A 121896-nucleotide genomic window follows, 5' to 3' on the forward strand; every position below is an offset into this window, starting at 1 on the left:
GCTGGTCTTATGGAGTGGCTTGAAAAGTGTTCTGTCTTTATTTTCTGGAAGAGTCAGCGTAGGATTGGCTTTAGTTTTTTCATAATTGTTTGGTAAAATTCACAGGTCTGGAGTTTTCTTTATGGGATTCATTTTTTTTAAATTGTTATGGAGCTATACATATTTTTCTATTTCTTCTGATATAAATTTTGGTGAGTTGTATTTTTCTAGGAATTTTTGCATTTCATCTAAATTGTTCATTTCATTGGCACAACATCACTTATAACATACTTCTATTATCTTTTTATTATCTGCAGGATAAATAGAGATCCTTCTTTAATTCCTCGTGTTGGTTATTTGCATCCTCTCCCTACTGGCAATTAGGTGTCAGTCTTATTAACTTTTTCAGAAGACTGAATTTTGGAGTTTTTGTTCCTCATTATGCTTGTTTCTTACTTTCCTAATCCCTTTGATTTATTCTTTCCTTTCATCTGCTTTCTTTGAGTTTATTTTGCTATTCTTTTTCTAATTTCTTAAAATGGATGCTTCATTCACTGATTTTTCAGCTGTTCTTTGTGAATAATGCATTCAAGACTAATTTCCGTTTAAGAAACTTCATTACACAGGTTTTGATATGAACTATTTTATTATTCAATTCCAAATATTTTTATTTTTTAATTATTTTTAAATTCTTTTTTTAAAATTCTTTTGAGGGGAGGTAATTAAGTTTATTTATGTGTGTATGGAGAGGTAATCAGGTTTATGTATGTATGTATGTATTTAATGGAGGTACTGGGGATTGAACACAGGACCTCATGCATTCTAAGCATGTACTCTACCACTGAGCTATACCCTCCCATCAAATATTTCTAAATGTCCATTATGATTTGTTCTTTGACACGAGTTATGTAGAAGTGTATGTCTTAATTCCAAACATGTAGATTTTCTAGCTTTGGTTGTTGTGGTTGTTAGTTGAAGTCTAGCACAACTGAACTGAGGACCGAAATCATGGTCTGTATGATTTCAGTCTCTTTGAGACTTGTTTTATGGGTCTTCATTCCTGCCGTGTAAGTTTGCTAGGTTGGTAGTTATTTTCTTTTGGCTCTTTGAAGGTATCTGTTCATCTGGCTTCTGTTGTTTCTGTTGAGAAGATCAACCAGTCATTTGGCTGGTTCGCAAACTGATTATATTGGACCACTTCATTCAGAAATTCATCCTGATGGTGACTGACGTGTGTTCTGGGTAAGATGTTTGCCTTTTCCACTCACATTTCCAACACCATTAATCAAGGACTCACAGACTGTCTAGTTTACCAGTAGGGGATTCCACATAATATTACCCCAGGTCAAAAAACCCACTCTATGTGAAAAAAAAAAGTGTGACAATGGGCACGTGACCAGAGGATCTACTGGTTCCACCACGTGCTACGTCACCCAGAAGCTGTTCATCTGAAAAAGCATTGAAAGTGTTTTTTGAAGGCATGCTAAGGCACCAGTGTGGAGATAATATGCCATCTTTCAGGATGCAGTGGACATCTTAAACCAATGGTCATTAAACCAATGATGCTGTGTCCCCATAGATAAAACACATGCATCCAGACACAAAGTAAGAATAGTCCATTTTATTGCCATTTCCAGCAACTCACTTGTGTAATTTTTGCTTCTTATGCCCCTGACTTTAATTTCTGCAAATGTAGAGGTCCTGAAGCCAGCAAAAACTGAAACTGGTTGCTCCCTAGTCATTGTGTTCTCCTCATGTACACAGGCCAGCAGGCAAAGAAAGGAGTTAAGACACTCGCAGGGACAACTGGTCTTGATCATCTTGAGGATATAGGTTGCTGCTACATTTTAGGGACAAGAAGAAACACGTCTGGAACTGAGGGAACCACTGAGGCATCTCCTGGTGCTCCCATGCCCAGACTTAACTGTGAATGGGCAATTGTTACCAACCATACCTGACAAAGGCATGCCAAGCCACCTAGGCACGCAGAAATGCTAGAATGTGTTGTAGATGAATGTCAGCTATAACATCAGGACCAACTGCAGTTGTGGGTACATAGATTGCCCAACTAAGTCTCCTCTTTCAAATTTTCGACACGAATGGTGGCTAACCACCATCTTGAATTACCACTGCTAGGATAGAGCGAACATAATGAGAAGCTTGAGTGGATATGAGTGACACAAAGGGTGGACTATAAAGGACAATACTGTGCTTTGCTTAACAAAACATCTTTCCCCTTGGCTTTCTGTTGTATGCTTTCTGTGAGTGCCCTGGGGCTAAGTGTGCTTTCATTTCCAGGAGTCAGCACCTATGACCTTCTTTTAAGGACTGCCCTCCAACCTCATTGAGAGCCAGAGGATCTAACTTTATGTCCTGCCTTATTCCCCTCCCAATATCACTAATTATCAGAGAAATGAAAATTAAAACTACAATGAGGTATTACCTCACACCAGTCAGAATGGCCATCATTAAAAAGTCCACAAACGATAAATGCTGGAGAGAGTGTGGAGAAAAGGGAACCATCCTACACTCTTGGTGTGAATGTAATTTGGTGCAGCCACTATAGAAAACAGTATGGAGATTCCTTAAAAAACTAAAAATAGACTTACCATATGATCCAGCAATCCCACTCCTGGCATATATCCGAAAGGAACTCTAATTTGAAAAGGTACATGAACTCCAATGTTCATAGAAGCACTGTTTACAATAGCCAAGACACAGAAGCAACCTAAATGTCCATCAACAGATGACTGGATAAAAAAGATATGGTGTATATATACAATGGAATACATTCCATACAAAAGAATGAAGTAATGCCATTTTCAGCAAAGTGAATGGACTTAGAGATTGTCATACTATGTGAAGTAAGCCAGAAAGAGGATAGAAAAATACCATATGATATCACTTATATGTGGAATCTAAAACAAAAATACCGCAAATGAACTTATTTACAAAATAGAAACAGACTCACAGACATTGAAAACAAATGTATGGTTACCAGGGGGATGGAGGGTTGGAAGGGATAAATTAGGAGTTTGGGATTAGCAGATACAAACTACTGTATATAAAATAGATAAACAACAAGGTCCTACTGTATAGCACAGGGGACTATATTCAATACCTTGTAATAACCTATAAAAATATGGAAAAGAATATGTATATATATGTATAACTGAATCACTTTGCTGTACACCGGAAACACACCATCCTAAATCAACTATATTTCAATTAAAAAGCCCATCTAGGTATGACTCCTATACATAATTTATAGAATTTCTACCATCATCTTCAGTTCTTATGTTAGTTTTCCTTTTAATCTGTGTATTTCTCTCTTTCTTTGGAATTATTAGTGCTTGCCAACACCTCTCACTACTTTTTTTCTCCCCTTCATCTCTGTAGTCCAACAATTTGCAGTGAGTGTTTCTGAATGTACTTCTCTCAGTCCCTGAATCAGATGTCTCTTCTGTGCGAATATAACCTGCCTCTAGTGGGGATTGTGTCGTCAAGAAATAGGGTGTGGCTGTGATTCCGGAAGTCTAAGGAGGGGCCTGAGCATGTTCACCTTCATAAAGCTCCACCAGCAATCCTGACATGTTCCTCCAGTTGAGAACCTGCCTGAGAGAACTCTGTATCTTCTGTTTCTCTGCATCTCTGCCTCCACCTCTCTCTTGCTTCCAAATGGACATTCTCTGCCATGAGAGTGGGTAAAGGACTCACCATCCCTGAGAACTGCCTTTGTTCTGGGGTGAGTTCCAGTTTGGGTGAGGGTGTCCTTTGCAATCAAAAGAGCTTAAATAACACAAACTAGTTATTGATTTTTTGTGTCAACTTGGTTGGGCCACAGTACCCAGATAGCTGGTCAAACACGAATTTGGATGTTGCTGGGAAGGTATTTTTTAACCTGAGATTGACATTTAAATCAGTAGACTTTTAGTCACACAGATTATCCTTCACAATGTGGATGGGTCTCATCCATCAATTGAGGCTCTAAGAGAAAATAGACTGAGGGACCCCAAAGAAGGGGGAATTCTACCTACAGATTGTCTTTGAACTTGAGCTGCAACATCAGTTCTTCCCTGGATGTCCAGCACAGCAGATTTTAGATTTACCAGACTCCACAGCTCCACAATCACTTGAGCCAGTCCCTTGAAATCTCTCTCCCTCTCCCAATAGACAGATAGATAGATAGGGATAGAGACAGAGGTTCTATTTCTTCAGAAAATGTTAACACACGCATTTCTTGGTCTCTCACCCCTTGTTCTTAGCTCCCTGAGTGAACCTGACCTCTGGATGTACAGAATCCTGCCTTGAAAGAGGCTGCAGATCCTGGATGATTGGAGACAGACTCACTGGAATGAGACCCAGAGGCTGGACTCAGCATTGGTGTGAACACTCTCATAACTGTTAAGGGACAGGTTTAACTGCAGCCTGCAATGAATAACTTGGAAGACTTGTGCATACATTTTTAAAAGGTCCTTTATCAGTAAGCAAATATCCTGGTTTTGTTTTCCTTTTTCTGTTTCTCTTGTCCCTGGGGACCCGAAGGAGCAAAGACCCCTTGACAGTTCAGTTTCATGACTCTCAATGATAAATTTCTGATAAAATTAGCTTCTTTCTAACCAGCTTCCTTCATAGTTCATGTGAGCAAAAATTCTCCTCTCATTCCAGCAAAACCGTAGTACTGAAACGAGAAAGACTCCTTTTCTTGTTTTTTTTCTTAAGCTTCCATGAATCTTTTTGTTAGTTACGTGACACAAAATGTTTCTGAAAATGTGGCAACCTATGAATCAAAGTGAGAAACTACTCACTTTCAAGCCACATATTGATCCTGAGTGCTTTTCTAAATGTATGCGTCACTTCTGGGAGTTTGTGCTTTCTCTCATTCTTTCTACGCCTCTTCCCACCCAGTGGTGCCTCAGTTTCCCTAGCCGGTCTGCACTCAACAAAGCACAAGGGAATATGGACCAATCTGATCATTTCTAATGGATTCTTGGATGAGTCATCATTTTCTAACAAGTAAACAAGAGTCGAATGACTTCATTTTAACTGAGAGGTAAAATGTTATGCAGGAATCTGTTGATTCATTAGCAGCTTGTCTGTTTTCTTTCTCCTTTTTCTTTTCTGCATCTTCATCCAGAACCTTGGTGAAAGCAGGAATCATTCCATGAGCTCTGATTCTTTGACTACCAACTCTAATGCCTTCCCAGAATAGATATGTGGGGACTTCCTGCCTCCAGCACTCAGAAACCTGTCCCAGGCCTCTCAGCCTGATGGGGGCCCCTGGGGAAAGGCTGTTTCAGGGAAAGAAGGAACGCAGGCTCTCCGTAGTCTCCTGTTTCTCACAGACCTCCCTAGAGCTCTCCTTGCAGCAATAGCCCTTCTCCCCTCCCCCAGGGATTAAGTCATCATGCATTCAAAATCTAACTGCAGGAGAGGCCTTGTTTGTCAAAGGTTCAAGAAAGACCAACACTCTACATTTTTTATTTCTGTCTGAACAGGATCATAAATATTCTAACTTCTAGCCTTCCTGGTTGGGTACAGTGAGTTAGAGTTCTGATGATCTGAGCAGAAGCCCATTTTGACCTAAATCAAGTCAGTGACACACTTTCCAGCATCTTGGCCATCACAATTTTACACAAAGAACCTGACGTTCTATGCACGCAACTATTTTTTTTTTTCACTTTTATTTTTTGGGGGAGGGAGGCAATTAGGTTTATTTTTATTTATTTATCACTCAACTATTTTGATGCAGTAGTGAGGAAAAGTGTGACTCAGACTAAAAAGGACTGTCACGTAATCAGAATGCTTGCCTTCGCCCCATTTCTGATCCCACATGAGGCTCTGGGAGCTGAGCTGTGGTCCTGTGATGTCTACTGCACACATTACATGCAAATTTAAAACAAAGCCCCTTGAGGAGGGGATTGGGTGGGAGGTTTGGAAATCTAGGGTTTTAGGGAAAAGTAGATTGTTTAAATTAAAGAAAACGGAGACAAAGCTCTTTTGGACTGGATGGAGGAGGTATGGTGCAGCTGTCCAAGCTTGCTACCCACCTGCTGACTGAGAAGCCACGCCAGCTGCAGCCCTCATGTGCTGGCAGATACCCTCCACGCAGCTGACAGGTATCCACCCATCCTGGTGTGGGATGAGGGGAGGAGAAGGGTTCCTCATGAGCCAAGGTCTGCACCTGGAGACAGCCGGACTGAATGAGTCCAGGAAGGCAGTGCATAACCGGATGTAGAGTGCACGGAGCTCCTTTATATTTCTTCTTGTCCCACAACATCGCAGCAAGAGACAGAAGTGAAACAGAGGGAACAAGCAAAATCAAATTTATAAAATGGTATACCCAAACCAAACATGCCAATAATTACATTTAAAAAAATGAGATCTATCTCCATGCACTAACATGGAAAAGTCTCCACACATATTGTTACCTAAAAAACAAGTTACAGAACAAAGCACTCATTGTAATCCAGCGAAGTTCTTAATATATTCCTATATGTCCATGTATATTTTCCTTTCCAGCCCGACACAAAGGCATTAGAAAGATCTGAAAGTATATTCAAATTGAAAATAGTTCTTGAAAAGTCGCTAGGATAGGAGAGGAGAAAACAGTGTCGAGAGGAAATTTTTTTCTGTATAATTCTAATTTTTATGACAAGGAAGTGTTTATGTATTATTTTGTCATTAAAAATCAATGAAATGGAATTAATTTCAAAAGAACATATTGTTTCACAGTGTGCTGGTTATACCATCTGGGAATTAGACATTTTTAGGTTCCCTAACTCAGGAGTATACTCAACTGTTTTCAGCAGAATTTGTCAGATGAAGTTATCAGAATTTCAGTCTATTTCCTATCTGTGCCATGTATCTTCTACTCCCTTTTTTCTTCCCCTTCCCAAATTTAAGCCCTCAGGTCTGGAACCCTGTGACCCCAAGGGTCATGGATGTGATCTCCCTTTTCTTCACCCATTCCAACATCATACTACTTTTCTAGAATTTAATATTTTCCAAATTTTAAATAGTCCCAGGAATGGCTTTTCTATTAAATATCTTAAGCAGTTTTTCCACTATTATTTTTAAAATAGCTTTAAGAGCAATGTTTTTTAAATTGTAGATCTCAATTAGTAATAGGTCATAAAACTTATAGAGTAGGTCTCAGTTTATATTTATTTTTAAAGAAATGAAATAGAATAGAAAATATCAGAGTACATTGAAACTGTAGCATGGGTGAGAATTGTTTCGTGAAATTTTTGTTTTGTTCACACATGTGTGTGTGTAGTGGGTTATAATAGAAAATGTACTGTGGGTTGAGGTAAAGGGAGGAGTAGGAAGAGAAGAAAGTTTTAAAACACTGTTGTAGTGAAAACATTTAAAAGAAATGATGCAGACATGGAAACAACCCAAATGTCCATCAACAGATGATTGGATAAAGAAGATGTGGTATATATTCAATGGAATATTACCAGCCATAAAAAAGAATGAAATAATGCCAATTGCATTAACATGGATGGACCTAGAATTTATCATATTAATCAGACAGAGAAAGACAAATATCATATGATGTCACTTATATGTGGAATCTAAAACTTGATGATGAAATTATTTATGAAAGAGAAACAGACTCACAGACATAGAAAACAAACTTAGGTGAACCAAAGGGGAAGAGGGGGAAGGATAAATTAAGAGTTTGGGATTAGCAGATATAAACTACTACAAATAAAACAGATAAACAACAAAGTCCTACTGTATAGCACAGGGAGCTATATTCAATAACTTGTAATAACCTATTATAATAAAGAATATTATATATGTATAACTGAATCACCTTGCTGTACAGTAGAAACTAACAAGATTGTAAATCAACTATACTTCAATTATATAAATTAACTAATTAAATAAAATAAATGATGTAATATGCCTTCTTTCCTTCTCATACTTACACATGTAATTAATGCATAAGTACTCACACATTAAACAAATGTTTGTTTAATGACTGACCAACATACTCTTAGCTGTGTAGGCCTAGGAGTGTTAAGTAATTGGAATTTTTACAAATAATGCCATTCAGCCATTCATCCAATCAGTATTTATTTAGCATCTATTATGTGCTAGGTCTCAGTGAAAAGAATCTTTGGAAATGTCAGGGGGGAAAATAACTAATCTCTTGGATGGAATAATGAACAAAAATAAATAAGACATTTGCACAGGGATTTAAGCTGGTTTTGTAATACAAATGTAATATCATGCATAGATATCCCCGAGAGGAGAAGGGACAATCAAGCATGCGCACCAAGATTCACCGTCTCTGGTGGGGCTGGGAAGGACTTCCAGAGCAGAACAGGCCACAAGGCTGGCACCGCAGTTCCACCTCAGCATAGGATCCCTTGGGTGGAGATGCCAACCTTCTGGGGCCAAAAAAAAAAAATACTCTCCTCACCAGGAAAGGCTTGGCTCTCACTTACACATGACTCAAAGGACATTAATTAAGGGATGGGAAACAGTGATGGTTTTGACTGTCATTTAGAGAGTTGATTATTAAAAAGGAAGGAAGGGTGATTTCCATTTCCTGAAAGTCAGAGTTGGCTTGTGAAAGGCTGTTAAACAACATGCTAAATATGAAAGGTCAACCCTCACTCTAAACTCCGTGTTCAGAGCATCACATGAAGACTTCATGGGGTTTTATAGTGGTTTTCTGATTTTGGTAGTCCATTGAAAAAGAGAGTCTGAAATGTGTTGTATACTGTTAGCGATTGTCTGCCCACGTCCTGCCTGGAATACCATGACTGTTTATGAAAAGCATCTTTAATAAAGCTGGACACAGTTTGGTTTGGAAAAAGAGAAGGAAAGGTGAAGGAAATGAGGTGGGGAGGGAAAGGGGGAGGGAAAGCCACATGAGAGGTGACGTTGGTAGTGATGTGGACAGTCTGCGCCATGCCACTGTTGTTCTTCCATGGTGGCCCAGGACGAGCCATTGGGAAATTGGCAAAATATGCCAGTTTATAGCTGAGTTGAAAGGCATAGAAAAGAGACAGCCTTGGAGTGGGTGTAAGGTAGATACTGTGATGTCTGACCAAGAGAGTCTTAAATGTCCTCTCGGCTTGACTAGACTTTAGGCAGGCTTCTTCCTGACTCCAGTCCCTCACTTTCCTTTCCTTAGAGTGCTTACTTTTCAAAACCTATAATTATAAATTCTTTCTCTGCCCCTTTGATATGTAAATCTTTTGAAAAGCATCTTGCCAGTTTTACAACCCAGGAATGTCTTTTTCAAGGACCAGGGAGCCATCCTTTTGAAATATACACATCAAGGGAGACAGCACCCCTATCTCTCAGGTTCCCTGGGAGCACAGGAGCTTAATTTTGGTAGGCGCCTCACTCCAAGCTGTAAAACTACCTCCTGTCATGTCATGAAGATACAATAAAGTTTATTTTTCCTTTGGGTAAGACCAATTAACAAACGCCAATGGCCTATAGCACCCCCATCCCAGCTCCTAAAACTTCCTGCCCTTTGCACAGAGTAGGGCTCAAACCGAGCTCTGGACTCCAGACCTTGTTGCAATAGCCTTGAAGAAAAGGCTTCTTTGCCTGTTTATCTTTGTCCAGGGAGATTTTTCCTTTGAGATAGCCAAGGGTTAGCCTGGAAAAAAAAAATACCTGGACTGAGGGTCAGGAAGCTGGATCAAGGTACCCTCTCTGCTCCTAGATTAGAGGACCAGTGGGCAAAGCAGTTCACCCCACTGAGCTCAGGATCTTCAAAATTTAGAGGTTAGAAAGATGGTCTCCAAGATTTCTTCCAGCATCAAGGTTTTTCGATGACAGATGTGCTTGATTGACACTGTAGAAAAATATACTTATAAAGAAACACAGCAATTTAAATCCAACTGGGCTGTCATGTCATATTGAAAAAAAAAATGAAGGACCAACAGGACCATACACTGTTGCATTGCTCTTGCCTGGTCCTTAGAAGACAAAGGGGCTCTTGGGGAAGCATGGATGTGACTCCCAGGTGGAAAACTCTTGTGCCCTGGGGAATGATGGATGCCCAAGATTCCCACCTTGACTCCCCAGAGACACTTATTTCCAGGTGGGTATATCTTTGAGGTCACTTTTAAATAAATATTCTTTCTCTACAGATTCTTTTTACTTGTTATAAACACTGCTCTGCCCTGTCATAGGTCAGAAACCAAGACGACTGGTGGGGATTTGGAACAAGAAGGGTCAGAGTGGGGATAGGAACCCAGATAACCAGTTAAGGGGTTGTGATGATTACTCCATACTATTTAACTCACTATGCACTTCTAGTGTATAAATCTATCACCTTCCACTCATTCTCCTCAAATAAAAATCTCATTCATTTATTTATCCAGAAGGAACATTGAGAACCTATGGTGTGCCAGGCACTGAGCTGGTTACTGGGGAAAACCTACTATAATCAAAGCACCATGGTCCCTGACCACATAGCTCTTGCTGTTCAGCAGGGAGCCATACATTAAACAAATATTTACACAAATAAATATTTAAATTTTAAGTATGATAAGTTCAGTGAAGACGTTTGAGGGAGGGTTTGGCTAACTTAATCAAAGGGGGTCAGAGGAAGCTTTTGTAAGGAAATTAAAAATAAGCTGAGGTGGTAAGGATATGGAGAAGTTGGAACCACTGTGCATTGCTAATTAGAATAAAAAATAGTGCAGCAGCTATGAAAAAAATATGGTGGTTCCTCAAAAATTAAACAAGAGATTTACTGTATGATCCAGCAATTCCACCTCTGGGTGTACACTAGAAAAAAATTAAAAGCAATGTCTCAAAGAGCTATTTATACACTCATGGTTACAGCAGGATTGTTCACGATAGCCAAAGGGTAAAAGCAACCCAAGCGTGCACAGAAGGATGAATGGGTAAATAAAATGTGGCATATACATACAATGGAATAAAGGAAGGGAATTCTGACACACGCTACAACGTGCATGAACTTTAAAGACTTTATGCCAAGTGAATTTATGCCGATCAAAAAAGGACAAATTCATAGAGACAGAAAATAGAGTGATGGCTGCCAGAAACTGGGAAGAAGGAAGAATGAGTTATTTTTTAATGAGTACAAAATTTCGGTTAAAGAAGATGAAAAAATTCTGGAGATGGATGGTGATGACAATGGAACAACAATGTGAATGTATTTAATGCCGCTGAACTTTAAGAATGGTTACAATGGTGAATTTTAGGTTATATGTATCTTGCTACAATAAAAAAATAATAAGTTGAAAGATGAGTCTTGAAAAACGTGTGAGACAGGCAAGGAAGAGGAACACGAAAAGGCTTCTAGGCAGGGGAACAGAATACACAGTCTTGGGTGTAGAGGCATTTTGATTATGAGCATTAAGGCCAGTGCTGCTGGAGGGTAGGGTGTCGGCAGAAGGCAGGGGATGTGGGGAGAGATGGGGCTGAGCAGGCGGTTACTCTCACAACCAGTCAGTCACCAAACCCCACAGCCCCACCCTGAGAAACCCCTGGAGCCCTGCTGCCCCACTTATTGGAGACCCTAAACATCTTTCAGTAGTAGAACTAAAATTCTCTCTCCCTCTCTCTCTTTTTTTAATTGGAGTATAGTTGATTTACCATAATATACAATTTAGTTTCAGGTATACAGTGAAGTTATTCAGATAAATTTTTTTTCAATTCTTTTCAATTATAGGTTATTATAAGATATTGAATATAGTTCCCTGTGCTATACAGTAAATCCTTGTTGTTTATCTACTTTATATATGGTAGTGTGTATCTGTTAATCCCATACACCTAATTTATCCCTAACCCCCATCCCCTTTGGTAAACATAAGTTTGTTTTCTATGTCTGTGAGTCTGTTTCTGTTTTATAAATCAGTTCATTTGTACTAGTTTTTAGGTTCCACATGTAAGTGATATCATATGATATTTGTCTTTCTCTTTCCAGCCCACTTTTCTTAAAATGACTACTTCCAGGTCCATCCATGTTGCTGTAAATGGCATTATTTTATTCTTTTTTATGGCTGAGTAGTATTCCATTGTGTATATTTATACTGCATCTTCTTTATCCAACATTTAGGTTGCTTCCATGTCTTGGTTTTCGTAAACAGTGCTGCTATGAATGTTGAGGTGCATGTGTCTTTTCAAATTATATTTTTCTCTGGATATGTGCCCAGAAGTGGGATTGCTGGATCATATGGTAAGTCTATTTTTAGCTTTTTACAGAATCTCCATACTGTTCTCCGTAGTGGCTGCACCAATTTACATTCCCACCAAGAGAGTAGGAGGGTTCTCTTTTCTCCACATCTTCTTCAGCATTTATTATTTGTAGACTTGGGGTTTTTTGTTTGTTTGTTTGTTTTGTTTTGTTTGGGCAGGGGGAGGTAATTAGATTTATTTATTTATTTTAATGATGTGCTGGGGATTGAACCCAGGACCTTGTGCATGCTAAGCACGTGCTCCACCACTGAGCCATACCCTCTCCCCCTGTAGACTTGTTGATGCTAAACCTGTCTCTTAACCTGGCTTCTCCTACCATTGAGTCTTTTCTCATTTGACTGTCAATGGCATGGATGAGATCACAGGTTCTAGGGGCAGATGGCTTAGGTTTGAATTCTGCTTTGCAACTTGCTAACTATGACCTTCGGCAAATCACTTGGTATCCTTAAATGCCCATGGCTAAATGTGGCAAATAACATTTCCTGCTCCACAGGGTTTTTATGATGATTCAAAGATCCAACACATAGGCAGCGTATATGAAGCTCAGGCAACAAACACAGGTCTACAAGAAACATAACTTTATTCTATAATCAGACTTTTAAAAATTTAAGCCACCATTCTAATAGCTGCCAGAAAGTTGATCTCCAGCAATACAAGGCATCCCCAAAGCTTTCCTTTCAGAGACTTTCCAGAGCCACAGCGTTGGTCAGGGAGGAGCCATCTGATCAGACTCTTAAGGGTAGGATTGAAGGCAATCAGTTCATGTCAGAGGTGATCCCGGGAAGCACCAGCAAGTGAAGGTGATGTGAGTGACAGAAGGAAGCCAAGACTCATGCCTTGAGGAGGAAGTAATTGCTCTAGACTACTGTTACTTCTGCCAGATAAAAAACAGGACTCCTGGTTAAATTTGAATTTCAGATAAAGAACAAGGAGTTTTTTATATGTCCCAAATTATTGTAAGGAACATAATTTTACCCCCAAAACATTCATTATTTATCTGAAATTAAATTTAAGTGAGTGTCCTGTGGTTTTGCTTGCTAAAGCTGACAACCCTGGCTACTGGGGCCCAGCTCCCTCTGAAAACCTCTCACAGAATATGCCTCAGAGCTGTCCCCAAGGGCGGGTGAAGAAGATGGGGGTATTTATCTACCTGCGCCCAGTCATCATTGGTTGAGGACTCCCCTGGCATTTCTGCCCCCCTCCCTACTCACAAGCTGAATGTCCCCTGGCCAGCAAAGCCAGGTCATAGTCATAGGTGCTTGCCTTAGGCTGCTGTCTGCGGGAACGGTGGGTGCTGAGGGGAAATGGGAGGGACGCTGGCAGTGTCTGCTACAAGGGTCCTCACCACAGAACGAGGCGGGCATGCACTGAGACCTTGCACCCCCAAGTTGTCCTTCATTTCCTTTGGCCCCAACGGCCAACTTACCCAAGGACTTACTAGCTCAGATGTGCTTTAAAAAAAAGGGAAAGGAAATGTGAGTCCATGATAATGGATAAGAGTTCCTCCATGACATATACACTCACATCTCTTTTCTTGAAAAAACAGTCCTCAGATGGCCCAGAGGTGAGGAGTGGACATCCGTCCCTTTCATTCAGTGTCATTCACTGCCATAATCTTAGACTACAGCCAGAACGTGCATTAGCCAACCAGCCCACCTTAAAGGCAGTGGCTCAGTCTCACTGAACTCCAATAAAGAAAGGTCACAAGAGAAGAGGGAATAAAAACTGACCGTGTTTGTCCTGCTCCATCAGCAGCGATTGTGGTATACATACAGCAAGGACCTCTGGCCACAGGGCTAAAGGAATTATTCAGGAGCTGCCTGGTCTATCATGCTAATAAATCTAATACTAATATACTGATACACTAATAACTCATAGGAGTGAGCACTGCCCCCAGCCACCACTGTGACCACCAGCAGGAGGCGGGGAGGTGCTGCGGGGATGTGCTAGCAGGCAGAGCGCTCTTGGTAAAGGGGAAGCACTTCTGTGTTCCAAGGAGAAAGGAATTAGAAGCTTATACCATGATTTGAAGGGCCGGGGAAATGGAATGGAAACTGCTGCTGGTTCATGAAATCAGGACAGGGTTGATCCTAGGAAAACCGCTGACAATAATCCCAGCTGTCTGCAACACCAAAGCAGGTGGTTCTCAGGAGGGGGCCGGTAGTTGCAGCAAATCATATGTCTATCATATGTCCAAGCACCTGTTCGCAGCCACCAATGGAGACACTGACTCCTCTTCTGCCTTCCAAATGTCCCGTGAGTACCGTTCATTGGAAGACTCTAACCCAATACAGGAAGGAGATCCTAGGAAATGGAGCTGTGATGCAGGGAATGGAGAAAGGGGTGTGGATGATGTCGACTTGACAGTCTGGTATGAGCAAATTAAGCCAAACACCCCTATCAAGGGCAGAAGGCACACAGGATGCCATCAAAGCCCATTCAAAGCCCATCCCCGTGGATTAGTACAGAACCTCATGGACCCTATGGGCAGAATCCTTAGGGCAAATTAAGCTGGGCAGGTGTGGAGGCTTGATAATTCAGCCAGCTTCTCTTTCCTTCTCAGATGTTAAACTGCCTGGAAGTCTCAGATATGGCTCTGACACACACACTCAACTCCCACTCAACACAGGCTAACTTTTCCTCAGCCTGGCAGTACTCTCGAGCATAACTAGACTCTTCAAAGCTCAGGCCCAAAAGATCAAGGTCTGGAAAGAGAAAGGAGTTCCCTCCTCCCCTGCCTAGGTCCTCCCTGGGGCATCGCTTTGTAGGGCCCAGAGCATGCCTGATGGTTGACATAATACCCAAGACCTTGTGTTTTCAGTGACACCAGAAAGATATGGCCTGAACCTATGACCCCACAGGACAGCCACATCATTATACAAAAAGTTCACCATTCACCATATAAGATATAAGCATCCACAGTAGCAGGGGGGTTATTCTGCTGCATGCTCAGATGTCTAAAGGCAGAGATGGTGGTATTATGAGCACAGGAGAGAAAGGAGATTTAAAGGAGGGAGGTGAATGCAGCTGGACACTCTGAGTTTAAGCTGTCTGCAGGAGAGCGGGGTAGGCAGCCAAGAAGGCCCCGGAGCCAGGATTCTGTGTATTCCTCCTGTTGAAAACACATGACAAAATCACCACGCCGCAAACCCCCCAGCTCTTCCAGATTCACTGTTGTTCCTCCAGGCCTTTCACCCTCTAAGGGAACCCTGCAGATGTCTCCTCTCCGCCACACTCTTCCCTCATTTCTTCTGCCACATCAACCGTTTACAAACGCACTGTGCGTGATCTAAGCCTAGGGTGCTGAGTGTGACTGGGTCATCAAAGAGTAGTCATCTTGGGATTAACATATATAAAATAGATAACCAACAAGGGCTTCCTGTATAGCCCGGGGAACCACATTCAGTATCTTGTAATAACCTATAATGGAAAAGAATCTGAAAAAGAACAGATTTATATATATATACATAACTGAATCACTTTGCTGTATACCTGAAACACTGTAAATCAGTATTACTTCAATATGAAAGATGAAATAAAAAAATAAAAAAGAGACGTCGCATAATAAATATTTGTTGAATTGAACTGATGGGAAAGGCTAAAGTTGTTTAAGTTATTACACCTTAAGCTGTTTCCAAATCAGATTTGAGGAGGAGCCAGTTAAGGACAGATGGAGCCAAAAACAAGAAGAGATCATGGATGCCTGGGGTCCTGGCCCCGCACCGACAAAGTTCTCTTTTGTACTGCCCCATGCAAATCCATCAGCGAGCAAATGCTAATCCACCTGCTACCTACTGTGATTCAGAGAGAAAAATCCTGGTGACACAAGGATGCTGTGATCAACTCTAGAGGCAGGGAGCTCTGGCTTAGAAGAAGCAACTCATTCCTTCCCCTCCCCTGCCTCACATACAAGCCTGGCTGTGCTTTTCCTGTGTCAGAAACAAAACATGATTAGTTATCTCATTCCCTGCTAAGTTTGGTTAGAAGGCTATACCTGTGGGGCTGGCCCGGAATAGAACCAAGACAGAAGGAGACCCCTGCTGGCCCTGTCTCCACTGAAGGAAGGCAGACCCCTGCGACCTGAGCTATACTGAGCCTGTCTGGGCTGAGCTCCCACTGCCGGCCCCGCCTTTTGGGGTGCAGAAGCACAGACCATCTGGTACCTGCCTCTTCTGGCGATCTGAGACTCATAGACCAGAGCTGAGCAGGACAGAACTTGAAGGCTGTGACTGTATTTTGTCCTTATGTTAAGGGTCCAACCCTAATCCAACACCAGTTAGAGTGCCATGTTTGGTGGGTTCCTCAGAAATCAGAACTCAAAGCAAAGCTGACACGGTAACACCTTATTAAGGGTCAAGGCTGAAAAGTGAAGGACACAGGGCAGTGAGTGGGGGATGGAGGGCAAGAGAATTCAAAGGGGCATGTTCCAGAGCTGTCCGCAGCCTCCTAAGAAAGATTCTTGATGCTCAGTCATGCCTGATGTCTGGGAGAGGCTGAGGAGAATCCCAGTGCCTCACAACAGTCTGGCTGAGACAGAAAGGACAAGAACTGTATCTGTCAGCTCTTTCCCATCTCCTGTCACTCACACCCACGGGGTGTGAACTCTCCTATGCTCCCTGGTTTGTGATCAGCTGCCGGGGAAGCCAGAGCCTCCCCACGTCTCATAGAGTCAGGCAGCTTTTCTAGAATCCTGGTGGTCGTGTAACATGGGAGAAAGACCCATGGGGAGTCTTCCTTTTCAACTCACCATATATTTTTTTTAACTGAGCACCATCCAAAGGAGGTACCTAGTGCAGTTTTGGGGTTTAGTCATGATGACATAAGAGTCTTGGCCAATGGCCACTGTGTCTAAAATCTCTGGGGTATTTCTCAATACTTGAAACCAATTTTAAGAAATGGGAGAAAAATATTAAAGAATCTATTACTTTTTAATACAGTTAGATATTTCAAAATAATGTGAATTCAATTTTTTTAATGGAAAAAAGAAGTATAAAGAAGATAACTACCAAGGCCAGTGAACTGGACACGTTCTCTTGGCTCCCCTTTCCCCCTTTCCATTGCTGCTGTAATAAGCTTCATGCAGGTGTAAACTGACACCACCTTCCTCAGCGCACCCTGCATCTCTTGCTCTCTTCCCAGCATATCGCTAATGCGAGGGACAAGACTTCCTTAGGAAACCCTTAACCAATGGGAGAGGGAGCTGGTTGGACAACTGATTCCCCTCTCCCAACCTTTGAGTGGAGAATCCAAGGTGCATTCTATCCGGCTTCTCGGAGGATCCCAGTGGCTCAAACCCCAGCCTCCCACAGTGGTGACTGACTGGAGATCACACCTTCGCGTTGGCTTTCCCTTCCTCTCTGTTTCACTTTCCTCGCTTCCTCTCTCCTTCTCCTGAGAGTATTCCCCCAAAATTGCCTGTATGCAAGTCCTGTGTTGAGCTCTGCTTTCACTTTTTTTTTTTTTTGAAGCAGGGGTTGGGGTGTGAGCAAATAATAAGGTTAAATACGGTGAAAGACCATGTTTAAGAAAATGAAGGGGTATCGCTTGAGATTGAAAAGAAAGAGACCCACACAGGGAAAAACAGACCCCCAAATTTTAAAGCTCATCAAACATTTCGTCCCACTCTTTACTTAATAATTTAGGGAACTACAGCCCTGAGAAGTAGGTGATTAAGCCAAAAGGAGACATCTAATTAGTGGTGGGGACAAGTGAATAAATCAGACCTCTTGACTCACTATCCATTATTCTTTCCACCACACCAGGCTGCCCTCAGCAGATGACAGGTAGGCAAGGCAGTAACAGATTCCCCTTAAACAGAGATTTCAACTGCCACCCTAGAAAGATGGAAAAGTGGAATCAGCCTCACCTTTTAACTGTGAGCCCTCTGCAGGGAGCACCTTAGAGGGTGCTAATGAGCAGCAGAGGGAAGGATGGAGCTGGGTGACAGGACACCTGGCATTTCTGCAAGTTGACTGAATGCCAGCAAAGTTGTTGCCCATCAATTCCGTAATGGGAAATCACGTCTATTTAACTTCTGGCAAACGTTTCATCACAGGACAAGATTCTGACACTTTACAAAATGCTTTTTTAAGAGCAATAAGATGCAGAGGGAAGAGAGGAGAGGAGGGAGTTGCTACTTAATGGGCACAGAGTTTCAGTTCAGGAAGACTAAAAACTTTTGAAGATGGATGGTGGTGATGGTTACACAACAATGTGAATGTACTTAATGTCAAAGAACTGTACACTTAAAAATGGTTACAGTGGTCCTTTTGCTCATTATGCCTTCTTTAAGATAAAATTAGCCTTGCAGGTAAGAAGTACCCATCTTGCACTGACAACATGACACATCTGATCAAGGCTAAATAAGGACAAAAATCCCTCCTCCTTTTAGGATGGTGCAAAAACTGGGATGAAAATCAGGAAATACTACTCAAACCCCTCCCCCCTCATTGAATATTCCACCCATTCATTTTTTACACCCTGTGTAACCAGCCTGCCAAAGAAGCTCAGCACAGCTACTCACCTGAGTCTGCCCAGTCTCCCCTTGAGAGCACTGCACTATCACTTAAAAAATCCTCACTTTTGCTTTCTCAAAAAAAAAAAGTTTACTGTGGTAAATTTTATATTACATATATTTTACCACACACACACACACGCACACACACACAAAGATGCCAGCATTGGGAAGGGTTGGGCAGAAGTGACTTGCCAAGGGAGTTACTACTTGGGCCACATATCATATTGCTAAGGTATTTAGGTCCCATTGGATATGTTTAAGAGAGTTATATAACAGTTTTATTTCAAAATATGAATATTTCAAATATGCCAGAAATTACTTCCTTAACAGTGATTTAAATGTAGGTATTAACTCAAGAATCTGTCAGGGTGGGGAGGGAGGTCGCTCAGAGGTAGAGTGCATGCTTAGCATGCACGAAGTCCTGGGTTCAATCCCTAGTACCTTCACTTTAAAAAGACGAAGTAAAAAAGTTAAGTCAATGTGATTTTTTTTGAAAAACAATGTATAAGGGCTGAACTAGTTTTTCAGAATCCTTCCAAAGGTTCATAGACAAGAGAGTGGGGACCACTACTTGCTCTGGCACTGTGATTACCTTTGCATGTGTGACAGTGACAGAGACAAGAGAACACTAGTCGTCACATCAACCAGGTTCAGGTCCCAGCGCTCACAAGGCTTACTCTCCCATCCACATCAGACTCCACTGACTCCACTCAGAAGTCACCTCCTCAAAAGTCTTCTCTGCGCCCTTGAAAAGCTGCATGCCAGTGCCTTCTGCACCAGACCTGCTGACTTTACTTCCCAGCACTTCTCTGTCTGCAGCAGGATGTGTAGTTCTTTGTTCATCTCCCCTCTTGAGGGTGCCCTCCTTGAGGGCAGGGCCTGGGGCTCTCTTGTTCTCTGTGGCATCTCCTGAGCTTAGAACCGTGCCTGTCAGGGTGAGGTAGACTGGTTCACGCAACGTTCCAGCCTCTGGACTTGCCTGACGCTTATAGACCCTTACAGGTTTTATGGGGGATGGCGCTATAGCCAAGCAGGCTCCCAGGCAAGACATGGTGGACGGAAGCCAGGAGAAGTCACTACCGCAAATAACAAGCAGCCCCACGGCCCTGCTTAATTAAGCGCAGGAACAGAAGCAATGCAGCTGCAGCCCCACCTCACTTCGGCTTTCCTAGCTCTTAAAAAGTCTTTATAGACCAAACACAGTTTGGAAACTATGACATAGGGAATGTTTTAAGAACATTTTTTAAAGCACAAGCAATATGAATAAGCAATTAAAGAAAGCAAACCATTTTCGGTTACTCAGAAAACACAGATGCGTGCCATTTGTGTTCCAGTCTCAGAGCCAGGGGATGAGGGTCGGGGCGGAGTCTTGAAGAACAGGGTAGCGTGTTCTGGCAGAGGCTGGATGTGAGGATAATGAGCAGGTGCAGAAAGAGGTAGCTGAACTCAGCTGGCAAAGAGGGCTCTTTGCAGGGGAAAGTGGGAAGCTACTTATTGGATCTGTCATGACCGCCATCAGAGACCACTGCAGGCCAAGTTCATCAAGAAGGTGACCCAGACAGAGGCCAGCATGTTGAAGATGGTGGCCTAGGCCTCCTACCTCTGTAGTCTCATTCTCCTGGGGGAGCACCAGCAGCAGAGTCAACAGCAGGAGGACATCAGTCAGTCAGATCACAGGGTCCACAGTGGGTGAGTGCCCCTCATTGGGGGTCCATGGAGTGACAAGTGACCTTGGGCTGTCTGCCTCATGCCCTAACTCATTCCATCACTCCTAGTCCTCTGATCATCCCATAAGTAGAGAGAAAGCTTATCAGCTCTGGGCTGTGGAGAGAATCCAGATGGTGGGGGAAGGGGCTAAGGTCTCAGAAAAAGAAAGCCCAGCCTGGAGAGAGGGGTTCAGCCCAAAACTGAATTGTCACATCCTCTCCATTTCTGCTCCCAGGATCGGCTTTGCCATCAGCCAGCATCTGGCCCAGGATGGGGCCCATGTGGTGGTCAGCAGCTGGAAGCAGCAGAACGCGGACTGGGCTGTGGCATCCCTATGGGGGAGGGGCAGAGAGTGATGGGAACTGTCTGCCACATGGGGAAAGCAGAGGGCCAGGAGTGGCTGCTGTCCATAATGAGTGGTTATTTTAAAACCATAACTGCGGAAAAATCTGGGTTTGAGTGTCCAAAGGATCCACTGGGAAGTGCTTTTAATATTATTCCTACGCATGCCTGGTATAGAACACCCTCAAGCCAGAAAGAGATCAGTAGTCTAGAATAAAGGCAAATTTTGGCCTTATCTCATAAAAGCGCTCATACTAGTACTCCTTAGTGGCTACTGAGCATTCAAGTGTGGCATGAAAATGAAGAGTTGGGTTTGGCCCTCTGGATGCTCTTAGACAGAGGAGACAGACTGAAGGAAGGCAGGAGAGGGCTCTGATCCTGACCTAAACTCCCCTTGTGCACCTTCATGGTCCTCAGTTTCCACTTCTGTTCATGTCCCAGCTGTATTTGCCCCATTCATATGTGGATCCATCTGGATTTACCAGTTTTTCCTTCCCAGAGGAAATTCTGTGGTTCTGTCATTCTGGTCTCCTCTGTTGGAATGTACGCCTGGAAGCTGTAAATATGAACTTCTATGGTTCTAGATTCAGAGAAAGGACACAGACCCATTTGCCAGGAAAATGGAGAGGTCCAGGGAGACCCCAGGGCAGGCTATTGCTAGGTGAGGCACACTTACATAAAATTTGATCAGTGAGTGTCTCAGATCTTCCTTCTCCAGAAAGAACACAAATGAATGCCTTTTACCCTGTTTTAATGACATTATCAAGTGATCTCTGCAATTCTAGGCACAGGCCTAGAAATCCAATTAAAACTCTCCTCCACAGTTACCATATATGCCATCTACTTCCTTTTCTGTTCACAGAAACTAAGGGCCTGTAACATCAGTAAAGCAACCATGCTGGAACTAAACATGAGCTGGCACCAAACATCTAGTGAACTGCCTGGTGCCGGGAGTCACTGATGCACACTTCAGCCAAGTGGTGAGGACCAAGGACAGCTCCTGCTCCTGCCCCACTGAGCACCAGGGTGCCTTCTCCTGCCAGCTCATGCCCTATGGGAACCTGGACTCTCAGACCTGGACCTGTGGACTCCCATTTTTTTTCCCACAAATAAAATCTTTTACTTGTTACTATTAAAATTCTGAATTTTAAACAGATTCTTGGACTGGTGGCTCATATTCATCAGCTTGTCTGTGGACTCATTTTGATGCTCTGATCCACAGCCTTTGAGATCAGCAGCAGAATTACAACTTCAGTCCTCTGTGAGGGACCAGCCCAAAGTGTCCCCTAGCAACCCTTCCACAAAGACATAGGGCTGCATAATGTGAAGCCCATGTGACTTCATCTGTAAGAGCAGTACTAACCTTTTGACTTTTCCTTTAGCTATTTGAGGACTTAGTCTTTTGGGACCATACGAAGGGACTCCATGAAATACAGAGGCAGGTTATGAGTGAGGCAGAGTCCTTTGTAGATCTGGATTAATGTGACCCCAGAACCTTCATGATGGATAAAAGATCAAAAGCATCGCTCTGCAGGCTGTTACCCATTCCTTTCTCTGAGATCTGATGACCCACCTAGCCCTAGGATGAGTAAAAGTCCCTGCAGAGCCCACATACCACCACTTGTAGCCCTTCGCTCATCCCCATGGGAGTCTCGACTTCGCAGCATCCCACAGGAGCCCAGGGTTCATGGAGAGGCAGCATCACTCTCAGCCCCACCTCCTCTTTCCAAGCAGAGTGAAGCGGTCTGAGGACTGTGTGGGACTGTTGTCCTTCCTGTGCTCTTCCTGATGCCAGCTACATCACTGGCAAAAATATCATGGTGACTGGCTACCCACTCACCACCTCTGAGGGGCATGAGCTCAGAGCGCAGGCTTGCCTCTGGATGTGGAGGCCCATGTGGCTCCAAGGCCACTGTGTTGCAACACTTCTATTAATGATGAGCCTGTGCTCCAAATACACACTCTAGTTCAAAACCTTCACTGCCAGAAATAATAAAGGACATCAGAAAAGAGGGCTTGTGGTATGAAACTGTCATTAAACCAGCTAAAATAATGTCAGCTTTGCCAGAAAATAAATATGTGCTTGAGAGTCTTGGGAAAAAGGAAGGAGCTAAAGATAGGAAAGGAAAAAATGCATTTTGAGCACACTAGTAAATGCTTTCACACAGATTATCTCCAAAACACCTCTGTGAGCCTGATGTTTATGTCTCTAGTTAATTCTATGGTTGAGGAAGCCAAGACTCAGAGAGACTTAAGGAAAATGCTCTGATAACACAGCTACTCCATGAGCAGGAACTGAACCCCAGGCTTTGGCACAACAGAAAAGGACCACAATGGAGCTGGAGGTGTCTGAAGGGAAATACCAGCTCTTAGGGTTCTCATTCTTCCTCAGATCCCCATCCTAAGAGACTAGATTTAGTCTACCTGCATTCATACAACTCAGCATTCTACAGATATATGCCAGGGCAGTAACTTTTATCTCCCATGCAATGAATTTAGACCCTTGGTGCCTGAAAGTCAGGGACAGTAGCAGACCCTATGGTTATATCCTGTCCATATCCCCTTGGCCCACACTGAAGTCACAAGCATCTTAGTGGACAATTCCCATACACACTGAATGCTTCAAGCTCCAGCACCCACGTCTGCCTCCCTAAGGGCTTTCTCTGGTCCCAATAGTGTGCTCTGCATATGGGAGCAGTTAGTGCCTGCAGAGCAGCCCACCAATAAGGGATGGTAGTTGGGGGATCAGTACCCCCGCCCCCGCTGTTTGCCACTTGGTGGGACAATGCTGGAGTGTGTTCTACACAGTGTCTCAGAGAATGCCCAGCAGTGGGCACTAGCCCACAGTGATAACTTACTCTTAAACGCGCACCTTATTGCCTCTTCTCCCTTCCCTCTCTCATTTCCCACTCCCTCACTATTCTCCCCTGGTTGATCTCCCAAGGAAACTACTTACACCCAAATTTTGGCCTTAAGGCCTGCTTTGGGTGCAATCCAAACTAAGTTGGGGACAAAACCTTTCATCTCACATTTATAAATAAAAGGCTAAAAATGCAAAAGTCTCATTGAAGCAACACCGTGACTGAAAATCATTCACCCTAAAGAATAATAAGCCAATTATTATCTACAAAAAGCACATATATTTGGAATCAGATTTCTCTCTCTTAGATAGTCACAAAGAGTTAGAAATCAGAATAGTTGTTGCTTAAAGTTAAGGAAAATGATTGTCAAATTTTGAAAGAAGTGAAGGAAAACAAGAATTTATGTAAATTACTAACATCAGACCCTTACTAAGGTTATTGGGGAAGGGGATAGTAAGCAAGATGGCACTGAGTACTTAAAAGCTAAGGAGGAGGTAACCCTAGAAAGGTGATACAGAGCAGGGACAGAGACTGGGATGCCAGAAACCCTGAAGTTCGACAATGCTGTCTTCATATCTTTCCTGAATCTCTATTTCTTCATTTGTTCTTGAATTCACAGAAGATTTCTGGAGGTATCTGCAGCCTATAAAAACTGTATACACATAGAGGAATCTTGGAAGATGGAAGAATAGGAAGCACCAGGATTCTGTCTCTCTTCCTAGACAATTGTATCCTCAGAATCTGTCTGATCTAACTATTTTGGAACTCTGAAGTCTGTTGAAGATTTGCAACTTGCAGGGGAAAACTTGGATAGTAAATTACAGTTAATTTCAGTCAATTTCAGTTCTTAGCATAGTAGCAATTACCCATCCCCCACCCTTAACCACCCGGTAGGTAGGCAGCTGTGCATGTGTTCCTGGAGGAGCTTGCACACAGCTTCCAGGAGCCAGTGTGAGCAAAAAGGACCTTATTCTCCAAATATCATGGATCTGTGCTCTGACTGCTGATTGCTGCTTCTGATCACAGAAGTGCAGACAAAGAGGCAGGCAGTCATTGTTATAGCACCTCCCCCCCCCCACTACTGAAAGCCCCTCCCCCTCTGGCTGAAGGTGACTTTAGGGGGATTTAAAAGGCTGGCACCCTTCCCCTATAGTTCATTTTTTACTTTTTTCCCCTTTTGGAACCCAAATATTAAAGACTGGGACATCCAAAAACAACTGTAAATACAGGGGAAATTAGAAAGTGACTGTGCAAGCCCAAGGCTCAGAAAAGATTCGAATGGACCTTAAGTTTACACCTCAGGCTGATCCCCAGCACAAAGACAGCACAGAGACAACAACAAAACAAAAATCAGCAAATCCTGGGAAAGGGGAGAATCTGATTTCCAGAGTTACCACATTATTACATTCAAATGTCCAGAGTTGAACTAAAAACAAAACAAAACAAGACAAAAAAAAAAAAAAAAAAAAAAAACCACACTAGAGATACAAAGAAACAGCAAAGTATGGCCCATTCAAAGGGGAAAAAATCAACAGAAACTGTTTTTGAAAAAAACAGATGGCAGATCTACAAGACAAAGACCTTAAAATAACTATCTTAAAGATGTTCAAATAACTAAGGGAAGATATGGACAAAGTCAAGAAAACTACTGGTGAATGAAATGAAAATATTGATAAAGAGACAGAAAACCTAAAAAGAAACCAGAAGGAAATCTTGCAGCTGAAAATTACAATAATTGAAATGAAAACTTCACTAGAAGGATTCAAAGACAGATTTGAGTAGGCAGAAGAAAAATCAATGAACTTGAAGATAAGACAATGGAAGAGTCTGAAGAACAGAAAGAAAAAAGATTGAAGAAAAGTGAACAAAACTAGTGGGACATTACAAGTGGACTAACCTACGGATCATGGGAGTCCCAGAAGGAGAAGAGAGAGAAAGGGATTGAGAGAGTATTTGAAGAAATAATGGTTTAAAACTTTCTTAATTTAATTAAATATACAAGTATAAACATCCAAGAAGCTCAGTGAACTCTGAGTTAGATGAACTCAAAGACACATTAAGACACATTAAATGGCCCATACATATGTCTAAGTCACAATACCACAGATCTGCACACAGTGTTCTTTACGCCTTCTCTCTACCCCAAGCAACCTCACTTCCAATTTGACTCCACCCTCCTCCCACCATTTTCTTCACTTCTTTATCTTAGCCTAAAGATAAAGCTAGAGCAATGCACTCAATTCAGGAAAGTGTCACTTGGGTGGTTGAAGTTGACATGAATTACCAGAGATGGAATTAGCTCTCCAGAGGAATGCTTCTTAGGGCTACTCATGCCTGCAGTCTGACGTAAAGATTCCTCACTGGAGAGTTACAGGGGAGGCACTCTCTCTATCATCAAGAAATGGACAAATTAAGGGTAATCCATAAAATTCATCCACAAATTTGAGAAACTTTAATGTACAAGGAAGTTCTTTTGACATGGGCATGGTTGATGTTGCAGTAAACAATGAAAACAGGAGTGCATCCTATGAAGTCTAGAAATAGGAATGTTAAAGCAAAAAGATATGTCACTTTCTTTTAAGCAATCTACAGGAGGAAAGACAACAGGAAAACTTGATCCACATTAAATATTCCTTAGGTGAGCTGGGTGAAAAGTTGTCTATGAATTTGAAGAAAATGTTAACATCTACCCAATATTATTGTGAATCCACAGTTCATATTCAAATTGCATTTGAATATTTGAAATATTCATTTCAAAGTTATTATATCTATAGTCCAAATTCAAAGGTAAGTGGTCTAAACATTCCAATTAATAGTTGAAAACCATTAGATTGGATTTTTTTTTAAAAAGCAATATCCAGCTATGTGGTGCCTACAGGAAATGCATTTTAAATATAAAAACACAAATATGTTAAAAGAAAAAAATGGAAAGATATACCATGTTATTAATCAGAAGAAAGAGCTATATTAATAGCAAACAAAGTAGATATCAAAGTAAAGGATTTTACCAGGAATAAAGAAAGTCATTTAACGATGATAAAGCTCATAACAATCTTAAATGTTTATGCACCTAATAATACTGCTTCCAAATACATTAAGCAAAAAGTGATAAAACTGCAAGAAGTAGACAAACCCACAATTATAGTCAGCAGTTTAATCAGTTTAATACCCCCACAGAAGATGTAAAAGATGTGCCCATTGAGAATTACAAAACTTTGTTGAAGGAAATTTTTAAAGACCTAAATAAACAGAGAGATATACCTTGTTCATGGATTGGAAGGCTTAATATTGTTAGGATGTCAATTCTCTCCAAATTAATTTATAAATTCAGTGCAATCCCCCCAAAAAATCCCAGCTGACCTTTTTTCTGGGGATTTTCTGGGAAAAACTGATTGTAAAATTCATATGGAGATGCAAATGACTGAGAATTGCCAAAACAATTTTGAAAAAGAACAAAGTTGGAGAGCAAATGCTACCAGATTTCAAGACTTACTTTAAAACTACAATAATCAAGAGTGTAATATTGTTCCCCAATCTTAGAAAGTTAAATATACACCTACCTTATAATCCAGCCATTTCTCCTGTAGATATTTATCCAAGAGATTCTTGAGGACACTTGTGTGGAGTGAGCTTAGAGCTAGGGCTTAACTCTCTAAATAGGTACCACATGTGGCCCTGTAGACTACAGTAGTATATCTTTTTCTGACTTATCAAATTTTTTAAATCTCTGTTTATCTTTACTTGTACTCAGAGACATGGCAAATACCTGGAGATATCTCTGACCTACACAACTGCACATAGATGTTAGGGTTTTGGTATACTATATTGTCTCCTGTTAAGCTTTAAAGGGAACATCTCAGTACTGTAAATAATTTCCCTTCTACTTTGGCCAATTTGATTCTAAGAACAATTTGTTCCCAGAAGACTCATTAAGTAAATTGTCACTGCACTTAAACGCAACTGAAGCACAAACTGTTGGATTTCAGCAAAACAGTTTATTATAAATAAGGCTTGTTACAAGTGTAGAAGCTCATTTTCTTCTAATATGACTTGGTTACAAGCGGTGACTAGACTCATCCCATCACTAAGCATTTAATCATCTGGCTTTTGCTCTTACCTTGGCAGTTGACAGTCCTCTTGGCTTTCCTGCAAGTTCACCTTTATTTTTATCAAGGACAAGAATTCTCATATTTCAGGTTTGGGAATATCATCGAACTTTAATCTCTGTTTGATGTTTGAATTCCCTCCACAATAGCTTGCAAAATGATCTTTCATCCTCTATCTCAAAAACTTAGTGTTAGGGAATTCACTATTTCTTATGGCAGTATATTTTATCTATGGATAGTTCTGGGTGTTTGAAAATACCTTCTTAAATTGAGCTGAAAAATATCTCCCCATAGCTCTTCCCCATTGGTTTTATAGCTATCCAAGGAGTACCATTGATCAAGTCAATGCTCTCTTCCTCATGACAGCTCTTCAAATGATAACACAGTTCTGTCATCCCCACACATCCTACTTTGGTCTGTTCTACATCCCCATTTCCTTCTTTAAGAGCCTTTGATCATCAGATAAATAACATTTACTAACATCACTCTTCCCACCAGGAAGATATTGATCCTACTATAACTAGAAACACATGAGCAATATCAAAAATCTTAATTCAGTCCACACAATTTTTTTTTCTGAACTCCTAGTTCACACTTTATTTGTAGGATAAAACTGTTCTTGAAACTACCTAAATTTCCAAGTGTTCTGAAAAACACTTAAGCATCACCAGTAAACATCACTTAATTCAGGCTGGAAATCACAGGTAGAAGAGTCAGAAGATTTTGAGAAGGATCTCAAAGTCTCTTGGCATCCTGCAAAGAGGCATCCTTAGACCCAGTTGCAGCTGGATGTACAATGGGGCTGTGTTCCATGAAAGGGACCCTTTGAGTCCTTCAGAGAAGGAAAGAGGAGTGTCTTGGTTTCTATTTCACCTAGTGTTTTTTTAATGGAAGCACTTTTTACATAAATTCTCACCTCAAGGTCAACTTTGGGAATCCACCTCACTATCTCACTTACTGCCATCAAGGGGGTCCTGGATATCAGTGAGTATTCTAGAATCCCATCCTGAAGGTCTACTTGCTAGGGCCACTCCTGGTACCAGTTATCTTAGTTTGGGTCCCTTGAAAGCAGACTCTTTAGGCTTTGGTACAAACAGTGTATTTGATACATCATCCTAGGAAGCAGGAGTAAAGGAGTGGGAAATGTGACATAGGTTTAGTGGAATCATTTCAGTGTCCTTGGTAGACGCACCCAACTGTCACTAACATGTTCCTCACTGCATTTGTATAACAAGTGTCTTCTAGGTTCTCCAGGGGACCATAATCAGTCAATAGGTTCTCAATCTTATGTAATAAGTCCATTGTAAAATACCCATTTCTCCAACGCTTTTGACCACTTCTTCAATACTCTAAGGCAGTTCCAGCTTCTCCACTCTCTTTATTGTCATTGTTTTCAAGCCTCAAGGAGCCATCTACACAACACACTAGGACCAGCTCCAGGTGTCCATGCCTAGATGTTAATCCTTGGTCACCATATCAGTAAACTCTATCTTATTTAGCCTTATAATCCAACCTGTCTCCAGTTCGCACCCTCAATATCCACTACAGACATGTTTTCTCAGTTCCTACCAGTATTATTTATTATTATCCCAGTACTGCAACTTTTTTGGTGAATAATGCTACTCTTGAAGCATCGCCTGTATTTCCTCCACTGGACCATGTTGAGATCTGACCCTAACTAAAGGCCTAGAAGTCATGGGAGAGGTTCAGATAAACTTTGAAGAAGGTAAGTATCATCTTTCAAGGCATACACCTTGTGAGTCCTCTGCATGATCTCCAGCTAAAAAAAACTGCTATTCTTGAGCAAAGAAGGAGGGGATAGAAGATGAGGGCCTCCTCCTCAGGCCCAGAGAGTTTAGAGAGACCTTTAGAGGATTCAAGTTTCTCAAGCACATCCACCCAGATGTCCTTATCCCAGAGCTCAGGGTCAGACTCTTTTACTGTCAGACCACGATTGTGATGTGAGAGATTTGCTGAGACAACCAATTCATCCTTCTCATAAGGCCCACTACTTTTGCAGTTAGTTCCCACCTCTGGTCTTCACCATGATCTGCCCTCCAACTACAGGAGTTAGAGTTCTCTTTAAACATTGCCAAAGAGGCTGTCTGATTTCCTTATGCCCTAAATTGGTAGTTGTCTCACATGAGCCTCATTTTCTCTCTTCAATACATTAGTGGCAAACAGTGACAGTCAACTAACTCCATGTCATTATAATTGATACTTCCCCCACAATTCTCAAATACTAAAAATGTCTTTCTTTCTTCCTTTCTTTTGATCTTTCAATGTTTCATCAACTCTTTATGTTGATGCAGAATGTGAAGCAATGGGAACTCTCATATGCTGATGATGTGAATTCATACAACTGTTTTGAAAACAGCTAACCATTAGCTATTAAAGCTAAAGACACACACTCTATGAACTAAAAATTCTAATTCCAGACATACACACAACACAACTGCATGCCCATATGCACTAGGATGTAAGATGAGAATGTTTTCTAGCAACACAATTCATAAAAACAAAAAATTGGAAACAACCCAAATTTCTATCAATGGTAGAATGGATAAATTGTGGTACAGATATACAGTAAAATGGGTGTTGGCTATCTATTGTATGTAACAAACCACCTCTGAAACTTAGTGACTTAAAACAACCTTTTATTTAGCTCACAGTTCCGTGGGTCAGCAATTTAGGCCAAGCTGAGCTGGAAAGTTCTTCTGGTCTCAGCTGAGCTCCCTCACATATCTGTGATCAGCTGTGGGTCAGTTTTGCTGATCTTGGCTAGACTCTTTCCCACTTCGAAGGCCTCAGTTCAGACAACAAAACTAACTCAGTTATGGTCCCCGTTTATTATGCTCCAGCTGGCTAGGCTGAGCTTATTCAAATGAAAGAGGCAGAGGTCCCAATACATAGATCAGAAGCACACAAGGGCTCTGGAGGCCGGGACTCATCACTGGCACATGGTCACTTTGACCTCATTCCATTGGCCAAAAGCAAGTCACGATGCCAGACCAGATTCAAGGGAAGAGAAAATAGACTACCTCTGTCCACAAAAGGAGTTTTCAAGTCACGTTGCAAAAGATGTGGGTACAGAGAGGAGTGAAAAATTATGGGCATTTCTTTCATCTGCCACAGAAACTTAACTATATAGAAACTAAAAGCAATTAGCTACTGCTATACACAACACAGATGAACCTCACAAATGTTGAGTGAAATAAGCCAGACAAAGACGAATGCATACTATACTATCCTATTAATATAAAGTTCAGAAACAGGCAAAATTTAAGTGTAGTGTTATAGATACATGCTGAATTAAGCATTTTTTTAAGCAGTGAATTAATTATCATAAATATCAGAATGGTAGTCACTTTGGGATTGGTAGCTACTTTTAAGAAGAGTGGAAAGGCATTGCAATTAATACACAACACACCCGGGCTTCTGGGTTGTTGGCAGTGGTCCTTTTCCTAACCTGAGTGGTAATTACCCGGGTGATCATTTTAAATCAGTAAGTGGTAGATTTATGTTTTATTTTCCCTTGTGTTACATTTTATGATAAAAACTTAAATACTGTATGATATTGGCATAAGAACAAAAAGATGGACAATGGAACAAAGAACTGAGAAATAATTGATACCCACAGATGAGAATTTGATATACAGTAAATATTGCATCACAATTTAAAGACAACACACTGTTTAAAAGAGGGTGCTGAAAAAACTGGCTCACTAGACGGAGAGAAATAAAACTGAATCCCTACTCTCTAGAGGACACAAAGAGAGCTCCAGGGAGATCAAAGACCTCTAGGCAAAAGATTGTAAGTTAATGGTAAATATTGTGGATTAATATCTTCCTGATACACAAGGCAAGGAAGTACTTCTGACGAACAGCAAAAGAAGAAATTATAGCATCAAAGCTGATTAAGTAAATTGCATCAAATTAAGAAAATGTGTTCAATGAAGAACATCATGATCAAAGTTAACAAATGGATGACAAATTGAGTGTTAGTTGTTATACTTAAAACTAATTTTTTTAAACTGATATCTATCATGTACAAATGTTGCCTGAAAATAGGTTCTTGTCTTGAGCAGGAATGAATTCAAGAGTAAAGTGAAAGTTTTTCAGGGAGATACACACTCCATAGACAGAGTGCGGCCTCTCAGAAGGCAAGAGAGAGCGTGACCACAGAATACAGAGTTGTTAGTTTTTATGCGCTCGGTAATTTCATATGCTAATGAATAGAAGGATTATTCCAACTATTTGGGGGAAGAGGTGAGGATTTCCAGGAATTGGGCCCAGTCCACTTTTTGACCTTTTAAGGTCAAAAGCCCAGAAACTGTCAGTGCCTGTGGGTGTGCCAGTGAGGCTCAAGGTCTATTTGAAGTTGAGACTTTCACCATCTAGGTTGATTACAAGTTTGTCCTGTCCTCAAATGCTTTGTCACTCCTTCAGTGGATGTGCCCTGCCCTCTTCCCTCCTATCTCACAAGGAACTCTTAAGAGATTAAAAATCAGGAACCCCAGAAGAAAAATGGACAAAAAAAATGAAAAGACAATTTGCAGAAGGAGAAATCAAAAGGCCTGGCAAGCATATGAAGAGACGCCCAAACTCCTTAGCTATCAGAGTAAAGCAAATTTTAAAAATAATATTATTTTATTCAGCTGGCAAAAATTATAAAGCTGAGTAATACCAAGTGTTGGCAGGGACTTCAGGAAGAGAGAGACCTCTTATGCTGTTGGTGGGAGCGCAGTCTGGAGAGTAATCGGGCAGTTCTTGGTTGTAGACCATTGTATTTCATGACCGGCAAGCCTCACTTCTGTATATATTTCTCAAAAAAAAATTCCCTCTCAAATTCAGATGAAGACATCTATAAAGATGTTCATTCCACTGTTTGTGGTGGTGAGGAGCTGGAGGTGACCCTGATGTCTATCCAAGAAGTAGACTGGAAGATGAGGAGTACCGTGCAGCAGTCAGAAGCAACAATTACACGTACCAGAGCGACAGGCATCATGCCGAGGGAAAGCAGGAAGAAAAGAATGAGATCTCTAGCATACACCACTTACATAAATTAATACATCACACCCAACAGACAATACACACCTTACAAGAACACATACAACTCAAAACACATTCACTGAACAGGATGGTTATCTATAAGGTGGAAAGAGGCAAATGAAAGTGGAGAATGGGTCCTACCCAAACCTATGAGTGCCATGAACCAAAGACTATAATGAACGCAATCCTCTATGTCCAGAATTCCCTCAAAAAAAAAAAAGAAAGAAAACCTCAAAAAAAAAAAAAAAAAAGGAAAAGAATAGGAAGGTTTGAAAGGAAAAATATAATCTTTCTTCCTCCATGGCTTTTCTCTCCACACATCTGCTTTTAATCTGTGTGTCTGTGTGTCTGTGTGTCTGTGTGTGTAGCACATTTTCTAGGAAAATGCTGAATGCATTTACTAACATACGTTCGTAGGGACATGTAATTTTATTTATATCACATTGTTCTCTATTTTGTTCTCTTTGCTTCAGAATATACTTTGGACACCTTTCCCTTTGAGCACTTACAAATGGATCTCCTTTATGAACAGCTGTATTACGTTGATATACTCCAATTTAATTTTCCTACAAATAGATATTTAAGATTACTTTTTAAGTTGTTCACTATTAAACAAGTTAGCTTTTCAAATTGTTATTAAACAATGTCTTGCAAACATTCTTGCACATAGATTTATGGGAAATTTTAGCAAGCATATTCACAGTGTAAACCCCTAGTGGTGACTTCTCAATCGAAGCAGTCAAAATATACGTACACTTAAATGTTTGATAGATGTTGTCAAATTGCTTTCCCAAAGGTTGCAACAAAATAAAATCCCATCAAAAATATCTAAAAGTACCTATTTCCGCAGACTTTTGCCAGCTCTGCATATTATGAAGCTTTTTATTTTTTACCGATCTAAAATTTGAAAGATTGTATCTTGTTGATGTTCTGATCTTCGTGTTTTTAAACATAAGTGAGATGAGTATGTATCCATAATTTTATAGACCATTTATATTTTTCCTGTGAACTGTCTGTTCTCACAACTTGCCTATTTTCTTTTGAGTTGTTTTACTTTCTTTCATTCATTTGCATGAGGGTTATTTTGCAAATTACGGCAATTAGCCATTTTATCATATGCTCTGCAACTACATTTTCACAGTCTGTCTTGTCTTTTGCCAAACAGAAGTTTTAAATTTTTTACACAAATTTATCAATCTGTTCCTTTATGGCTTCTGGGGAACAGATATTTTAAATTGTATTTTGTCACTTGGAAGTTTAAGTGCTTTTCTGAGAGGATTGATTAAAGTGTCTGAGGTGAAGAGGGAGGAGGGGAGTAGTTGAGACAGTCACAACTTATAGGCAGAACAAAGAATTTAAACCAAGAGGCAAGGGGGCGCTGGTGTCAGCAGGAATCGCAGCCCCACTGGGGCCAGTTCCCGACAGCAGCATCCCAGCAGAGCCTGCTAGGTCCAGTCACTTAACGGGAACTCTTAGCTCCCCCGGTGAGCAGCCCAAGCTGGTCCTGAGACTTGAGAAAACACACCTCGTGCTTCCTGGACACATCAGGGAAGGGACCTTCCCAAGTAACTGAGACATTTCAAAATAGGGTGTCATTAATTTCTCCAAAGAAGACATCCCGATGGCCAACGAGCATATGAAAAGATGCTCAATATCACTAATTATTAGAGATATGCAAATCAAAACTACAGTGAGGTATCACCTCACAGCAGTCAGAATAGCCATCATTAAAAAGTCTACAAATACTCAATGCTGGAGAGGATGTGGAGAAAAAGGAACCTTCCTACACTGTTGGTGGGAATGTAAATTGGTGCAGCCGCTATGGAGGACAGTATAGAGGTTCCTTAAAAAACTAAAAATACAGTGCATGATTGGCATACAAGAGGTCCTGAGTTCAATCCCCCAGTACCTCCATTTAAAAATAAATATATTATTATTTTTTAAAAAACCTAATTACTTCTCCCTAAAAAACAACAAAACCAAAAGAACCATGGAAAAGAAAGCAATTATAAGAAAAATTTTAAAAAATATATATATACATGTATATACAATTTTATATGACATTCTTAGGAGTCCTCTGCCTGAAGATGGGACAAACTGTTTTTTTCCTGGGACGGGAACACTGAGTTATACCTACATGATCTAAGTCATGTTACGATTTGTTCTGAATAAAATAACCAAAAAGATGAACAAGTTCTTGCAAGACCAGGTTCTAATGCCAGTTAACCTGTCAAGGATGCGAATCACTGTTCCTCTCAAAAGCATGTGTGGACTCACAGCCAGGAAAGCCAAATTACACTAGGCATACTTTGGTAAGAAACTACCTGGTAAAGAAGAATTGGTTTTGTTTTTTTAAGACTGACTCCAAAACTGGCTATGGAAGCCTGTATCTTGCTAATAAGACTTAGACATACAATATTTGAAAAAGAACAGGTATATCCTATTCCAAGGAATTAGGAACAGACACAAGGGAGAAGGGTAGGCGAGCAAGCCTTTAGGCAGCAGCCCAGGCTGAGCTTTGAGAGGCCCACCTGAAGGCAGGAGGGGGAAGGAGGCCCCATAGTTACCCTGGTTTTCACCTTCAGCCCACATTTATACACCCTCCTATGTTGTAGATGTGTTGGGTCAGGATGCAAAATTATTTGAGTTTAAATTCACAATGTTTAATCATCACTGAATCCATAAAACATGTCCATATATAAGATATGCATCTAAGATATATATATATAGATAGATATTAAGAGCCGGGGACTTGGAGACAGACCCCAGTGCTGATGAACAGTGATTATCTGTGGCTTGGACAGGTTATTTAACTACTCTATGACCTGGTTTCCTTCTGTGTAAATGAGGACAGAATCACTTACTTCAATGGGTTTTTATAAAGATGAAAACACCTAATGAATCTGAGTTTGATACACAGCAAACACTCATAAAAAAAAAAAAAAAAGGAAAGAAAGAAAGAAAGTCTGTTGGACACCCCTCCACACACACACCGCCTTAGGAAGAAAGAGGCTGATGTAACAGAGAGCATCAGCTAGACCACACACCCAGTTTCTCCAGCCAAATCTCAGGCTCTGACTCTTCGGGTCGCGACATGCATCCTCACAGTGCCGTAAGAAGCTGGAGGCATCTGCAGAGAAGAGACATGTAATTTTTTTAAAGAAAATTCTGAACAATAAATGCAAATCTAACTCTGGAGAAGTATAAAATATCAATTCTGACCTTAAGGTACTATCAGCCTGATTGGGTGTGGGAGGAGGCATAGGGCTAAAACATAGAGTTTGGTTGGAAAGACCAAATAGGTGAATCAAATAAGGCTTCCCTGCAGACATGATTATCTCCAGAGGAGATGATGCCTGTGCTGAGTCCTGAGGAAAAGTAGGAACAATCCAGAAAATGAGGAGATACAAGCATAGAAATACAAGAAAGTTGTTATGTTTCTAGTAAAAGGAGCGTGTGAAGGCTAAGGGAAATGAAGCTAGGGAGATAGGTCAGGGACAAATCAACAAAATCCCAGTACGAGAAGCCAAGAATTTAAACTTTATCATAAAAGTCAATGGAGAGCTGTTGAATTTTAGCAATGAGATGGACTTGATCAGATCTTCACCTTGGAAAGATCACTCCAGCCTGGGGCTGGGGGTAAGAGTAGGGATTAACTGTGAAGGACATGAGGGATCTTACTGGAGAGATTAAAATGTTCTAAGACTGTCTCAGTGAGATTGTTTCACTCCTGGGCAACGTTACCGGAGATCATTCAATTGTATACTTAATTTTTACATGTAAGATATACTTCAATAAATTTTTTTTTGAAAAGAAATCAAGATCTTTCCAGATCTTCAACTTCCATATATGGTCTTTTCTAAAAAAATTATTTGCCTGAGAAAGTACTTGTGTTCAAGGTTATGTAAAATCGCCTTTCCTATCTCCCCTTACCAAGCTCAAAAAAGGGGAGAAAGTCATATTATTCCACTATGGTGTATTGGCGCAGAGTGAGAATACCTCCCAGTTGTCAACAAAGACTATTCTAGACATTGGTTTCTGGGATGCCCCATTTAATATTTAAATACCTTAGGGCTTCTAATCTTTCTCTAGCTTATTCTTCATTTTGTGAAGAATGTAGCCTGGTATTCAAAATTAAGTGTTTCAGCCTGTGTTGTGTTGTTCTGAATTCAGATATATTGTGGAATGAGGCAGTGGATGTGTGAACAATTTTTATTTAAGGACCTCGCCTTTGCACACACCTCAAGTCTCATCAAGGAACACATATGGGGAAGAGTTCTACAGGGGCAAAGCGAAGATAGCGTTGATACAAAACAGTCAATGCTGAAACTGGCATTTCCAAATATTTAAACATAAGCATTCTTTTCAGCTCTTCTCAACTCTCAATCCATAGGTTGTGCCATTAGCTAGGAAAAAACATTACCTTTGAACAGACGAAGCTGAACTGTTTAGAATGGTTTCTAATACTACCGAAATTTCACGATATACTGATTAAAGTCATGAATAAAAATTTCACATGACTTCTTGCATTTTTAAAAAATTTGAGGGGGAGGTGTAATTGGGTTTTATTTATATATTTATTTATGTAAATGGAGGTACTGGGGATTGAACCCAGGACCTCGTGCATGATAAGCATACACTCTACCACTGAGCTATACCCTCCCCACTTTTTAAAAATATTTTTTGTGGGTTTTTTTGTGGGGGAGGGTAATTAGGCTTATTTATTTATTTATTTTATTTAATGGAGGTACTGAGGATCTAACCCATGACCTCATGCATGCTAAGCATGTGCTCTACCACTGAGCTATATCCTCCCTCTAAAATTTCACGACTTCTTCAGAGTCAATCTGAGTTTATCAGAAAGGTAGTTAAAGCTTATTTTATAGATTTGCATCACTAAAATGCAAAGTCCAGTGCTATGATCGCTAACCAGTCTTGTGAGCCTTGATGCTGTCCCGCATCATACTCTAGCTCCATTTATTCTCCCCCTCTCTTGACAGCTGCTTCATGATTTCTCTTCTCAAAGCTCCAGCACTTCACTCTTAGCTGGTGACCTCACTTCCTTTTTCTCTGAGCAAATGAGGCAACGGAAGAGAACGTCTACAAGCTCTCACCACATTTCTGCATGTTTACTCTTATCTCTTCTCCTCTTCCTCTGGATGAATGATAGGTGCTCCGAGCTAAAAATCAACCTTCTCTTTCAGGGCCCCCCTGGAGTGGGCAGTAACACAACAGTGGTCATCTTGTGCTCACACCAACATATCATTTACTCATTGACCAGGACCAAGTTACTTCCTTATGTGCCATCTGGTCATAGGGGACACTGCCCTGAGGCCCCAGCATAAACTGAGAGGGAGGCATCCACACAATAGGGGTAGGTGACCTGGGAGCCTGGTGTGTAACCTGTAATACATGGACCTGCTTCAGCCTGGTCCCTGTTGTGCCGCTGCCTTTGACCTCCGTGTGAGGCTCCCGTAAATACTTGTTTTCCTCCTGTTCATCTGTCTTCCGTCCATGACTAGACCAGCCAAAGGAGCCTACAAGGGTGAGGGAAACTCTTTTCCTTGCCAGCACTGTCTTGTACTTGCCCCTCCAGACTCACGCCCTCCAGGTCTTCACTCTGTTCCAGGCTCTTGGAGGCTGTCTGTACTTGACTCTGCAATCAATTCATCTTAGAAATTTTGTTGAACATCTTCTAGAAATGACTACAGTAAAACTTTAGGTTAGTAGTGGGCAGGAGAAAAAAAAATGCCTCTTCCAGAATGCTGTCTTAATATGGCCTATTTCAGTCCAGAGCGATCACAGGGTACACATTCAATATGCCGGAGCAGGGCACAGGAATCAGAAAGTTACCAGTATTTATGATTAATACATCATGTAACAAATCCTGCCAGTAAAGCTTTTTGGCCTTTTTCGTCATTTGTATTATAAATTTGGTTATCAAATTTTTCATTAGTAGAAGTAAAATCTCATTATAAATGATTCTAGAGAATAGCTCTCTTCCAAGTCATCCACAGGGCAATGCTTCTGATTCCAGTAGTAGTTAATTGTCCAGGAGGAAAACCCCCAGTTGTCCCCTGTCTTTAGCACAGAAAGAGCTGGAAGAACTCCACCAGCCACGTAGCAATTCCGTTTTTCCCTGTGTCCCTTTCTAGTAAATGTCTCTTTACCACCCTGGACATTCTAATCATTCCTCCCCCTCAAAAAAAAAAAAAAAACCATAAAAAATAAAATGTTTTTAATGTTTAGAAGTTGTAAAAAGAAAAAGAAAGCGTTGGCTAGCATTTTCTTCTTTGTTCTACTGGATGTAGAGTTCTTGATAATTCAGTCTCTAGGCTTCGTTCTGATTCACTTGCAGGTTTTACACCCCTCATCACTGCTGTCATCAGCCTTAGGCTGGCTTTGCGAGAACCACAGGGTAGACACAGAGCTAGTGGATCCTGCCCTCAGCTTCCTGTGCCACCTTCTTTATTTTGTGTCACCAAGACAAAGCTTAACTACAGGTTCCTACCCTCAGTCAACTTATCAAGATTTCTAGGGGATCACTAGGAATATGTCACTATTAGTTGTGTTCCTGAGTATACAAGACAAGAATAATATTCTCCATTGCAGAGTAAAAGGAAAAAAGTATATGGCACATAACACATATATGTGGTTACGTATGTGTGTGAATATCTGCATGTAGATTCTCATATGTACACACGTATTCTGTTCATATATTTTGGTGCTTTTTTGTTTCTATATGATTTCTATACCTTCTCACATAACTTTTCACTTTTTTCCAAAATATTTCTCCTTCCAGACAATATTCAGAGGTATTTTCAGGTAGCGGTTACCAGAAAAAAAAAAATGTCAAAGTGCTTTAATAAGTATTTCTAGCTTTCACCAAAAACGAATGTTTTAAAAATACAACTGGTCTTTATAATTATATAAATGTGGTCATATTAAACTCAGTAATGTCATGGATGAGATTTTTTTTTGATCTCCAATAATTGGACTAACTACAAAGCCAATTAAGATTTTTAAGTGTGATTTTCATTCCCAAAGAAAAGAAACAGAAATACAAAAAAGATAAAACCTTCTTGGTCACAGCAAGAACCCGGAGAACTATCCCACCTATCTCTTGGCGTAAATTTTACCTCAAACATGCACATACAAAAATCTACTTCAAACAAACCACTGCCATTAGCTCAAGCCTGATCAATAAAGTCAGCAGAAGAGGGGTCCTCTCCATGCCATTAGAGAGAAAATATATCTCCATTATTTGAGAGACCTAGGGAGAAAGAAATCTAAAAAAAATTTCCCCTTGAAAATAGTAAGAAAATTAAATAGCCGTCTTTCAGTTTCTGCGACTGGGGTGACATGGCTGGAACTTACTACACAGGGTCTTCAGAAAATCCTTCTGCGATTTTCAACTTAACTCTAAGGCTTTGTTAAATCTGGTAGTGGGAATAATTAAAACACATACATTAGAGGGGAGAGGGTATAGGTCAGTGGTAGAGCACGTTTGGCACGAGGTCCTCGGTTCAATTCCCAGTACCTCCACTAAAAAGATAAAAAAGTCAAACCTAATTATCTCCCCTGCCAAAAAAAAAAAAAGTGTTATGACATGAAACAGTAAACTCTCCTCTGCTAGCTGAAATGAACTTCCATACTAGGATCACCAGACAGAGTCTGTCCTCTCATTTTCCGAAATCAGTTATTTCCTCAGGACCTGAACTAAGACAGCACAGCGGTTCTGTAAAGAGCTCAGATGGACACCACCCAGTGTCCCTTGGTGCAGGTGGAACTCACAGTGGCAGGGGCGGCAGGGCCAGGTCCCTGTCTCCCAGGAGAGGTGTGCTGGGCCCAATGGAAGTCACGTGCCGCGGAGGAGACCCGCGGAGCGCTTGTCCCACCCCCGGTACTCCTCTGTTTTATGAGATGTGTATAAAAGTGGCCTCACATGGGGTATTAGACATTTTTTTAAAACACTTTTAATTGATTTATAATCACTTTACAATGTTGTGTCAAATTCCAGTGTTCAGCACAATTTTTCATTCATTCATGGACATATACACACTCATTGTCACATTTTTTTCTCTCTGAGTTATCATAACATTTTGTGTATATTTCCCTGTGCTATACAGTGTAATCTTGTTTATCTATTCTACAATTTTGAAATCCCAGTCTATCCCTTCAGGGATTAGACACTTTTGATATGCACACCAAACAGTTCTAATCTTAGGTGCCCACTGTCGAGCGGGTTGCTCTGGGATGCCTCGGTTTCCAGACTTCGGAGACTTCGAGAGGCCTCAGTCCCGTGGGGCACTGAGTCTGAGAGCTGGCGCGTTGCCAGGCAGCTTAGAGAGAAGCCCAGGCCCAGAGTCGTGCTCAGATAACCCTGGGGTCTCCACAACTCACAGCAGTGTACAGTTCACATACATACGTACACAACACACACACGTCTACAATTGGGAGGGGGTTACTTCACAGATTTTATTTTTTTTAGGGTAGTTTTCGGTTCCAGGTGATCGCGATGTGTCAATGTAGGGTCACCAATTGCAACCATATCTATTTAGGTTTCTGTGTTTAATTCAGACTTCAGTTAGAAACAATCCTCAGAGCCAGCTGGAATAAGGTGAGTGACTGGTTGCATTTCTAAGACCTTGAAGAGTCTTTGTTGCATCCCACATGAAGGGCAGCTGGGCGAGGTCAAGAATGAACGGGCTCTCCCTTTCTCTCCCTCCTTTTCTCTCTCTCTGTCTCTCTCTTTCTTTCAGATTCTTGGTGAGAGTTCCATATCCACCAAGCTCTTTTTATGTTACTAGAGAAGGCAACAGTCTTTCTAATTTACATTCTTTTAAAAGTGCTCTTTTCTTTTTGCTTATTATTGCAAATGCATTTTCCTTATTGTTTAAAATGTGTCTAAGATGCTCCCACTTGGAGAGCAAGACCCAGACTTGAACTTGGGCTCTTCACTTACTAGTTACACCCCTTGGGCAAATCACTGAGACTCTTGGAGGTTATTTTCTATCAGCAAACTGAGAGAATAATAGTATCTGTCCATCTCATACGTTGTCGTGAATATCAAAAGAAAAGACAGATGAGAAACAGACTCACAGACTTACTGTTACCAGGGGGGAAGAGGGTGGAAAGAGATAACTTGGGAGTTCAAGATTTGCAGATACTAACTAATATACATAAAACAGACAAACAACAAGTTTATACTGTACAGCACAGGGAACTATATTCAATATCTTGTCATAATTTATGGTTAAAAAGAATATGAAAACGAATATATGTATGTTCATGTATGACTGAAGTATTGTGCTGTGCACCAGAAATTGACACAGCACTGTAAACTGACTATACTTCAATAAAAACCTATTTTTAAAAATACAGATGAGAGTGATTAACAAAATGAAGGGGGAAAACCATATAATCAAAAAAAAACAAACAAACAAACCATATGATCATCGCATTAGAACTCTTTTGTAAACAGCAGGTCACTCCTCAAATGTTCATACATGTTCTATTGGACCTTATGACACTCCTCCATCTCAAATCTGATCTCTTCTTGGCTCTGGGAAAATGTATTATTGCATCTTTAATTATTGATTTAGTGCCTTTTATTTGGGTTGCTTATTCGGGAAGCCTAGCTATTCAGAAATTGCAATGCTGAACTCTATTCCCCAGATCTGCCCCGTGAAATGTTTCATTTCTTATTTCAGTTTCTTAAAATTCTGGATATATTGCTGAAGTTTTCCTGTTGCTTATTTAAGTGCCATTTCTGCTTTGTGCAGCTGACACATTTTCAGTCTATCTTTTGCCATGATCGTTACCTTCATTCTTTTCAATTCTGACCTTCACTCACTTGAGAGGATGTGGAGTCCATTTTATTTCTTTGAAAAGAGGCTCCAGCCATTTTCTGAATTCTGTGTATGGTCCTCTATTGTTGCTCTTTTTCAAGATTAATTAAAATAATTTTCTGTGTACTCTTTGGTCTTGCTTCGAGTGGTGAAACTTTTTCAGAGAGCCCACATAAATTTTTCCAGTTTAATGCATCCTCCCTTAAGTTACCTTAGTGACTGATCTCTGCTCTACTGCTGAAAATTCTTTAGTAAAATTTCTGATTGATTTTGATAGAATTTGTGATTAGGAGTTTGATTGGGTTTCTAGTCACTCCACCATCTTCCTGGACAATTTTCCTACCATGTCAGATCTTTCTATCCTCTGGTTCAATAGAATCTGGAAAGATGCCAAGGACCAAAGATGGGATTAAAACCAGAGAGCAAAACATTTTTAATAGAAAACTGGAAAAATGCCTCTTTTGTGCTTTGGTGCTGCTGTTAAGGCTCAGGCTGGGCCTAAGAAAAGGGGCGCAAGGATGGAATGTTGAAATGAAATCTTACTACAAACCCCTTCATGACTCTACTTATTAACCACATTCCTAAAGGTTCTGAACTCTCCAGGCATCTTGCAAGCAGCAAAGGCTGTGTTGGTTTCCTTTATAAATGAGGGGGATGCTAAATTATCTCCAAGGTCTTTTTCCAGGTCTGAATTTCTACATTAAATAATATTTTAGTTGCAGAATCAGGCATGAATTGATGTAACCAGAATTATCCCCACTTCCGGCTACCCCACCTTCAAAATGGTGCGCGCGCGCGCACACACACACCACACACACACACAGGTCTACTTTGATTTGTAAATTTTCCAAATCAACTGTTACTAAACATAAAATGAACCAGTAAAAGGGAAAATAAGGGAACTGGATAGGAAATTGCCCCCCCCCCCTGGAATCAGGACAGCCGCTGCTCCCCTAGATCTACTCCAACTCGAGGTTCCCAGGAGTAGACCCCACAAGCAGCCAAGGTAGAAATGAGGCACCAAGTCTCAGCCCAGTCCGGACTCTGTGAAGGGGAGGCCCTGCAGCCCTCTGGTGGACACAAGGTGAAACTGCAGCCTTCTTTGCCTCCAAAAAGGCACCAGTGACCTGAAACCCTAACCAAGGGCCTACCTGAGGGACAGTCTAGGTCTTTGCTTCAAAAATGATGTCTTGTGTCATTTTGAGGCACACCTACCAGGAAGCTATTAGATTTGAAGCCCAAGAAAACGAGGCTGGATTTCAAACTGGGTAAGGTTAAATGGCCTACATCTTTACTAGTATTTTGGGTGCTCTCAGCAGAAGAAAAATTTTTTAATTCATGTATTTCAGAATGAAGTTAATCAGAAGGAAGCTGCTGACCCCAGGGCTCTTGACTCTCCTTTGAACTTCAATTACACTTAGTTTACATTGTCCAAACTCATGTCTCAAGCAGATATCCATGGCAATAAGTAGCAGAGAAGTGAGGCATGGAATTGTTTTGACAGGCTGTGAATGGGAGGGTTGTGAAACTTTAGATTACTGTTCAGCCAATATTTAATGCATGTCTATCTGCCTAGTCATTCACTCAAGCCACAAATATTTACTCGTTCATACCGGATCGATCATTGCCTGTTTACTCTCAAATCTCTTCCCCATCCTTCTCTTGAAAACTGTTTCCTGTTTGTCTTTGCCAACTATCTTCCAGCAAAAGCCAATGGGAAGCACTAGCAAGAGATTGGAGGCTGAGAAATAAGGAGAAGGTAGATTTTTTTTTTCTGACCCTCTCTCTCTGTTTTGTGCATAATTTTCCTACAGTGGTTCCAGCTCCTCATCAGATGAGCCCCTCCATCCAGGGTCTTTGGCAGTTCCCACCATGGGACAGCCTCAGCCTCTGACTCTGGTGACACCAACCCTCTCCTGTGTCCTTCAAGCCCCAGTAATGGTAGCGTTTAGCTTCTCACCTCTATGCATTTCTTGTGTAATCAATTCATTTTTTTTAAATTCCCTCTTTGACATGCCCAGGATGATTTTGTTGAACTTGGCAACAGGGATACTGGCAGTGGGCAAAGCAGGCTCAGTTCCAGGTCTCAGGGAGCCCATAGTCCATCAGGGAAAATTCAGATGTTAAATATACAATCAGGAGCAGGGTAAGTATTTCAAAAGAAGAGTATATAAGAACATAGAGCAGAGACATCTAACCTAGAATAAGAATACATTTTATAGTTTTATAGGTGACACTAGAAACCCTAAGTCAATGGGTCTTAACACAAAGAGATGGCTCCATGAGCTAGGGTTACCGCAAGGCAAGTTTTAATGCTACCTCGCACACTTCTTGGATCTGGCAGGGAAGAACGGAAGGGTCCCAAGTCAAAGAGGGAAGTTAAGGGTTTCAAGCAGGATTCAAGGCCCAGTAGTGGCAGAGAAGCAGAGATGGAGTCATTCTGGCAACCTGCAAGGGTCCAAGAAAATTAGGCTCTGCCTGATCCACACAGGGGAGAAACCAGAATCTTGGAGGACTGTGTCGTCCCCCTGGCAACCTCCAAGGCATGGGAGTCCGGCAATGTCCAGCCAAGCCTAACTCAGAGAAAACGGCTTCCCAGAGATTTAAGCTCCAACACCCTAGTATGTCCCAGGCCTGCTCCCAGCCCAGCACCGTGTGGTGGGGAGGGAGGGCAGGCAGGCCAGCCAGCTCCTGTGCCCTTTTTTCCCAGCAGGTTTCTACTCATGCCTGGTTGAGTTTGGGGCTCCCTTATCCTCTCCATCTACTCCTCTGTCCTAAAGAATTCCAGATTTACTTAACTCTTTGACTCGTCTTGCCAAATCATCAAAGCTCCAGCTTTATACATCAGATGGGGTAGGCATACCTTCTTCACTTTTGCCATTTAGGTCACAGTTTACCAGATCTGAAGTGCGTTTGTTTTTGTTGTTTTCAGAGCACATGTGAGATTTAATCATGGGGAGGGTCCAGTGGAGACATTTTTACCAGGTTGGTGTCAAAATGAAACAAGGTCCACACATCTTTATTCTTCTTCTTCTTCTTTTTTTTAATAATCTCCACTTTTTAAAAGTTTTCTTTTTCTTTCTTTAAAGCCTTCTTTTTTTTCAGGGTAAGGGAGTAATTAGGCTTCTTTATTAATTTTTTTTTAATGGAAGCACTGGGAACTGAACCCAGGACCTTGTGCGTGCTAAGCACGTGCTCTACCACTGAGCTATAGCCTCCCCCCGGGACATGGTTCTTAACACAGACTGAAGTGTGTTTTTTAAGTGGAGATGTTCCAAAATTCCATTCTGTGCATGACTCAAATACACGGCCATTCCAAGCCACCCTGGCACCCTGGCAGGAGCTCCCTGGTACGGAAGGAGACAGAGAATAAAGTTTGAGGGTCCGCCCCTCCCTCCCAGCTCACTGCCTTCTAATAGGTCAGTATTAGCACTTAGCACATCTGATAACATTATAACTCAACATCCCACCCACCACCGGGCTCTGGTCTCCCTTTCGAACTCCAATTACCCTTAGTCTATACCATCAAAATTCATGACTCAAGAAGTTATTATGGGTCACCTGTGGCAACTGAGGCAGGCTAAGAAAAGGAGGGAGTTCAGTTGTTGCTTGAGACCCTTGGACATGGGCCAGGAAGCAGCCCTTCTCAGTCTGGGTTCCAGGACAGAGCTAAGCCCTAAGGCATCTAGTGTATGTAATGGATTAACTTGTATCTCTAATGCTTCTGGGATGGTACTTGCTATGTACCATCCTTGGGAGCATTGAGAAAGTATTCACTCTAATAATATTCCATAGACTTTAATTCTCTCTTGGAAACCCTGTTAAGAAAGACTGGCCCAATAGCAGAAGCTGGTTCTGGTAATGCTTTTGTTTCGTCTATTTCAAAGGATCATACACGAATGATTCGACACATAAGCATTACCAAAAGTGGGGGGTGTTTATTTTAACAATATGGGTATAAATGCATAGTGAGAGAACACAGCAAAACAACCAGGGGAGCCACCAAGAAGTCCACACCTGTGTCTCCTGATGGCCTTTTGTATTCCCTCTGACCCATTCAACTAACGAAATTCAGTTTTTTTACTTTATTTTTTCTTGAAGTGTAGTTGATTTACAATGTTAGTTTCAGCGGTATAGCAAAGTGATTCAGTTATACACATACATACTCTATACACACACACACACACACACACACATTATTTTCAGATTCTTTTCCATAATAACTTATTACAAGAAATTGAATATAGTTTCCTGTGCTATACAGTAGGTCCTTGTTGGTTATCTATTTTATATATAGTAGTGTGTATCTGTTAATCCCAAACTCCTAATTTATCCTTCCCCACCTCTTTTCCCCTTTGATAACCATAGTTTGTTTTCTATGTCCATGACAAACCCATTCAATCTTAACAGATGATCAAAGAATTAAACTTATTTTCACCTGCAGGATCCTCTTATCAGGGTCCATTTTCTGGAATTATCTCCACATGAACCTTTACTCGCAGCCACCAGCACTGAGCCCAGTGGGAAGGCAGGGGACTAAATCCCACAGCATGAGGAGGTGGGGGGGGGACGGAGCCGAGATGCGCATTACCTGCCTGGCGCCTCCAGAGTTCTGCCACCTGGGGTCGGGAGAGCCTCGCTGCAGGGGAAGGGAAGGAGGTGTGAAGAAATAACACTTAGCGGAGCACTTTTTTAAGCAGTTGTTTTCTAGGTGTTTCACTGACATGTCGGATCTCTCTGCAGCTAGATTGTAAATTGCTTGAACGCAAGGACTCGGTTTCTGCTGTAAACCTTTAATCTCCTGCAGTGTGGAGCCCAGTGCTTCTCCTGCAGATGCTTAATCAGCACGCTGTTGGTTAATTAGACTCTGCTTTGGAGAAGAAAAAAAATAGTGTATCTTTGCAACAGTTGCAGTGTAAGGTTTATGGGAAAGTACTGTATGAATATAATAAGGTTCAAAATATCGAATACTTGTGCACTATAAACCAAGAATCTCCCCACATCCCACCCCACCAAGTCTCATAGGAGCCACCCCACCCCACCCTGGACATTAGACAGAGAAGCCTGAATGAGGAACAAGCTCGTCACCACTGAAATTGAGCAGAACGTCCCCTGGAGACACAGCCCAAACATTCCCTACATTTCTAGGAACAGCAGGCCAGACAGAAACGGAAGACAAACTTGATCCTCCCCCAACCCCATCTCCTTTCCACCCAGCTCTGCTTCTGAGGGTCAAAGGTCTCTCTCATCCACCCCCATGTGAACACCCCTTTATTGCTGGACTCCAGAGTCTCCCCAGCAGTCCGAGCTGGGTACTCCCTGTTAGGCACTGGCAGGTACTGCCTGTCCCCAAGGTCTTCAGCTCAGCCTCAGGATGAGGCAGGGGCCCGGCACTCCTCTGTGGTCTTGGGGTCTGTGAGATTGGACTGCCTGTTTCTGGCAGGGTCCCCCAGCGTCCTGATTCCTGAGTGGCTCTCGGACTGGTCAGCCAGGAGCTTGGATAGTCTGGATAGTCAACACCTTGAGGGGAATACAGCAATGACTCTCACACCCCCAACTACACGAAATTAATTTAGTCTCAAAAGCCAGTGGACTCAGTTTTGGTGGGGAACAGGTCCTTCCAGTAATAAGAAAGGTGTTGTCCGTGATCTGTACCTTCTACCTGCACTAACAATCAGAAAGCCACAGAGCAAACATGGAATCAGGAGAGAGGGAGGTGGCTGGTGCTGAGGACCCTTCAACTAGAACTTGACCGAGCTGATGAGTGCCCACTCCCACACTGTGGCACATCTTTGGGGTGACCAGAATGTCATGTCTACCAGAAAGCATGTCTCTTCCCCAGGACAGTACTAGAGACCCCATGAATTCTTAACTCACAGCCGTCTTCATCCTAAACTTGTTGAGCTTAATCATTCCATTGGATTTTCAATGTATTAGTTTGTTTATTGAAATACAGCCAGTTTATAACGTTGTGTCAATTTCTGGTGTACAGCATAATGTTTCAGTCATACATGTACATACATATACTCATTTTCATACTCTTTTTCACCATAGACTACTACAAGATATTGAATATAGTTCCCTGTGCTATATAGTAGGACCTTGTTGTTTATCTATTTCATACATAGTAGTTTGTATCTGTAAATCTTGGATTCCCAATTTATCCCTTCCCACCTCCTTCCCCCTCTGGTGCCATAAGTTTGTTTTCTACGTCTGTGAATCTGTTTCTGTTTTATAAATAAGTTCATTTGTCTTTTTTTTTTTTTTTTTTTTTTTAGATTCCACATATAAGTAATAGCATATGGTGTTTTTCTTTCTCTTTTCTGGATTACTTCACTTAGAATGCCACTCTCCAGGTCCATCTATGTTGCTGCAAGAGGCATTATTTTATTTTTATGGCTGAGTAGTATTCCATCGTATAAATATACCACATCTTCTTTATCCAGTCCTCTGCCAATGTACATTTAGGTTGCTTCCATGTCTTGGCTATTGTAAACAGTGCTGCTGTGAACATTGGGGTGCATGTATCTTTTCAAATTAAAGTTCTCTCTGGATATCTACCAAGGAGTGGGATTGCTGGATCATAAGGTAAGTCTGTTTTTATTCTCTTGAGGAATCTACATACTTCAATGTATTTATGTTATTTTTTTAACTATAGAACCAATCTTATATCAAGTACTGACAGTAAGGATCTTCGAAGGACACCATGATGGAAGGGATCCCTAGGCTTCCCCTGGAAGATGAGTATCTTGCCCTTTCCTTTGCACTGCCTTCCAGATCTTGTCTCTGCTGTCCTTTGGGAATTGGTGCTCTCTGCCTTACACTCATTGCCTCTGATGGATTCCTGCTCCAGGATTTCTGCAGATCTGACTGACAGAGACTTGTCTGATCTCTTAGCTAGGTCTCATCGGTTGTTAGGGAGACTGTGATGTGTTACCTTCCCTTCCTTTAGCTGCACTGTCTTTGGGTGTAAATGCAGAGCAATTCTGAACCCCCCTACCCTCCCCATCCAAGCCAAGCCTAGGGCCAGAGCTCTGAGATGTCTACCCGGCCATGTGGTCAGGCACACCATCTGGCTCTGCTTCAAGGCAAACTTGATCTTCGTGTTCCTGCTAGTTTGCAAAAATTTCATAAACAACCATCATGAACTTTATACCACATTTGCCAACCTTCACAAAGGGAAATCTGGACTTTGGAAGCTGTTTGGCAGGCTTGACTGCCCAGGGTTCAAAGAACAGCCTAATCAATTGTATCAAAGTTGATGGCATTCTCTAGACCCATGACTAATACAGTCTTATTCAGTATATTTTAAGTCGCTGTACTCAAACAGGCAATGAAACCCAGAATCTGATCTGCGGTTCTGATTCTGGGGCGTCCAGGAAACTTTCCAGCTCAGTGAACCATACACAAATAGAGAGACGGTTTAATGTGGTATAGGACAGTGGCTTTCAAACTTCTTAGCTCCAGACTAAGAAATACATGTTAAATGGCAACCCAATCCCCAGACACACAGAGACATACACACTCCTCCACATAACTGAAACAGAAGTTTCTTGAAACAATACTGCCTTAGGGGAAGACATATGTGAAAGTAATTTATTAGGAAATATTTCCAGGGAAAAGAGAGGAATGAGAAAGTTGGACCAGGAAGGGTGTATTATCAAGCCATCACATAGAGGGTAATTTTGATTCATTCTCAAAGAGGGCTTGGGAGGCACTACAGGTCATACCTCAAAGTCATCCCAATGAGAGGACGCTAGAGCTGGAGTTTGTATATTTCATCCCCATCAGTCATCAGCCAAGGGCTGTGGAGGGAAGGAAGGGACACACATTCCAAGGCCCCTCTGGTTCTCCTACACATGCTGGCTAGGGGGAAAGAACTTGCACTGGAATTCAGCTGGTGTGCACAGAGAAGGGGACAGGATCCCAGGTGACACAAGCAGAAAATAGGGCAGCACCTGCTACAAACACTCTAACCACGAGTGATCAACTGTGTATATTCTATTTTGGTTTGTTTGCATGTTTTTTAACTGTTGGCCGTAGACTTGAATCTCAATGCAGCCACTTAAGAGCTGTCATTCAACCTGCTTGAGGTATGTCCTCATTCCTAAAATAGGAATAATAGTATCAACTTTGCTCATCATGATGAAAATCAGAATTGACATAGATGTCCCTAGCAAAGAGAAGATGCTCAGCTTGTAGCTATTATGATTAATAAGTATATCCGCAAAATGCCTCAAAAAAGTAATACAAAAATTTCTGTGTGCTCTTGACTGTACTCAAGACATGCGCACATGAAAACACAAGTAGTGGAATGTGGGCTCCTTTTCGCAGGTACGAGGGGCATCGACGCAAACTTTCACCGTCTCCTGCCTCCACGCCTTTGCTCTTTATTCCCTTTGACTAATGTTGCTCATCCTTCAAGCTTCGTCTTAAGTGTCCCTCTTTCATGAAGCTTTTCCAGACTACCCCAACTAAAACTACTCTCTCCCGCCTCTAAATCACCATGCTGTTCTGTTTGAAATTATTTTATGGAACTTATTCCACTTTCCTTTTTCCTTTTTGCAATGTTTATTAAAATCCTGACTTGGGAACAGATAGACGAATCAATAGAATGAAATAGAATCCAGAAATAGGCCCAAATACCATATGGGAGCAATAAAAATAATCAAGGCATTGGGGGGGATAACACAGATAGTGCTGAGATAACTGATTAATCATTTGGGAAAAACACTAACCTGGATCTCTATCTCACTTCCCATAAAGGGCAAATATTAGATGGCCCAAAGATTTTCACATACACACACACACACATACACAAACCTACATTGAATAACTACACAAAAACATGAGTGAATTATTTATATTCTTGGAGTAAGAAAGGCCTTTCTCAGCATGACATGTAACTCAGATGCCATAAGAGAAAAGATAAATAAATTTGATTCTGTAAAAATTTAAAACATCTATGTGGCATTAAAAAGATATAAACTCAAAAGTCGAACTGGGAAAAACACTTGCCACACGTGACAGTCAAATGGTTAACTTCCTTTCATAAAGAGTTTAGAAGAATAAATCCTAACATAAATAATCAACCCAATAAAAGTGAGACAGGAGGGAAGGGGGCAGAGCACAACCATTCAAAGAATGACACAGCAATTAGCACCAAGAAGGCAGAAAATTCAACTCCCAGTAGACTTTGAGCTTAATATACGCTCATTGAAACGCAATAGCTGCTAAGTGGCACTCTCACAGGTGCTGAGACAGTTTCACGGTTGACCATAAGAGGTCAAAAAGTGGGTGATGGCTGGTTCCTGGGAATCCCAGCCCCTCCCCAAAATTAATTGGAACAATCCTCCCACTTGTTAGCATATGAAGTTACCGAGCCCATAAAAACTAACAGCGCTGCATGGCCGATCTCACTTTCCTAAATGACCCCATGCTCTGGGGCCACCTCTCACCTCTCGAGATGGCCTGAATTCTGCCTGTGGAATGTGTGTCTCCTAGGCCTCTGTCGCTCTCTCCCACCTGCTGAGACAGCCCGCACTCTGTCTATGGAGTGTGCCTCTCTCTGAATAAATGTACCTCCACTCTCCTGTGGCTCACTCTTGAATTCCTTCCTGCACCAAACCAAGGACACTCACTTTGCCGGGCACATCCCAGAGGCTCAGCCGAGACCTGAGACATGACCACCCTCTCGTGCCCCGTTTTCCTGCAGCAGAAGTGAAGAGAAGACATAAACAAGCAGTTTATGAAACAAACACAGATACCTGCGAACATATGAAAAACTAATCATCTTAATAGAGAAATATAAATCAAAAATACGTCTTTTACACAGATTGGCAAAAATTAAAATGTTTGGTGAAACTGAGTGCTATGAGGGGGTGATGAAATGGACACCATCACACAGAACTGCCTTTTCAGGAAGAGTCCCTAAGATGGGAAAAGGGCACAGCTTTTCTGGAGGGCAGCTGGCAATTTCTCTCAAAATGTCAAAGGCACATACCCTTTGCCCTGTGGCTTCCAGTATTTACCTTGGTCCGCTACAAACAAGTTCTCCTAAATGTACAAATATGCTATTGAAACATCCTAAATGTCAGAGAAAAAATAAACAACTGAAGTAGACTTTAGTGGGTGGTCGATGAATGATCGTCCATCCAGATAATGAAAGAAGGAATAAGGATGAAGCAGATCTGTCCGGTCCCACTCACAAAACATATAGCAACAAGCTAGAGAGTGTGTGTACACTGACACACACAAATGTGTCAAACATAAAAATGATGAACGCTGAGTAAAGTCTTTAGTCTGGTTAACAGTGTTGCACCCCTGCCAGCGTCCTGGTCTTGACATGGTACTACAGATATCGCCACTGTGAGACGCCACCATGGGGGAAGTGGGGGGAAAGAAGGGTACATGGGGACTCTGTGTACTACTTTTGAGTTCATAATTACTGTGAGGCTATAATACTTTCGAAATAAAAATTTTAAAAAGAAAAAAAACAACAAGATGCAGAAGGTGTGTATTGTATGATCTCCTGGTTTTTCACAAGCATCAAAGGGTAAGAACAATCCCTATGTCATTAAATTTAATCTGAGTGAAAAAAGCTTATGTTACCGGAAAGACAAACCCACCCGCCCCCTTCGCTCCTGAGGGGTTGCTTGAGGCAGGAGGATAATAAGTTCTTAAACTAGCCCCACTCCCTTTGCAGAGATTAGAAAAGAGTGAGTTTCTGCTCAAGAACTGGATCTGGCCCAACAAAGAGAGAGCCCTCGGAAGCAGACCACTCTGTCGTTTTGGCAAGTCTCATGACAGTCCTCACTCATTTCATACCGAAGGCCTCTGATGCTGTTCTGAAACCAGGACAGGGCGCCTGAACCTGCTCTGCATAATAATGGTAAATATTATCTCCACCCTGGGGCGGGCTGGCACCTCCAGGGAAATGGTTTGCTTTCTTTTGTGGCTTTAGGTCGCATTGTCTCTCAGAATTGCTGTTGGTTCTTGGAAGGAGTGTGGGTGAGTGGGGTGTATGTGTGTGCGCGGGCTCGTGCGCGCGCGCTCCCTGGATCCAAAAATTCACAGAAAAATAAAATACTTTTGGAGGGGCGAGGGAACATTTCATCTCATACCAGCAGAGAAGTCTCAAGGAAAACACACAGAGCTCCAGCGCTGGCCTCGCATGCTTGTACTAGCCTGAGACTGTCAAAGCCCACTCTGCAATTTTCTGCTCAAGCCCCCATCATAAAACGCTAACTGGCAGGAATTGCAGCTACAGAGTGCCCTTGACATTGTACAGCGTCCTGATGCTCTGATTCGGGGGGAAAGGACAGATCCTCAGGGAGAACACCCGCTGTGTGTTGGGAGGGGGTTCTTGTGTTTAAAAGATTCTGAAGAAAAGAGACTGTCAGTGAGTCCCCAGCAAAGCAGATGCCTGGTTGAAGTTAGGAGCCCAAAGGGTTTAGTTACAGTAACACTGTAAAAGAAAAAGGGAGGAAGCAGGGTTAAGAAGGGGGAGTAATAAAAAATTCAAAGACCTTAATTTGAAACTAGTAATTTTTCTGATTTAAGCATTTGGGGCATCATACTGATTTCTCTCCATTTTCTTAGAGTTTGTTTTTGTTTTTTAAACAGATTTTCCCTATTCTAGATCTAATTTTGGGGGGATATAAGGTAATTTTGCACCATCAACTCTAATTATTATAATTAAATAAAGGCAGTTAATGTGCACCAGGAAAAAAAAAGGAGGAGCTGTTGGACCCCAAGATGCAGATCTGACCAACGCCAGCCCTACAGGAAGCCCCAGAGCAAAGATGCCCCTGAGAGGAGCCCCATGTTAGGCAGAAATGGTGAGGTCCTTGTACTATGTCCTGCTCAGTCACTAGCTTGGCCACCCTCAGAAGGCGTTAACTGTCAGCTGGAGGTGACAGCTAATCAGACTCCCAGCAGCCAAAGTGGGTCCTTTCTAGAAGGTGGATCTGAGCTGTTATCTGCATCTCCATGTCTGCCACAGGGACTGTCTCTGAGGGAGGCGGTGGAGGAAACCACGATTTTGAGAACAGGGCTAGGAATTTGGTTGTGCCCATAAAAGATCCAGTGTGAAGTCATATTAGGCATCCTGTCTGGGGAATTTGTCCTCCTAAAAAGATGCACAACGTGAGAGCTGTGAGTTCAGTTTTATTTGGAGTTTACTGAACACTATAGCCCGGGAGACAGCCTCTCAGGCAGCTCTGAGGAACTGCTCTGAAAAGATGAGGGGGAGGTCAGTATATATGTGATTTTGGTGAAGGGAGTACGTGCAACCAAGTACACGTCTCGGTAGAAGGTTGCTGCTAGTCATGAGGAGACGGAAATATGTCTCCATTCATGACTTTGGTATTTTTCTTTTTTTTTCTTTTTCAGATTTATTAGGTAAAATTATTACAGTTTGAATGCACATACACATTATGTTGCATGTAAATACATATATACAGTATACTGCACTTTTTTTTAGTTTACATATATGTACTGATCATTGTTTCTAAGAACAGATTAGAGCTTTAGCTTTTAAAACTTACATAGATATCAAAGGAATAAAGCCAACTACAAAATAAGAATCAGCAGAATGTGTTTCTCCAACCATAATGGACAGTCAAATTTGTTTACATGTATTCAAGAAATCAATCGTCTAAATTATAAATAAATGGTAGTTCATTTTTGTCCTTATTATTTTTAGATTCCTTATATAAGTGATGTCATATGGCATTTTTCTTTCTCTTTTTGGCCCACTTCACTTAGAATAATGATCTTCAGGTCCATCCTCATTGCTGCAAATGGCATTATTTTATTCTTTTTTATGGCTGAGCAGTGTTCCATTGCATATATGTACACTTTCTTTATCAAGTCATCTGTTGATGGACATTTGGGTTGTTTCCATGTCTTGTTGACTTCAGTGTTTTTCTAGGTATGAGAAGATGCAAGAAATTGCATTCCTAAAATTTTCTCTTGAAAATATTTAACTATCTGAAGGGCTATTCTTCCATATTTTCCCAGAGCACAGAGTGCCTCATTCCTGATCCCCACCCTGAACTCCTTAAGGGTCAGGAACTTCAGTGGCTAATGACTCAATCCTTGTAGAGCTGAATGGTGAGTGACATTCTTTAGTTTGCAATTGTAACTCACTCTACCCCCAACTCTTCATTAATTTTTTGGTGCAATGGCACTGTGAGGGAAAGAGGGTAAGGCAGCTGTGGAAATGTGGCCTTCCTCATCTGCCCTTGCCCTAAGCCTGTGTCCCAGCAGCCATTTGAAACCACGCAAGGGCTAGAATCCTGGAGTTCCCAGGAGGGACGAGAGCAGAGAGCACGGAGGCCCAAGATGAAACCAACTGCTCCTTGAAAATAAACACCCTTCACCATTAGCACCCCTTTTCAAGTACAGCAGAAGAAAGCAGTCCTGGGCAGGAGGAACAAGAGAAACTGATGCCTGTCTTGTAAGAATCTTTGACTGCTAGTGGGAGGGGATAGCTCAGCGGTAGAGTGCATGCTTAAAATGCAGGAGGTCCTGGGTTCAATCCCCAGTACCTCCATCAAAAGTAAATAAATAAACCTAACTATCTACCCCCGACGGAAAAAAAAAAAAAAAAAAAAAAAAAAAAGAGAGAGAACCTTTGCCTGCTGCTGTATAGCATTTCTGAAAAGAACCTGTACACACACTGAGTGGATGATTTCTGAATAGAGTTTGTGAACAACTGCCTAAATACAGGGAAATCAGTTAAAAACTGAAAAACCAGAAACTGAATAAGCTCTATGACAGAGTTATGAGATTCTAGATAGAGCAGTATCTCACAAAATTAATACACCATCACATGGAAATAGGCAAAGACCAGGTCAGTCCCTGGCACCTACAGACACAGTCACTGCTTTCATTTTATCTTGTTGTTTTGGTTGTTTTGTGGGGTTTTTTTTTAGTAAATTTGTTGCCAACATTTAAGAATCAAATATTTCGTAGTAAAATCCAGATTTCTACCTTCTGTTTAAAATTCCTAAGATTTGGCAACGGCCTTGTCAATGCCAAATATGATAAAACTGAATGAGCCTTAGGTCTGCAAGCTGCAGGTCAAAGGAATCCACCAGTCCCCATTGGCTCCCAGCCACTGAGGCTAAGGCATGCTGCCTCTTGTCACACTTACACCACCCACCAAAAGTTTAAACCATTCTACATACGATGTAGAAGAGGGTAGGGCAGCAGGTAAATTCACTTTAGAAAAACAAATCCATCAAAACTCGTTATATCTTTCTTAAGGTCATTTGACCATAGCCATCAATTTAAAACATTTGACCCAGGATACAAATGTACTTGCACCAATACAAAATATACATACATCCAAGGTTGTTCATTGTAGCGTTGTTTGAAACAGCAAAACACTGGAAGCTACTTAAACGTTCATCAGTAGGAGACTAACTAAAGTTATGGAATATCTACATAATAGAATACTGTACAGCTATTTTTAAAAGGGAGACAGAGAATAAAGTAGATCTATTGTGTACCACTCAGAACAGTCTCCAAGAAAGTATTTTAAGAAACAAAAGAAAACACGGGGAGGGGATAGCTCACGTGGTAGAGTGCATGCTTCCCATGCACAAGGTCCTGGGTTCAATCCCCAGTACCTCCTCTAAATATAAAATAAATAAAACTAATTACCTCCCTCCCCCAAAAAAACACCAAAAATAAAAGAAAGAAAACAACAAGGTCCTAATGTATAGCACAGGAAACTACATTCAATATCTTGCAATAACCTATAATGAAAAAGAATATGAAAAGAATATACATATATATATATATAGAACTGAATCACTATGCTGTACAGCAGAAACTAACACAACATTGTAAATCAACTACTAAAGAAAAAATGAAAGAGAGAAATGGGGAAAAGGAAGAAAGAAAAGAATCAAGCAATTTATAGGACAGTATGTGTAGTGTCATTCCATTCATGGGAAACATTTTTAAGGGAAAAATGCATATAAATGCATAGGAAGCTTCTGGAAGGATATATAAGACCAAGAGCTATATGGGGAGCAAGTAGAAGAAGCATAGGGTCGAGTGACTTTTTTACTTTTCACTTTGTAACCCTCTGTCTCTTTTAAAAATCATAAAAATGTATTTTCTGTAATTTAAAGGATACTTTAATGATTACACAAAAATGCACTAATGCTGAAAGTAAAATTCCACTTCAGAGAAAATTAATTTCCCAGAAAACTGTCATTCTCCAACAATGTCAGAAAAATTAAGTGTAGCTATTCAACATTGACAATAGGTCAGGTTGTCATGACTCACTCTGATTTCACATATGGAAATAAAACTGTCTACCTCACTGGCTTAGACGTCTTCAATAAAATTTATAAAAAGCAGCCAAGAGTCCCTGGTGCTTAGTAAGTGTTCAATAAAATTCACTATTATCACACAGCCCTCCCACACCAACCAATCCTGACTTGTGTCAGTGATGCATGAGTCAATGACCAATGCGGAATGGCCACTGCAAAATGCAAGACCTAAATTCCATCCCAGGTGACTTTCCCTCCACACTGCACTCAGCCCTTGAAGAAGATGGAAGTCTAGTCCTCAGTCATGGAGGCCTTTCCACAAACACCGCAGATGGTGCCACCTCCACACAAGAACAATCCCATTACCTATTAAAGTTCCCATTTCGAAAAGACTCCTACACGCATATGTATTTCCCCCAAAGATTTCCTACCCCCGTCTCCAATAAGCCAGCCTGGAGTGGGAACTAGAGATTCCCACACTTCTTGCCTTCCTTCTAGCCTTTTCCATTCACAGATGCCTTCCCTAATGCCCCCTGTGCTCTCCCAAAAGAAATGGTGCTGGAGACCAAATATTGACGCTGCCCAGACAAGGAGGGGTCATGAGATGTTCACGAGCTCTCAGGCCAGAATTCTCTTTTCCCAAAACCCTTTGCTCTTGTGGGTGTGGTCTCCCTCAGCCTTCCTACCCCAAAACTCAGCCCCTGGATCCTGCTGCCCACCTCTGGGCAGGAGGTGAAGAGAGATCAGATAGGCCCTGCAGGCCTGTCCCTTTGAACCAAAAGCCAGAGAGGCTCTGCTTGGGTCCTTCTACATCCCCTCCCCCAGCCCCGCACACAGGTGGGGAACGCTGGGAAGGGTTCCCACAGTGCATTAGCTTTGAGCCGGTCAGGAGGAAGAGTGTCATGCTATCCAGCCTCTGTTGTCAATAATTCATGAGGTTCAGACTGAGGGGCACCAGTCAGAGAGTCAGTTTTCCCCAGACATGGGGAAATTTAGACTCAAGCTTTCTTATCTCATCGGGATGTGCTGAGTCCTGCAGCTGTAACATCTCATTTGAGAAATAAACTATAAATCCAGTGCATGCTTGTTCTATCACTCACTATTCATACACCCCCTTCTGAATGCTGAAATCCTTTTTAGCTGCTCAGCTGTCCTACACATACACTAAATGAATCTTTAGCAAGTCTGAATTTTATTAAACAGCAATTCCCAGAACTGAATTTCACAGATCAGGATTCTCTCTCCTAATTGTAGGGACTGACATCGAGTTGCCAGACGGGTGATTTCACGAACTAACAACACTTTTCTCAACCTACCCGTCTGCTTCCATCATCTTCTCTTAACAAAAAGACTAGCACCAAAAAAAAAAAAAAAAAAAAAGGAGCAATAGCATGTCCCAGAATAAAGGACTATCTGTTAAGTTAAATATGCTCAGCTTTATGAAACTGACTATGTTGTCTTTATTTTTCTCTTTTTGCCTTGAACTAGTGAAAACTTTGCCAGAGATCAGCACAACTTCTCAGTCCAGCATTTGGAGACCACTGGGTTAAACCAGTTCAGGCTGGCACTGGGTCTGGTGGGGCCTTTCTACAGTATACCATAAGCCATCTAGATTTATTAATTCTCCCAGAAACCCAGGAGGCAGATCATTTCAGTCCACTTGGCGGAAGTAGAGGCTGAAGTCTTGGATGCAGAATTTATAGCTGGAGAGGACCTTATCCATCATCTACTCCAGCATCCTCAGTTTGGAGACGAAGAGCCTGGCCTATGGCGGCAATAATAATTACTCTAAGGTGGCAATAATTACTAAGTGTTTAGTAGTTTACAGCTTATAAAGTGCTTTTATATCCAACCAATATTTTTGAACTAGGATGGAGGCTAAGACCTGGGGACATAGTGATTACAGAGAACTTGAGTGCTCCTGAGTTCTCCATATTTCTACCACTGACTGGGGGACACTCTAGCCTCCCTGCCACCACTCAGGCCTGAAAAAGGAGATGTCCTCTTGGGATGGAGGGTATAAGAGATCCTGTCCAGTCAGGATCTTTATCTCCACACACTGGTTCCCACTGGTGGTGGGAGTCTGCCCTCCAGGCCTGTGGAAATGGAGGAGATCTTGAGCCAGAGTGAAGGGCAGTGCCGGCCTAGCCCAGCTGCTCCCCAAAACATCTCTTAGGCTCCTCCACCCTCACCTGAGACCCTCATGTGGTGGATTCCGTGGGGACCACGGGCCTCACGCCCAAGGGCAATCTCAAAATATTCACCCTTCTGTGGCTTGTTTCATAGGTAGACCTGAACTTTCATGGAAAACGAAGTCCATCTTGACGTTCTGGAAAGTAAAAGCAACCCACTCAAAGTCTTCTCTCCCCCAAGAAAAGAAGTGGGCAAGCAGATGTAGAAGGAGGGGTGGGGGGACAGGGGATTCTGCGGGTTCCCGAAGATGGGGGCAGCCCTACTGGAAACCTGAACCTACAGCACTGTCCCACACAGGCTGGGGAGGCCGAGGCGCCGCGGTCACAGCCGGCAGGGGGCGCCCGCGGCCACAACTGGCCCCCGGCGCAACGGGCCGGTGCCGAGGGGGACGAGCCGTCCAGACCTCCGGCTGGTGGGGGGGGGGGGGGGGGGGAGGGAGAGGAGCCGGAAGCTGAGAGGGAGCGGGCAGCTGCGAGGGGAGCGGGCAGCTGCGAGGGGACCGCGCAGCGGGGCGGGGTGGCGGCACGCCCCTCGCCCTGCCCCTTGCCCTACTCTGCTGACGCCACCCCTGCGCGCTGGAGAACCCTGAACCCGGCCGGCGCCATGCAGAAGACGGGGCTGGTGCTGAGTGCTTGTGCCCGGACGTGGAAATCGGTGCGGATGGCCAGCTCCGGGGTGGCGCGCCTGAACCCGCTTGAGAATAAGGTGGCCCTAGTCACGGCCTCCACTGATGGGTGAGTGCCCAGGCCGGTGTCTCTGAGGCCCCTGAGGCCCCCGCTGTCTGCAAACAATTACTAACCCCTTGTCCTTGGTCTCCTCTGCCCCGTCCTCAGGCCTCACACGTGGCCAGAATCCTGCCCAAAAAGAAAGGAACCACGTGGTCGGCCTGCAGCCCCTCAGAATCCCCTGAGCCTGGCTCCTCCATTGCCAGCGCTTTTGTCCCTGCTGCCTCTGGCTCAACCGCGCCACTTGGGTGTTGCCCCCACCCATCCAATCTCCCAGGGTTCTGGGCTGCCCCAATCAGCCGGCCCTATCTAGGGTCTGGGTAAACCAGACCAGAAATCCAAGACAGTCAGATTTTAAAAATCCCATCCACTGCCTCCTCTGACTGTGGAAATATTCCAGACACCCCATTTTAGCACCCGCCCCCACAAGTCTTGCAGAACTGCACCCCTTACCTAGAGGGGACACAAGACCCATGTGTCCAGGTTTTGGGTTAATTTAGTACCTTTTAGCCTCCCTTACCCAGCCTGTTTCTCACTGTCTCTGGGGTCTACCCTGTGTCTCATTCCCACAGAACTTTGCTAGGTGCCAGCTCTTCACAAATCTAAAATATAAATGGAAGGGCAATGCTAATGGCTAACAAGTGCAAAATGTGTAAGTCTTTCTCCCAGGGGAGTATGTAAAAAATCTACATTTGTAACTGGAGACCCACAGTTTCACATGTACCCCCAAAATGTAACTAACAATAGAATACTGAAATGATGTAGACTAGTAAGGAAGCTATTTGGGGGTATGAGCTTTTCCAAGTGAGACCCTCGAATCATGGAAGTAGCCTCTGCTACACCCCTATTTCATCTCTCTCCTCTTGGTCCCCACAGTGTATGTCCCCTGTGACCCATGGTGACACCTGTGGAAGGTGATGTCACTGCCTGGGAATTTACCCTGAGGACCAAAACCATAAGAAAAATAAGTAAACAAGTACCAAAAATGTGCTAACCACGTCTGTCTGTGTGGTAATGGCTGTGCCATCAATCCTGTCTAACACATGGAGGTCCTGTTGCTGAAAGATTGGCCCCCACCCCTGACAAGCCGAAATGAAACTCAGAGACAGGGTCTTAGGGCATAGAAGAAAGGAGATAGCTTTATTACTTTGCCGGGCAAAAGGGGACTCACAGCAGGCTAGTGCCTTCAAAACTGTGAACCCATCTTGGGGATGGGGCGGGGTGATTATATAGCCATAGCTCAAACAATAAATCATCTATAACAATCAACAGAATCATTTTCTTCTCGAGTGGTGTCATGGTGTCTCCAGGTGACCAATTCTGTAGATGCTAGTGGTTGTCGCTCTTTTGATCTCTTTATCTTATAAGCACCCAATGCATGGTCTTCTTGGTAATTCAGGCTATTTTGTGAGGTTACAGTCCCGTGAATTTCTCCCTGGAGAATGACTCAGAGACCAAGCATGATTACTACTTTCGATTACTGGCATAAAGCAGAAACAGTAAAATTAATAACTTTATTTTAACAATGGGCCTGGAGCTGTGAGTAGCAACCGGTCAGTCAGGTTAGTTGACCGTTTTAAGGACAAGCATAAGAATAAGCAATCTGTTAGCCTAAGTATGGCCATCTTATTAATTCTCTTTCAGTCCTACAGAAAGAGAGAGAGCTGGAATTCAAAGCCCGGGCAGTCTGACTCAGGAGCTCATGCTCACCCTCTCTTCCTGTTCTGGACTTGACATTCCTCTCTCTCTCTGCCCACAGGATCGGCTTGGCCATCGCCCAGCGTCTGGCCCAGGACGGGGCCCGCGTGGTGCTCAGCAGCCGGAAGCAGGAGAACGTGGACCGGGCGGTGGCAGCACTGCAGGGGGAGGGGCTGAGCGTGACGGGCACCGTGTGCCACGTGGGGAAGGCTGAGGACCGAGAGCGGCTGGTGGCCACGGTGAGCAGCAAGGATATGGGCGCAGAGCCAGGAGGTGGCAGAAGGAAGCCAGCCTGAGCTGGCTTTCCTGGACAACAGGAGTGTAAGCCAAGCCAGCACTGTTAACTAAAACATAACAGTGCATTCTGCATACCCACACCGGTCCACTAGCATATTCTTATTGTGTGTCTTTGTGTTCTGCTTTCAAGAATCATCCCATATCAGTCAGAGAATCAAAAACCACTATAATACTTCAACCCTGCATCATCCTTTGGAGCACCACACCCCAAAGAAAAAAAACTGGTCCTAGTTCTCCAGCAATTTCCAATCTAAATACAGTCGCAAAATAGGTATTCCCACTTGTGAGCTAATAAACCATCAATCCCTTATTCTTCAGTTTATAAAGTCAAGTCCCTGGGAACAGACACGAGGTAGTCCACCATGATTCAACCACCTGCTGTGTGCCATTAACTTTGTTCCAAGCCTTACTCGGGTTATCTCTAAACCTGACAACAGCCCAAGCAAGGCAAGGACTATTCTCCCTGAATAGAGAGACTGGTTCAGAAAGCTGGAGCAACCGCCCACTGTCCCACAGCTAGTAAGAGAAGAGCTGTGAGCCAACCCAGACTTGCCAAGCTGCCTACAGACTACCGGCCATTTCCCCGTTAGCATTTCCCCATCAGGTCAGGCCTTGGGTGCCCACGAGGACTTTAGTCTCAAAGAAAGTGTCTAAGCCAGTGTCAGAGTTGGTACTTGGCACCAGCCTTCCAGCTGCACAAGAAAATATGAACATCTGGCAAAGGAGGCTGCTCTCCCTAGGCTCAGGGCACACACTTTATATCTTGGAGTGGGAGGGAGAAGCTAGCCAAGAATGAGAAGTAAAAGATTGTGCTAACAGAATGGAAAGTGGCGGAAATAATTGGAGTAATCGTCTTAGACAAGGAGGATGTGAAATGATGGTAGACAGTGGTATAGACGACAGCATAAGGTTATTCCATTTGTAGGGAACCATTTGGCAGAGGCTCAAATGTGCACTGGCTCCAAGAAAGTCACCTTGCCTGGCACAGGCTGCTGCACAGTGCCTGAGACTGAGACCTTGATCCTCAGAATGAAGAGAGCCATCTGGGATCCTGGGCCGACTAATAAGCTACATGGAAATGTGTGTAGCTACTTAATGTCAAAATCCTGCCAGAAAAATGACCTCTGGTCCCTCACCAGTTCCACTTCACCCATCCTGCAGCCCTGGCCCAGAAGTGGGGTCTGAGCTAGACCTTGAGGAGTAGGTGGGACTGGGCAGATGGCATAGGGCCGGGATTCCGGATGACCCTGCAAAATGAGCAGACAGCCAAGGAGGGACGGAAGGGGAGAGGAGAGCGCTGTGAAGCCACAGCAGAGAGTGCAGGTGCCGGAGCGCTGGTGGGAAATGTGCCAGGTAGGACGGATGGGGGACAGGGGCCTCCGTGGCCTCCCAAAGGAGTTTAGACACGTTCTTGGAGGAAATAAGGAACCATGTGAGGTTTTGAGCGAGATGAAAATGGTTATTAGAGAAAGATAATCTAGCACTGGTAGGAAGGTTGTATTGGACTAAAGATTCCAAGCCAAGGACATCAGCGAGGAAGCTGATGCTGTCACTTAGGTCTAGAGCAGTGGTTGTAGGACCAGAACAGATAGGCCCAAGAGACATTTAGTGGGAACCAACCAAGATTTTTTTTTCCCTAACCTTATGTCAGGAAATGGGAAGTATAGCAATGAATCAAAAATGACCCTCAGGTAGTTTGAATGACCAGTGTCAGTGGTGAATGATAGGATACTTGTTAGTAGTTTGAGATGTGTTCTGCCTCTTGCCAGCTGTTACCCTGTGATGAGGAAAGCTGCTGCCCTGAGGATGGTTACTCCCCAGTGGCCTCCTAATCTGCACTTCGAAGCTTGTCAAAGGCATCGTGAGCTGAAACCAGATTAGCCGCTGCTCCACTGGATTCTTCTTTTTCTTAAAAATAGACCTGTCAGAACACAGAGCAAGCAACTCTTAACTATTTTAGGGTAGCAATCACGCAATCTAGAGCAAGACTTAGAAGACACCTGGATGGTCAGAGTACCCTTGCCATTAATCTTCCATGGTTCTCTGTCTCTGTTCAGTCCAAAGCCAGTCTTCTCTCCTCTCCACGCTCTTAGGCCTAGAAAGAGAAGGGAACGGCAGCAGTGGAAAAGGGCTCCAGGTGGTTCGGCTGCGGTCCACCATCTTCCCACCCCCCAAAGACACACGCACGGAGCCCAGCACACTTCGCTTTCTAATGCATTCTGCACTTTCCGCATCAGAATTCCGTGAGACTTAGAGCCAAGGCAGGTGTCGGGGGCTTTGTGCTGGGACACTAAAATTTAGAGAGTGCAAGACAGTATTGATACAGGTTTTAAGAGATTATGTGATTTTAAATTTTCTTAAATTTACATGTTGATAGCCCAGGCATTCCCTCAGTAGTGTGGAAGCAACTGAGCTTAGCACCTAGTTAGCAAGAATAATTAGTTAAAAATCGGGAGCTAGCAGATGGTACACATTGTTAATAACACCCCTCCGTGTGCCAAATCGCGAAGCACAAAGTTGATGGAGGGCCCATTTACTGTTGCTTGCCCAAGGCATCAAAATTGCCAGTTCTGGGCAAATGTGAAGTCTGGTTTCAGGGTGGAGTGTATTGTTGGCAGGTTCTGTTTGGCTACTCATTACTCCAGCACATGCCTTCACCACCTACTTACAATGTATTAAGGAGGTGAGATGTTGCCTTTCTTAGTTTTCCCAGCTTAATCTCAGTTTCTGCCTTGAATCTTCCATACCTCCAGGCCCCCCCCCCCCACCCAAGAAAAGCAAGTGGAGGAGGGGAGAAAATGACATCCTCACTGGGTGTGGAGCTGCTTTAAGTCTCCTCCATCATGGCTCTCCTGGGTAGTCAGTTTCATAGTGTTGCAGGAAAATGGGACACAAGAGGATGGCAAGTCCCTGGGACACTCCCCATCAAGTGAGCATCCTTGGCTTTGCACATTAAAGAATCCAAAAGCAAGCCAGAGTGAAGTGAAAGCAAGTGTATTTAGAGAGATACTCCATAGACAGAACGTGGTCTGTCTCACTCATAAGGGAGAGTGGCCACAAGGTATGCGGGTGATTAGCTTTTATGGTCTGGGTGATTTCATATGCTAATGAAGGAAAGGATTATTCCAGCTATGTTGGGGAAAGGGAGAGGATTTCCAGGAACTGGGCCCCGCCTACTTTTTGGCCTTTTTCCGTCAGCCTGGGTGCTGTCATGGCACCTGTAGGTGTGCCATGAGCCTCAAGGTCTACTGGAAGTGGAATCTTCCACCATCTTGGTTCTTAACCGTTGACCTATCCTCAGTTGCTGCGTCATTCTTTTAATGGTTGTGCCCTGCCCCATCCCTCCTGTCTCAATAGTGGCCCTGACTCTCTCTTGAGGACTCTTATATTAGCTCTGGGTTGGAAAGTAAGTTCTGCCACCACTAACTAGCCTTGTGCCCTGGGCAAATCACTTCACTTCTCCCGAATACTGAATGACCAGGCCTCCTGTTCTTAGTCGGCGCTAATGGATCATTACTGGGCCATATGACCTTGAGAAATTAACTTCCCTGGACCTCAGTTTTGTCACCTTCATAATGACTTTGGGGTAGATGATCTCAAAGGCCCCTCCCAGTAGCAATTTCCTATGGGTCTATTTAAACTCATTTCTCCATTCAGGTACATGTGGACAGGCTGAGTTTGAGATAATGGTAACTCATTCAAGGAGAACTTGACAGTAAGCATTTGGAGAAATGGGGCGGGACTCAGTGTGAAAAGAGGAAGGGTCTAGAAATGGATTTTGAGGTGAGACCTGAAGCCATGAGAATAAAGGTACTCCCAAAAGGGAAAGTCTAAAAAGTCAAGGGTCAGCGACAGCCTTAGAAAAAGCAGGGGCAGAAAGAAAAGACTGCAAAAGAAATTAGATGACTTTAAATGTTTTAGCAGCAGAACTTTGGGTACCTTTGGAGAAAAAATGTTTTAAGGAAAAGAGGTCATTTTGACAACTGTTCCTAAGAAGGAGTTCGTTATCGACATTGATAAATGCACACCCCCTCTTTCTGGCCATGCAGCCCTAATTCAGACCTTACTCCTCTCTAGGCTGTGAAACTTCATGGGGGCGTGGACATCCTGATCTCCAATGCAGCCGTCAACCCTGTCTTTGGAAACATAATGGATGTCACGGAGGAGGTGTGGGACAAGGTGAGAGGGGATGGAAGTATCAGGGGGCAGGCCTCAGAAGACAGCACACACCCAGTCTGCTTTTAGAATGCATTTGTCAAGTACAGTGTAAATGTGAGGAATCCTTGCAATTTGCCACACACCTGGAGTGCACCTGGTAAAGGGGGAATCAGGGGAGGGCTGGCTTCCTCTGTCCCTGCCCTTCTCTTTCATTTCTGCTTCTCCTCAGTTCTGTCTTCTTCATTTTCTCCTTGTTTCTTTGCCTCCCTCCCCCAGCTCTCTTCCTGCAGCGGGCTTATCCAGGCTCTTCCTGATTTATTTCCAGCAGACATGGCAGCTAATATGCCCATACCTAAGACACTCAGACTTATACACCATCCCTCCTCCTTTCAGCTGCCAAAAAAGAATGATCTTTCATTAGTTGGAAAACTTTAATAACTGCTAGTTAAGTGAAATATCAGTTCTGGTGAAATGTGCTAAGTTGCCACTTTATAATATACAGCCTTTGAAAAAGACCTGCTCTCTTTTCTTTGTAACTCTTATGTCAAGAAAATCTGACATCCAAGTGTTCAGGGGCCAGAATACTGGTTTTTGTGTGAGCGTGTATAATTACTTTATATTTATAATATATTTCACACACCTACATTCTTTAATTATAAGGTCTTAATTAAAATATTTGTCTTTTTTACTAAGGTTAATATTCCTACATGATTTGGAAATGCTTAATTTTTTATGATCTCCCATAGTTTTGCTTTTTTACCCTGATGTCATCAATAATTTCTCGACGCTAAAGTTTAAAGATACTAAAATATTCTAGTTCGTTTATCAGTGTTTCACAGACAGAGAGACCAAAGTGCCAAAATGCTCTTCAATGAGTCAGTTCCTGATTGATATTCTTTAAAGCAGAGAAACATCTTTCATGAGGAGGTTGAATAGAGACCACGTGAAAATCAGTTATAAACCAAGTCATTTTTCTTTTTACTTGGCTTTTTTAAAAATATCACAGTCTATCAAATCTAAAGGCAATGGTTGATCCTTGATTGAACCTGGGACTTTTAAAATAAGGACACTTGGGGGACAATTGGGGAAATTATATTATGGACAGTAAAATCTTTATCAACGGTAGGTTCCTTGGGTGTAATGATAGACGGTGGTGTGTAAGAATGTCCTTATTCTTTGGAAATAATGCTAAAATATTTAGGGCTAAAGCATTAGAATGTCTGCAACTCACCTTCAAAGGGGAAGGAAAATCTGCATAGATACATAGGGCAAATGCAACAAAATGTGAACAACTGGTGAATGCAGGTAAAGGCTATCTAGATATTCATTGTCATTCTATTTCCACTTTTCTGTACGAGTGAAATTTTCCAAAATAAGAAGTTGCATGGGAAGTGTAGGAGGGGACTCTCCCAGCAGTACCTAGAGCAATGTAATCAAGGGTCATGCATTTGTTTTAAATTATGGATGTGGGGTTTTGATTGTAGCCTATATCCCAGCTCTCCCAAAAATACTTCCTCTCAATTCCACTTGTCAATAAATGTCCAGCCAGATAGTCCATCCCGGAGGGCCGAGAGCATCTTGCTCCCTGAACTCAAAAGCCAGAAAAGTGCTGGAACAACCCCAAGGGCCTGAGGTCAGGCCATGTTTTTTCTGAGAAACACAGCCCGCTCTGGGGCAGATCCAGGCAGCCAGCCCAGTTCCAGGGTCTCCCTAGTTGGAAGACATGCAGAAAATCCAGCTCAAAATCAAGGCAGCCCTGAGCATTCAGGTCCATTCTGGGCCAAATCATACTTAGCTGGTTAGGAAACAAAAGGAACCAGGCTCCGTTCTCTCTCCCTTGAAACCTAATGTGTCATCTTCTAGCCGAATAAGCTGGGGAAAGCCACCTCTCCCCGGGCCTTGGTTTCTTCACTCGTAAGGTCGGGTAAACCATCTCTAAGACCTCCACTGGCCCTATGAAGAGAAGCCTATGACCCCCACTGCACCTCCCCATCGCCCTGCCTTCTCCAGCTCCCTCCCCTCATGCTGTTCCTGCTCTTCCCTCCATTTCAGGTTCTGGACATTAACGTGAAGGCCACGGCCCTGCTGATAAAGGCAGTGGTGCCAGAGATGGAGAAACGAGGGTACAGAGTGAGAGGGAGCTTGGGTGTAAGGGGCCCCTGTGGGCTGAGGGGAGGGGTCTCCACTGGGAAGAGCGTCATTCTGTTCTTTTTCCAGAGGTGGCTCAGTGGTGATCGTGGCCTCCATAGGCGCCTACAGCCCATTTCCTGTAAGAACCTCCTCTGCTACCTTCATCCCTTCCTCTATCTTGTACCTCCCGCCCTTCCGGTCACCCTAAGAAGTTTGTGTCCCCTTTGGGAAATCACACCACCAAGTACCTTCCCCCAAAATAGAGGCCTTGCCTCCACAAACCCTAACCAAGGGAGGTTTCATCACAAGACAGTTTTCTCACTGGGACCCTCCCTTCCAAGAGATACTCTATTATCTGTTGCCCTTTATATCTTGTTAAGAACCAAGAATGAACTGGAGTTGAAAAGACTAACCCATTCTCTCCTTTCCCCAGGGCCTGGGCCCTTACAATGTTAGTAAAACAGCCCTGCTGGGCCTCACCAAGAACCTGGCCAGAGAGCTGGCCCAAAGGAACATTAGGGTGAACTGCCTGGCACCTGGACTCATCAAGACTAGCTTCAGCCAGTTGGTGAGAGAGGGGAGGCCTGCTTCCTGCTGGGACCCTAAGGGGTACCTTCTCAGATGGGGAAGCCCAGCACCTGGGTCCTGAGCTCCCAACCACTTCCGCCCCCCTCCCCAGGCTTTTCCACATCCATGCTGCATACGTGTCCAGACTAGACCCCCACATGACCCTTTCTTGAGGTGCACAGTGAAACTGGGGAATTCAGACTTGACTCAGGCCATTTCATATCTCCTTAAGTGGATGAGACCTGGGGTCACCCAGCAAAATGCCTCCTTAGAACCTGAAGAGAATGAAGCAAAAGAGGGCGGTGGACAGAGGCTGGGAGCTGGGAAGGACCAGGGAGTGAAGTGGGCAGCTCTCCATCCTTCCTCCCCATAGAAGGCTGGCAGTTTCTCCCCACACTGTCCCTCACAGGAAGAGATTTCTCTTTTTCCTGCAGTTGTGGATGGGCAAGGAAAGAGAGGAGAGCATAAAAGAAACCATGCAGATCAGAAGGTAAGGCTTCACAGGGGAGGGCTGGGAGGGATAAAGAAAGGGCTGGTCCCTCACAGCTCACAGCTCACCGTCTCTCGGGCCCGCAGACAACACAGGCATGCTTTCCTCTACTTCAAACACACAGACCTCACAAGTTCGCAAACACTGCAGCACTACAGTGAGGGAGCAGGGAGTCTGCTTCCATTGCCAAAACTAAACACAGAGGCATCCAGGGTTAGCAGAGCAGAGCCCTGGGGGAGACCCTGACTCTTCTCTCCACCTGGGTGTCTGCCTCCACCTCTGGGCATCCCAGCCATAAGGGACAAAAACCAAAACCAAAACATGCTTTTTTAGTCCCCTTGAATAAAGAGTCATGTTTCCAACACTCAGGCTAATGATCCTACAATCCAAAGAAATGGAATGAAGAGCTTTACTAAGTCCCCAAACCCCCCTTGCCTAAGAAAACTAGCTTCTTCTCCAAAGGGTGGGCTGAACTGTTCAGGCACCTTTGTCTGGCTCCCTTTCCTCCTCTAAGTTCCCTGCCTTCCTCCAGCTTCTGGCTACTGGGAACTCTCTTGTCTTTAGCTCCTCCACCTTGTCCCCTCAAGGACATATGTCAGCAATGCCTCCTCAGGAAGGGAGACCCCAACAAGGGCTCCCAAAGCCATTCTGATGTCAAGCATGAGCTGCAGGCCTAGTTCACAACTCATTAATAAGTTGGGGAATCCTAGACCCCCAACTAATGATCGATCTCCGTGCTTCTCAGTCTTGGATGCACATTAGAATCAGCTGGAGCGCTTATGAAACCACAGATGCTCAGGCCCCACTCGCAGAGATTCTTTTTCAATTGGTCCAGGGTAGGATCTGGACATCTTTTGGAGGGTATGGGGCAGTGCTGAGGGGAGAAGTGAAGCCTCCGGGATGACTACCGTGTGCAGTTTGGAGGGAGACCCACTAATCCAGGCCTTCTAGGTTTGAGGTGCCCACTCTACCCACCTCTAAGCATTCCATGGCAGTCAGGTTAAAGTGTTCCCTAACTATGCCATCACTGGTACAAACACTGAGAATTAGCAAATCTCACAAAATGAACCTGACTTTAAGGGACAAAAATAGATTCCTGGAAAAGTTGTCTGTGAATTGAAGCTGTACAAATGGAATCATTTGAAACAAACCATTGACTGTCTCGCAGACTCCCTGACACTTGAATAGTATGCATACATGTCAAGCAGATTCTTTGGAGAATGAAATAGCTACTCACCAGTTTATCATGTATAACTTTGGATTTTGATGTCCTGAATTCTCTAAAAAACAAAGCATTTCTATATTGTATGAATATAATATGTAGTGTTTTTTGCAAAGTATTTATGTTTATACTAGATTATAAATAACAGCTTATCCTCATGGTAACCCTATTTGATGGGCAGTAGCTTGTACACTAGTCCTGAAAAATCATCTGATACTTTCTGATTAAGCAAATTTCATTACCTGTTTGACTTTTAGTCTCTTCCTTGTTTCCCCTCCTGCCAGGTTAGGCAAGCCGGAAGACTGTGCAGGCATCGTGTCTTTCCTGTGCTCTGAAGACGCCAGCTACATCACTGGGGAGACGGTGGTGGTGAGTGGAGGGACCCCTTCCCGCCTCTGAGAACCTGGAGAGCATCCACCAGGGCAGAGATTGGGCTCCAACTCCTGGGTCCTGTTCCAGTATTCATCAACTGGCCTTTCCCACCTCTGCCTAGCATACTGCTGACCTTACACCATACTCCCCAAAGTCAATTCTGCCTTGTAAAAAGATCCAGTGTTCTCTGTGGTCAAGGTGTGGCCTTATGAGGATTCCCACTGTTGCTGTAGTCTTGGATAAAGGCTTCCCCTGAGAGCACAGGACAGGCCTGCTGTGAGGGCGGAGTCTGCCTTGTCGAAACCAACTAATTTTTTTTTTTTTCTGGGCATCAGGGAATTGAGGACTATGAGAGAGAAGGAATCAGGAGTAGATGAAACAGGGTTGAAAATTAACAACTTGCTGCAAATGAGGTGCAAATAAAAATGCAAATGATCACATTGCTTTGAATCAGTGTGGTTTTTTTCAGTGTAGGGTGCATAGATGTGGTAGCCCAGCAGAGAGCACTGAGTGGACTGGATCCCTCTAAGATCCCCTGAGATCCTAAGTCTGGATCTTCCTGACCCTCCTCCCTGTCTCCAGGACCTAAGCGTAATGCTCAGGTGTGGAGGTGTTTGCAGAGCTGCCAGCTGGAAGGGGGTGGCAAGGGAATTCCCAGGTGCTACTCTCGGCCTCATACCCGCAGGGATGGTGCCAAGGACGCCGCAGGGATCTCCCAGGCTGGGCAAGCGGGAAAGGAAGGACGAACTCCCCCAGATTCTGCCAGGTCCTCTCCCGGCATTGCCCTTGGCCGCGAGTTCCTTCCTTCGCGGGTCAGTGAGGACAAACTGGACGGTCCCGGGCAAGCAGTGAAAAGGGAGGATCCTTGCAAGGGTGACCCGGCGAGGGGTACCCAGGCCCACAAACAAAAGAAATGGGTTCTGCTCACAGTGCCTGAGGAGTAGGTGACACGGAAAGTGGGGACGCTGCCCCCCACCCGGGAGATGGCCCAGGCTCCAGGAGACACGCACAGGGCGTCGCACGCGGGAGCCGGCGGGAGGGGTGGGCGCGAGCGCGCGCGGGGTCTCACGCGGCTGGGAGGCGCGGCGCGCATGCTCAGTCCGGCACTTCTCCGGGCGGGGCGGGAGACCCGGCGCTCAGAGGCTGGGGGGGAGGAGCGCTCGCGCAGCCGCCCCTGACTGGAGCGGGCTCCGCGGCTGCTGCAGCGCTCAGCGCCCGGGCCCTGCCGGAGCCGGGTCTAGCATGTGCCGCGGCTCCCCGGCGGCGGCGGCGGCGGCTCCTCTGCAGCAACAGCGGCAGCAACGGCCGCCATGGCCAAGTCCAGCGCGGAGCTCACCCGCGAGCTGCAAGGTACGAGGCTGCGGTGGTCTCCGGGACGCCCCGTCCGGGAGCCTCCCAGACCCAGTGCGTTCCTCCGCGCGGTACACCCTAGTCCCGGTGCCTCCCGCCCCTCATGCATCCCGGTTCCAAGGCAGCCCCCTGCCCCCTGCATCCCAGCTCAGGGCATCGCTGTCCCCAGAGCATCCTCCGTTGCCCCGCTAGCCTCACCCCGTCAGGATCTACCTGTCCCAGAGCCTCCTGTCCCGATCATCAGTAGCAGGTGCAGTCCCCTTATGCTCCCCGGGGCTGACTCTCAGCGATCCTGGCCCACCCATCGGCGAAGCACCCAGTGTCCCCTCCGGAGAGTCCCCGTTTCCCTGCCGGGCGGGGCCAGGCCCGCCCCGCCGGGTGATGGGAGCTGCCCCAGGTCCTGACGCCTCTGGGCTCAACACCCTCCCTCCTCCGGGCCCCGCCCCGGAACTGGCTCCGGAGTCCGGAGCCCTTCTAGCAGCCAGGCTGTGCCCAGGCCAGTGGGGCAAAGAAGGGAGTCAGGGAAGACGGCCTGGATTGGAGCTAAAAGCAAGAGCAGAGTCTCTGTAGCTTACCTAGCACAGTCCTGTCCTAGCCTGCCCTCTTCTCCCTACCCCACACCCACACCCACACCTCAAGGGCTCTCCTGTTTGCGTGGTTCTCAGACTCAGTCCAAACCAAGGCTCAACTCCCCAGTACTGCCACAACCCTGACCCCCAGAGGCGGGAGCACAGGCTAGCCCACGCAGAGACCAGGACGCTCAAGGATACTCAGAGGCATGCTGCACCGTCGCGATTTCCCACACCACACACACACACATAAGCACAATCATGAGATATGTGTACACATCTTTACAGGAATTGTGTGCACACACACAGGGATATCTGGATGGTTCTGCCAGCAGATGGGTTTGGGACTCCTTTAAACACTAACTCCTTACTACCCCCCCTACCCCCACCCACACCAGGACTGTCTGGCTCTGTGCCCCTTTCACAACTGCAGGCACAGCATACTCATTCACACTTACCCATCCCCACCAATGCCACACACGGGCTCCCTGGCATCTTCTTTCCATACGTAGTAGAAGGCAGACACTCACACCCGGACCACATAGAACATAGTCAAAGGGACACCCCCGCACACTGACTCACTGTGTATGTGTTGATGGCTGCTGGAGTGCACAGGTTGGAAAAATCCTTCACACTCTCCCACAGTGTCACTCAGCTACTGTCCCCTGATTTAGGGACATCAGGAGCTGGAGTTTTCTCCACACCCCTCTGCTGCTCTAATAGGAAGAGACAAGTCACCCAAGAAGGAAAAGTCTCAGTCCCTGTCCTTCTGTGTCTCTCTCTGATTCTCTCTCCTCCCCTCTGACCTGCCCCTGGAGACCCTTGGGTAGGTGGGGGGTGGCCAGGGTAAGGGGAACTCTGAGCAGCCCACTGCCCACCTGCAGACAGCATCCGGAGGTGCCTGAGCCAAGGGGCAGTGCTCCAACAGCATCGCGTGAAACTGGAGACGAAGCCCAAGAAGTTCGAGGACCGAGTGCTGGTGAAGGGCACTGGGCTTGGGGAAGGGAGAGAGGATCGAGGACACCTGAGCTGATGAGGGCAAGGAGCCTGGGGGGTGGGGGAGGCAGAGGTGGGGGACAGCTGAGGAAACATAGCCTGGGGGAGGGGAAGTCTGGACTGAGTGGATGATCAGGAGCCCCGGGTAGGGCATGAGAGGGGGGACTTCCACAGCAGAAGGCCAGCTGGCAGGGGGTGCTCATAGGCTGAAGGGGCTAACGGAGGGCAGGGTGATGAGGGCCCAGGAAGCTGCCATTTGCTGCTGACACTCTTCCCCTCTCTCTGAAGGCCCTGACCTCCTGGCGCCTCCACCTCTTTCCCTTGAAGGTCCCAGCCAAGGTGAGTTGGGCTGATGAGTGGGAGAGCACCTGGCATGCTCCCCCCCAGCCTGGAAGCCAGGCCCTGACCATGAGCTGGGCATCCCCATGCCCCCTCCCCCCAGGTGGAGAGCTCCTTCAATGTCCTGGAGATCCGCGCCTTCAACACACTCAGTCAGAACCAGGTGAGCACCAGGGCTTGGGCCCCACTGCTGGGCCAGCAGCAGGAGGGAGTTGGCATCTGAGGCCCTGCTGCTCCCCCACCCCCAGATCCTAGTGGAGACGGAGCGCGGCATGGTGAGCATGCGGCTGCCGTCGGCTGAGAGCGTGGACCAGGTGACACGACACGTGAGCTCTGCCCTCTCCAAGGTCTGCCCAGGCCCTGGGTGAGTGGCAAAGGAGGAGTCTCTCAAAGGGTTAGGCAACAAGGAGACCTCCCTTCCTTCCCTCTCTCCTTCCCCTGGACCTGGTCCCCCAGGACACCAAGGAGAAGAGCTCTCATGTCCCCACTCCTGCCTTTCCTGGGGATCCAGAAGCTATAACAGGGGAAGAATTGAGAGCGTCATTCCACCCCTCTTGGGATGGATATGTTTACTTTCCAGGAGTCTAATCCGACGTGGAAATGCAGACACCCCAGAAGGGCCTCGAGACACGTCCCCCAACTCTGAGACTTCCACATCCACCACTCACAGTGTCTGCGGTGAGTAGGGGCAGACTTGAGGAACGTGGGGCCTACACCACCCTGCCCCTTGCTCAGAGTCCTCTCTGTAGGAGGCTTTGCCTGCCCTGAGACTCCACAGTTCCCACACCTCAGAGGTTCATGATGTAGCAGGAACCCAGGACCCTGGCACATAAAATGACCTTGACCTGTCCTTGAACTCCAAGCCTGTTCCCCATCCCCTTCCCTCTCAAGGAGTCAGCCCATCTCCTGCCCCACAGGTGGCTTCTCCGAGACCTACGCTGCCCTGTGTGACTACAATGGGCTGCACTGTCGTGAGGAGGTGCAATGGGTGCGTTGGGCAGGGACCCAGCCTGAGGGCAGGTGGGACCCGGAGGGAGTGGGCAGAGGAGGCGGAGGGGAGCAGGTGTGAGCCAGTTCCATCTCTCCAAGGATGTGGACACCATCTATCATGCTGAGGATAACCGGGAGTTCAATCTTTTGGATTTCAGCCACTTGGAGAGCCGGTAAGCGGATGGGGTAGAGACTCGACCCCCCAGCCCAGTATCATTCCAACCCTGGCCCTTCTTCGCCTCTCCCTTCTGGTCCCATCCATAGCCCCAGCTCTGTCTCTCACTCCCCACCCCCCACTGCCTTCTACCTATTTAGGCTCTCCCCAGCCCAACCACCCCATCCCTTGTTTCTTCTTTCCTGCCCCAGCCACCTGCTCACTGCTTTCCTGCCCTCTTCTTCTCCCCCCAGAGACTTGGCCCTAATGGTGGCAGCCCTGGCCTATAACCAATGGTTCACCAAACTCTACTGCAAGGACCTGCGGCTGGTAGGGTCTAGAGGGGTGGGGGGAGGGGAGAATTGTGCCTTCTCTGGCTCTGAACACATGACCCCCTCTGTTCTCAGGGCTCTGAAGTGCTAGAACAGGTGCTACACACCCTGAGCAAGTCAGGGAGCCTCGAGGAGCTGGTGCTGGACAACGCTGGGCTTAAGACGTGAGGCCAGCCTCCTCCTTGGGCAGTGGTACCCCCTCGATGTAGTCTTAGGGTCCCCAGAACCTTAGAGCATGATGTGGGCCTCTGAACTATTTCACCCAGCTCCTCACTTTACAGAAGAGGAGACTGAGGACCAAAGAGGGCACAAAGCAAGTCACACCTAAGCCTCTTGACCCCCAGCTCCATGGCCTTCCCCAGTCTGCCCCACCCCCTCCTGCCATCAGCCACTGAGCAGAATGCGCTGCTCCAGCCTCAAGGACCTGAAGCTGGGCTTTGTCTCAGCACAACTTCCCAGGTACTCCAGAGTGATGAGAAGCTCCCTGGCAGGCCCCGAGCTGCTTCCCACCTGTGGGGGCCTCTGGCCACTGCAGCCCCAGCCAGGCAGGCAGGTGGAGGAGGAGGGGCAGCCCAGGGGCTGGGACAAACACATCCTTCCTCCCCTTCCCTGAAGGGACTTTGTCCAGAAGCTGGCCGGGGTGTTTGGGGAGAACGGGAGCTGTGTGCTGCATGCCCTCACTCTGTCCCACAACCCCATCGAGGACAAGGGTGAGCCCCAGCCCTGAATCCTACCCACACCTCAATGCAGACCCCTGTCCCAGCCCAGAGTCCAACCTGGGTCTGAATAGGAGCTCTCTGACCTATGACAGCCCCTACCCCAACACCGCCATCCTTGACCCCAGGCCTGTACTCCACTCAAGCCCCCAGTCTGACTCTGCACCACCTGTCCCCACCCCCCACCTCTCAGTGGGCCCATTTCTGTCTCCACTTCCCAGGTTTCTTCAGTCTGAGCCAGCAGCTCCTCTGCTTCCCCACTGGCCTCACCAAACTGTGCCTGGCCAAGACTGCCATTTCCCCTCGAGGTACTTTCCCCAGGACCCCCCGACTTCTGACTCTGCCCCTCCCCCAGTGCTGCCTGGGTGTGGAGCCCCAGAGATACAGTCACACACTCACACAGCATCCCAGGGACCAAGGAAGGGAAAGAAAACACGTGTCGGGAGCAGGGAAGAGCTGTGTACAAGGGAAAGAAGTGGGGATGGGGGCCAACCCAGCCCAGTGCCCGCTGTGCTCAGGGCTCCAGGCGCTGGGCCAGACCTTCGGGGCCAACCCGGCCTTTGCCAGCTCCCTTCGATACCTGGACCTGAGCAAGAACCCTGGGCTGCTTGCCACCGATGAAGCCAATGTGAGTCCATAGTCCATGAACGTAGCCTCAAGCCCCTGCCTGCAGAAGCAAGCTCAGGCTTCAGGGCCTGAAGTCTCTGCCCTTAGCCCCAGTGAGGGGAGGGGGTCTGCCACCCTTCCCCCTGCAGCACCTCTGTCCTTCCTTCCCAGGCCCTCTACAGCTTCCTGGCCCAGCCCAATGCCCTGGTGCACCTGGACCTGGCGGGGACTGACTGCGCCATCGACTCGGTGAGGGGTTGGCAATGGGGGAGCTGGCCTGCGGTGATTTGGGGAAGCCAGAGTGGGCCTCTGCCTCACCCGCTCCTTGAGTACAGAAGTGGGCAGCGCTGGTGAATAGCTTGAGGTCCAGCCGAATTACAAAGCAACGCCAGAGCTCACACCTTCATGGCACTTTATCCCGGTGCTGCCCAAGGTTGTGCCTAAAAGCCAGCTCCAACCCATTCCCAGGCCGTGAACCCAGGTGCAGGGCTGAGTCCACAGGGAGGAAAGGACTCCTTCCTTAACTTGAACAAGGCACCTTATGAGTCTGTGATGGTCCTGGCCGTACCCATCCACTGCCTGTGAACCTCTCCAAACTACTGGGGGCCAGGCCGGTGGGAGCAGACAACCTACTTTGCATAGAGGGAACACTGAGGCTTGAAGAGGCTAAGATAGTGGGGCTGGCACAGACTGACTGCAGAGGGTGAAGTGCCAGGTCCTTGATGAGGAGGGAGGAGGGAGTCCGTTCCAGCCCCGTGAGACACACTGGGTCTCTCCCCATAGCTTCTGGGTGCCCTGCTCCACGGCTGCTGCTCCCACCTCACCTACCTCAACCTGGCGCGCAACAGCTGCTCCCACAGGTGGGAGCACAGGGGTGCAGGGAGGGGTGGGACACAGGCTGTGGGCGCCCCTTCCCTTGCTGACCCCAGGCATCTCTGCAGGAAGGGCCGGGAGGCCCCACCGGCCTTCAAGCAGTTCTTTAGCAGCGCCTACACCCTGAGCCACATCAACCTGTCAGCCACGAGGCTGCCCTTGGAGGCCCTCAGGTCGGGTGGGTGCAGGGTTGGGGGGCGTCCGAGGGGGATCCTTGGGAGAAGGGGGGCGAGGGGTAAAGGTGGGCCTGCTGACCTTCCTCCCACAGGGCGCTGCTCCAGGGCCTCTCCCTCAACAGTCACCTCAGCGATCTGCACCTGGACCTCAGCAGCTGTGAGGTGAGCCCTCTGACCCCCACCCATCACCCCACCCTCCATTTCTCTGACCTAAGTCCAGCTCTGGCTCCATCTTGGCTCTGCACTGCCCCTCTGCAACCCCTGCCCCAAGCTGACCACATCCCCACTTTCCCTTCTCAGTCTCTGGTCTGCAGCCCTCTTTCCAGAGGTCATTTTCAGGCTCTGGATATCTCCTCCTTTAATGCTCTGGGGTGGGAGATACCAGGCTTTCCCACTAGAGGGCAGGAGCAAGCTGTCTCCGGAGCAGCAGCCTGGAAATTTTTCTGGCTGAAGGGAGGGGAGAGAGCCCTTGGGAAGGATCTGGTGTAAAGAAGGGTCCTTCTGATTTTAAACCTGAGACCCAGTATGACCTTGAATCCCGGCCTGACTACTCTTATCTCTAAGCATTAAAGGTGCCCTATCCTCTACCCTGACCCCTGCCTCCCCCGCCCTACCCCCACCACATCCCTGCAGCTCCGCTCAGCTGGAGCCCAGGCTTTGCAGGAGCAGCTGGGGGCTGTCACCTGTGTGGGCAGCCTGGATCTGTCTGACAATGGTGAGTGGGGGCACTTCCCTTCCTGGGACTAGATGGGGACAGGGGCCTGGAACGTGGGAGAGAAGCTCTAAGGAGACTCCAGTGGGCCTCAGGCCTCATGGCCACGCCTCTCCTATCTACTGACCAGGGTTTGACTCGGACCTCCTGACACTGGTGCCCGCCCTTGGCAAGAACAAGTCCCTCAAGCACCTGTTCCTGGGCAAGAACTTCAACGTCAAGGCCAAGTGAGACCCCCTCCCTAGATCCACAGACCCTCACTCCATCATCCACCTGTCCTTCTGGCTGACTGTATTACCTCCGGCTGCCTGCTGCTCTAATAGCAAGACCCCAGCCCCCTCCCCTCCTGCTCTGAGCCCCACCTCCCCACAGGACCCTGGAGGAGATCCTCCACAAGCTGGTGCAGCTGATCCAGGAAGAGGACTGTGTGAGTGCCTGGGTCCGGGAGGGCGCCTGAGGGGTCAGGGCTGCAGGGACTGCGCCCAACCCCCCGCTTGCGCACGCAGTCCTTGCAGTCCCTGTCAGTGGCGGACTCCCGGCTGAAGCTTCGCACCAGCATCCTCATCAATGCCCTGGGCAGCAACACCTGCCTGGCTAAAGTGGACCTGAGCGGCAATGGCATGGAGGACATCGGGGCCAAGATGCTGTCTAAGGCCCTGCAGATAAACTCCTCCCTCAGGTGGGGCCCACATCTGGACCCTCTGGCCTGGAGTCCCAGCCCCGCCCCACCCCCCTACACACACACACATAGGCGCCCTCCCTGCTGTCTCGCTGCTCTGTTCCCCAGTTTTCAGGAGACCCTCAGTCCGAGAGCCATGTTGCAGTCAGCCTCATTACCCAGGAAAGGAGGGAGGGCCCTCCGGGGGTGTGTCCCTGTCCCCTAAGAGAGATCCAGACGGAGGGGTAACAAGTTGGTGCTGACCCTCTCCCCAGAACTATCCTATGGGATCGGAACAATACGTCCGCCCTGGGCTTTCTGGATATTGCAAGGGCCTTGGAGAGGTGAGTAGACCAGGGCCCTGCCCTGACCCAAGCCTTCAGCCTCTCTGTATCTGGACCAGGCCTGAGCTACACTAGCCCCACCCCAGCCCGCTTGACCTCATTGTATAGAAATGTTAGGAAGAACCACAGGAGAGGGAAATGGTCAGCCAGAGGAGGGGTTTGGGGAGCGGGGGCCTCTCCTGCCCACCTCTTCCCACGCAGCTGTGCTGCTCTGTCCCACAGCAACCACACGCTGCGTTTCATGTCCTTCCCTGTGAGCGACATCTCCCAAGCCTACCGCAGTGCCCCGGAGCGCACCGAGGACGTCTGGCAGAAGGTGGTGGTCTGAGCAGGGTGGAACGCGAGGGGCAGGGACCAGCCCACATCCCCTGGCCCTGACCCCACCCCCACCCGCTTTCCTCTCCAGATCCAGTGGTGCTTGGTGAGGAACAACCACTCCCAGACGTGCCCCCAGGAACAGGCCTTCAGGCTGCAGCAGGGCCTGGTGACCAGCAGCGCCGAGCAAGTAAATGTTTCCCTCTGGGACACGGGGCACGTGTGGCGCATGCAGGGCCCGGGTGTGATATGATGGAGCACAGGGCGGGGCGGGGAGAGGGCAGGGAAGAGGCATCATGTGGCGTCCACAACAAGGTTGAGCACGTGGGAGAGCAAAAAGACAGGACATGCAGAATGTGAACCCCAAATATGAGAGAACATGTAGGCAGACATCAGAGGGTCCCAGACAAGGGATGCACAAGCCTGTGGGAGCTCCACTGAGCATTCAAGAAGGGCACCCCAAGAGGAAGAGGAAACAGGCCCTCCAGAGACATCACTATTACCCCTGTCAGCGCTGGCACCAGCAGCACTGCACAAAGGGGCCCAGAAACAGGGCACCTGGGGGCCTACCTGGGAAAGTGAAGATTCAGCGGTCCCCTGACCTTCCTGCCACCTGTGCTACAGATGCTGCAGCGGCTGTGTGGACGGGTGCAGGAGGAGGTTCGGGCCCTGAGGCTGTGCCCCCTGGAGCCTGTGCAGGATGAGCTGCTCTATGCTCGGGACCTCATCAAGGATGCCAAGAATTCCCGGGCGGTGAGCCCTCCACAGCCCCACCCTCCCCTCACAGCCTGGAGAGCCCAAGAAGGCCAGCATATGAACCCAGGAGTGGCCCGGCCCTGTGCCATGCATCTGCCCCCCGCCACTGCCCAGGGCCCCCAGGGACCTAGCGAGGCCTGATTCTGGCCTTCTGACCAGAACCCCTTCCTTCCAGCTGTTTCCCAGCCTCTATGAGCTGGGCCACATGCTGGCCAACGATGGGCCTGTGCGGCAGAGGCTGGAGTCAGTAGCCAGTGAGGTGTCCAAGGCTGTGGACAAGGAGCTACAGGCAAGTCCTGGGGAGGGAGCCCAGGGCTGACCAAGGCCCTAAGCTGAGGGCCAAGGTCAGCTTGGGGAGATTCCTGTGGGCAAAAAGGAAATGCAGACTTGAGACCACCTACACCCACATTGTGCCGAACGCATTGCTAGAAAACTGGGTTTGGATTTTTGCTGCTAGCTTCAATCTTAGCCCTCAAACTCTGACCTCTCCCTCTAGACTCTGATCTTTGGACTGACTCGCCCCTGCCCACATGGCCATGTAGTAGGATGGAAGGGACACTGACCAGAATGGGGGAAGCCTGAGTGTCCAGACTCTGCTGCTAACCAGCCCCATGACCTTGGCGAGCCCCTCAGTCTCAGGGGAGCTGGAATAGACAGGCTGGAGTCTGTTCCACTGTGCTGCCAGCCCTGACCCTGCCTTCCTTGGGGCTCTGGCCTCACTTCCCCCCATACTAGGTTATCCTGGAGTCCATGGTCAGCCTAACGCAGGAGTTATGCCCCGTGGCCATGCGGGTGGCCGAGGGGCACAACAAGATGCTGAGCAACGTGGCGGAGCGTGTCACTGTGCCCCGGAACTTCATCCGAGGGGCGCTGCTGGAGCAGGCGGGGCAGGACATTCAGAACAAGCTGGAGTGAGAGGCAGGGGTGGGGCTGGGGTGGGCTGGACTTGGCTGGGAGCACCTAGGGACTTGGGGCCCAGCTATCAGAAATGAATAATTAATGACACAATGTCCATTACAAGGGATGAATCTTTAACCAACTGCAGCCTTGCTATTTAGGGTCTGACTGGTCTTTGCCCTAGAAGTCTAAATGCTGAGCTAGGGTTTAGGAACCTGGGCAGTGTACACAGATGTATACACACACGCAGAGACACCCATGTAGCTGCACACATACCCCAGGAATTGACCCCTAGAAACAGCACAGCTTCCTCAGAGGCACGGACGAAGAAAAATGACGTGAATAGGGGTGCATGGACTGCACTGTCTCTCCCCACCAAGTTTCCATGGCCCCTAGAGCTCTTTCATTCCAGTCTGGGTGCCACCACTCACCAAAGCAAAGGAAAATTATTACAGAAACCCATGAAGCAGCCAGGCTCCCAAAGTACTGGTTTCTGCTCTTACAACAGAGACCAGCAGAGCTCACTCAGCACTCCAGCTTACCTCGCCCTGTTCCACTGGAGCTCCAGGGGCCCGACCCAGAGCCCCCTGCTCCTCCTCCTCCTCAGTTCCTCATTGTCCACTCTCCCCATCCACACCCACCTAGGCTGGAGAGGCAGCGGGTAGAACTGGGGAGTAGACCCAAGGGGCTTCCTGCAGCAGCGGTGTTGTCTGAGGGCAGCCAGGGCCGCTGGCCCACTCCCTCGGGCATCTGGGGGAGGGTGGGGCCAAGGCTCAGGGGTGGGAGCAGGGAGCTGAGCAGCCCTGCCTATGCCCACAGTGAAGTGAAGCTCTCAGTTGTCACCTACTTGACCAACTCCATAGTGGACGAGATCCTGCAGGAGCTGTACCACTCCCACAAGAGCCTGGTAAGGCCCCTGAGCCCCAACCAGGCCCCTGGCATGCCCTCCACCTCACATCACCCCATCTCCCTCCACCACCCCTCCCCATCAAGGTCCTGGGAGGAAGGCAGCTTCTTTGGGATCCTGTTCATACCTGTCCTTCCCCAGGCCCGACACCTGGCCCAGCTAAGGACGCTATCAGATCCACCAGGGGGGCCAGGCCAAGGACAAGATCTGTCTTCCCGGGGCCGAGGCCAGAACCATGACCATGAGGAGACCACAGATGATGAACTTGGGACCAACATCGTGAGCACCCTCCTGCCCACTCCGATCCTTAACCTAGGTCCTGTCCCTGAACCTGCAAAACCCCATCCCATTCCAATTCCCCGGACTCCCACTCTCTGCTCCTAACTGGGTCTCATCCCCTCACCCTGATCCCACCCAGCCTCTTCCCTCCTCCCAGTGCCTTGACCACCTGAGGACAGGGAGGCAAGATGGACTCTAAAGAGAAGGCTTTATGAGGAATGGGAGGCTCCAGGTGAGGCTCCTGGGACTTGCCACCTGGCCCCACCATTCATCTCCATCCCTGTAGGACACCATGGCCATCAAAAAACAGAAACGCTGCCGCAAGATCCGGCCGGTGTCTGCCTTCATCAGTGAGTCTTCCAGTCTCTATGCTAATGCCCCCATTTCCCTTTCTCTTTTCTCCCTCTTGGCAGCCTGCTTTCTCCTTGCCCCTCCTGCTAATCCCTCTAACACTGCTGTCCCCACAGGTGGGAGCCCTCAGGACATGGAAAGCCAGCTGGGGAGCCTGGGGATCCCCCCTGGCTGGTTCTCAGGACTTGGAAGCAGTCAGCCCACAGCTAGTGGCTCCTGGGAAGGTCTATCCGAGCTGCCCACTCATGGCTATAAACTAAGGCATCAAACACAAGGGAGGCCCCGGCCCCCCAGGACCACCCCTCCAGGACCTGGTCGGCCCAGCGTGAGTCCCTAAGGCCTCACAAGAGGACTGACTTCACTTAGCAATGCCAGAGCCAGGGTTTCTAGCTTTGGGATACCAATACCAAAGGTACTAACCTTAGGGGATCGGGCAGGAGCCCAGACAGGCCATGGAACTGGAGAAGGATTATCCAGATTGGATGGAGCTAGACCTTGTCACAGACTGGAAATCTCTGCCTGGTAGACAGTTGGCAGTTCTCATTTTGGTGAGAAAGTCAAGAGCTGCCAAGCTTAGGAAATGCCCAGGTGGCTTGAAGTCTAAGTTTCCATGGGTCAAGAAGAGGCAAGTCCAAGTTCAAAGGGGAAGGCCCTGAGTGCATGGGGGGTGGGGGGTGGAGGGGATTGTTCCTCCCCTAGATGATATATCCCACAGGACTTTCCTTCCAGCAGGTGCCAGTACCTGGGACTCGTCAGGAGAATGGGATGGCCACCCGTCTGGATGAGGGGCTAGAGGACTTCTTCAGCCGAAGGGTCATGGACGAGAGCTCCAGGTGTGACGCCCAGGGACATCCCCAAATTCAGCAGGCCCTAAGGCCCTGGAAGGGCTCCTGTGTCCACCCAGCTCCCCTGGAGGCCCCTCCAATGGCAGTGCCCCAAAGCCTCTGGGACCTTCCCCCACATTCTCATCCTTCCCCACCCAGCCTGTAGCTCCCATGTTCTCTGAATCTCTTCAGGACAGCTAGAAGGAATGGAGCCAGAGTGAACCACCCCAGTGGAATGGGGTGGGGGAACAACAGGCCCTGGGATGGGATGATAGTTAGACCTGGAGGGTATGTTCTGTCACTGTCCTGCACAGACTCCCCAGAAGGAACTGGATCACTTGGAGAGGCTGAAAGGAGATGGGCGAGGGCTGCTTGGGAGGAAAGAGGCTGCTGGAGGGTTATGACAGGGAAGGTGAGGACACCATTCCCTGAGAGTAAGTAGAAAGGGTTACACAGTGGCAGGAAAGACTAGATAAGAGAGGAGGGAGAGGAGGTTCCTGAATCAGGACTGGCCTATCACCAGCACCACCCTGGGCCCTGAACACCCTCAGCATCTGACATTGGCATCTCCCCACGTCCCCACGGCTTTGTCACTAACTCACCCCGACCTTGCCCAGCTACCCCCGGACTCTGAGGACCCTGCGGCCAGGCCTCTTGGAGCCGCCACTGCCTCCGCTCCAGAAGAAGAGGCGCCGAGGCCTGTTTCACTTTCGCCGGCCTCGGAGCTTCAAGGGGGACAGGGGGCCAGGGTCCCCCACTACCGGCCTCCTCCTCCCTCCACCCCCGCCCCCACCCCCGACTCAGGAGAGTCCCCCCAGCCCAGATCCCCCCAGCCTCGGCAATAACTCCTCCCCCTGCTGGAGCCCAGAGGAGGAGAGCGGCCTCCTCCCTGCATTTGGCGGGGGCCGGGGGCCTTCCTTCCACAGGAAGACGGTAAGTGAGGCCGGGGGTGCTGAGTCTTCCTGGTTTTGCTGTCCCACACATAGCCCATCCGCCCACCCCACCCCAGGCCATTGATGGGAGAATGCTAGGACTTGGGGTTCAGGGGAACTTCGTCATCCCAAATCCCTGCTTCTTGAGAGTTCCTTGGGCTAAGCCTGCCCACCCAGAGCAGAGCATGCTGGGAGTCCAGCATGCACATGAGGGCAGCGGAAAGACTCCTCAGAGGGTCTGGGTAGGGCTTCCCCCAGGGAAGGGGGAAGGGCTTGGGTGGGGGGCACTCCCCATCCCTTGCTGCCTGTGGAGCCCCTTCTTCATCAGGACCTGCTTCCAAACCTGAAACTTTGTTCCAGGGCACCGAGGGGGCGGAGCCTGGGGAGGGGGGCCAGGCCCCTGGGGCAGCACAGCAGCCAAGGGTCCACGGCATTGCCCTTCCTGGATTGGGAAGAGCCAAGGGTTGGAGCTTCGACGGGAAACGAGAGGTGAGGGGAGTCACGGCAGTGAACTGAGGGTCCTGTGAGTCCCTGCCCACCACGCTTTCCTTCCCGCGGCCCTGCAGCGGGTCGATCAGGGGAGAGAGTTATGCTCTGGCATTAGATGATGTGAGCTGCAGTTCTGTCCCCACACTTGCCAGACAAGTCACTTAACCTTCTGGAGCTTCTGCTTCCTTGTAAAGTGGGTGTCCTAAAAACACTTACCTCTAGAGCTGTTTCCTAAACTCAGGTGACTCGATTACCACCTTTATGACTGCTTTTGAACTTCTCCACATACCACGGCATCATTTACATAGTATTTTTATTTAAGTCAACTCACCTTTTTAAACTTAGACTGGACTGAAGCATCTTCAAAACCACAGGCTGGCTGTGCTAGTCATGTCTTTGCTACCCCATATAAAATAAACACATAACTATTAAATAACAGTATGTTCATTCGGGTAAACCATTTCTCATGCCCCTAGGGGTGGTATGGGTGCCACTCTTTTGGGAAAAAGTGTCCAAGTGTCTAGGGACTAATGATATGAGATGCTAGAGCAGAAGCCCCTTGCTAACTGCGGTCCCCACACAGAGGGGACTTTTTTTATGACCTGACTCAGCTGTCCTTTCAGGGCACAGGCCCAGACCTGGAGGGCAGTGTCCAGGCTTGGCAGAAACGGCGCTCTTCAGATGATGCAGGTGAGAATGGTTGCCTCTCACTTTCTTCCTTTGACTCCGCTGTCCAGACCTCTCCTAACATGCTTTTTCCCCTTTCCCCTTTCCCCCTACCTCCACTCCAGGCCCTGGAGCCTGGAAGCCCCCACCACCACCCCAAAGCACCAAGCCAAGCTTCAGTGCCATGCGCCGAGCAGAGGCCACGTGGCACATAGGTATGGAGAGCCTCTTCTCAGGCAGCAGCTCTGAAGGCCCGGGGTGTGTCCAAAGAGACGGAAGCCATGACCCTGCACTGGGGAATTTACAACCCAGGTGGGGCTGTAAGAAGTCAACACAGTGAAACTGCTTCAGGATATTTACAAAGCTGCACCCAAAAGAAACAACTTAATCCAAAGAGAGGTCCCGCAGAACAAAAGTGGCTTTGCCAGGCTTAGCAGACAGGAGCAATGCTTTGTGAATGCTTCTGGGGAATTCTCTAGGTCAGGGGCCATCAGCAGAATGGTGCCTCTATAAAGAAGGCCTCTCTCTGCACCCCAGCTGGGGAAAGGGTGGGCAGTACTAGCCATGCCAGGCCCACCTCAAACATTCCAGTCTCCTCCAAGAAGAGTTCACCATCCTCCATTCACTCTGAAAATGCCACCCAGAAGAGGCAAGAACCTCGCCTTGGTGGCCAGAAACCCCAGGTGTTAGTCCTCAGCCACCACCCGCGGTATTGACCTCAAACAAGTCATTTACCTTCCGGAATAACGGATGACAGGGATCAGAGTAAGACGCGTCCTCTCTGCTGGGTTCAGAGCACCTTTCACTTAGGGAGCTGCTAAAGGAAAGCTGGTCAGCTTGGCATCAGCCTCAGTTTCCACAGGCCTGGAATGTGATCTTCCACCAAGACTGACAGGGACAAATTTCCCCAGAGAGGTAGACACTCCCTTCCCTCCTCCACCCCCACCACACAGCTAGGGCATAAGGACTGGGTGAGAGCAGGGCTGGCCCGGGGCTTGGCAATGCCTGTGCTTCTGCCCCATCCTACAAGGCCTACCCAGCGCTGCAGGCATCTTCTCTGATTATCCCATCTCACACATTGACTAGTTAAGACACCTGAAGCGGGGCTCCATCCTTCACTGAGGAGATCACAGTAGTCAGGTCTCCCAGTGCACACACCTCCGGCCGGCGCCTTCCACATCTTCCTCCCCCGCACCTCACAGATACACATGCAGACAACCCCTTCCACGTGGCACATTCTCAGGCTCAGGTTGTGTAAAGCCACAGAGGCGGGGTGGTGGGGGTGGGGTGAGGGCGCCAGGCACCTCTCCTCCAGATTCACCATCTAAATCAGACTGGCAGAGGGTCCCAGGAATGCCAGGCTGCAGCCATACCCTTCAACCCAGCAGGCCCAGGCAGGCCCTGGCTCTGTCCCTGCTCTCCAAGAGGGTCAGCCTGACCCAGGCCCCCTCCAGAGGTGACAGGCTCAGGAGGATACTGGGGACCAAGGGCTAAGGAAACAGTGGGAGCAGAAGGGGACAGCCAAGGCAGAGACAGGAGCAAATGGGTGTGGAGGGGGAGAGCCCTGGCCTCCACAGCTTCAGGGGCCAGGGAGGGTTATGCAAGAATGCCCTTTCCTGCAGTTTCTCCTCTCTTCCCATTCCCCAGCTGAGGAGAGCGCGCCCAACCACAGCTGCCAGAGCCCCAGCCCAGCCTGCCAAGACGGGGAGGAAGAGAAAGATGGGGCCATATTCCCGGAGAGGACAGTTTCTGCTAGGAATGCCAAGGTGAGGGCCAGCAGGGCTGTGGGGAAGACACTGTGACAAGGCCAAAGAGCTAACTAACTGACCCAGCATCTTCCTTCTTCTGCCAGCTGCAGGACCCCCCTTTAGCCCCACGGCCCCCCAGGCCAGTGGCTGTGCCCAGGGGCCGTCGCCCTCCCCAGGAACCAGGGGGCCAGGAGGAGACTGAGGCTGGGGGTGCAGCCCCAGGAGTGAACAAACCCCGCCTGAGGCTGGGCTCACAACAGGACCAAGAGGAGCCTGAGGTCCAAGGTCTGCCATCTGGCAGGAGTGGGGCACGGGGCACATCTGGGGCCTTGCTGCACACATTGGGCACAGGATGAGTGACAGACAGCCAGGAGTCACAGCCTGGATGAGTACCCAGCCTGTGAGCCCCACTCATTTGCCAGGCCTACCTTGATTGTCATTTCAGGGCCCCCGGATCCGGGCCGCCGGACCGCCCCCCTGAAGCCCAAGAGGACACGGCGGGCACAGTCCTGTGACAAGCTGGAGCCTGATAGAAGACGGCCCCCTGACCCCACAGGTGCCACAGGGGTGGGCAAGAGGGTGATCCCCCTTCCCACTCATTCAGCTGACAGAGCAGCCCCCAGCGGGGCGGCTGACTCTCCCTGCCCAGAAAACAGGGCTCCCTGGATCTATCCCCAGCAGGAACCAGTGAGCCAGGAACAGACTGACAGCCGCTGCGGCACCCTCCCCAGCCCTCCTCTCGACATGTGCCTCACAAGGACTCGGACCCCCTCCCCTCCAGGCCCCTCTGCCAGCCCTTGTCCCACAGGATGGCAGGATGAGGCACGGGGGACAGGAGGCGGGGGACAGGAAGGGAGGGAGCAACCTGGAGAGACGGAGGCTCTCAATGCCTTGCTCCCTCTGCAGAGCTTAGGAGTGGGGGCTGTCTCCTCTCCTGGGAGGGTGGATCTGTCCCTCTATCCCCAGGGGCTCTCTCTCCACTTGTATAGAATAAAAAACCAAAATCACTGCCTGCCTGAGTCTTTGCTGTCTTCCCTGTTCACTGCTCCCACTCCCCAGCTGCTGCTCCCCTTCCCTGAAACCCCCACAGTGGGGAAAAGTGGGGAACACCCCCCAGGGATGGGGCTGGGGCTCTGAGGGGAGAAGCAGGAAAAACCAGAGAGCTGCTGGACAGGAGGGGTCTGAGAAGAGCCGGGTGGGTGTTGCATGCAGGATGTGAGCTGAGCTCAGCTGGAGAAGGGGCCAAAATGGCAGAAACCAACACAAGTGTGTGTCTGGCTTTAGGGGGTGCTGTGGGATTGGGAAGATCCCAGTATACCAGAAGGAGATTGGGGACCACTGTGTGTGTGTGTGGGTGTGTGTGTGTGTGTTACGCACAGGCAGGCTCACTAATGGTGGAATTAAATGGTGGTGTGTCATCCTGGGGGCACCATCAATAGTCAGAAATCTCAACAGTAGGGTAGCCTGCAGGTGAGCAGAAGTGCCTATGGCGGGAGATCAATGACTCAAATTAATGGTTTCCCATTGATAAATACTAACAAATCCTAGCTCGGCATTCAGGTCTCCGCCCAAGAGCCTCTTCCTCTGTGAAGCCCTTCCTGATGCTTCCCTAGACTCATCCAAATTGAGTCCTTCCTCTTTGTGGCCCACCAAATCCTGAATAGGTCCATACTTTACCACTGTCATACCTCACCTGTGTATTGGCTGATCATCTCTGTGAGGCTTTTGTTCTATATACATGCACCTGCCCCAGGGGCAGGAGCAGTGTCTTAATCACCTGTGTAGCCCCAGCCCCTGGCACAGTGCCTGGCACCCAGGAGATGCTCAATAAATGGCTGCTACCTTAATACACGAGCAGCTTCGGGGATGGAGGGTGAAGATGTCTTGGTGACCCCCCCCCCCTTGCGTACTCACCGTGTACCCAAATGCCTTCACATGTGATGTGCAGCTCCCTGGGCAACTTCTTACTTCTCCTAGTCTCACTAGGGAATGACTAACGTCTTGTTTCCTCCAGATCTGTGTGTGGCACAGCCCCTCCCACAAGGATGTCACCATATGGGTTGAATCTGGGGTGGAGGGGTCAGTCGTGGGCACCCGGAAAGTACCTCGGAAACCAGTTCTTCAGCACATCTTCGCACTGGGAAGCCCCTGTCCTTCAGGATGTGGCACTGTGTGCCGTTAAGCCATCGTGTCCATTTCCTTGGATCTCTCTGTTAAAAGGTGATTAGGAAACTTTGAAGTCTCAAAGCTATGAGGATCAGTGAGGTACATGATGGTTTTTAAGGAGCACGTGAAGATCTCCATTCTGTTGTATTCGGGTTGGTTCTAGTGAGTGAGTGAATGTATGTGTGTGTGACAAGTATAGCCCAGTGTTCTTTTACACGTGACTGCAACTGTCCTTAACAAATGCGGTATGGAGAGTGTTGTGAGACTGGGTGTGTTTCCCTGTGTGTATCCGTAGGGCTGTAACTGTCATGGTGTCACAGTGAGTTTATGCGCTGGCACCTGCACGTGTCAAGATATGTGTGAGCCTGTGAGCCGTGGGTGCATGTGTCTCCATCATTTCCCGGCATGAAAGTATGTGTGCGCACGCACCACCGCAATGTGTGCATCTCAGTGATGCTGGGTGTGGGTGTGGCATGAAGGGGAAGATGTGTGTCACTGTGTCTGCAGGGGTCCAGCCTCTGAGCCATCCCTAGCCTGCCCTCCTCCCCCGGCTCTGTGGCTCCCTCCTAAGCAGTGGCCCTGCCCCTCCCCTCTTCTCCCTCCTAACTGGTCTATGAAGGGGGAGCTGGTGCTGCGGCCCCCCCACCCCTCCCCATCCAGGCCCCATAAATAGCAGCAGAGTCGGAGCCGGAGCCAGAGCCAGCGCCAGCGGCTGGAGCAGCAAAGGAGTCAGGGCCAGGGGCAGAGAGCCGGAGAGAGGAGCCCCCGACTAGAGCCCAGGTGAGCACCCCTTCCTCCCTAGCCCAGCCCCAGCCCAGCCCAGCCTGGCCCAGTCTCCATAACAACATCTCCCCCAGCCTCCAGAGAGGTCACCAGTCCTGCCCGATACCCTCACAATCACATGCCCCTACCCAGTTCAGGGGACCTGTGAGAGCTGGGAGACTTGTGGTCGGAAGGCAGAATCCCCCCAACCCAGACCCTCCCTCACTCATCCAGAAAGGCACATGATGCGGGGAGGGGGTACCCAGCCAGGGAAGGGTCCGGGTTCTGAGGGAGGTACGGGAACTGTCATACCCTCCTGGAGACGGACACCCAACTAGGGGACAGACACAGGAGTGGGGGCATTCAGACACACACACTCCGGGGAAGCACAACACAGGATCAGACAGCCTCACCCTGAGATGTGGGCAGACACAGATAGATGAACGGACCAGCCATGAGCTTGGGCCAGAGGACCCCTGCCTGCTGCTGCCCGAGGCTTGTTACCACTGCTTGGGGGAGGGTGGCGTGCGTGCATCCCACGGGCAGCATGGAGGGGGCTGCAGCTCCCCAAAAATCCTGTCGCTAAGAGACAGTGCCAGTGTTGCCAAGAAGTGTGAGAACAGGGGAGGTGGGGAGGGAAACCAGAGTTGTCATAGTGGGAGCCACTGCCAGGAACCGGGAACAGATTTCATCAGCGACCAGGCTCTGCTTCTAACTCTGCAAGCCCACCACCTCCCCTTTTCTATCAGCCAACCAGAAGGTGAGTCAGAGGAGGTAGACGGGGACAGCCCTGCAGGGCACCTTCCCACCTGCCTCCTCTGCCCACCACAGTCTCCATTCCTGACCTCTTCAGACTTCCAGGGGCCCCTCCACCCCCTTCCCCACCCCCTTGCCCCAGTTCAGCTCCCTTGAGCCAAGGCTGAGTGCAGCGCTGGCTCAAACATCAGCCGGGAAATAGCAGAAGATGCTGAGATAGCAGAAAATGTGGATCAATCGATGGTCTGGGAGCCAAGGCTGCCAGGAACCCCCCCAGCCATACAGCCCTCTCCAGCCCCATCCACACATACTAGGCCATCAGGGATGACAGGAGCACTGAGCTGTGCAGGAGTGGGAGGCTCATGTCCTCCACTCTCCCTGGCTCAGAGCTCCAGGGTCAGAGCGAAGCCAGTCCACGGGATGCCAGGGCCTCAGGAAGCAGGGCAAGGGCTTGGGGCCCAGAGACAGACCCTCTCTCCTGACAGGTAGTCCCCTTCCAGTGTCCAGGCCATCTGCTCTGTCCCCACAGTGACATGTCGGACCCTGAGATGGCATGGGTGCCCGAGCCCCCAGCCATGACGCTGGGGGCCTCGAGAGTGGAGCTGCGAGTGTCCTGCCACGGCCTCCTAGACCGAGACACGCTCACCAAGCCCCACCCCTGCGTGCTGCTCAAGCTCCAGTCCGATGAGCAGTGGGTGGAGGTGAGAGCGGCTGGGCTCTCCTTCACTAACCCCTGGGCCTGGGAGGGAGTAGGCTGGGTGGGGACAGTGAAAGCCTCATGGGGGACCATGAGGACTCCCAGCAGCCTCTTCAAAGCTGTGTGGGTAACCCTGGAGATGGGTGTGCTATCATTACCGACACAAACCATTTCAACAGCTTCTGAAGCCCACGGAGTCCCATTGGATCCTGAGATTGCCCCCAAAGGCCGTGGCACAGCTCTCAATTGTGGGAGCCCCAGAGGACAGATGGTCGGGAGGGGGCTGGCAGCACCCTGAGCTTGGGGTTCAGCCCAGGGAGGGAAGAGCTAGTCACTGGGTGTGCAGGAGCCTGAGGAAAGCTGGCAAGAGCAGAGTGGTCCAAGGCAGAGCCAAGCAGCCCAGCAACCTGCTCCCCTCCTGCCGCAGGTGGAGCGCACAGAGGTGTTGCGCTCCTGCTCCAGCCCTGTCTTCTCCCGGGTGCTGGCCCTCGAGTATTTCTTTGAGGAGAAGCAGCCTCTGCAGTTCCACGTGTTTGATGCAGAGGATGGAGCCACCAGCCCCCGCAACGACACCTTCCTCGGCTCGACAGAGTGCACCTTGGGCCAGGTCTACACTCCCACCCCGCCCCCATCCCCATGCCTCTGGAAGCCAAAAGGAGACAGAGCAAGAACTCTGGAGCTAGTTAGGTCGGGGCTTCGACCCTATCTCTGCCATTCACTGGCTGTGCAGCCTTGGGCTAGATATTTAGACTCTGAGTCTGTTTCCTCGTCTGAACGGTGGGGGTCACAGTGCCTACTTCTTAAGGTTGCTGTGGAAATTAAGGCCAATTCTAGCCCAAGTATAGCCCCTGTGAACACTTATTACCTTGTCCTTTGTACCAAAGCAGGTGGGGGCATCACAGCTGGGTCTCCCTCTACCTCCATCCCCAGATTGTGTCACAAACCAAGGTCACTAAGCCGCTGCTGCTGAAGAATGGGAAGAATGCGGGCAAGTCCACCATCACGGTAGGCAAGGTCACCTGTCCTCACCCTTGGGCAGGGCATTCAATATCCCTGCATGGACATCCGTGGTGACAACATGCCCAGGGCTGGCCCCCACCTAAGGGAAAGGGCCTTGTGGGGGTGGGGTGGGGAGAGTCCTGCCACTTGTGTCCCCTTGCAGATCGTGGCCGAAGAGATATCTGGCACCAATGACTATGTGCAACTCACCTTCAGAGCCCACAAGCTGGATAACAAGGTTGGAACCCCAGAAATCAGGCTCCCACCTCCCCTGTGAGGGTGCCTAGCCCCCGACTTGGGACAAATGCCAGATCCCAACCCTGCTCCCTTCTCAGTGTTAGCCGCCTCCCCTGCAGACCTCACGAGGCTCATGGGTCCTTTCTCCTGTGTCCTCAGGATCTGTTCAGCAAGTCTGACCCTTTCATGGAGATCTATAAGACCAACGAGGACCAGAGCGACCAGCTGGTCTGGAGAACGGAGGTTGGTGCCTGGAACTATGGGGAAGGAGGGAGGAAGGGCAGAGGAAGGGAACCCAGATTGGAGGTGACCAGCTTTCTGGTGCCTCTCCAAGGTGGTGAAGAACAATCTGAACCCCAGCTGGGAGCCGTTCCGTCTGTCCCTGCACTCCCTGTGCAGCTGCGATGTCAACCGGCCTCTCAAGGTGAAGCCCCACAAGTGAGGGCAGCCTGTTAGAGCATCCCACGTCTGTCTGAGACCGTCCCCCTGCATGTGGCAAGCCCCTCCCTCTCCCCCATGTGATCCCCCTTCCCACCATAGGGTAAAGAACCAGTCACAGCTCCAGTTTCCTACACGTGTGCCCTCTGTCAGAAGCCAAAGTCCCTGCCAGACTGAGCCAAAGAATGAAGTTCAGTAGGTGGCCTCTTTGGGCAGGTCGAGGACATCTGTTTGGGCCTAGCGACCGACCGTCAGGCCCCTACCTCCCTGAGTCCCCTCTCCTGCCCCCAGGAACCACTTCAAAGCCTCCCTGACTCTGACCACCCCCCCTTGCCTTCAGTTCCTGGTGTATGACTATGACTCCAGCGGGAAACACGACTTCATCGGCGAGTTCACCAGCACCTTCCAGGAGATGCAGGAAGGGACAGCAAACCCCGGGCAGGAGGTGTCACAAAGACCCCACACCCAACCCCTATCCCCAGCATCCCACCCAGATCTCTGGGAGAATCCCAAGGGTAATGCTGAGGAGTCCTTCACCTGTAATGGGACGGAGATAGGGTGGGAACCCCCTAGACTCAGCCTAAAGACTGAGCCATGGGGGTCTTGCTCTGGGAGGCTCTGCTGCTGGAAGGGGGAGGAGGGGTCCTGGGATGTGACCCTGGGCTTGTGGGGTGTGTGGGGTCTAGATGCAGTGGGACTGTATCAATCCCAAGTACCGGGACAAGAAGAAGAATTACAAGAGCTCGGGGACCGTAGTGCTGGCACAGTGCACGGTAAATCCCACTGTTGGCCTCAAGCCCCGCCCCACCCCGACCCACATGGCAACCTCAGATTCAACCCTGCCCTCATTTTACAGATCAGTTTCTCTGCTTCTGGGAACTGAGCACCCTTTCCCTATCCACCACCAGCTTTAACCTCAAAATCTCTGATCCCTCCATTTCCCCTCCATTCTACCTGCCAGAAGCCCCACCCGGCTCCCTCCTCAAGGCACCATCCCTCCATCTTACCTCTCACCTCCCACCAGGTGGAGAAGGTGCACACCTTCCTGGATTACATCATGGGTGGCTGCCAGATCAGCTTCACGGTAAAGGCCCAGGGGATGGGGACGTGGCCAAAAGGGAGGGGTTGGCCCATGGTGAACAGAAGGAGCCCGGAATCCCCACTGCCCCTACTTGGACTTCCTGTGAGCCTTAGCTTTTTTTTTTTTTCCCCTGCATTTAATTATGTATTGTAATTGTGTTACTTTACCTTTTTGCATCAGAGACAGATATACAAGGAATATTCAGTTATCACAGATCGCACACTAGATAGTAATTCTTCAGGCCTTTTACATAACCACCAAAGAACAGATATTGGATTTTGCAATATAGCATAGAAGTGAACAATCAATCCAGCCTTAGCCAGTATCTTCAATTTACTTTTGCTGCTGTACAAATAATTGGCCATTACTGGGGCTTGCAAGTTAATAACAGGACAAAAAAAATATACATTGCGCTGACACAAAAAGTCAGGTAATCAAACTTGTTAATCTGGTCAGATTGCTCCCCTCACCTGACCTTGTGATGAGGCAACCTGTGGGCTTGCTCAGATCACCTTGGTTCTCCCTACAGATCCTAGCTCTGGCCTTGCCTCTCTGTTGGCTCTCACAGATGCAACATAATCCTTTCCCCATCCCCACCAGGTGGCCATCGACTTCACCGCCTCCAATGGGGACCCGAGAAGCAGTCAGTCCCTGCACTGCCTCAGCTCCCGCCAGCCCAACCACTACCTGCAGGCCCTGCATGCAGTGGGAGGCATCTGCCAGGACTATGACAGGTAGGAGGAAGTGAGGGTGGGGCACAGGCAGGGAGGCCTTGCCCAGTGAACCCCCACACACTTTTCTTCTCCTTAGTGACAAGCGGTTCCCAGCGTTCGGCTTTGGGGCTCGAATCCCCCCCAACTTCGAGGTAGGCTGGGTGCCAGGGGAAGAGAGGAGGTGGTGGGAGAGTCAGACCAGAAGAAAAGACATCCCCTGGCTGGCCTCCTCTTACCCTCACAGGTGTCCCATGACTTTGCTATCAACTTTGACCCGGAAAATCCTGAATGTGAAGGTAAGGGAGGAGATCCCCACCAGCCCCGCCTCCCTCCAATGCAGCTTGCAGCCCACCCCTGTGCACCCCATGCAGGAGCACAGACTCCATTCCATAGGCCCAGCTCCCTGCCCCTTCACCCATTCAACGCCTGCCTTCGTTTGGGAAGACTTCCAGCTCCTGACCCAGCATCTGCCCACCCAAATCCCCCAGCACCTGGACTGTCCAACTCTCCTACTTAGTGAAGAACCTGGTAGCAAGGCAGTCCTGGTACAGGGAAGCCCCTCCTTGCTTTAAGGGGTGTCAGGAAGGGCTCCCTGCTCATCTCTGCCTTCCTCACCTCTTTGTCCATAGAGATCTCAGGGGTCATCACCTCCTACCGCCGTTGCCTGCCCCAGATCCAGCTCTATGGTCCCACCAATGTGGCCCCCATCATCAACCGCGTGGCAGGGCCAGCCCAGAGGGAGCAGAGCACTGGCCAAGCCACGGTGAGGATCCAGACATGAAGCAGAGACAGCCTGGGTGTCCTTGGGTGGGGCCAGGGCCAGGGTCCGGGCTGGGGGCGGGTACCAAGGACCCAGAGCTGACCCTCGCTCCCCCTCTGCCTACTCTCAGAAATACTCGGTGCTGCTGGTGCTCACAGATGGCGTGGTGAGCGACATGGCTGAGACCCGCGCTGCCATCGTGCGGGCCTCCCGCCTGCCCATGTCCATCATCATTGTGGGCGTGGGCAATGCCGACTTCTCTGACATGCGGCTGCTGGACGGCGACGACGGCCCTTTGCGCTGTCCCCAAGGCGTGCCCGCGGCCCGCGACATCGTCCAGTTCGTGCCCTTCCGGGACTTCAAGGATGTGAGTGCCCAGGGCCCCCTTCAGGCCGAAGGACGCCTCAGCTCCTCCTGCCCCCCAAATCTGACCTGTCTTTCCCACCCAATTGGTGCACCGCGTAGGACTCTGGAGCCCAGCTGGCACTCGAAGCCCTGCCCCTCACCTGACCCCCTCCAGCTCCTCCACTCTCCCGCGCCTAACCGTGTCCCCACCCTCAACCCAGGCGGCACCCTCTGCGCTAGCTAAATGCGTCCTGGCCGAGGTGCCACGGCAGGTGGTGGAGTACTACGCCAGCCAGGGCATCAGCCCTGGGGCTCCCAGGCCCTGCACACCCGCCACGACCCCCAGCCCTAGCCTGTGACTGCCACCCACTGGGCCAACACTCCCTCGGCCTCTGGGTGAGTCCTGGGACACTAGGGGATGCAAGGGGGGACTTGGTAGAGTCCGTCTCGGCTGGATGTAGTGTAGATGAGGGTGCTTACGACTCTCCCGCACTCTCGCAGGTGCCTGCTCTGACCCTTGTGATTCAAGTGACCAGTGCCTCTCCCTCTTGGACCAGCTGTGCCCCCTGAGTGAGTGGTGAGCCCTGCCCCATCTCTCCAGGCCCCTCAGCCTCTCGGCCTTGTCACCCCTCAGTGACTTTCTTCAGTGATCCTGACTTTCTGACCATTAATAAAGGGAACCACTCCTAGCACCTCAGCCTCTATCCATCATGCCTCAGATGCCCACTGGGTGGTCCATAGCACCCCACACACACCATTAAGATATGAGGACCAGCACGTTTCCAATTCTGGGCCAGAGCTCCCCAGGCTGCCTGATGTCTCTGCAGTTTCACCGCAACCGTGTGCCAATGAGATCTAAGGAGTCCCTACCCTCACCTCCCAACCCCAGGAGGCCCAGGCTCCCTGGGGGTTAATTACCAGAGATGGAGGGGTAATAAGTGGCTGTCAAGGGGCCAAGTTGATGCCCTCTTAAGCTGTCTCCAAAGGGGCTGAACTCCAGCCCCCACACAGCTGTGGGGCAGGCTGAGAAGGGGCGGGGAGGGCGGAACTGAAGGGGGACAACACGTCTGCTAGTGAATTATGAATACAGAAGGGGTATCTAAGGCCTGTGCAGCCTGGTTTTCCTGGTGTGTATGTGTGTATGCGTGTGTGTGTGTGCACGCGTGCGTGCATGCGTATTCATGCACTACATATCTCTGACTCTCTAGGATTGTGGCCTTAGTGGTTCAGGAAGACCAGCTGTGTACTCTTAAGAGCATTAACAAGAGCAAATATTACCGTTTAGCATGTGTGAAGCTTTGTGCTTAGTGCTTTAAACATATCCACTCTTAGTAGGTAATTACCATTATTTTCCCCATTTTTTTAACAAAGCAAATGAGGCTTCACTGAAGCTCACCCGTGATTAAAGAAGAACTGGTAGCCCTGGAACTTGAGCCCAGGCCCATCTGACTAAAAGCCCTCTGTCTTAATCATAAGTGTGCAACTTCTGTTGGAGGTGTATCTATGTGACCCTCATCATGTGACCTGAGTGTGTGTAAACATGGCCCAATTGTGGGTATGGGTGTAGGTGCCTGTGGATGGGTGTGTCTCTGCGTGTGTGTGCGGGGCCTCAACCAGTTAAGAAAGGTGGGTACAGTAGTGGGTCTGGATCACAGCTCCAGAGAGCAGGTGAGGATCGGGGAGCTGTCAGAGAGAGAGAAGAAGAATTGGGCTCCTGGAGGGACCTTCCCAGCCCCAGCCTCTCCCTTCAATGATGTGATTCATGTGGAAAGGGTTGGAGGAGAGGCTAAAGGTGCTAGAGAGAGGAGCCAGAGCCAAAGAGGATGGCCAGTGGTGGGAAAGGGAGAGGAGAAGAAAAAGAAATCCTGGGGAGATGGAGGAGAGGACTCCCTGAGTGGAGGAGGGACAAGCTTGGCTAGGGGAGGGGGAGGAGGGAACAAGAACTGGCATGGGAAAAGACAGCTGGGGAGGGGGCGGGTAGAGGGAGTAGAAAGGAAGAGAGACATATGGGAGCCTCTCCCCCCACACCCAACTGCTTCTCCTCATTTATTATGTCCCTTAGAGGACCTATGACAGTGGCTGCTGAGGTAACTACTCTCAGCCCAGTGCCTCTGCTCTGCCCAGAGCCCCTGCCCACTCTCTCCATAGGCTGCTGAACTGGAAGCCTGGGTTCCCATGGCAACTGTGAGCCCTCAAGATAGCCATAAGCAGGCCTGGCCCGGTCACTACTGCTCCTGGGCTCCTTTGCAGTGGAGGTGGGAGGAGGAGGCACCATCTGGCCCAGTCCCCGCCCTTCCACCCCATTTTCATTGTGCTTCCAAAACTGAGAGGTTCCACTCAGCCTAAGTGGGGGCTATCCAGTCTCTCTCTCTTCTCTCCCCCGCCCCCACAGGCCTGGAATAAGGGTAAAGAATGAACAAGAATGAACACTTCTTAAATTGCAAGAACATCTAGCCAGTAGCATAGAGTTCTGCCTGGACTTCAAGTTTAATTCACAAAAGCTGCATTCTCTCAGCTCCTTGTCAGACTAGGGAAAGTCTCACCTCAGCCCGCAGAGAGGCAGGAGGTAGCAGGGGCACCCTATGCAGGTCTGGAGGCCAAGGCAGCATGGAGGGAGCAACAGAGGACCAGTGCATGGGCTCATCCACCACCTAGGCTGCAGTCAGGAAGCTGGAGTTGGGGGCTTCTCGGGGACACCATTAGGGATCCCACCCTGAGATGCCAGAACTGAAAAAGTGTCAGAAGTCATCCAATCCAAATGAGGATTAGATGAGGCAATCAAGACCAGGGAGCAAATGGTTTGCTCAAGGTGACAGAGGCATCCTGTGGCAGAGCTGAGACTAGGGCCGAGGTCTTCAGACTCCTGTTCGGTGTTCTCTCTGAGCCCACACCCACCACAGGTCTTGTTGCATTGGGCCCTGGAGGCCACTGGGTTGGACAGGAAGAGAGCCTCTTGAATAGAGCTCCTGGTCTGCCTTGATATTGGGAATTGAAATGAAAATGCAGTAGTCCTAAAATGGGGAGGCTACAAGTCTTGGAATGAAAACACAGCCTCATTGCTAATTACCACCTTAATGCACTACAGGTTGAAAACCTTGAATTAAAATCTAAACTGAGGGAGGAGCTGCACCACTCCCTCACCTCCCATTCACTGTGTCACCCAGCCATCATCCACGCTCCCTTCCCTCGCCCCCATACGCACAGTGCCTGGCACTGACTCCTGCGGATTTCAGTGTCCTGGTCATGTAGAATGGGGCAGGAGGTGGAAGGTTTCTGTGCACATCCTGTGTGAGGGGACGGGACCCCTTTCCCAGAAAATGACCAGCATGTAACCCCGGAGTATGCCTTGAGGGTCCAGGAAATTGGGGGATAGTTGTGTGGTCATTCAAAGGAGTGTCTAGCACCAGAAAGAGCTCAGTAACCATCTAGTGAATGGTACAGCCGCCTCCGGGGTGGGGGGCCCCGCCCGCCCACCGACTCCACCACTCCGCGGCCAGCGGCTCAGAAGAAGTGGGAATGGCCTCTGGCTCCGAGCAGCTCGGGGCCAGCCGGTCACAGCGAGCCTTGTAGAGGTCGCGCTCCCTGGCCAGGCGGGCCACCTCGAGCCCGCAGCGCGTCCAGCTGGGCGGCCAGGCGGGCGCGCTCGGCCTCCAGCCCGCGCCGCTGCTGCAGCCGCTTGGAGCGACAGGCCTGCGCGTACCCGCGGTTCTTCAGCGTGCGGCGCCTCTGCTTCAGCCGCAGAGCCTCGTCGCGCCCGCAGCCCCGCAGCTGCCGGTTTAGCTCCCGCACAGACATCGACACCAGCACCGCGTCCGAAAACCGCTCCGCCAGCTGCAGAGGGAACGGGCAGGGCCCCCGGTCAGCGCCGGCATTTTGGGGACTCCACGCTAGTGTCGCGTTGCCCTCTGGCCCCGCCCTCGGGAAGGCTCCGCCTCCGGCTGCCACCTTCACCTGAACGCCCGCCTTCCCCTGAATCCAACCAGCGGTCTAGATCCCGCCCCAGGTCCCAACACGCCTCCCCTGCCCCACCCCAACCTCCGCCACGGGTCCTTGCCCTGGGACACGTATCCCCGTACCCTCTCCTAACCACCGTCGGTGGAGCCAATCGCGCGCCTGAAACCCGCGCCGCCCTGCGCGGTCCTCAGCACCCGCTCCAGGCCCACATGCGTCCAGTGGGCCCGGGCCCAACAGACCCTGACCCTCCGACGCACCTCGCTTCTCTGTCCTAAAGGCCGCAACCCTGTGACCCTCAAAGGATTTAGATTACATCTTAATACCCTCAACACCCCCATCTGTGTCTATAACTAATAGGATGAGTCCCAATCCTTTCTGAGAAGGTTGAGGGCTGGGGAAGCACGGAGTCTTGAAAAGTCTAACCTCATCCTGGTTCCCACAGTCTCAGCTTCGCTCCATTCCACGCACAACCCTTTCCCCGGTTTCCACAGACAGACTATCTATTTACCACCCGGTAATCAACTGTTCCTGATGCCCTTTAAGTCTCAACTCTCCCCTTTCTAACCTTATCTTCTCCCCCTCCCTCCTGGTTCAGCCTACTCATTTCTCTCCATTTGGGGGAAAAAAAGGAGGGGCCAGAACATAGTTTTCTCTATCTGATATTTTTCAAGGCCCTTCTTCCCTTCCCCTGAACTCTGGCCCTTTCCCAGTCAGAACCCTCTCCAGGGTCTCTCCTTCCTCTCTGGGCTGGCCTCCTCCTTCACCTGCACTGCCTCAGATCAGCTCACTGATCACTCACCTGGGCATGTTGGGCTCCTGTCTCTTCTGGGCTCCCTGGATAGTAGGTGTGGGAGCCCTCAACAGGGACTGGGCCCTGACCCTGCAGCAGCTCCACGGCCTCCTCAGGACTCAGCCCCAGTGCCTCCCCAGCCCCCAGCTGCTGCTGCAGGGTGGCCAGCCAGTACAGCTCCTCCAGGCCTGGCCGGCTGCTGTCGGTGGCCCCCGCCATGCCTGGATCACTGAAGGTAGGTGAAGGAGGCACTGAGCTGTAGGGTGTGGAGCCCAGTGAGGCTGTGGCGGGGCCAGATCGCCCCTCAGAGGGTTCCCTCTTTACCTCAAACTTCATCAGGTCAAAGTCATTGACATACTCCATGGCCAGGGGACTGGGAGGGAGTGCCATTCTGGGGCTGGAATGGGAGGGGTGCACCTGTGAAAAAGAGGAGAGGGTTGGAGCACCGGGAGGCTGCCTGCCAGCCTCCTTCACCAATACCTGCTTCCCCCAAAGCCCAAGTGCCCTGGAGCCAGAGTTCTGGAAAGCCGGGGTGATGCTGAGGGACAACTTCTCAGATGGCAGGGGCTCCTGACCAGGGGGCAAGCAGCTTAAAGTTCTGAATGAGGAAGAGGAGAGCACAGCCTCTGGCCCCCTGGTGCCTCTGGGATCTACAAAAAATAAGAAGACTATAGCAGTACTTCCAACTCTAGTGCTGGAAACTGCTGAGCGGCTCTATCATCTCAAGAGGCATCATTCCATTTCCAAGCAATTAAAAAACATGGCTTAATTAACTGTGACACAGTATGTGTATATTTCAGGGCAATGGGAAGGCACATATGCCATGAATTTTAATATACGTAGATAACATACTGTTACACCTCTCTATCTCTCAGAAATAGATGGAGAGGTATAACATTCTATGCCAATGCCTTGCACAAAGAAGACCCTCAGTGCACATTCATTCTGTGGATTAATCAATCAATGAATCTCTTTTCTAGGAAAAGAGAAAGGAAAGGAAAAAAGAAAGGTCCCAGAATCAGTTCTAGAAAAATCAGGACTGAGTGGTGACCATCTTCTGCCATTTTCTCCAAAGTCAGCGTCTCCAAGGGGAACCAACGAAAACTAGTTTTCCTCCTTCTATCCAGGACCTGCCACATTGTGTGAACTTGAGCAGATCACTTTCCCCTTCCTGACCCCAGTTTCCTCTTCTGTTCAAGGAAGGTAGTTAGACATTAACATATCCCAAAGCGTGTTCTGTGAAACACAAAGTCTGAGAAATATACAAGGAGGGGGTCTGTGCTCAGATAATTTTGACAAATGCTACCTCCCATCCCCACCTCTTGCAAATTCACAAGGCACGGCAGCATAGTTCTCTGGAGGTCCTTCAGTAAACCACTTCAGCAGTGTCCCAAACTTATGTCACCCAGGAACTCTCCTCCCTGTTATCAACTGTGGAGCATGTGCCCACTAGAGAAACCTCTGGCTGGGTGACCTTGGGGATCCTTCCCAGTTTGGGAGTCCCAAGCTGGAACCCAACTCCCAGTTCTAACAGCCTCAGGTGGGGCAAGGCAGGAGGTGCTCATCCCCAGGGCTTAGAGTTGGCTCCATCTTGATGCCCCAAGACTGAGTAGTCCACTTTCCAACCACATCTCAGGCCCCCAGGTTCTGCCCAGAGAGGCAGGGAGAAGGGCAAGGCCTCTCTTCCAGTCCCAGCGAAAGGTTATTGCCCTATCTATTGTGCCCCTCACTCTTGAGAGGACAGAGGGGATGAGAACAAAAACACAGTTAGAAGGGACTGATCTTTGGCAGGGAAGAGATAGTGAGACACAGAGAGAGCTGTCCAGAAAGAATTGGATGAAGAGATAAGTGAGGAGGGCTGTTTATCTTCCTGATGTGATAAAAGCGAGGGACAGAAAGCCAGTCAGGGTGGGAGTACAGCAGGAGCAGAAGTGTGAAAATTCCTGAAAACAGATACCAGAAAGCAGACAGCAGGTGTGGAAGGAAGGAGCTCTAGGTGAGAGGCCCGGCACCCAGATAGGCCTCAGACATACTCACTTTAGGGATAGCAGAGATGATGTGTCCGTGTCAGAGCCAGGCAGGCACAGCTTCCCCAGAGACTGGAGGCCCCATTGAGCAGGGCCTGGTGCCTCTGTGTTCAGAACAAGGGGCTATGGGCACAGAGCCCATTCCACACTCTTAAAGGGCCAGCTCTCTGCGGTCATCTGTGGTTCTCAGGCCTCCAGCCAATGAGGTAAGGGGATCATTTGCATATCTCATTGACGGGTTTGAGGGTAGTGAGAGGAGAGGACAAGTATACGGTTCTCAAGGAAGGGAACAGGGCATCTTCCCCAACAAAGCTCCTCCCTGATTATCTGACTCATTGTGTTCAGTTCCCCAGTACCGAGAGCTGCATTGGCCCCCACTGTCACCCTCATGTGGACACAACCCTCAGCCACTGGTGACTGAAAGCCTGGGACTGGAAAAGAGGGCCAGACAAGCTCCCAGAGCCCTTACCCTCCAAGGCTCTGCAGCGCCGTGTCAGTGTTTTGGGGGAGTACAAGTTCTCCCAAGCCCACTTCCACCTGGCCTCTTGGGTCAGCAAGAATGGGAGAGGCTGAGAACTGGATGGCCCGGCCCCAGGACAGGCAGGCCAGCTCAGGAGCAGAAGGGTGAATGAGGAACCCTTGCTTCCAAGCCACCTCGGGACACTGAAATCCAATCACCACCAATCCATCCGAGACACTTTTGTACCTGCCCTCATATGCCCTCTGCTTCCCCTCACCTTTTCCTTGTGTGTGTCTCTGTCCCTCTCTTTTCCTCTCTCACTCATTCTGGTTCCCAGATGGCTGGGGGATGACCTACATTTTCAGCCTAATCCCCTAACACCTCTTAGAGCTATCAGCCCCAAGTAGAAGTTGGAACAGGGATACTAGGAATTAGCCAAGGAGATGTTTAAACCTGTCTGAAGCTGTTTAAATAAGGTCTGTACTAGAATAGAACTCCAGGAGTTAAAAGCTATTCCCTTACCTTCTAAGGACATCCAAACACTCCCACGAGGTTAACAGGTCCTCTTTTCCAATTCAGAGAGAGACTTGGATGTCCATCAGCCCCAAGGAGCATCAGTTGCAGAAATTAACCTGGTCCTAGCCTTAGGTGTTAGTTGAAGAGTTAGTAGATTCAGATGATCTAAGACAGTGACCCTCAAACTGTGGTCCCCAGACCAGCAGCATCACCTGGGGATGTGTTAAAAATGCAAATCCCCCAGCCTTACTTCAGTACTACTGAATCAGTCACTCTGGGGGTGGGACCCCCAATATCTGAGTTTTAATAAGCCCTCCAAGCATTTTTGATGAACACTAAAGTTGGAGGACCCCTGGTCTACAGAGTGCCTATAGTCAACTCAGCTTCCTTTGTCGATGGGTGGGGGGTAGTCCGTGTACTCTCTCCTACCATGCTCTCTTCACACATATAAGGAGATGTGGGGGGAGTGGGGTATAGCTTAACGGTAGGGAGTGTGCTTAGTATGTGTGAGGTTCTGGGTTCAATCCCTAGTACCTCCTTAAAAAAAAATCTAGATCTGAGGCTATCTCTCTTCCCACACCTAGCCTCCATTTTGTACAGAGGAGACCATTGTCATTATTCAAGTGGAAAGGCTTCTCGGTATGATTGCCTGGATCTAGTGCTGTTTTGGCAGAAGAATCAAAAACCCCGAGGCCTGAGAACAAGGCCACAAAATGGGACTGTGGATCATGGAGACCGGGAACCCCATACACATGCCCACAGAATGTAGTTCTAAGGTAAATACCCAGGAAAGAGATCCCAGAATTTCCCTGGTTGAAGGAAGAGTAACAAGTGTTGACTGCCACCCCTTTCACAGGCCTGGTCTGGTCTAGCCAGACACCTGCCCCCCAGAAGCTGTCAGGTCTGCGCTGATCCTCTTGTTTACTGGAGCGCTCAGAGGAGAGGTGGGAGGGCTAAGCTGCTAACGGGCTCAAGGAGTCAGACTAAACAAGCTCAGGGGAGCTGAGCCGCTTGGGGCTCAGACCAGGCGCCACTGACCAGGGAAAGGAGTCTAGGAGGTGAGGGCTGGGCCAGAGGAAAGGACCAAGGGCACAGAGAGGAGAGACTGCAGCATCAGTGGGGACCCAGGAGGTGGTTAATGGGTTCTCTTGGCAGGAGAGGGGAGACACACTGAGACTGACTGGCCCATGGACATCTGGGGACAGGGAAATGGGGATGAAAAAGATGAAACCAGGTGGACCCTGGGGAGGACAGAACAGAGAAAGGGAGGCAGAAGACTTAGCTAAGGAGGCAGTAGGTGTAAACCTAGGGGAGAGGGCAGAACTAGTCAGGGGGTCCCCAGGGATTTGGCCTGAAGGAGACAGAGGCACATAAGCATGTGGAAGAGACAGGCAAAAGCCCATAGGGAGCTAAGAGTGAGGGGAAGGGGACCAAGCAGGGAGGAAGGGGTGATGAGAGGAAGGGATTAGAAGAGCAAATGTGGTAGAAGAAGGGACAGAGGAAAGTAAGACTGGGGACTGAGAACTAGAAACAAATACAGAGGAACAGGCAGATGATCAGGCCACAGAGAAAGAGCAGTGGACAAAGGACAAAAAGGTAGAAAGATACGGACAGAGGGATGTTGGACCATGGGGAGAGAGGGCCAGGCAGGCAAATAGCCTGGAGAAGTGCAGTAGAAAACAAAGAGGAAGGAGAGGAGGGGAGTCAGAGTCGATAATCCAGGATTCTGCTCCCCATCTCCTCTGTCCTGTACCCCAATTTTTGCAGCCCTGTAAGACCCATACTCATCCCTAGTTCTGACTTCTGGTATCTAGATCTTCAGTGATGGATCCAAATTCTCAAACTTCTTCCTGGTCTACCTCGTATATTCATTTGACAAATATTTATTAAACACCAACTCTGCACTAGACACTATGCTAGGCACTAGGGACACCTTAGTAAATCAGACTGACACCAGCCCTGCCTTCATGGAGCTTATAGACTGATGAAACAGAAACATGGCCCCTGCCCTGGGCCCTGTGCTTTGGAAGGCTCCACTCTGGCCAGCTGGCTGTGTCCCTTGGAGTGAGAAGTCCCAGCCTCCTCTGCCTGCACTCCAATCCCCTTCTACACCACACTCCAGACATATAGGAATTCCCTGTCCGAAGGCCTCCCCAGCCTACTCCTAAGGTCCACTTGGACCTCTCTCCTGGGTTTTCCCTCCCAAGGTTAGATCACACTACTTATATACATACACATCCTTACATCCTTGGCCATCCTTAGGGTGGCTGTCTTCAGGAGGCTGTGCACAGAATTGGGATGTGTAGACAAGAAGGTCTATATGCATACACATGAGACTCCTCAGAGCAGAAGGTGGTGTCAGAGGTGGGAAAAGACGTGGGTCCGAGGGCCCGTGGCTGAAAGCTGCCACTCCCTGCATCACCACATTCTGCTGTGGAATCCTGAGGATTCCAAATAAAATCCAAATCTGAATCCAAGCTTGAACCAAATTCGAGACCATTATGTGTGTATTTGTCAAGGTAGAAGAATAGAACATATATTATTTAATAGTTTGTTAGCTTGAGTCATACATTTTAAATACTTAAACATAAGGTTTGTAAGCCTCTATTTGTGCTCTTGCCCCGGGCCCTACATATATTAGGGATGGGCTTACATAAAAACAGACCATTATTATTATTTTTCCAGCTCCAATAGCGTATATTAAAGTTGCTGCAGTTAAAAAGCTCGTAGTTGGATCTTGGGAGCGGGCGGGCGGTCCGCCGCGAGGCGAGCCACCGCCCGTCCCCGCCCCTTGCCTCTCGGCGCCCCCTCGATGCTCTTAGCTGAGTGTCCCGTGGGGCCCGAAAAACAGACCATTATAAGAGATGAGTCTTTGAAGGAGAGGGACAGGGTGCTGTGAGACTTTATTTCATGAAGACCTCATCTGATGTGGGGGCAGGGGAGAGGGTGGCATTGCAGCGACAGCTTGCCTAAGAAAGTTACATTAAACTGAGATTGGTCAGGGGAGTAAGAAGTGACCATGCCTGGAGGTATGGAGAAGATGAGGATTCCAAGCCACAGGAATCATACACAAAGGCTCTGGGCAGGGAAGCGGTAGATGTCTTCACGAAACTGAAAAAAAGACCAACATAGCCAGAGAGTAGAAATCAAGGAAAGCGGGAAGAAAGGCGGTAGGTGAGGGCGGTGAAGTCAGCAGGGGCCAGGTCATGCAGAGCCTCAGAGGCCAAGTTTAGGATGTGGGGTCTACTCTGAGAGCAGGGAGAAGCTACTGAAGGATTTTCAGCAGGGATGTGGAATTATCAGATTGTGTTTGAAGACACCACTTTGGATCTAGTGAGGAGGGCCAAAATGGAATCAGAGTCATATTAGGGGCTTAATGCAGTATCCAAGTTGAGTTGGGAAGATATCTTAAGCCGGAAACAAACTCCGAGAGGATAACTTGTGTATGGGTGGTTTGTTGAGGGGAGTTTTCAAAGTCAGTGAAAGAAGCAGGACTCTGCAGAAGGAAGAACTGAAAAGCATTACAGCTGAAACAGAGGATTCCACTGACCCCATAGAAGCTCTGGAGCTGGGATGGACCTTCAGAGTGTCCCAAATGGGGGAAAGGGGCCAGGCCTTTGGACTCCTGCATCAACCTGTCATTGGATACAAACTGCCCCGGGAAAGGGGGGCTGCCTTTGGCAAGACAACACCCTTCAGCTCCAGGTGGTTCTCAGGGAAGTGCTTAGCTGTGAGCCATCAGCAGCCAAACTCAGCAGCTGGGACCATGAGTGCTATGATTGTGAAGGGGAATCTGCGGTCACAGCATCCACTGCAGAGGGTCTGCAAGACATCCCAGGCCCAGACCCAGAGGGCCCTGGGGAGGAGAAAATGCAGACCTGGGTGACGCTGGTCACACCCTGCCCCTCTTACTGAATGCAAGTTCATGTGCCTGAAACACAGTGAGGCCAAACAAACCAAAACGTCAGAGTGTGAAGCAGAGAAAGTTAAGCAGGGCCAAGCAAAGAGAACAGGTGGCTTGTGCTCAAAGACCCCAAACTCCCCAATGGTTTTCAGGGAGAAGATTTTATAGGCAAAATGTGGGATGAGGCTGCAGGGCATGTGAGTTTCTTCTGATTGGTTGGTGAGGTCACAGGACAGTGTTCTAGGAATCTTGCGTTCAGCCTGAAGTTGCCATCCTCCACCTGGGTGGGGGCCTTAGTTCCCGCAGAACTCAAAGATACCGTGATGTAGATCCCTTGAGGAGGAAGCAGGACCCTGCTTTATAGCTGCACTGTTGTTTCTTGACTGTTCCTCCTTTGTTTCTGCCTTACCTCCCCTCCCTGATTACTAACTGAATCTGCCCTTTGTGCCCCAGGGGAGGTCTAGGAGGCTGAAGCCTTTTCTAACAAACAAGAAACAAGAAACGGGGGACACGGAAAGGATCTGTACCTGGGAGGGTCCCACAGGGTTCTGCTCAGTTTCAATCAGCATCATGATCCTGAAGGGGACATCTGGGCAGCGCACCACGATATCCACCGCAGGAGGTCTGCAAGACATCCAAGGACAGGACCCAGAGGCCCTGGGGGAGGAGAAAATGCAGACTTAGGCAAGGCTGGTCACACCCTGCCCCCTGGTGGTGTGCCTCTGACACTGGGCCAGCTGGTGGGCCAGGCTGCGAGGAGGGCCAGGGATCTAAACAAAACTATGGGGCAGATAAAGGGAATCAGCAGGGCAAGGAAACCCTCACAGAGCCCCTTGTTCAGTCTGCCTAAAGTTAAGGAAGAAACGGGGGGGATGGATTAGAAATGAGGGATTCATTCATTCTTTCATTCAACCAATGTTGAATAAGTACCTATTAATGGCCAGAGGCTGCTAGGAGCTCGAATGAAAAGAAGACTAAAATTGGGGTCCTTTTCCCAAGTAGCTAACAAACTAGTGAAGATCACAGAGATACAAAAACAACTATAATAAAGTGTGATTAATTCAAAACTATAGGTATGTACACAGTATAGAACTGACACAGATGAGACAGCTGTTAATTCTAAGGGGCACTCTTGACTTTCACATAGGAGGTGATGTTTGATTTAAATCTGAAGGGCAAAAAAGATTACAGAAGTGCTCTGGAAACTGCAGAGTTTGGTATGTAGGACAGAAGGCAGCAAGTAGGCAAGTGGGGGTGACACCTTGGGGTAAGTAGGAGCCAGATTATGAAGGACATCAGTTGCCACATATGATAGGAAGCCCTGAAGGAATTTTAAGCCTCGGAGTGAAATGATCTAATTTTTTTCTTAATGATAAATCAAGGAAACAGTATAGGATTGCAGAGGGGAAAAAAACGTTGGTAATTAGAGTCAGAAAGACTTGGATTCAGATTCCATTTCTCCTGCTGACCAGCTGTGTGACTTTGAGCACCTCTAAGCCACAGTGTCCACATTGGTAAAATGGCGCTTTTGTGAAACTGAAAGAGATTATGCGTGTAAAGCTGCTGGCTCAGAGCCTGGCACTTAGTGTCCACACAATAAACATTATCCCTCTCTCTGAATTTTCCAAAGTAAACTTATGTGCAAAGTTCGGAGAATAGCTTTGTGGGAGGGAGAGGGGGTGGCATTTGGAGAGGTGGGAAGCCAAGACGTTTCTTGGAAGCTATTGCCTGAAGCCAAGTGAGAGCTAAGCCCTGAACTATGGCAGTGGCCATTGGGTCAGACACCAATTTAAGAGCTAATTATGAAGTACAAATCCAAAGGTCCTAGTGTCTGATTGTCTATGGAAGATAAGAAAGGAATAGTCTAGAGATTCGGGTTCCTCTGGGACAGCTGGCTAGATAGTGGTGCCATTTGCTGAGATAGGGAAACTTGAGAGCAGGTGCAGGATCACAGAAGAAATGATGACCTTCGATAGATGGAACAGGATGACACTAGTGTGCACATCTTTAGGCCCAGATGGTGACCAAAGAGGCAGCTGTTTGCAGTAGAGTAGATATGGACAGAGTCTGGATGTAGGGACTAGAGAGAAGAGTCCCAAATACATACACATGAAGTTGAGCCCAGGATGGAGCCTGGGTGGAAGAGATGAGGGCCAGCAGCAAGCCCAAGGCTGGAGGCCAGCTCTCCTTTTCCCGTTACGTTCCAGCACAGAACTCTGAGAAGTCTGAGAAGTGGGATTGTTTCTGTTACCAATGGCAGAAATTCACTTAAATTAGCTTCAGCAAAAGAAGAAATTTATTGACTCCTATGCCCAGAATCAGGCATCTGTCACTCTCCAATCCCTCTGCTGGCTTCCTCTAGTCTGACTTCCGTCTCAGGCAGGTTCCTGCTTTGCAGGACCAAGCTGACACCCAGCAGCATCAGATTTACATTCTACCAGCCCAGCAACCCCTGCAGAAAGAGAGCTCATTTTGAAAGTTGACAGAAAAAGCCCCAGAGAGGGACTTCATGCCCAATCCTGAATATTCCCAATAGCCATGGCCAGAGCGAAGAACACACAAATTGGCCAAGCTGAGAGCCTACCCCAGGAGACCCACACGACCACACAGACTGAGGAGGTGGTTCTCCAAAGAAACATCAGGGTGCAATTACCAGAAATGGGAAGCAGATGCTGGGCCAGTGCATACCATAGTCATGTTGAGTCTGAGATGCTATGGCATTTGGGGTGACACCAGTGGTGTTCAGCTTAAGAGAGATGTCTGGATGGAGACATAACTTGAGAAATTACCTAAGGACGTTAAGGTGGTGGTTGAGTGGGGCAGATGACTTCTTCAGGGGAATATGGAGAGAATGACCACAGCAGAGGCCCAAAGAAGACATGCTGGGGTGGAGAGACACCACCACTTCACGGTAAGGCAGAAAATAGCCTTCATCACTAGGAGAAGAAACAAGGATTTGGGGTTGGGAACTCAGGGGACCTTAGCACTGGGCCCTGGGAAACAGAAGGGCCTGGGCTCACAGTACTCAGGCCCCAGGCAGAAGGGGAAAGGCAATAACCAGGCCCTGGCTTTTAGGGCCCCTGGCTTTGCGCCTAGTTCCTAGCCTGTTTGCCACCCCAATGTCAGTCGCTATCTCCAGGAGCAAGAGTCCTCGAAGTTACATCATGTGCAGGGGGCGAGGCGGAGCGGTGGGGCGGGGCCTCGGGGAGGGGGAACCTAGGAGAGGACCCAGTCCTCCAATGGGAGACAGGGGTTTGGGGGCTAGGACGCAGGGGGTGGGGCGGCGGCTGGGCGGACCTGGGGCAGGAACCCCAGGGCGGAGAGAGGGTCCTGCCGGCCCTGCTAGATCCCGCCCCTGTGCCCGCCCGCCTCCTTTTTAAGCGCCTCCCGCCTAGCCTGAGCTCCGGCTGGCTGCGCCACGCTCCCTCCTTCCCCGCCTTCCACATCTCCCCGGCTCCGTTCCTTCTCGTGGCCACCCCGCAGCCCCTGCCCAGGTGCCATGGCTGCTGTGTACCGCCCCGGCCTGCGGTGAGTGACCCCCAGTCCGGGGCGGACCCTCACCTTTCGACGCGCTCACCCTTCGGGGCTGCCAGTTGCACTCTCCTGCTCGCCCGCCCCCATCTGGTTTCTCACCCGAGGAGGAGGTGGGCAGGGGGCGAGTGTGTCTGGATCCCCTGCCTCTCGGGTCGTGCGTCTCGCCGGAGATCAGGGCGACCTCAGCCGCCCCAGGTCTCTCTGTTTCTGTCCCCTCCTCCCTCTCCCTGTTGTGCTGGTCCCTGACCATACCGTCTCTATCTGCCACTCTCAGAACTTCCTTCCCCCTCCTTGCTCGTCCCCGCTGGGCCCAGTCTCCGTGTCTCCTCCTTTGCTTTACAGATGTAACCCCCTCGTGCCCCAGGTTGCGGTGAGGAGCAGTAGGGCCCTGGGGTCAAGGGTGCACGACCCCCTGGGGATGGAGCTCAGAGCTCCCTAAAGAAGGTAGAAGGTAAACAGCCTTTCCCTGGTTTCCCCCGACTGGAACCTGGCCAACTGGGACCTGGCGGGAAGCCCCGGGGGCCGCCAGAGGGACCAGGGACCTGGGCCCCCGCGGGGAAGGGAGGGAGGCAAGGTGGAGGTGGGGGCTAGGTTGCCTTTATTCTCATAAGGCTGGCTTTGTCCCCTGACAGGATGGGAGCCCCTAGGTGCTGCTTGTCTGCCCTCTCCTCCTTTTCACAGCTTCCTGTCTTCCCTCTGTGGCCTCCCTTTTCCTCAGCTTTGGTCCCAGAGTCTGAGGGAACCCCCGTCTCTCCCACAGCTGGTTTCACTTGGCCAGCCCTTGTGGGGGTCACTGGAGCAGACAAAAAGGAGAAGGTCCCACTCAGGGGACTGAAGGAGAATGAGGGAACTTCACAAGAGACTCCCTGAGCCCATCTCCCCCACGGAGAGAAGTTCTCCCCAAGACTGTGTGCCTTTAAAATTAATTCTAGAGGGGAACTTCTTTCCCAGGCAGGAACAGACCCAGGTCCCAGGAGCCTTCCTCCTCTGCCCCAGGGCCATATTGGATTTCTACCCTGCTCTACCCAGTGGAAGCCACACCAGTTCCCCCTCCAGCCAGGCTCCAGCTCCCACATCTATGGCCTGAGCTTCCCCTCTTCCCCAGGCTTACTCCCTCTGAGTTGAGCGTCCTGCAGGCTGATGGTCCACCCTGCCACCAACAGCCAAGCTCTCTAAGCATGTGTTCTCCAGGAAGGAGAGCCAGGGAGGGACAGAGTCATGTGGCTCTGGGCGTGTGGGGCACAGTTTGGTGGGCGAGGCCCTGACATAGGAGGAGGGCAACTTCCCTCTCTTGGCCTTTGCTCTCTCTGGGCCACTCCACCCTGGGTCCAGGCCAATCAGAGCAGACCCTACCTTTCCCTCTCCTAGGAGTATGAAGGGACAGACTATAGGGACCCTGCTCTCCTACAGATTGGGGCATGAACCCCAGCCAGTGACATTCCCCAATAGTAAGCCTTCCACACAGTTCAAAAATATCTACCCCAGTGGCAACATTTTATGCAATCCTTATTGGCTCAAGGGGGCAGCTGCAGATTCAATGCCTGGAACCCCCACATCCAGTCACCCACTCTCTGTACAAGGGCCCTAATCTAGAAACCTGAGACTTACCATCTCAAAGACCAGGTCCTTTGCTTGAGGCTTTCACAGGCTCACAGCATGCACACCAGAAGAAAAGAATAAAAACAGCTGCCCCCTTTTTTTGTTATTGAAGTATAGTTGATTTACAATGTTGTGTTAGTTTCAGGTATACAGCAAAATGATTCAGTTTTAATATATATATATATATATATATATTCTTTTTCAGATTCTTTTCCATTATAGGTTATTAAAACATCTGCCTTTTTAACTTATAAAAACTATACTTGAGAAAGAACAGGGATGAGAGCTTCAAACATCAGACACATGAAGCTATCACCTAGGCACCATTTATTGACATTTGGGCCATAGGGCACCTGTTCACTTCCAAACATTGGCCAGACACAGTTAAACACGGGCATAGGCTAAGCATGCAATTATATTAGCATGCCTATACAAGCACTTCCATGCAGCCAAGTATGTGCCTTTATGCTCATTTGGTAATATCCGTCCCCTCCTAATCAGGAGACACCCTCACTAAGCCTCATAAGGGCCACAAGATGCACGTGGCCTGAACCCACACCCCACACCTATTCTTACCTCTTCATGGTACCTGCACCCAGACCTGCTTTAGCATGTTTCCTGCAGCCCAGCTTTCACGAGAACACCTGGCCCATTACCTCTGTTTCTCCTCTCATAGGCTTAGCTGGCATGGGCTGAGCCCCTGGGGCTGGTCATCATGGCGCAGCGTCCAGACCCTGCGAGTCCTCAGTGGAGATCTGGGCCAGGTGCCTGCTAAGGTTCGAGACTTTGTGGAGCACAGTGCCCGCCTCTGCCAACCAGAGGGCATCCACATCTGTGATGGGACCGAGGCTGAGAACACTGCCATACTGACCCTGCTGGAACAGCAGGGACTCATCCGAAAGCTCCCCAAGTACAACAATTGGTAAGCCTTGAGCTCAGCAACCTGCAAGATGGGGGCAGCTGCATGAACTGAGGCCTCTTTGGGTTCACCAAGACAAAAATCAAATTTAAGTAGAGCATCCCTATGGAATGAGCAAGAATGGGCACTTTGGGGGAAACAATCAGGAATTCTTGGGATTGGTCTATATTTTCATGTTAAGTGAAGAGCTGATGCAAATAAAAGCTTTTGCTTTTGTCTTTTTTAACTCACAAGTTCAGAGTTTTTGCTGAGGCAAAATTCCTTTAGAGGGCTGGGGCCAAGGGAACTACCCCTTAAGATGGGATGCAAATGGATGGGGGGAAAATAAGGTCAACAGAAGACCTAGGGTCAAAGTTGGACTTGAAAGAGTGGGTCTGGGGATGAGGGAGATCTGCTGGCCACTATCTTCTTGGTATCTGCTCTCCCCTAGCTGGCTGGCCCGTACAGACCCCAAGGATGTGGCACGAGTAGAGAGCAAGACGGTGATTGTAACTCCTTCTCAACGGGACACGGTGCCCCTCCCGGCTGGTGGGGCCCGTGGGCAGCTGGGCAACTGGATGTCCCCAGCTGAGTTCCAGCAAGCTGTGGATGAGAGGTTTCCGGGCTGCATGCAGGGTAACCAGGGCGGGGACCCAGAGGCAGGGGCCCCGAAGGTCAGAATGGGTTGGAATCCTTCATCCAGGTTGCATTTTCCTCCACAGGCCGGACCATGTATGTGCTTCCATTCAGCATGGGTCCCGTGGGCTCCCCACTGTCCCGCATCGGAGTGCAGCTCACGGACTCAGCCTACGTGGTGGCGAGCATGCGCATTATGACCAGGTTGGGGACGCCCGTGTTGCAGGCTCTGGGAGATGGTGATTTTGTCAAGTGTCTGCACTCCGTGGGCCAGCCCCTAACTGGGCAAGGTGAGTGCCTGCTCGGCCCAGGGGAGGACACAAAGGCCTTCTTATATTCAGAGGGAACCCCAAATCCTACTCACCCTGATGGGTGAGATACCTATTTCTCAAGATCTTGGGTATCAGTGGGCTGGGAGTCAAGCTGTGTTGGTGGAGCCATTTGCATAAGATTGAGAAGACTCAGTTATCCACTTCCAAGAATAGGGGCATGAGAACTGATGGATATTATGAGGTGGGGGTCTTTAGCCACCCACTGGCACCACCACTGCTCCCAAGTGTTTCTCTTACCAACTCCTGCCCTCCTCCAGCCCCTGATACCCCAGTGCCTGATGCCCCTGTTGTTAGCGCCATGACCCCATTGTCCCCAGGGGAGCCGGTGAGCCAGTGGCCATGCAACCCAGAGAAAACCCTGATTGGCCATGTGCCCGACCAACGGGAGATCGTCTCCTTCGGCAGTGGCTATGGTGGCAACTCCCTGCTGGGCAAGAAGTGCTTTGCCCTTCGCATCGCCTCTCGGCTGGCCCGGGATGAGGGCTGGCTGGCGGAGCACATGCTGGTGAGGGCCTGGTGAGGATCTGGGCAGCTTTGGGGAGCAGGGCAGGGGTGGGGCCTGGCCAGTCAGCCTCAGCCTTGCCTCTCCACTGCCAGGTGCCAGATCAGTGGCCAGGGACTCTGACCAAATGCCCAAAGCTTTGGCCCGAGGCTGCTGAATGTTGGGGGGCTTCCCCTTGCCACCACCCCAGGCCCCGTGGCAAGGCAGTGCCCCTATTTAGTGAATAAACACCAGTCCTCCCTCTTGACCCCTAGCTTTCCTTCCCATCCAGACCATGTTTGACCTCCCATGACCTCCTCTTTGTTCCCTCTCTCCCCAACTCGCAGATCCTGGGTATTACCAACCCCGTGGGGAAGAAGCGTTATGTGGCAGCCGCCTTCCCCAGTGCCTGTGGCAAGACGAACCTGGCCATGATGCGGCCAGCACTGCCAGGCTGGAAAGTGGAGTGTGTTGGGGATGACATCGCCTGGATGAGGTTTGACAGTGATGGTGAGAAGCCTCGGATTGTACTTTCGATTCTGGTTCTTACCAGAGCATAGGAGTCTCCCCTCCTCTGCTCATGGTGAACTTTGTCAGTAACAAGCTTTTCCTGAACAACTGCTCCTCCCAGTAGCCCGTTCACCTTGGAAGTGTAAAGCCCTTCCCCAGCAGATCTAGAGTCCAGCTCAGGGAAGGGAGGGACAGAGCAGGACCTTCTGCAGCTGAACCTCTCAACTCTTCCTGGTCAGTCCTTCCTTTCTTTCACTTCTCCTCCCAACAGGTCAACTCCGGGCCATCAACCCTGAGAATGGCTTCTTTGGAGTGGCACCTGGCACCTCTGCCACCACCAACCCCAATGCCATGGCCACAATCCAGAGTAACACTCTTTTCACCAACGTGGCTGAGACCAGTGATGGCGGCGTGTATTGGGAGGGCATTGACCTGCCTCTTCCACCTGGTGTCACCGTGACCTCCTGGCTGGGCAAACCCTGGAAACCTGGTATGTGGGGTGAGGGAATCATGACACAGCCCCCAGGGCTCAGCACCTTGATGATATAAAAGCCTCCTCTGCAACCTGCCACCATCTCCCAGGACCTCCAGGAGGCACAAGGAGTTACGAATCTTCAGTTTCCAACCCCAGGCAAGATTTCAGTTCACGTCCCAACTCCACCAAGTACTGGCTATGTGTCCTGGCTGGGTCGCTCAGCCTCCTGAGCTTCAGAGTCCCCATGAGTTGAATGGGGAGAGTTATTACAGTACCTATCCCATAAGGTGTTGGAGGATTAAATTAAATAATGCATGCAAAGGGTTCAACACAGTGCGAAATACAGACTAAATTCTCAATATAATTTGGATATTTTTAAAGGGGGAGGGCTGTCTTAGAAATTATTATAGAAGGAATTGGGCTCAAAGCACATCCATAAAGTTTGACCCATTAGGAAGGAAGAAGCCTGCCCCTCCCTCTGCCACTTGGCCCCCACCATCCCCCTGTATAATAACCATTGTCTAAAGGTCAGTATTATTGCCCTCACCCTTCCCCTGTCCCTCCAACACATGTACCCCAATCCTTCCAGATGAAATCAGACCAGCTCTTTAGCCTCTCTTAGAAGGTAGTTTCTCAACCCTGTCATTACCCTCTGGGGCCCTGCAGCCCTGCCCCCTCCCCTAGCCCTGCACTCTGGACCTTCAGCTTTCAGTGGCCTTTGGCAGTCAGATTGCCGAGGCCTATGGGAGGCGGGGGAAGCTGGACAAAGAAGAGTGTGGCAGGGGAGGGTGGCCTGTGGTCACTGAAGCCCACATTCAAATCTTCCAGGCTGGCCTAGCAGTCACCCTCTTCATCTAATCACCCTTCATTTTCTCTACCACCATCATTAAGCCCTTCTCAGCCTCCCCACCCGACTGAGAAATCCAAGAAACTTTCATATTTCCCCACAGGCTAGTTCCCCAACCCTTTCATCATCTCTGGATTCAGGGGTATAACTGGGGCATATTGTGCCCAGCTTCAATTCTCAGAATAATACCCTGTGCCAGGTTCTGAATTGGGGGCGGATGGAAGTGCAAGAGAGAAGCATTAGAGATGGCTCTTACGTGAGAGTGGAGGCAGGAGCTGGGGGCCCTGGCTCTGTGACTTCCTTGCCCCCCACGTCTGACCAGCAACCTCGAGCAGAGAAAGCTCCGTGTCCATTCAGGGTCCCCATGATGGTCCTTTATACATCTGCCAATGACTGGTCCCAACCCCTCTCCAGGGCACCTAAGAGGCCAAATGACCTGGGCTCCTCAAGTTATGCCTGCCCAGGTTATCTCCTAGTCTGAGTTCTTCAAGCCCTTTCACTCCAGCAGGGTCTGAGCAGACCAAGGGAAATCACCAAAATCCTGCTAGCTTTAAAATCAAGTCCCCTTTTCATTTTGATAACTCAGGAGATTGTCTTCCCGCATTTGCTGATGGAAAGTCAATTATCTGAAAAACTGACCTGACAATCTTCCATTTTTGCTTTAGGTTTGAGTATTTATTTAAATAATCATCCTGTAAATTAAAAGAAGCATTTCTGGGGGAAATTTTCTATTATAACCATATGCCAAAATCTAACCCCATTCCCTTGAGCACTGGTCAATGCCATGTGGCTATGGCTTGGCATAAACATTGGTGTCCTGCTAAACCCCAGTTCTTCTCCCACTCTTCTCCCACAGCTCAGCCGATACCACCATCATGGATAAATAACCTGATCTTTGAGGGTGATGTTCTGGCTCCCTTCCCCCTGCTCCTTATCAACCTCCAACCTGAGATTGCAGGGAGCTGATGAGGCAAAAAGAAATTGTGCAAGAGTACCTGCAAATGTTTGTGTCTTTGGGGGATGCACATGCCCTTGGGAGTGATAGTGATGGTATTTCCTCTGCCAGGTGACAAGGAGCCTTGTGCACATCCCAACTCTCGCTTTTGTGCCCCGGCTCGCCAGTGCCCCATCATGGACCCAGCCTGGGAGGCCCCGGAGGGTGTTCCCATTGATGCCATCATCTTTGGAGGTCGCAGACCCAAAGGTAAACCTCATGTGGGCTCCATGCCTTCTGGGTGAAGGGTATGGCTCTCTATCAGGGCCCACCTCCCCCTTGTACTTGAAGCTCAGAGAGCGTCAGCCTAGATCGCCAACTACAGCTGTCTGCCTCTAGAGCGCTCCCCTGGAGAATGCAAAATTAGGGCATGGTGGGGAGGCATGGGGTTTGAAAAGGCAACAGTTGAGGTCCTAGGGGAGAGAGAGAGAGTGTGTAGGAGTCAAGGTCACCAGAAGGGATGGAGTGAGGGTGCAAAGATACGAGCTGCCTGTGATTGTGTGTGTGGTGTCCCAGGAGTCCCCCTGGTTTACGAGGCCTTCAGCTGGCGCCACGGTGTGTTTGTGGGCAGTGCCATGCGCTCAGAGTCCACTGCTGCAGCTGAGCACAAAGGTAAGCTCCCTCCCTGCCCCTTTTCTTTGTGCCAGCATCACCTCTTCTCTCCCTTCCTGAGCCAGACCTTCCTCCTGCCCACCGCTTCCCATGTTTCCTTCCCCCATTCCCTTCTCTTCACCCTGCCTCGAGGCTATTCCAGAACTGCCAACATTTCACAACTTCCTCTGGCTGGAGGCAGGGTGCCCCTCTCTTCTCCAATAAGGAGGAAGACTCCTTACCCATTCTGCTCTTCTCCCCAGGGAAGGTCATCATGCATGACCCATTTGCCATGCGGCCCTTTTTCGGCTACAACTTTGGGCGCTACCTTGAACACTGGCTGAGCATGGAAGGGCGCAAGGGGGTCCGGCTGCCCCGCATCTTCCATGTCAACTGGTTCCGGCGTGACGAGGCAGGCCGCTTCCTGTGGCCAGGCTTTGGAGAGAATGCTCGGGTGCTAGACTGGATCTGCCGGAGGCTAGAAGGGGAGGACAGTGCCCGAGAGACGTCCATCGGGCTGGTGCCAAAGGAAGGCGCCTTGGATCTCAGCGGCCTGGGAGCCATAGACACCACCCAGCTGTTCTCACTCCCCAAGGACTTCTGGGAACAGGAAGTTCGTGACATTCGGAGCTACCTGACAGAGCAGGTCAACCAGGATCTGCCCAAAGAGGTGTTGGCTGAGCTGGAGGCCCTGGAGGGACGTGTGCACAAAATGTGACCTGAGGCTCCCAGCCTGGGGCTCCTGCCTAGTGAGAGAGCACAGCACCCCACCCCCACACCCCAGAATAAGCGAGCCACCAGGCTTGCAGAAAATATGAGCAGCTTGCCATGAGACACGGCCACAGACCTCTCCCCACATGCTGTCCAATAATAAGAGATGCTTGTTTATAACATCTGTGCTGTTTTCTTTTCCTGCCTACCATCCCAGGCTTCCCTCTAACACCGATTTCACAATCTTCTTCCAGCCCTTCCAAGCAGCTGGTGGCCCAGTGCAGCCCGGCCTGGCACAGCCTGGTGGTATGAGGCAGCTCGACCACTGGGCCATATAAGTAGAAATTGGTTGGAGAAGGAAGTATCCACTCCTGTCCTGAGATCTTTAAAAGGTGGGGCCTCTGTGAGCTGCTCAGTACAGCCTGTAGGTCTAAAATTCCCAATCTCCCATCAGAGATGCAGAAGCCAGTATAACCGACCCCACTCTCCAGTGAAGCAGCTCCACTGTCGATTCTCGACCTGTTTTTCCTCCTGCCTGACCTGAAATTGAGACTCGCAAAGAATGCATGAAGACATAACTCAGCATCAAGGCAGCTAACACTTCTGTGTGCCAGGCACTGTTCAGGGGCATCAGCTGAGAATAACTTCACCTGTGATCTGGATCAGGCTGAGTGAATGTATAAACTGAGATGGGTACAATGAAGTCTATACCCAGAAAATGAGAACAAATTTTAACAAATAAAATTAAAATTCTCATTTTAAAAATGGAAATAAAAAAAAAAAAACCTAGGGATTCCCTCAAAAGAAAACACTGGAGAAGGAAACACCAAGTGTTCTCATAGAAAACAGCCAATGACGAGCTACAATGCGTAAGAGCAGGAAAGAATCTGAAGGTCAGAGTGGTTCACATCCTAAAAGACAGTTAGCAATGGAG

General features: G+C 48.2%; 5 protein-coding genes, 1 long non-coding RNA gene and 3 other non-coding genes across 24 annotated transcripts; 5 read left to right on the top strand and 4 right to left on the bottom strand.

The window, feature by feature from the left end:
• Positions 1-763: 763 nt before the first annotated feature.
• TRNAS-AGA lies at positions 764-835 on the bottom strand. Its single transcript has one exon. It is a non-coding gene; the product is annotated as a tRNA-Ser (tRNA).
• A 36529-nt stretch (positions 836-37364) lies between these two features.
• On the bottom strand, positions 37365-37436 carry TRNAD-AUC. Its single transcript has one exon. It is a non-coding gene; the product is annotated as a tRNA-Asp (tRNA).
• An 18675-nt stretch (positions 37437-56111) lies between these two features.
• Positions 56112-56183, top strand: TRNAF-AAA. Its single transcript has one exon. It is a non-coding gene; the product is annotated as a tRNA-Phe (tRNA).
• Positions 56184-60531: 4348 nt separating this feature from the next.
• Positions 60532-77646, top strand: LOC102516222 (dehydrogenase/reductase SDR family member 4-like). 7 transcript variants are annotated; one of them, XM_032481748.1, is made up of 9 exons: positions 60534-60845; positions 62596-62773; positions 66909-67010; positions 69042-69112; positions 69207-69258; positions 69553-69687; positions 70121-70176; positions 73343-73350; positions 77636-77646. In XM_032481748.1, coding segments are annotated over exons 1-9 (735 nt in total). In that variant the 5' UTR covers positions 60534-60714; the 3' UTR covers positions 77638-77646. The 7 variants fall into 7 exon arrangements, with proteins under 7 accessions (XP_006172862.1, XP_032337638.1, XP_032337642.1 ...); XM_032481747.1 differs by lacking the exons at positions 73343-73350; positions 77636-77646 and adding an exon at positions 71683-72210 and having other exon boundaries at positions 60533-60845; positions 70060-70176; XM_032481750.1 differs by lacking the exon at positions 69553-69687.
• On the bottom strand, positions 61950-62685 carry LOC116664192. Its single transcript, XR_004320566.1, has 2 exons — positions 62547-62685; positions 61950-62271 (listed from the first exon to the last, which is right to left on the bottom strand). It is a non-coding gene; the product is annotated as an uncharacterized LOC116664192 (long non-coding RNA).
• Positions 72951-89761, top strand: CARMIL3 (capping protein regulator and myosin 1 linker 3). 8 transcript variants are annotated; one of them, XM_032481740.1, is made up of 40 exons: positions 72951-73120; positions 74574-74668; positions 74974-75024; positions 75128-75187; positions 75273-75388; positions 75605-75702; positions 75942-76012; positions 76114-76187; positions 76423-76498; positions 76576-76664; positions 77116-77210; positions 77438-77524; positions 77735-77844; positions 77994-78071; positions 78606-78682; positions 78764-78868; positions 78964-79033; positions 79505-79586; positions 79714-79810; positions 79956-80010; positions 80090-80262; positions 80517-80585; positions 80808-80901; positions 80992-81090; positions 81525-81653; positions 81832-81945; positions 82392-82567; positions 83373-83460; positions 83602-83739; positions 84026-84089; positions 84207-84415; positions 84823-84923; positions 85532-85847; positions 86207-86335; positions 86959-87025; positions 87127-87216; positions 88649-88767; positions 88854-89034; positions 89195-89305; positions 89431-89761. In XM_032481740.1, the coding sequence occupies exons 1-40, from the start codon at positions 73081-73083 to the stop codon at positions 89454-89456; spliced, it is 4119 nt and encodes a 1372-aa protein (XP_032337631.1). In that variant the 5' UTR covers positions 72951-73080; the 3' UTR covers positions 89457-89761. The 8 variants fall into 8 exon arrangements, 7 of the variants coding, with proteins under 7 accessions (XP_032337631.1, XP_032337628.1, XP_032337630.1 ...); XM_032481737.1 differs by having other exon boundaries at positions 72982-73120; positions 84820-84923; positions 89428-89761; XM_032481739.1 differs by having other exon boundaries at positions 72982-73120; positions 84820-84923.
• Positions 89762-91623: 1862 nt separating this feature from the next.
• On the top strand, positions 91624-98886 carry CPNE6 (copine 6). 3 transcript variants are annotated; one of them, XM_032481744.1, is made up of 18 exons: positions 91627-91695; positions 92963-93134; positions 93558-93737; positions 94061-94135; positions 94293-94367; positions 94526-94609; positions 94701-94790; positions 95145-95249; positions 95491-95577; positions 95829-95888; positions 96486-96619; positions 96696-96750; positions 96843-96894; positions 97043-97126; positions 97228-97361; positions 97489-97725; positions 97925-98099; positions 98205-98886. In XM_032481744.1, the coding sequence occupies exons 2-17, from the start codon at positions 92967-92969 to the stop codon at positions 98060-98062; spliced, it is 1758 nt and encodes a 585-aa protein (XP_032337635.1). In that variant the 5' UTR covers positions 91627-91695; positions 92963-92966; the 3' UTR covers positions 98063-98099; positions 98205-98886. The 3 variants fall into 3 exon arrangements, with proteins under 3 accessions (XP_006172864.2, XP_032337635.1, XP_032337637.1); XM_006172802.3 differs by lacking the exon at positions 97043-97126 and having other exon boundaries at positions 91624-91695; positions 98205-98400; XM_032481746.1 differs by lacking the exons at positions 97489-97725; positions 97925-98099; positions 98205-98886 and having other exon boundaries at positions 96843-97126; positions 97228-97350.
• A 1173-nt stretch (positions 98887-100059) lies between these two features.
• NRL (neural retina leucine zipper) lies at positions 100060-114171 on the bottom strand. Its single transcript, XM_032481754.1, is given in 6 exon segments — positions 100060-101305; positions 101307-101534; positions 102457-102864; positions 109882-110011; positions 112144-112290; positions 114000-114171. Coding segments are annotated over 5 exon segments (1035 nt in total). The 5' UTR covers positions 112236-112290; positions 114000-114171; the 3' UTR covers positions 100060-101128.
• PCK2 (phosphoenolpyruvate carboxykinase 2, mitochondrial) lies at positions 112707-121144 on the top strand. The gene is made up of 10 exons (XM_032481752.1): positions 112707-112882; positions 115164-115409; positions 115837-116021; positions 116108-116311; positions 116671-116858; positions 117182-117344; positions 117616-117834; positions 119733-119870; positions 120177-120272; positions 120515-121144. Exons 1-10 carry the CDS (start codon positions 112854-112856, stop codon positions 120967-120969), a joined length of 1923 nt encoding a protein of 640 aa, XP_032337643.1. The 5' UTR covers positions 112707-112853; the 3' UTR covers positions 120970-121144.
• Positions 121145-121896: the final 752 nt, after the last annotated feature.

Source organism: Camelus ferus, chromosome 6 (genome assembly GCF_009834535.1).
Source record: "Camelus ferus isolate YT-003-E chromosome 6, BCGSAC_Cfer_1.0, whole genome shotgun sequence".
In the NCBI taxonomy this organism is placed as follows: domain Eukaryota; kingdom Metazoa; phylum Chordata; class Mammalia; order Artiodactyla; family Camelidae; genus Camelus; species Camelus ferus.

What these genes read in the sequence shown, in the direction of transcription:
- LOC102516222 (XM_006172796.3), top strand. Translation starts at nt 60,715, where the DNA reads ATGCAGAAGACGGGGCTGGTGCTGAGTGCTTGTGCCCGGACGTGGAAA. An exon ending in CCAGAGATGGAGAAACGAGG is followed by an intron (nt 69,113 to 69,206) that starts GTACAGAGTGAG and finishes TTCTTTTTCCAG; the next exon opens with AGGTGGCTCAGTGGTGATCG. An exon ending in GAAACCATGCAGATCAGAAG is followed by an intron (nt 70,177 to 71,682) that starts GTAAGGCTTCAC and finishes CCCTCCTGCCAG; the next exon opens with GTTAGGCAAGCCGGAAGACT.
- CARMIL3 (XM_032481737.1), top strand. Translation starts at nt 73,081, where the DNA reads ATGGCCAAGTCCAGCGCGGAGCTCACCCGCGAGCTGCAAG. An exon ending in CAGATAAACTCCTCCCTCAG is followed by an intron (nt 80,263 to 80,516) that starts GTGGGGCCCACA and finishes CCCTCTCCCCAG; the next exon opens with AACTATCCTATGGGATCGGA. An exon ending in TTTCTGCTAGGAATGCCAAG is followed by an intron (nt 88,768 to 88,853) that starts GTGAGGGCCAGC and finishes TTCTTCTGCCAG; the next exon opens with CTGCAGGACCCCCCTTTAGC.
- CPNE6 (XM_032481744.1), top strand. Translation starts at nt 92,967, where the DNA reads ATGTCGGACCCTGAGATGGCATGGGTGCCCGAGCCCCCAGCCATGACG. An exon ending in TAGTGCTGGCACAGTGCACG is followed by an intron (nt 95,578 to 95,828) that starts GTAAATCCCACT and finishes ACCTCCCACCAG; the next exon opens with GTGGAGAAGGTGCACACCTT. An exon ending in ATCTGCCAGGACTATGACAG is followed by an intron (nt 96,620 to 96,695) that starts GTAGGAGGAAGT and finishes TCTTCTCCTTAG; the next exon opens with TGACAAGCGGTTCCCAGCGT.
- PCK2 (XM_032481752.1), top strand. Translation starts at nt 112,854, where the DNA reads ATGGCTGCTGTGTACCGCCCCGGCCTGCG. An exon ending in CTCCCCAAGTACAACAATTG is followed by an intron (nt 115,410 to 115,836) that starts GTAAGCCTTGAG and finishes GCTCTCCCCTAG; the next exon opens with CTGGCTGGCCCGTACAGACC. An exon ending in TGCTGCAGCTGAGCACAAAG is followed by an intron (nt 120,273 to 120,514) that starts GTAAGCTCCCTC and finishes TCTTCTCCCCAG; the next exon opens with GGAAGGTCATCATGCATGAC.